The sequence below is a fragment of the Camelina sativa genome, chromosome 15 (genome assembly GCF_030686135.1).
Source record: "Camelina sativa cultivar CO46 ecotype springtype chromosome 15, ASM3068613v1".
NCBI lineage: Eukaryota > Viridiplantae > Streptophyta > Magnoliopsida > Brassicales > Brassicaceae > Camelina > Camelina sativa.
In genome coordinates this window covers 17,090,908-17,233,298 of record NC_141894.1, presented here as the reverse complement: position 1 = coordinate 17,233,298, position 142,391 = coordinate 17,090,908, and the positions used below count along the sequence as shown (strand labels likewise).

The 142,391-nt window shown below is 36.3% G+C and overlaps 15 protein-coding genes and 4 pseudogenes across 24 annotated transcripts; 12 read left to right on the top strand and 7 right to left on the bottom strand.

Moving 5' to 3' along the window:
• Positions 1–11,840: 11,840 nt before the first annotated feature.
• LOC104747104 (subtilisin-like protease SBT5.3) lies at positions 11,841–18,626 on the top strand. The gene is made up of 10 exons (XM_010468676.3): positions 11,841–12,057; positions 12,150–12,265; positions 12,345–12,442; positions 12,542–12,706; positions 15,070–15,178; positions 16,161–16,695; positions 16,797–16,894; positions 16,977–17,222; positions 17,300–17,628; positions 17,864–18,626. The coding sequence occupies exons 1-10, from the start codon at positions 11,863–11,865 to the stop codon at positions 18,400–18,402; spliced, it is 2,430 nt and encodes an 809-aa protein (XP_010466978.2). The 5' UTR covers positions 11,841–11,862; the 3' UTR covers positions 18,403–18,626.
• Positions 18,627–19,159: 533 nt separating this feature from the next.
• On the bottom strand, positions 19,160–19,537 carry LOC104747102 (S-protein homolog 25). The gene has a single exon (XM_010468675.2). The coding sequence runs from the start codon at positions 19,535–19,537 to the stop codon at positions 19,160–19,162; it is 378 nt and encodes a 125-aa protein (XP_010466977.2).
• Positions 19,538–25,147: 5,610 nt separating this feature from the next.
• On the top strand, positions 25,148–26,953 carry LOC109129227 (uncharacterized). The gene has a single exon (XM_019236981.2). The coding sequence runs from the start codon at positions 25,189–25,191 to the stop codon at positions 26,602–26,604; it is 1,416 nt and encodes a 471-aa protein (XP_019092526.2). The 5' UTR covers positions 25,148–25,188; the 3' UTR covers positions 26,605–26,953.
• A 15,155-nt stretch (positions 26,954–42,108) lies between these two features.
• On the bottom strand, positions 42,109–48,573 carry LOC109129226 (uncharacterized). 3 transcript variants are annotated; one of them, XM_087486837.1, is made up of 4 exons: positions 48,233–48,560; positions 42,932–43,359; positions 42,625–42,840; positions 42,109–42,394 (listed from the first exon to the last, which is right to left on the bottom strand). In XM_087486837.1, exon 2 carries the CDS (start codon positions 43,347–43,349, stop codon positions 42,990–42,992), a length of 360 nt encoding a protein of 119 aa, XP_087342963.1. In that variant the 5' UTR covers positions 43,350–43,359; positions 48,233–48,560; the 3' UTR covers positions 42,109–42,394; positions 42,625–42,840; positions 42,932–42,989. The 3 variants fall into 3 exon arrangements, 2 of the variants coding, with proteins under 2 accessions (XP_087342963.1, XP_019092525.1); XR_015581464.1 differs by lacking the exon at positions 42,932–43,359 and having other exon boundaries at positions 48,233–48,557; XM_019236980.2 differs by having other exon boundaries at positions 42,625–43,359; positions 48,233–48,573.
• Positions 48,574–52,537: 3,964 nt separating this feature from the next.
• Positions 52,538–54,873, top strand: LOC104747099 (protein DETOXIFICATION 6-like; annotated as a pseudogene). The gene is made up of 7 exons (XR_015581542.1): positions 52,538–52,881; positions 52,967–53,511; positions 53,592–53,678; positions 53,892–53,948; positions 54,023–54,261; positions 54,361–54,566; positions 54,659–54,873. The product of XR_015581542.1 is annotated as a protein DETOXIFICATION 6-like (transcript).
• Positions 54,874–57,216: 2,343 nt separating this feature from the next.
• Positions 57,217–59,826, top strand: LOC104747098 (protein DETOXIFICATION 2). Its single transcript, XM_010468672.3, has 7 exons — positions 57,217–57,670; positions 57,763–58,307; positions 58,427–58,513; positions 58,589–58,645; positions 58,726–59,170; positions 59,251–59,338; positions 59,491–59,826. Exons 1-6 carry the CDS (start codon positions 57,425–57,427, stop codon positions 59,299–59,301), a joined length of 1,431 nt encoding a protein of 476 aa, XP_010466974.1. The 5' UTR covers positions 57,217–57,424; the 3' UTR covers positions 59,302–59,338; positions 59,491–59,826.
• Positions 59,827–61,233: 1,407 nt separating this feature from the next.
• LOC104747097 (glutamate-1-semialdehyde 2,1-aminomutase 1, chloroplastic-like) lies at positions 61,234–63,112 on the top strand. 5 transcript variants are annotated; one of them, XM_010468669.3, is made up of 3 exons: positions 61,445–61,792; positions 62,333–62,717; positions 62,802–63,112. In XM_010468669.3, the coding sequence occupies exons 1-3, from the start codon at positions 61,562–61,564 to the stop codon at positions 62,840–62,842; spliced, it is 657 nt and encodes a 218-aa protein (XP_010466971.1). In that variant the 5' UTR covers positions 61,445–61,561; the 3' UTR covers positions 62,843–63,112. The 5 variants fall into 5 exon arrangements, 4 of the variants coding, with proteins under 4 accessions (XP_010466970.1, XP_010466971.1, XP_087344217.1 ...); XR_015582103.1 differs by lacking the exon at positions 61,445–61,792 and adding an exon at positions 61,804–62,223; XM_087488091.1 differs by lacking the exon at positions 61,445–61,792 and adding an exon at positions 61,970–62,223.
• Positions 63,113–64,361: 1,249 nt separating this feature from the next.
• LOC104747096 (protein DETOXIFICATION 3) lies at positions 64,362–66,535 on the top strand. Its single transcript, XM_010468667.3, has 6 exons — positions 64,362–64,749; positions 64,833–65,377; positions 65,470–65,556; positions 65,647–65,703; positions 65,778–66,222; positions 66,333–66,535. Exons 1-6 carry the CDS (start codon positions 64,468–64,470, stop codon positions 66,381–66,383), a joined length of 1,467 nt encoding a protein of 488 aa, XP_010466969.1. The 5' UTR covers positions 64,362–64,467; the 3' UTR covers positions 66,384–66,535.
• Positions 66,536–67,799: 1,264 nt separating this feature from the next.
• LOC104747093 (protein DETOXIFICATION 1) lies at positions 67,800–69,997 on the top strand. 2 transcript variants are annotated; one of them, XR_015582364.1, is made up of 6 exons: positions 67,800–68,247; positions 68,344–68,888; positions 68,987–69,068; positions 69,148–69,204; positions 69,287–69,731; positions 69,819–69,997. XR_015582364.1 is itself a non-coding variant. In XM_010468665.2 (6 exons), exons 1-6 carry the CDS (start codon positions 68,005–68,007, stop codon positions 69,867–69,869), a joined length of 1,428 nt encoding a protein of 475 aa, XP_010466967.1. In that variant the 5' UTR covers positions 67,859–68,004; the 3' UTR covers positions 69,870–69,997. The 2 variants fall into 2 exon arrangements, 1 of the variants encoding a protein (XP_010466967.1); XM_010468665.2 differs by having other exon boundaries at positions 67,859–68,247; positions 68,982–69,068.
• Positions 69,909–71,204, bottom strand: LOC104747095 (uncharacterized). Its single transcript, XM_010468666.3, has 5 exons — positions 70,802–71,204; positions 70,643–70,709; positions 70,375–70,565; positions 70,230–70,302; positions 69,909–70,138 (listed from the first exon to the last, which is right to left on the bottom strand). Exons 1-5 carry the CDS (start codon positions 70,901–70,903, stop codon positions 69,984–69,986), a joined length of 588 nt encoding a protein of 195 aa, XP_010466968.1. The 5' UTR covers positions 70,904–71,204; the 3' UTR covers positions 69,909–69,983.
• Positions 71,205–88,855: 17,651 nt separating this feature from the next.
• On the top strand, positions 88,856–90,836 carry LOC104747092 (glyoxylate/succinic semialdehyde reductase 1). Its single transcript, XM_010468664.3, has 8 exons — positions 88,856–89,195; positions 89,347–89,457; positions 89,547–89,648; positions 89,739–89,840; positions 89,979–90,094; positions 90,190–90,268; positions 90,345–90,515; positions 90,612–90,836. Exons 1-8 carry the CDS (start codon positions 89,091–89,093, stop codon positions 90,693–90,695), a joined length of 870 nt encoding a protein of 289 aa, XP_010466966.1. The 5' UTR covers positions 88,856–89,090; the 3' UTR covers positions 90,696–90,836.
• Positions 90,837–93,337: 2,501 nt separating this feature from the next.
• On the top strand, positions 93,338–95,483 carry LOC104747091 (large ribosomal subunit protein uL18z). The gene is made up of 7 exons (XM_010468663.2): positions 93,338–93,528; positions 93,910–93,979; positions 94,076–94,294; positions 94,394–94,473; positions 94,560–94,676; positions 94,793–95,097; positions 95,187–95,483. Exons 1-7 carry the CDS (start codon positions 93,526–93,528, stop codon positions 95,296–95,298), a joined length of 906 nt encoding a protein of 301 aa, XP_010466965.1. The 5' UTR covers positions 93,338–93,525; the 3' UTR covers positions 95,299–95,483.
• Positions 95,484–96,244: 761 nt separating this feature from the next.
• On the top strand, positions 96,245–105,207 carry LOC104748580 (disease resistance protein TAO1-like). Its single transcript, XM_087487636.1, has 4 exons — positions 96,245–97,250; positions 103,873–104,312; positions 104,395–104,688; positions 104,779–105,207. The coding sequence occupies exons 2-4, from the start codon at positions 103,899–103,901 to the stop codon at positions 105,157–105,159; spliced, it is 1,089 nt and encodes a 362-aa protein (XP_087343762.1). The 5' UTR covers positions 96,245–97,250; positions 103,873–103,898; the 3' UTR covers positions 105,160–105,207.
• LOC147926759 (uncharacterized) lies at positions 98,524–103,539 on the bottom strand (annotated as a pseudogene). Its single transcript, XR_015581741.1, has one exon. The product of XR_015581741.1 is annotated as an uncharacterized LOC147926759 (transcript).
• Positions 98,606–99,493, bottom strand: LOC147926760 (uncharacterized). The gene has a single exon (XM_087487637.1). It carries the CDS (start codon positions 99,491–99,493, stop codon positions 98,804–98,806), a length of 690 nt encoding a protein of 229 aa, XP_087343763.1. The 3' UTR covers positions 98,606–98,803.
• Positions 105,208–116,705: 11,498 nt separating the features above from the next.
• On the bottom strand, positions 116,706–118,174 carry LOC147926758 (uncharacterized; annotated as a pseudogene).
• Positions 118,175–123,137: 4,963 nt separating this feature from the next.
• LOC104747090 (formin-like protein 1) lies at positions 123,138–127,314 on the top strand. Its single transcript, XM_010468662.3, has 4 exons — positions 123,138–125,420; positions 125,510–125,715; positions 125,929–126,173; positions 126,259–127,314. The coding sequence occupies exons 1-4, from the start codon at positions 123,466–123,468 to the stop codon at positions 127,081–127,083; spliced, it is 3,231 nt and encodes a 1,076-aa protein (XP_010466964.1). The 5' UTR covers positions 123,138–123,465; the 3' UTR covers positions 127,084–127,314.
• Positions 127,315–132,803: 5,489 nt separating this feature from the next.
• On the top strand, positions 132,804–133,436 carry LOC147926757 (secreted RxLR effector protein 161 pseudogene; annotated as a pseudogene).
• A 1,950-nt stretch (positions 133,437–135,386) lies between these two features.
• On the bottom strand, positions 135,387–136,695 carry LOC104748578 (uncharacterized). Its single transcript, XM_010470194.3, has one exon. It carries the CDS (start codon positions 136,632–136,634, stop codon positions 135,522–135,524), a length of 1,113 nt encoding a protein of 370 aa, XP_010468496.1. The 5' UTR covers positions 136,635–136,695; the 3' UTR covers positions 135,387–135,521.
• Between the last annotated feature and the right edge of the window lie 5,696 nt (positions 136,696–142,391).

Sequence of the window (142,391 nt, the reverse complement as noted above, 5' to 3'; positions counted from 1 at the left end):
TCTTTCCCTTTTTCATGATCCCTTTTCTCGAAGGCCGTACTCCTGTACTTATAGGGAATCGTGTCGGTTCATCCTCCAAAAAGACCAAAATACCCTTTCTTCCTAAGAGATTTATTTTGGACTTTTCCTGGACCGAGCTTCTTGTTGGGGTGAGGATCTACCCCTAACACACTAGTGAAAGTTTGTCAATGTCTACCACACAAATTCTACAAATCGAGTTGTGTCCTTTAACCATAATAATTGTTTAAGTTTCCGTCAAATCTAGTGTTAAATTGGATGAATAAACGTTAGTCATTTACGGAATAAGGGATACAACTCGACTTATAAAAAAATTTTGGGGTAGACATTATCAAACTTTCACTTATGTAACCAGAGTTTGAGGATCATGTTTGATGGGATTATGAATTTGATCGAAACTTTGCTTAAAGAAGGTGCTATGTCTTTAAAGGACTTCAAAAAAGATAAAAAAAAAAATCTGAACAACCCGTCGACTTCAATAGAGATAAATTTGAATGTTAGTATACAATGGAGAGCCCAACATTGAACGACGTATACCTACATATTCATGGAAAAGGTGCTGTGCCGCGTTAGAACATTGCTTATCTCAAATTCTCAAAAACTACCTTTAGTTAGCATCCAAAACAAGTAAAGTAGATTCCACGCACGCACGCGTATTGCAAGTGTTGGTAGCAAAGACGCATTCCAAACATACAGAAAAGCATATATGGGTCCATTCGGGAATCATATAACACTAAGGATGTTGTCTAATTTGTCACTTTACCATTGGTCTTGTGACAAAAGAGAAAAGAAAAAAAAAAAATCATTGGTCCATTACGTTATCTTCATGTTCGCGCGTGTGCAATGCGACCTTACCGGATCATAGTGTTTAAAAAAAAAAAAAATGGAAATATTGTTTTTTTGTCAAAACATAACATATTATCAAATGAAAGACATAAGCACCTACGTTAATATATAAATAGTGTTTGCACAAAATTTTGGTTATTCTTATTCACATTATTTCTACGTTTGCATGCATCGTAGGAAGTGGTCAATGGGGGTTAAGATGGTCTAACATATTTGTACGCCTAAAGCATGATTTAAATTTACAATTTTTATTATAAGTTTTGTTATTTAATTCAATAGTGATAGTTCGTTGTAATTTTTATAGGAAATATCTTCAGTTCTAATTAACTAGATAATATTTTGTAATTAATTGATGTAAACTTTTTTTTTGTCAACAGCTAAAGAACATTAACTTAAATGAGCCAATGCTAAAATACAATTTTTACACTACAAAAAAACATGCATTTTGGGACTATCATTTGAGACTGATTAAATAGTCCCAAATATTTGTGACGATTTTGTGATTGTTTTACTACTGATTAACGACTACAGGAAAAACGGAAGGAAAAGCGTCGCTTATTAATGACTAAACAAAACAGACGTAATTTCGTCTCAATTTAGCGACTGAATACGTATTCTTTTGTGAATGAAATTATTTCATCACAAAAAAGATATATTTTGTGACCACTTTGCAACTGCTGTTCTGGTCTGTAAGAGCCGTCGTAAATTAGTCGCAATATGGCAACAATTTGCAACAACGTTTTCGAGTATCATTAAGTCGCAAAGTAGTAGCGGCATGTCGGCAAAAAACGTTGAGAATGTGAAAGGTAGATGTACCCAACTTTTGGGACTCTGTGAAAAACAGTCGCAAAAGAGTCGCTCCATGTCGGCAAAAAACGTGATCAATGTGGATTAGTGTACTGATATTTTGTGACTCTTTCTGAATTGGTCACAAAAGAGTCGCAAAATATCTCCTACGTATACGACCACACTTTTTCCCTCATTTACATCGACATCAAAGAAAAAAAAACGAGAGAAGAAGGAAAGAACAAAGAAAAAAAAAGATTAAACAAAAACAATGTGGAACAATCAATCAAGAGTATGGATGTACAATCGGATCGATCCATTCACTAATCATATCTCATTGGATTATTCGGCGGGTGTGGAAGAGTTCATCGCTTTTGCTAGTAGCCATGCACAGAATAGCAGAGGTAGGTTTTACTGCCCTTGTGTAGTATGTGGGAATTCGAAGTCGTTGAAAGCTGTCTCAGTTTCTAGTCATTTGCTAAGTAGAGGATTTACGCCTAACTATTTTGTATGGTATAAACATGGTGAATATTATGATGTTGTTGGGGCCAACCATGGGGGCAGCGAATAGGAGGCAGAGTCTCACGTTTTTTCATGGGAAGATTGAAGCCCTAATCCTGGGCAATGAGGTATACGATTGGGCCGGATAATTAGCATGTTATCTTCCTCACCAATTACTGTGATCTAGTGAAGATGGTGTTTTTGCCTTCTAAGTAGCCTGCGTTTACACCTTACTTAGAGGACATAAAGATTGACTACACCGAGTTCACGTCCTTTTCGTTAGTTTTGATTCTTTGCATATAGAATAGTAAAGTGGATAATTTGGTGCGTGTTTGTTCTGAACCGCATTGCATTACCTATGTAACACTACAAGAAAACAGGCCATTTGCCACTCCTACTATAGTCGCTCTTTAGTCGCAAATAATGGTTTTGCGACTACTTCGCGACTCTTTTTGATGGTCGCAAAAAAACGGTCGCAAAATATGTTGGTTCTCGTCCTGATCCACTCTGGAATTTTTGGAATCTACTCGCAACATGGTCGCTTATTTGCGATGGATTACGGACTCTTTTATATAGTTGTATATTTGCGACGAAACTGTGACTAGAATTGGTAGTTGTACATTTCCGACTAAACCGCAACGAAGTCTACTTAGGGACAATTTTGTGACTATATATAACAGTCCTATGTTTACGACCGTTTTGGGATTAACGGTAGAGTCGGGGTTTAGCAACGGATTAAGGACGACCTATTAGTCCCAAAAGGGTTGCAAAGTCTGTTTTTAGTTTAGTAGCAGTTGAGTCGCAAATTAGTCGTTTATTATTGCGACTATGTTAAGACTCTGTTTTTGTAGTCGCTAAGGAGTTCATGTTTAGTAACTATTGTGCCACTATTTTGTGAATTGGTTTAGTCACAAAATAGTCACATTATTTGAATTGGTTTAGTCACAAAATAGTCACATTCTTTGAATTGGTTTAGTCACAAAATAGTCACATAATTTGAATTGGTTTAGTCACTAAATAGTCACATTTTTTTAATTGGTTTAGTCACAAATCAGTGAACGTTTTAGCAATCCTAAATCTAATTAATTTTGGAATTTCAAATGCTAATAATCAAAAGGAATGATAATTTAAAGTACCACACAAGCAAACTTATCATCCTAAACAAAAAGATCATCCTAAACATCCAAGAAACAATATTCAAAAGCAAGTTCATACATAAAGAAAAGGGGAATTAGAAGTTTAGTTGGAAGAAGTATTAGAGGTAGGAGAATTGGCATCTGGTGTTGTGCCTCCATCGGTGGGTTGTGCAGCTGGACTGGAGGCTGGTGTGGTGCCTCCATCGATGGGTTGTGCAGTAGTTGTTGGCGCGGTAGCTGGTTGGATGGCTGCAGGAGTAGAAACCGTAAAAGCTGAGTATTCAGAATTTTTTTCAGAGATGAAGAGGACAAGCTTGTTGATCACAGCTTGAGACTCTCGGTGTTCCTGATCACGTCGTGCATTCTCAGACTCATGTTCAGATATCTTGCGCCGAAGTTGATCTTGAAGCTCCGCAAGAGTTGCTGCAGAAGAGCTCGCATAACTCTCTTTCCTTTTTCCTTTCCTTAGTGTCTCAACAAGTGATCCAAGGCCAAATGGGTTACCTTTGGTATCTGTTTGAGTACACTAAACCAAAAGATAAACATTCGCTAATCAGCACAAACCAGAAAACCAAATGCAGAATCAACATCAAATATTCTAGGTTCCTAAGCATAGCTCATTAAACAATTTTAAGAAAACCAGGAGACTGTTAATCTAAGAATCAACATCAATCATCATTCACATTAAGAAACCAAAATTGACAAAGAAAAATCACACACAAAAGACATAAACGAATTAACTGAAGGAAGATTTCATTTGTTTCTTCAAGGGAAAGAGTTCGATGTGTTGAACTCTCTGAACCATCTGGACCATCATCATCCGTTTCAGTTTGTCTCTCTTCTATGGTCTTCTCATAGGTCTCAGCAACTTATTTGGCTTTTTGATCCACAAATGATCCATCGGGCCGAGTGTGTGTTTTAAGAAACACTTCGACCAGTGATACAGGACGCTCCAGCTCTTCGCCCTACAATGATAATGAAACACATTAAATTATGGAAATTTTAGGAAAACTTTGAGGTGAAGGGGATGGAAAGAGAAGTGTTACCATTTCTTGATGAATTTGTACATATGATTTCTGACCAGCTAAGTGTTTGTGCACTCCAAGGCCTCCACGGTCCGAGTTTCTACAATGTGAAGTATTCTCACTCCTTTCAATGGCATAAGGGGTGTTCCAATATTCTCACATAATAGGCCATAATTTATCACCAATCCATGGTGGTTGTAGTCGACCTTATTGTTCATGAACCGAGCTGCCAACGATAACTGCAACTGCCCTTCCCGACATCCATCATACAGTGGAGTGTTTGCAGCAGCTAGCATATCATAAACCCGTTTTGCTTCTTGGGTGGGCTGTTCATGAACATGATCATTTCCACTTTCATGTTCATGATACTCGTTATATGGTACAAAACCATGAAATGCATCATTCACCATCCCAGCATATACATTCTCCCTAGCATATACATTCTCCCCATCAAATCCTATTGGTTCACTATCACTAGCATAATTTGTATTATTAGCATAATGATTACTAGTATGAACAATACTATCTTCTACTTGCAAATTAAATTTGTCTGTTACTTTCCAAAAACCATCTATAAAACATAAATAACTCGTTGAACTCCTGACAGAGAAAACTCACTGGGCTATCCCTAATAACTCACTGGGAGAATCAACCAAATCCTCTGTTTGAGCTACAAACGAAGCCTTGGATTCAGCCTCTGCTACTTGCAAAACTACAAGTGGATTAGAATCCAAGTTACTAAATATTTATCATTGAAATTATTTTTAATTCTTAAAATCTACTTTTTATATTGTAGAATCAATTAAAAAAAACTGTATAGAAATTGAAATAAAAAGTGTGTTTGACAAAATACAAATGATTAAAGAATAAAGTGTAAATAGTCAATATATAAATAGATGAATTTGTAAAAATAAAAAAGAGCAATATTGAGAAGATGAGAAATATTGAAATAAATTTTTAATAAATATACTGTTTTCTACATATTTATCTTTTTTTCTGTAAGGACCGAAGAGAATATGAAAAAAAAGGCTGATACGGAATAACTGTGAGAGGAGTGAAAAGTATTTATATACATAAATTATAAATACAGTTCATGTATTTGCTTTTGTTATTGTGGAACCATCTCGCACCGTCTCCATTTGGAACCTACATGATTGGAAAGTCAAAAGCGTTGAGCCTTTTACACTTCGCTATGATTAATTAAGGTGAAATGGCCCAAAGTTATTGTTTGAAAGTCAACATTTGGGTTTGACTAGAGAGTCAATAAAACATGCAAAAGGAAACATCGTGGTTATTGGTTAATAATATGCTACACAAGTCTAACAAATAGAGATTTTAATGATAAAAACTTAAGTATTGGTAGATTTATTTTATTATTTTCAATTACTCATTGAAAACCAAAATTAAGATATTTAAGTTGAAAATAAATTTCAAGGACTAGTCGGTCTATGTGACAAACCTAAACATAATTACATTATTGATTAAGCCTGTCAAATATTTATTGAGATGTTTTAAACCCTTCAATTCAAATAAAGATTTTTAAAAAATCCGCCAAATATACTATCATCAGAAGTTTAAAGCATTGTTTCGTATATTAATTTATTAAATGATGATGTGTATTTTTGTTTTAGACTTTATAAGAAAATATGGTTTTTTTTAAAATAGCATTGAAACGTGATGCAATTCTTCCACCAAAAAAACTGAATCGATGAATCAATATAACTACGATATCATATCCTATGCTGCATAAAAGAATGAAACCGAAAAAAAAATCATGTATATTTTTAAAAATTAAAAACTCTGAACTAAAAGATTCTGAACTAAAAGATAAGTACGAGTTCCAATGAGAATAAGAATTTTTACTTTATACAAGATTTTTGAATTTTTAAGTCGACATTAGGAATTTAAAACTTCATATTGATTTTGAACAAAATTCTGCGTTGTTTTTGTCATGTCAACATGAATTTTTTTTTTTGTCCTCTAATATGAAATTAATTTGCTGCCTGATCAGTAAAAAAAATAGAAACCCAAGTACAAACTGAATTGTATAAAGAAAAAAGCCTTGTATATAAACTTGGGGTTGGAACCTGGAACCACAGTTAACTAACATTTTCAATTCACTAGTATCATTAGATTTAGTCTAGAATTGGCTTTGATTCCCGCTCATACGTTATTATCATACGTTATCATCATATTGCCACATTTTCAATCAAGCAATACAATCAAATCACAATACTCTCATGCGGAAAACACATATAACCAATATATATGTATGTCTCATGTCCATGTTCAGATACTCTTATACACTTATATTGACGAAGGCAGCCTTCAAGCATTTAACTCACAATATGGATGCATTGAGCATCATGATCTAATTTTTTAACTTTCTACTTTATCTATGCCATCACGGCCGTCAGCGTAATCCTCAAAAATATAATTTTAAAACTTTCCACCACCTCAACAATCTATGCATGCATTGAGCATCATGATCGGCATTTCTGCTTTATGTATCCCATCACGACCGTCAAACCTATGGTTCAACTTAAACCAGCCATTATGACACTCGAACTCATAATTAGACATAAACCGGTCATCATGTTACATACTTAAGATCGATCATGTGACTATGTGGATGTGTTATACTTAGCATATGGACATAAGAAGCAAGTGGCTTTATGAAGTGTTAACAACTAAATATTTGACCAAATATTTTTTTTTTGTCAAAGATATTTGAGCAATTAACATATTTGACCAAATGTTGATTGGGTTTATCATAATTGAGTATGAGGCCTAACAACAAGTGGTCTTACTCATGTGGATACATTCGGACTAGCACAAAATCAATTCTAAATATCTCAAGTCTGGCTTAAAATGTCAAAATCAAAGCTTCGTTTGAGATAAGAGTTGGCCAAACATGTATTGTTTAGTAATTATTATTATATACATATATATATATATATATCTAATATATATACACATCTATACCTAATTCTATTCCAATTAAATTAACCAATATATATTTTAAAACAGTACTAAACCAAATTCAAATCATCAAATAGTTTTTTCTTATCAAACCGATCTCACCAAATTATAAATAGCTTTGTAAAAACGTCAAATAAACGCAGAAAAATTAATGTGAATGCAAATACGGTAAATCTCTATAAATTAATAAGGTTGGGACCATAAAATTTTATTAATTTATAGAAATTTTAATTTATAGAAATTTTAATTTATCGATAAATTAATAAATAACTAATTTATGAAGATATTTTCTCATTTTCATAATTGTGAAAAAATTATATTACAAAATAAGACACTTTTGTTATCATTCATATTTTTAAAGAATTTTTGTAAATTAAAATCTTGGCTATCGTAATAGGATGAATGTCAATTGTTTACTAGATTATAAGGTAAAAATGATAAATGTTATAAGTTTAGAGTTTATTAGAATTTGCTACTACTATCCTTCATGGTAATGATGAAGTTGAAGAAGCTATTGTAGTACCTCAATTATCGCATCTAAGACTTTCCATAATTTTTGGATGCGATTTGAGAAGATAACAATAAAAAAAAATTAGAAATGAGCTCCAACAAAAATGCAAATTCAAAAAAGCAAATTCAATAATGCGCAAACAACAATAGAGTTATATTTCACTAGATTTTCTTAGATAGGCAAACAAATTTCAAGTCATATCTCACTAGATTTTCTTAGATATATATGTATATATATATATATATATATTAGTTTAATTGATTATTAATTTATGATATTGATGGGACCATATTTTTATATAGGATTTCCAGAAAAATTATTATCTTATTATTTTATCAAAATATGTCATTTTTTACACTGGCCCAACTTGGGACCGGAAGAATTTATTAATTTATAGCGAAAATTAATTTAAAGAGTATTAATTTATGGGAAATTCTCAAAAATAGCATTATTTTAAGTTTTTGTTCCAAGATTAGCACACATTACCAAAAGTTCCAAAACTAGCACAAAATCTAATATGTGGATAATTCTACTAAATGCTATTGTTATTTTTTTTTTACTAAAAATACTACGAAGCCCACCTTTCATTCATAACACTGTCCATTAACCCAATTGACAAAAATATTTTTCTAAAACATCTGAGCCATTTTCGTCTCTCACCAAAATACGATAACGATTTCTTGTTCTTGCCGGATCTTGTAGCTTCTTCGGTCTCTCGTCTTTGCCGGTCTCTCATCGCCGATACATCGTCACCGGTGTATCATTGTTGTTCTATCATCGGTAGTATCTCGTCTTCGAGTCACATTTAATCATCGGGTCTTCCTAAAGGTAAGCTTTACATCCATTTTCACTTGCTATTCTCCTTCTATTGTAGAAATTGTAACTTTTGTATGTGTGGGAATTCGAATTCTTCAAATCCCTAGAAACCTAAATTGCCAGATTTTCATTGTCGGTATATTTCGATCAATTAGTTAGGGCATAAACAAAGCAGATCTTGAGATGATTTAGTGTTGATTTATATGTGGGTGATTTGCATTTGTAAATTTTATGTTTGTTGTGATTAGCATTTTGGATTTTTCTAGTCTTGTCCCTTCTTAGTAATTGAATTTGTTGCAGAAATGAAAGAATAGTTACTGTTAGCTGCAAAAAAAATCTGTTAGTCGTTTAAGTTTAGGTAAGTGTCTTTGTGATGAGTCTTGAAATTGTATGTTTTTGTAGCTTATTGAGTTGGTTTTGGAGCTGAGATAGGCCTCCATTAGTTAAGCTACTGTTTTGTGCTAGATGCTACCTATGATAAATCTGAATCATGTTTGCCATATGATTTGAACCTTGCCCAAATACAATTTTTTTATAAGACAACTCGGTTTTCTTATTACTTATCCTATGTTGTCATCCTTATTGATTGTTGCTTGTGTATTGTGTATTGTTTATTCTTTGTTGCTCGTGTACTGATTTATTTCTTAGTCACATTTGATTTTTGAAGTATTGTTGAGAATTCATGAACAATTTCCTAAAACATATTCACTGATTGTTATTTTTCGCAGGAAATGGTAACTGGAGTTTTTTCTCAGTTACATGATTTATGTGCAGTTCCTTGTAAATCAGAGTTATGCTTTTGGGGTTCGTGATGTGTGTAATTTGGATGAATTCGTGCTGTGTGTAATTTGGATGAATTCGTGCTGGGTTAGATTATGGATTCTTTTATCTCTTTTGTTTATGTTTAGTGTGTAGAAAAGGTAGAGTACCCAAAGGATTAACAAGGTTGTTTATGAGAGGCTTAAGCGTGAGCATATGTGAAATAATTTAAATTTGATGTTCATTGTATCAAAATGTTCTCTCTCTCTCTCTCTCTCTCTCTCTCTCTCTCTCTCTCTCTCTCTCTCTCTCTCTCTCTCTCTCTCTCTCTCTCTCTCTCTCTCATTGATTTGCAATGGTGTTTGTTTCATAAAACACATTTATTTTAGGAAGGACTCAATAATATTCAGGATGATTTCTTAAAATTCAGGATAGCCTTCATAAGTATTTAAGATGACACAAAATCAAATCATTACTCTTATATATATAGATAAATATCAGGATGTACAGTAAAATAAAATCAATATCCCTCACTAAATAGAGTACTTTGTGATATATTAAGGCAAACCATAAATAAAAGATTCAAATACTCATTCTTTTAAATTTATGAAGAATTTCATAATGTTTAGGAAGACATCTTTGAAATTCAGGTGATTTTCATAAAATATTTGAGTCTCTTTAGGAAGGAGTCATTGAAGTTTAGGAAGGTCTTCCTAAAACATCATGCTGGATATTCTTATTTGGTACCTTTATTGTAAAACACCAATATGTGGACAAAATCAAATCATTATACATCACTAATGGAATAATATATGATACAGTAGCGCAAAACACATATAAAGAAATTTAAAAACACATTTTTAAAAAAATTTAGGAAGGATTCCATAGCTTTTAGGAAGACATTCTTAAATTCCACATCATCAGCCTCCAAAAACCATGTTGCTTCCTCTCACACACGTTTCCGTCACCATCACTACATGCTCTGATGCTCTGTTCTCACGCCTACCTCAGCAAGCTCTATCTCTCTTCTCCATCTATAACCCAAATCGATCGAGATTATTAGCTAACGAATCAATAACAGGATCAAAATAAACTGAGGAGAGATCTACAGATCTAATAGAGGTTTGGTGAATAAAGAGATCGTCACCGCCATCGTCGATAAATCTGAAGCCCGTCTAGATGTCAAACTAGTTGACGACATCGAAGGAAGATCTCAGCCGATCGATTGGCACTTGATTGAAGCTTTACTTGATCGATTTGACACTTAATTGACAATATCTCATATCAAAATTTTCAACGCAAGCTTCGCCGGAGATATGAAATTTAAAATCGTGAGTTTTTGATTTTTAAAGAACTGAATTTTGCTTTTTAAATTAAATAATAATTCCAATATATATAAATGCTACTTTTGGAAAATGTGAGCATGTATGCTAACTTTGGAAGAAAAACTTAGATGAATGCTATTATAGGGTATTTCTCTTAATTTATAGAGGTTCTACTGTATGTAATTCGGTGCATATATATTAGGTAGATTTATGTGTGTTTTATAGAAATATTCAACTTTTTTTTTTTTTGGTCAAAGAAATATTCAACTCTAAAAGGACATTTTTAATATTTTAGTTAGTGATTTGTTGTACTAGTGCAATTCATCTTTTTACTCATCTAATTTTCAAAATTTTCATTCTCACTTGATGCTGTTACCCTTATTTTACTGCATCTATCGTTATGTTATTCCCGATATATATTCTACTAAAAAATAGTATCAGTTGAGTACAATTATTTTGATAAAATTATATTTTCTTTTAGACATAGTTTTTCCTCTTTAAGTATATATAGAAGAAAATGATTAGATCAGGACCAACCAACAGGTCATAAATTATCAGTTTGTTTGCTACCAAATTTAGCATCAATGGAAACTATTATTGTGACGCAATGTGACCACTTGAGCATCTTATCATTTTTATTCCAGAACCACCTTATTACCCTAAGCTTCCCCTTTTTCAGCAACAAATTAGTGTTTCGAAATCAACACTTCCAACACATTGTGCTCACAATAATGGAGTTTATGAACATCGATGACCAATACATTTAAATAATTAGTGTCTCGAAATTAATAGTGTTAATTTTCCCCTAGTGTTTGTGAACCGTAATATTTGTGAACACTATGGTTAAATGTAACCGTAGTGTTTCGAAATCATTAGTGTTCATAAATAACCGTATTTGATTATCTCATAGAAAATAATATCATTATACTTTAACCGTAGTGTTTCGAAATCATTAGTGTTCATAAATAACCGTATTTGATTATCTCATAGAAAACAATACTATCATTATACAACTTAATTGTTTCAAAAGATATTATATAACATATCGTTTTAATTTTAAGTTCTAAAAAGGGTTTAATTGTTTTGTTACTTTTAGTTTTACATACAAAAAACGCTCACGGCACACAACCAAAATAGTTTTCGGAAACAGTTAAAAAATGGAAAATAAAAAACCAACTCTCATTATAAAGAAGCAACCAACACACACGGCACAACCAAAACAAAAAGTCCAACAACATAGTGAGAGTATCAGAAGAAGAAGAAGAATGAAGCTAACAAATCCCTCTCTTCTTCTTCTTCTTCTTCTTGTTCTTCTCCACCTGGTTTCAAAACCCATCCTTGCTTCTAAAGATGTACATTCATTACCTATATAACACACTATATATAACACACTCTTCCATAATTTCACATTCATCTATTAATTAGTGTTATTGTTTTCTTCCAGTCGTTGTCATATGTGGTGTACTTTGGAGCGCACTCTCATGTCGGAGAGATAACAGAAGATGACATGGATCGCGTCAGAGAAATACACTACGACTTTCTTGGTTCCTTCACCGGAAGGTTCTCTTAAACCAAAAAACCCATTAATTACATTTTAATCTGTTAACCATTTTTACTGACTTAAGTCTTGTTGAAACAGCCGTGAGAAAGCTACAGACGACATTTTCTATTCATACACAAAGCACATCAACGGGTTTGCTGCTCATCTCGACCACGACCTCGCATATGCAATCTCAAGTAAGTATACATTACATTAATACATTACGGTTTTGTCTTCTCTCTGTTTGTGCTTATGGAGTTAAGCTCTGTTTTCTCTTTTCTTGATTATACTTCAAGAACACCCCGAAGTTGTGTCCGTCTTCCCAAACAAAGCCTTGAAGCTCCACACCACACGATCATGGGACTTCTTGGGTTTGGAACACAACTCTTACGTCCCTTCCTCTTCCATTTGGAGAAAAACTAGATTCGGAGAAGATACCATAATCGCAAATCTCGATACGGGTCCGTATCTCTCCTCTTTTTTTTTCTTTGTTTTAAATATTTGTTTTTCTTCTTAGTCAACCTTTGCAACTTTGGGAGCCTTGAGATGGGTTTTTGGGAAGATACGTCCTTAATTTACTTTAAAAACTATATTTTTCGAACTTGTATTACAAGAAATGTAAATATTCGTTTGTGAATATGATTAAGCTAGTAGTTAAGATCTCTAGATGTCAACAAGAATCAAATCAGCCATATATATGCACGCATGTGCGCATATGCATATTCATTAATATCCATATTCTCTTCTCTCAACTAGGCTTATTGCATCTCTTATCTTTAATATTATATATGTTGACTGCATCGTATAGTTTGACTTTAATAATAAACACTTAATCCTCTATAAATCATATTCCCTATTATATTATCCACATTCCACAAGAAGTTAGGAAAACGAATTAATAAAAATAAGAGATCAAATAAAAACTTTCCATATACATATATAGATTTAAGGAATACAGAAAAGTTGGTGAATCATCGTTCATATAACGTGTGTTTCACTGTTTTGGCACTACGCAGCTGTATTCTAATATGAAGTTAATGCATTCTAAATTAAAGAATATGAAGTTAATGCATTCTAAATTAATGCATTCTTAATATGAAGTTTAATTGACTAATGAATTAAGTTTTCAGAAAAATAAAAAAAGTAATGTACCAAGTGGGTAGTCTAGTGGTCTTAGCATCCTTTAATGGAGGAGATTGTGATATCTATCTACTCTAAATTGAACCTTGTTTGAAAGAAATGTATAGATCCACATGCTGGTCCTGGCCGAAAAAGACTACGGACCTAAAGGTTTTCCAAAATTTCCTCAAAAATCAAAGTAATAGGGATCTATGTTCCTTAGGAAATGTATATATCCACAGGCTGGTCCTGGTGATCTGATCTGTAGATGAATGATGAACAAACTTTTAAACTTAGCTAGTGATCTCACCAGAGATTTTGTGATTTTCTTTTTTTTTCGTAATTCTTAGGTTTCCGCTAGATGATTACAAGTGTTTGTTTACTAAAGAAACACTTTCTATTGGAGTTTTTGGTTCGAGAACTTTCTTTTCTCTTACCGAATCTAAAGAATACAAATGCTTTAGGATATTTATGAGAACCCGAACCTTTCATTACCTTTTTTGAATAATTTAATATATATTGATTCAGAGAAGCAATCTTAGTTGCCATAACTATAAAAAAATAGGGATCTGTTCACACAAACTCAGATTCTTTTGAATATATTATGAGTAGTTGTGTGATTATGAGACATCATAGGACATTAAGGGCCTGACTGGTTCAAACGCTGCGGTTGCGGTTGCGGTTGCGGGAGATTGCGGAAGCGGGCGATTGCGATTTCAAGCGTTATTAAGCGTTTTGAACGACTGGTTTAGCGGTTTAAAATTGGTGCGTTTGCGGGAGGTTTACGACTGGTTGACCAGCGGTGCAATAGCTGTTGGAACATAATAAATGTGATATATAATTATATAAATGTTTTAAAATATCAAAAACTTTATTAAACTTGATTTATAATTAAAATTCATTAAAAATACTAAAATAATTATTAAAAAAATAAATAAATTTCATAATGAAATACTTATTACTTTATGCATTTGGCTTTTTACCAAAACTTTAATCAAGTAATTTGATAAATGACTAAACATATGTTTTAGATCGTAGATCTTTTTTCTTAAATCTCACACACTCAATAAGTTCTGTGGGGCAGTATTTGCATCGGTAGTAATGATCAAACGAGAGTTGAGAAGAGTCACTCGTGATTTGTTTTTATTTTTCGCAAATAATCTTATTTTCTTAAAATTCTGATGAAACGTCATATTTATTTAGATTTTTTTGAACTTATGTGTGATGTGCTATTAAATTTACATCAAGTTTTCTGGATTATTGTTAATTGAAATATTATTTTCTTCCAATTGTTTATTTTTTTAATATTTTCAATCGTATCCGTACTTCATTTTCTCTCATGAATAAAATAGTTAGGTAAAAAATATAAAAAAATATATTTCATTATCATTGATCTGTTTCAAGTTTTTTCTCAAAAAAAAAAAAAAAAATTTGAAACGCAAACGCCCGCAACCGCAAACGCTTGCGGGAACCAGCTTTTGGAATTCAGCTGTTGGGAGTGATTAGGAGCGACTGGGAGCGATTGGGAGCGATTTGTGTGATTGGTCCCAAACGCTAGCAACCGCCCGCAAACGCAAACGCAGCGTTTGCGGGAGCTAGCGGGAGAACCAGTCAAGCTCTAAGAAAATCTTTTATTAACTTAATCCCACTTATCATCTATATATTGAATAATTCCAAAATATGTTTGTTTCTGTGTATAAAAAAGGTGTGTGGCCAGAATCAAAGAGCTTTAGAGATGAAGGCTTGGGACCAATTCCTTCGAGATGGAAGGGAATATGTCAAAACCAAAAAGATGCCACTTTCCATTGCAATAGGTTCTTTTCTATCTTTCCTTTACATTTTTTGTTCTTTCAAATTGGTGTTCAGTCATTTTCACGTTAAGTAATTATCATAAGATACAAACAAATTCTGGAATTATCTGTCGCCAACTCTTAGGAGTTGACACACTCATCACACCTAGTGGTGGAATTAAGTGTTTTTTATGTTTCATATTCAAAATTTTCATCAACAATAAGAAGACACGTGTTGTAGCTACAAGTCATGTTTTGGAGTTTGCACAGTTCCATATTTCAACATCCGTGGGTTTGTTTATGGTAAAAGGAAAAATAGAACTCATATTTCAACATCCGTGATGGGCTATACAGAGTATACTTTGAGTGATAGGACTAGATAACTATTTAAGAAAAAAACAAATTATATTGATTTTACGTTTTAAAATATCTTTTTTTTAATGATAATACTATTTTCTAGATACCAATTTTTAATGAAAATATTGAAGAGCATGTTTTCATTTTCTTGGTTAAATAAAAACATTTTGTAATTTAAGGAAATAACATTCAATTTTTTTTTTTAAACATAATTTACTTAATCAACACAATCGACCATGTAATTTTTAAAAATTGTTAAAGTATCGATTACTTTTGTAGAATCTTTTTTATTTTTATCCTAGTCATTTTATTCTCAGCTTACTTTTATATACTTTTTAATCTGTTTTCCTCTTGTCGAAAGATAGAACTAGAATACCAAAAAGAAACAAAAAGATATTCATTTTATGATTCCCTTTTATTACAAGGTAAAAATTAAATTGATACCATGTAATATACTTTTTTAATTTGTTTTATAAAACCCTGTAAAACTTAAAGTTTTAACTTTTAAAATATTTTTAATCCATTTGCTTTTTATTTATTGTAGGAATAGTCAAAAAGTAGCGAAACTTGTAAAGGGATCTTTATAGTAAAACTTGTAATTTGTAAATCTTACACTAACAATCTAACATTTTAAGAAATGTGAATGAAGGAAACTGATCGGAGCAAGATATTTTCACAAAGGCTACGCAGCCGCCGTGGGACCTCTCAACTCAAGCTTCGACTCTCCACGTGATCTCGACGGCCATGGCTCCCACACTCTCTCCACCGCCGGCGGAGCTTTCGTCCCTGGAGTCAGCGTCTTCGGACAAGGTAACGGCACGGCCAAAGGTGGCTCTCCACGTGCCAGAGTCGCCGCGTACAAAGTCTGTTGGCCACCCATTAAAGGAAACGAGTGCTACGACGCTGACGTACTCGCAGCTTTTGATGCCGCCATACACGACGGAGCTGACGTCATCTCTGTCTCGTTAGGCAGCGAGCCAACCTCGTTTTTCAATGACAGTGTCGCTATTGGTTCGTTTCACGCTGCTAAGAAACGGATCGTGGTTGTTTGCTCCGCCGGAAACTCTGGACCGGGGGATGGTACGGTTTCGAATGCCGCGCCGTGGCAGATCACCGTTGGTGCTAGTACCATGGACCGTGAGTTTGCTAGCAATCTTGTGCTTGGTAATGGAAAGCATTATAAGGTTAGACTAAGTACAAAAGATTGGATCATATCCAAATGTTCAAATCTTGAAAATGAATTCTTGAATTCTTGGAATTGAGCTTAAACCTTCTGTATTCATAGGGACAAAGCTTGGCATCCACAGCGTTGCCACATGCTAAGTTCTATCCAATAATAGCATCTATAACAGCAAAGTTTAAGAACGGTTCAGCATTGGATGCGTGAGTTTGCCTAATCTCGTTAATTACTTATGTGAAAGGTTTTATCTTATTGTTAACCTTTTTTATCTCTGTCTTGGTGTAGACAATTGTGCAAACTTGGATCGCTTGACCCTAAAAAGGCAAAGGGGAAGATATTAGTGTGTCTTCGAGGACAGAACGGGAGGGTAGAAAAGGGTCGGGCCGTGGCTTTAGCCGGTGGCGTAGGGATGGTTCTTGAGAACACTAATGTTACCGGGAATGATCTAACCGCTGATCCGCATGTCCTCCCAGCCACACAGCTCACTTCTAAGGACAGTCTTGCTGTGTCAAGATATGTCAGCCAAACCAAGTAGGAATCTTCAGTAACTTTACCTAAAACTAAACATGTTTCCAAGTTCTGAAAGAAAAGTTTATTTGTTGATGTAGGAACCCGATCGCGCACATTACTCCTTCGAGGACAGCTTTGGGGTTAAAACCAGCACCTGTAATGGCTTCGTTTTCTTCTAAAGGTCCAAGCACAGTAGCTCCTGAGATTCTGAAGCCTGACATAACTGCTCCTGGTGTGAGTGTGATTGCTGCCTACACTGGCGCAGTATCTCCAACAAACGAACAGTTTGATCCTAGACGACTTCTGTACAATGCTGTTTCAGGAACCTCCATGTCTTGTCCTCATATCTCTGGCATTGCGGGTCTTCTCAAAACTCGTTATCCTTCTTGGAGCCCCGCAGCTATCCGCTCTGCCATTATGACTACCGGTAAGAATGTATTTCGATTCGGGAGCTAAGGCATTGCTGGAAAAACTGAAGTCTAATACATTATCAGTTGAATCACATTAACATCTACTACGTAGGGCATAGAACACAGTTAACCAAATCTTGTTTCTTTAATGGCCATGTTCTGTTTTCTTGGTTTTGTACATGTTGGAAATGGAATGATTTTTTTCTTAGTCTTGTAGTATTTCATACTTTTGTTTTTGTTTTTCCCTTTCAGCAACAACAATGGATGACATTCCTGGACCTATACAAAATGCAACCAACATGAAGGCAACACCTTTCAGTTTTGGGGCAGGACACGTCCAACCAAATCTAGCTGTGAATCCCGGTCTGGTATACGACTCAGGCATCAAGGATTATCTCAACTTCTTATGCTCCCTAGGATACCATGCATCACAAATCGCTGTCTTCTCAGGAAATAACTTTACTTGTTCAAGCCCCAAAACAAGTCTTGTCAACCTTAACTATCCTTCCATCACAGTTCCAAACTTAACATCAAGTAAAGTTACCGTCTCAAGGACTGTAAAAACCGTTGAACGACCTTCTACTTATACCGTCCGGGTGACTAACCCACGAGGTGTTTATGTCACGGTTAATCCCACGAGCTTAAATTTTACCAAAGTTGGAGAGCAAAAGACGTTTAAAGTGACACTAGTGAAGGATAAAGGGAATAAGGCGAAGGGCTACGTGTTTGGAGAATTGGTTTGGTCAGACAAGAAGCATCGTGTGAGAAGTCCCATTGTGGTGAAGCTCTGACTTTTGGCTAAATCCAAGTTGATAATATCTATGAGAGGGACTAACTAGATTTGTAGTGCCAATGGTGATAATTGTTTTTACGAAATTTAGTTTCTTGTGTTTGAATGTTAAGGCTTACAAAGAATGGCGTAGTGGTTGGTGTGGTTTATCATATTGTTCAGTAGTATAATGTTGTGGTGATCATAAAATCAATAATATAGCACATCAACCAGATGTTTATTTCTTCTCTTCCCCTATTTAATATTTTGGAAGTACACAACTTTTGTTTGGTAGGCTATATAATAGTTATAATTATAAAGTTTAATTATTATTTGATTCATTAGTTGTTACAAAATATGTTATATAGATTGGATTCCTTAGTTATACCGCGATACACTTTCATATACTGTTACGCCATATATAATGTTAGACAATTAAAAAAAAAAAAATATATAATATAATACTTACTTCTATATTTCGTCTATCATTTCCTAAATTGTTTTGTCTGACAACATTATTGTAATCGTAGCATTCTTTTCGGATAATAAGATAAAAAAAAATATTTGCAAAAGAAAAAAAGTTTTAACTAGAAAACAATATACATTTAGTGTATCTTAAAAAGAAAAAGTGGTATAAAATAAGTAATATATTTTATTATTATTTAAAACATTGATACAAATATATCAATGAACACTTGTTTATTACAATACTTTGCCATACAATCAAACATCAAGTTAGCATAATTTTAAAAGATGTGAAACAAATAAAAAACACAAACTTATTTCTTTTTCCAGTTAAGTACATGCCCCGACGGTTTTGTACGGTCTCTTCTGGTCCAAATTCCATCAGATTTGGCTGTCCATGAGCGGTACTGACCACATCGTTCAATAGAAGCTGCTCTGTATACTTGAACATCAAAGAAAAACTCCATTTTATCCCCTTGCGATAAGAGACAAGTCCACACTGTCCTTTCACGTCTGCTGGAAACATCCGAAAACTCAATGACGAAAGTCTCATTGAATTTTAAATATTTGACACCTTTATCTTGTTCGTTAATACTACCCCTACAATGATGCTTAAGAGCTCTACCAGGAGCGAGTTGGTTATGAATTTCTACAATATTTGGTTTGCAAGCTTCATTCACCGAAAAATGCATTGTAATAACTAACGCAAAAGCTATGAGATAATTCATTTTTTCTTAGATCAAAGATACTTTTTTGTGTGATGAAGTCATGAATGTGCAAAATTTATAATTATGTGGGGAAAACATTATAACTTTTAATTATAGTAAATAATCTATTTATGGCCTTACCTAAACTTAATCATAAATTAGACGTAAACTTTTGTCCCAAAACCCCCAAAATTATTAATAATAATAATAATAAACGTGAACCAATTAAACTTTTGGTCATAAGAAAGTTCATTGTCGAAAAGTATGGCTCACCAATAAGATCAAACCAAATAAAGATGAACTTTTCTAAATTATAGCTCGGCCTTAAAACTAACTAGGTACTATTCCCGCGAAAAACCACGGGCTGAATTTTTTTAAATGAAAATTTGTAATAATTTATTTTGTTATTATTTATAATGGTTTGTGATAAAAAATTTGTTGCTTATATTATAATTTTTGTATTTTAAAATTTTTATTGAAAACCTGTTAATAAAACATTTGCATGTAATGAATAAAATTATTTACACTTTTGTCAGTTAAACGACGTCTTTGCTATAGTTGTGAAGTAAGTAAAAAGATATAACTACCATGTAAAAAAGAAATCTTATCTGTTAGTTTTTTAAGTACAAATTAGTTTTGATTCTAATAGATTTTTTTTACTTTTCTACAATTTATTTTATTTGATGTGTCCCCAATTTTCGTTTTTTTAATTAGAAATATTTATTTAATTAATTATTTAATCTTAATTAAGTTTTTCTAATGGCAATTGAATGTAATTTTTTACACATTTTAAGGTTAGTTTTATATTTGTACTTCTCAATTAATATAGTAGGATGCTTACATATATTTTTTTGAGTTAAACATGAATTTTTTAACCCTGTAAAAATACAGTTAAACATAAAATAGTTTCATAGTATTAAAAAAGCAATGCGCATACTAAATACTTTTAAATTGAAATCATTGTTTATAACTGATGATCTCTTTATTATTTCACCCGATAAAACAACCTTCATTATATCTCCACTGATTTGAAAAATCTTACATCATGATTCGGATTTGCCATCGTTGGTTGCCATTTTGATATACAAAATTCGAGATTTCAAGTAGGATCGGGTATACTAAACTATGTATAGCGATGATTATATTTATAGTGGAGGTCAACAGTTCCATCAATAGGATAAATGCAATTGATACCATATTTTTTTTTTCTTTTTTTCCAACCAAATATTAATAAATTAAAAGAAAACCCCAAGATTGGTTGCCCAAACAGGAGGAAATTATGATACCATATATCTATATAACAAAATTATGATTTTTGTTCCTATATTTACGATTTGTTTAATTGAAAATGTCTATGATTAAGGTGATGGTAATTAATATTGTGTGCACATTTGGTAAGTAGATAATATTTTTTTTAAGATTTTGAATATATCCTAAACAATTCAAGATATGGTTAATATTTAAAATCGTTGTAATTGTTAAGATTCGGATTTGGAAAATTTCAAATGCTAATTATTGAAAAGATCTCACGTATGGTTAGTATTTGTTGATTGCATATCTTTATATCTGTTATAGTATGTGATAATTAATAGAAATTACGATTTTTCAAAGATTTCCTTAAATTGATTAAATTCAATTTTATAAAAATAAAAATCTGTAGGAAATTTCGTGTTTGGCTCTGATTGGATACGAAAATATCTGTTAGATACTCATTTTTTGAAATACGATCAGAATACAGTTCCTTATTAATTGTACATGTTTGGCTTCAAGAATTATAGCTATCCTTATTCTTATTTATGTGGCATTTCATTGTAATAATTTCTAATTCTTTGTCTTTTTATTAAAAGTGCTTCCCTTTTAATAGTATAGATAAAGTAATACTTAATTTCAAATTTTACCAATCTATTTTTTGATTTATTCAAAAATTATTAAACATTCTCTGTGGTTACAATAGGTTCTTTTTTTTTTTTTTTTTTTTGGTTCAAATGGTTACAACATGTTCTCTATTACCAAAAAAGAGGACCTGTAAGAGTCTGGAAATCTCCTGTTCGGCACATGGATATCGTATTGATTTTGTTTCAGAGGAAACATGCCTTTCAGCGAGTTAGGAACCTGGTCTTTTCTTTTCTAACTTTTGGTAATGTTTCGTTTAATAAATTTTCTTTCAAGTAGTTCAATATTCATACTTTTTAATTGAATGATATATATTTCCAATATCTTTGTTAGAACATTTTTGGTTTAAGAGTTTAGTTGGTTCACGTTTGTGTTTAAATTTAGCTAAGGCCAATAAATTGACATATATATATATATATATATATATATATATATATATATATATATATATATATTAGAAAGTAGCCCACGCGATGCGTGAGTTATGTATGCATTATTAATTTGAATTAAAGAATAGGGTTTTTATTTAATTGTATATGAAATGTAAATGTAATTGTTGATATATGTATTGAAAATTAATTTTCATAATATTAAATTTTAACTATAATATTTTGATATATATTTGTTATATGATGCTTCATAGAAGAGTCATTTTGAGATAGAGAGAAAAGTGAAAGTACACATTACTAATATTTGTGCTTACTACAGTATTATTAAAAATATTTAAACAATATGTTACTATAGTAATAGGACCATTTTTTAATTTACCGCAAAATCAATTTAATTTTGTCTGTTTGTTAAGTAATTAAGATAAATTATATTTTTGTATATTTTTGTTATTTTGGAAAAAATAACTGATAAGTAGTCTAAAAAGAAAATTGTAAAACCTTAGATAATATAATTAATTTGATAGATCATTTTATGTTGTTCTATATATTAATTTTACTTTCATCATCTAAAAGTAATACTTAACAAAAAATAATTTTAAAAGAAAGACTCTCTCTTGTAATCTATTTTCAATAATACCCTTATCTATATACAAAATAACTAATTTTTTAAAGTGGGCGGAGCCAATGACCAAGCACCTTGGTCAATTGACCCTGATGAAATTTCAAAATCAACTACTTTTTTCTTAAAATTTTTAAATTGACCCTGTGCAATATCAATATTGACCCCTATAAAATTTTGTTTTTTACATTTTGACCCTCATAAGTCAAAATCCTAGATTCGCCACTGTTTAAAATCCTAAATCCTAAACTCCAAATAATAAACACACTAAACATTGTCATAATAAAAGTTATCTCTCCATCACTCTTTAATTATTTTTGTTTCATAAATGATTTCCTAAATAAACATTTGACTATTATAAATTTAAAATATGGAGTATTGATTTACTATTTTTGCCATTGCTTGTTTTTTAAGGACTCACTTTACCTCGTACAATTAACTTTTATTTGGCTCGGTCCAAACGTTTGAAGTGCCTTTTGATATGCCTCCATCTTCACGGATAGTGATTCTCCACAATCTAGCCTGGCTAATATTGTAATATGAAACAAAATCTCTTTCATCCGACAAAACAAAAATGTTGGCACAAATCATAAAAAATATGGCATTCTTTCCATTTATCATTGAAAATTTTAAACAATACAGTAGTTTAAAAATTATGTGGGACTGTATTAAATATATTAGACAATACTCCCTCTATTCCTGATTAATCCATATTTTAGGATTTTCACACATATTAAGAGAACATATTAAAAATTGTGCCTTTTTGTGATTATCAACTTTCTACAAATTTTAACCAATAATATTCAAATTTTGTCATTAATTACTTATTAAAAATATATAGAAACCTAAAATTTGTTTTTTTGTGCAACATTTTTTCTCTAGAAATTGGATTAATAAGAACTGGATGGAGTAGATTTTAGTGAAAATTCAGATTAAAATTTAGTTAATCATTTTTTTTAAGAATCTACCTTCTTGTATTGTTAAGATGGCAATGGGCTCTTGTTGGGCTTTTGGTTACTAGGCCTTTTATCCTTTTAGTGTTGTGTTTAAATACTACTCTCTATCGTTTGTAGAAGGTTATGAAATATTTTGTCAAACAATGATTATCTTCTTCATCCTCTTCTTTCCTAATCTTCTCTGATTCTTCATCCAAATCCCTATTTCTTCTGTTCCTACCTCTAATTCTATGATTATCCTTGATAAGGTGATTTTCATCTTATCAAATTGGTGCTCTCGTTGAGAGGATTTATCAAAAAAAAATAAAATAAATAAAAAACAAAAAAACAAAAAAAAACTGAAAATGAATGTCGGTGATGAAGCTTGCGATCGTATCCTACGATCTTGTGATAAAATTAAGTTTTACCTGGAAGAGATGAGGCGATCCAATCGTGAGAGGCAACAACTCATCTTCGACCTTCAAACCGGTTTACACACCAACAAGTCAGCCACGGTGGACTCAGATCTTTCGTCAGCTACTCATCAAACCACCAAGGTGAGTCCAGTTCCTCCTCCATCCGTCCATCAAACCATCATGGAGAGCTTAGGTCGTCCACCAACAGATCTTACACCGAGAAGAAACCTAGAAATTTCTCTTGGGACCTCTGTCGAACACTTGGTGAGCACTGCGTTACCAGAGGCTTCTTTCAGTCCGTGGATCTCTGAGCTTCCACACACAGTCCAATCTCTTGGTGAAGAGAGGATTCCTGTTCCACGAAACTACCATAAAGCCAGGAAGAAATCGACACGAAGGAGACATCACAAGTTTGTTTCGGCGATAAAAATCAGAAAACATCCCACGAAGAAACATGGTAAGCGATGTCGTTATCCCTTGATTGACTCTAGGTTTCAGGCTGATGCTAGTGCTGTTAGACAAATGGCCACTTCCTCTGATTATGATGCGTCACAAGAGTTTGATGATAGAGTTAATGTTAGAAGTAGATCATGGAAACGTCTCAGTGACGAGAACAAAGCTGAACCAACTGAGGAACTATCAAGAATCCTGAATATTCAGGAAAATTTTGGAGCTGTTTCTCGAGCTAATCCAGTCCATCTTCGAGTTGGTAATATAAGGCTCCAGGGTTCAGGGGCTGCGAACAGAAATGCTAGAGCATGGAATAGTTCAGTGCTATGGACAACATCCGCAGAGGCTTGGGAACACATGGGGTTGAAACCTTTTGGATTGAGTGTTGATGTTGATGCTACAAGAACTATTTATATTGGGTTTCAGGAATCTGTTCTACAACCGCATCATGATGGCACGCCCTCGTCAGATCAAGAAGAGAGGACAAGACAGCTCGGGATAGAGAAAAGTGAAGCAAATACCTCTGGGGAAAATAAGATTTATCAGGAACCTGGGTTGTCCGAGAGCTATAAGGAAGACTTACTCAAGTGGATCAACAGCTTGGAAACTCATTTTGCTGCAAGTCAGACTCCACACAATGAGTGGATGAGGATTGTGTATTCACTCTAAGAAGGAGAAACTGTTCATTGGGTAAGGAGATTATGGGAAAAGAATTCTCCGACAAGTTGGAAAGAGTTCAAATGGATGATCAATGAAGAAGCAAAGGAGCAACCGAGGCAAAGCTGGATAGGACGCTCACTATACTCCGGTATGATACAAGAAGGTTCTGTGGCTAATTACTGCAGAGAGTTTGAAGGTAATCGTAGAGAGGCCATTAGTATACCAGAGAAGCATGTTTTGGATATGTTCATACGGGGGTTGAATACCATTGCAGATGGAGGTTAGAAATTTGCAACATAAGCGACTTCAAGAGGCAATGGATCTTGCTATTTGGGTTGAGGAAATGAGCGGTTACACAGATAAAGGAGCAGTCTTACAAGACACCCATAACAGGGCTAGTGCGCAAGTTTCAGCTTATCTTGGTGAAAATGCAGAGTTAATGAGTCTTACCTTGTTACAAGAGGATTCACAATTGTTGGGAAATGAGCTAAGCAAGGTTAAGGAGAGCAGGGATATCGAGCCACAAGGCACCAAGAGCAAGAGTCTACGGTTCTGGGGCTCTATCTCAGGTCAGAGACTGTTGGTAGAAGTTGACTCTGGAGCGTCACAGAATTACATTTCAGAGGAGTTTGCTGTTCGAATTAGGCTTCCCAAGAGAGTGACAAAACCCAGGTCAGTTCGTTTGGGACATGGTCAGCTCATTGTGAGTAAGAGCACTTGCCAGGGGGTTAGCTTGTTACTTCAAGGAGTTGAAATCTCTGAAGATTTTCTCACACTATACTTAACAAGGACTGAGGTGGATTTGATTTTGGGTTACCCTTGGCTATCCAAACTGGGAGAGACTTGTGTTAACTGGCAGGATTACACCTTTTCCTTCTTAAACAACCAGGATTGGATCACTCTTTGTGAAAAGGATGAAAAGCTGAAGCTAAGTACTCCAAGGATGAAGATTAAAAGTGAAGTTGAGCGAAGGTGCAAGACAGCTTACTATCTTGCGGACAAGATAGCTCCAAATGGGGGAATTAAGTCTATGAGTGGAGTTGGCACAGAATATCCTAAGGAAGAGCACAAGACTTTCAAGAAGGGAGAAGAAGTTTCCTTGTTGAAGGTGGGACAGAACAATGTAAGTGAATTGCTCGGGATAAACGAAGAAGAGGCAACTAGGGATTGGAACAAGATCAATGTGGTTGGGAATGACGAGTTAAGTGGAGCCATTTTAGGCCTTGAAAAGTTACTGATGTTCTTTACCTCGGAAGTTTCTCATTCTCCCAGGCCACCAGATATACTGGGTGGTGAACGCTTGGTCTCAGAAAATTCAAAGGCCATTATTGGCGACCAAAGCTTGGAAAACCCAGTGGAAGAAGTGTTGTTGTTCCCTATCAAGTCAAGGTTGTTCACATTGGGTGAAGAGAATGTGCTTATTGTAGCAGTTTCCACAAAATTGCAGGCTATTGTTTATAAGTGTTGCAATTTAATGGAGAAGATCGTTTCAAGGTTGATTATGTTACCAGGAAATCATTCCACTCGGGAAGTACCAGCTGGGGAGGGAAAATCGAAACAGTCTCTGTTCATTAAAAAAGAGTTTATTGGGAGTTTATGTAGCAAGACCAGTGGTGCAGGTGGAGACGCACAAGCTCAAGAAATCAAGGCAATGAACAACTTCAAAATGTTTCAGTTCCAGCCACCATGAGGACATGGTGGTTCTCAATGAAGGGGTATTGTTAAGATGGCAATGGGCTTTTGTTGGGCTTTTGGTTACTAGGCCTTTTATCCTTTTAGTGTTGTGTTTAAATACTACTCTCTATCGATTGTAGAAGGTTATCACTACAAGAAAATAAGTTTATTGAGACGTATTTTTGAGACAAAAAATTTCTATCACAAATTTGTGACACTTTAAATACGATATTATGACTAAGTTTATTTGTAACAAATTCATAGTATTTTCGTCACTATATTATGACGAAAAAACTCAGTAACAAAAGTTTGTCACAATTAGTGACGAATATGCTAAGATAATATTAATCTTCACTCTTATGACTACATTGTGACTAATATGTTGTTGCAAATTAGTTATGAACTTATAAAAGATATGCAAGTCACAGTTTGTGACATAAAAATGAGTAAATATTAGTCATAAAATAGTATAAATTGTTATGTCATTTATACAAAGCCCATTAAGCCAAGTCTCTAACCCTAATTTAACCAGACTTATTTAAGAGATGATTAGGGTTTTATTCTTTATAATTTCGTGCCTCCATAACCTAGAGAGAGAGAAAGAGAGTGAACCATTTGAGAGAAAGAGAACAAGGAGCTACAATTGAAATTAAGGACAGATCTTACATGTTCTAGGAGATGGTGGAAAATAAGGGGTAAACAGACTCTTTTATGGACGAATTTTGGTGAGCAATTTCCCAACCCATAGATGTAAGTTTTCCCCAAAAGATTTTGTAACCCCTTTTGTAGATTAAAAGTTATACATGTTTTCTCAAACCTATTCTGCGCAGATCCGCGAATTAACATCAGTCATCTTGTGAAATCGTTTTCCACTGCTACAAATTGAACCAGAAGCTGATCTACCAACCGTTGGAAAGATCTGAGTCTTAACTTCCAGAATGCCTGAAATCGTTCCCATAGGAGTTATAACATGGAAGTTATCATCGAATATGTTCATCTGGACGAATTTGTGATTTTTTTTTGTAAGAATAAAGATAGCTTATAATGTATATTTAATGTTTATGATTATAAAAAATTTGTATGATAATAAATTTAAAAAATAATATTGTTTTGAGATTGATTTTTTAGTTATAATTTTTATCATATGCAATGAATTTTTATTAATAACACCATTTGAAAATAACTTCTAATGATAAAATTGGACATTACGATAGTCACAAAATATCATGATTTTTGAGTATTTGTTAAAATTTTGCGACAAATTTCTAATTATCATTTGTGACCATTTGAGACTATAGTTTCGTAACAATAAGATACATAATTAAAACGTTATTTTAAACACGAATTGTAACGATTTAAAGACGTTTTGTTAGTCTTTAATTAAGACAGTTTTGTTACTTTTTGGTGTCGTAGTTATTGATGACAAAATGGTTACTAATATATTCGTTGCAACTCTTGTGACGTTTTCGTTACAAATAAAAATTTGTGACCATTGTATTGCAACCATTCAAAAATCGTCACAAATTCGTAACAATGTTTATATTGTGACTAAATACTTTGTATTGTGACTAAATATTTCGTCTTAATAAAATTATTTTCTTGTAGTGTATGGAATATTTTGTCAAACAATGATTATCTTCTTCATCCTCTTCTTTCCTATTCTTCTCTGATTCTTCATTCAAATCTCTATTTCTTCTGTTCCTACCTCTAATTCTATGATTATCCTTGATAAGGTGATTTTCACCTTATCATGTATCTTGAGAAGACTCTAGCTAGCTTCACTAGACTATAAGACTATGTGCATTGGTAGGTTGTGGAAGAGTTTCTCATAATAAAAATAAATAAAAACGGAAAATCATGATATTTAAACAAAAATAAGAGATAATGTACATTTTCATCTAGAAGGAGACATTCAAGACTTAGTAAGATATTGTTTCTTCCAAAGTTTCGAACTTCCCAAATATGAATGACCCGAACAACAATCCTAGATACCAGTGTTGTACGTTTCGTTGGAGATTGAATCAATGGTACAGTAGGGAGCTAGTGTTTTTGTTTTACCCATGGTGTGAGAGAGAGAAGGTGAGTGTCGTCAAAAGTTGTTATTTAAAAAGAAAACTTAATGCAATGGTTGAGGGAGAGTAATCAGGGATTGGAATGAATTGTTAATGACCATGAAATCGTAGGTGTTTGGTATTATTTTGATTACGTTATAATTGGGTGGAAAACGTAAAGAGAAAAATGAAGGATAGACTTCAATGGAATTCTTTAATTACCTTAAAGATTGTAATAAGTAATACAAATAATGTAATCATAGTAATGGTTCATCTGATTCTAATTGGTGGTGCGGATCTTAATCCCTTTTTTGAATTTTTAAATTTGAATCCAAACAATTTAAAAACAATTTTGGATAGGATTAATGTCACATACAGTTCAAAACTTGAAATAGGTGTTTGGGATCTTGACCCAGACATTAAACCAGAATTGATTTAGAATTTGGTGGTGAAGTAGGAGAACTAAACCAAAGAAATCCAAGGATTAAGAGATTTTTGGAAAAACCCAGAGGGAAGAGAACATAAATGATGGTGAGTTACTGTTCAATAAAAAGGAACCAGATATGAGACCGAATTTAATTATCCAATAAATATGACTACGATGGGATCTAAGAGATCTTCACGGGGAAGCTGACCAAAGAGCTTGCAGCAAAATAAATGATGGTGAGTTAATGTTCAGTGAAAGGGAACCAGATATGAGACCAAATTTAATTATCCAATAAATCTGACAACGATGGAATCTAAGAGATCTTCACGGGGAAGCTGACCAAAGAGCTTGCAGCGAAGGATGGAGGGAGACCAGTGGCGTATACACCGAGAAAAAACAACAAAGGCTCGATAGAGAAGGTACATCGGAGGTGATAGTTGCTAGGAACGATGGTGGAGAAGGTGAGAAAGTAAGTACATGTTCGTTTGTAAGAGTTGTCGATTTATTTGCTGGGCCTGTATTTGGTTTTGTTTGGTTAGGCCCAATATTAAAACATAAAGATAATAGCCTTTAAGAATAAGAATAATGGAAGGACATGTGTCAGTTATATAATAAGCCAGATGTCATGTTATTAGAAGAAGTTGAGAAAAACCTTCTCTTATTATATAAGATATATATATATGCAAAAGATTATCAATCCATTACTTAAAATATGTAAAAAAGGGTATATATTACTGAAATCAAATTAACATACAGTAGCAGAACAAATAATTATGTGTCGATAGTTCAATTGATAAAAATTCTCAAGGAAAGCCTAGAAGTTGCCGATTGGAGTGACGTTTAAGAGGGAGCCCTATAGAATATTCTGGTTACTCGTATGAATTAGGAGGGTCTATTCAATCTAATATCTCAAATGATTTGAGTTTTTGTAAGATTTTAAATGATTTTAGAAAAGTTGGTATGATTTCTTGTAAATTTTTTTCAAATCCTACTTAAAACCATGAGATTTGGATTTCTATATTTTTAACTAAAGAAATTCTCTCAAATCCTCTGAAATCCCTTAAATCATTAAAATCTAAATCCACAAATTGTTTTGAATAACAGTGGATTTTGAGATAGATTTTTAAATTATTAGTTCATTAACAAAGAATTTCAGAAGACTTTTTAAAATCAATGATTGAATAACATATATTTGTAAATTTTATACAAATCACTTAAAATGTTAGGTTGAATACACCTCCTAAAACTTCTTAATTATTCGAAAAAAGCAGAAAAATATAATATTTAATAATGTCATTATTTTTATCTTTTTGATTTGTTTTTTAAAATTTATTTATTATACATGGATATATCTCTACTTAAATGGGTTTTAAATAGATTTCATATCATAGTATGATATTATTGTTAGATTTGGGAAATACAATTTTAGATTTTTTTTTTGTGTTGTTGTTGTTGTTGTCTATTGTTGTTCTTATTTTCCAACCAAGATAATTAATTGATCCATTATATTGAAGTATGCAAATTTTTAAGAAACATCATTCTTTCTGCAATACTACTTGATTGATCAAGAAATATAGGTATTAAAATATGGTTTTCACAAGACATTATCAATCTTACAAAAATAGAAATTGTTGTAAAACAAGTGTGATTAATCCATCATGTAACATCCGCGAACCAATTTTTTGTAATTTTGGTGTGGGTGTCGATCGACACCCTTGGGGGCATCGATCGACACCATGTGTTCCGGTTTAGTCGGGTTCGTTTTAATTGCCGATTGGTTCGGTTTGGTTCAATTTAAATCCCTAAATCGTGTGTAAAAGGGGAAAAACGACCCAAGGTCGTGTTATTTGTCTGTACTCGCCGCTTTTGAGAGAAAAAGAAAGGAGAGAGTGTTCTTAAGCTTTTGGGAAAAGTTTGGGAGATTAGTTGCTGTTCTTGAGAGTTTTGGATCTGGGAAAGAGTTAGGAGTGAGGATTTTGTTCCTACTGTTCAGAATCTTCCTGGAAAGAGGTGAGTGCTTGACCATGGTTGATCTAAGCATGAGATGTCTCTTGTTTGGGTGTTTTCTTTGCTGTTTGTGTTGTTTTGTTGCTTGGGTTCGTTGCTTTTGTGATTCCTAGTGATTTCCGAGGTCATTGGGTGAGTTTGAGACCGATTCGAGATGATTGGGAAGGAGAGTTCAATGTTCGGATTCGCGCAGATCGTGTCTGCAGAAGAGGCATCGATCGACACTAGGAAGCATCGGTCGACACCATTTGGAGGGGCATCGGTCGACACTATTTAGCATCGGTCGACACCATTGTTTGTAGCATCGATCGACACCGTGAGGCATCGGTCGACACTGGTCTCAGCCGAGACTTGTTTTCCTGGTTTGATGTATTGTTGTGTGTTGTTTGTTTTGCTTAAACTTGAGGGTCTCATATGCTTGTGTGTATAACCTAGTAGATGGGAGGACGGCCTCACTAAGTATTTATGATATACTTACGCATCTCAATTGGTTTTTGTGGTGTGCAGGTAAAGGAAAAGTGTGATCGTGGAATCAAAGGCAATGAGGAGGAGGGTGTTCTAGAGACTTGATTGATTGTGTTCTAGCTGTTGTTAGGTTGCTAGATTAAGTCATTGGAACATTGTAGGATGTTAGCCTTTGGTTATTTCTTTGTTTGGATTATGGTGTTATTGGTTATTGGATTATTTATGTTGAAATTTTATTGGATTAATGGAATTGTTTTATTTGGTTATCTGCGGTTATTGATTGTTGTTAGGATGTTAGTGGGTATGGGACCACTAGTAAATTAAGGTATATAAAAAAAAAAAAAAAACGGGAAGGGTTGTTTCATTTTGGTATCAGAGCCCTTACGGTTCTAGGTCTAGGGTTCATTGTGCTTTTGCTGTTGATGTTTAGGATTCCATGCTATGATTGATTGTGTGAGTTGGTCAATTGTGTGTGGCATGAAGTCCTAGAACATCCTCTTCGAGCCTGTTTTGTGATTCCACGGTAAGTTGTGTTTTTGTGTATTGGAACTATTGTTTGCTTAGCCTTTTGTTCTTGGATGATACAGATGGTTAGGGGTGAGGATGCTGTTGGTCGCGGTCGTGGTCGTGGGTGTGGTCGTGGTCGGGGACGAGGTCAGGTTCCTGAGGCCAGTGTGAGTGTGACCCAGAGCATGGCCAGTGAGGAGGTGGCGGAGTCACAGGTTCATCCTAGTGTGTCTGGAGACCAGGCTGGTTTGGGTGACGGCAGGGCGGATGGGCCCGGTGTCGGTCATGGTGTTGCCCCGGGTGTGGGGGTTGCAGCGGGAGGTGCTCCAGGCAGGGAGGATGTCTTGATGGACTTGCTAGCTCAGGTTTTGCAGCGACTTCCAGCAGTTGTGCCGCCAGTGGTTGGTGGGCAGGATCCAGTAGTGCCGCCAGTGGTTGGTGGACAGGATCCGGTAGTGCCGCCAGTGGGTGGTGGGCAGGTTCCAGCGGTGCAGCCTGTGGCGGGTTTGCAGGCAGGTGTGCAGCCGGGGGCCGAGGTAGTGGATGCTCAGTATGTGCGGATGATGGAGCAGCTGCGGCATGTGGGAGCCGGGTATTTCTCAGGAAGTACCGATCCGAGTATAGCGGATGAGTGGAGAGAGCGGATGGAGGATATTTTCCTTTCGCTTAGGTGTCCCGACCGGTACAGGGTGGATCTGGCAGTGTTTTACTTGTCAGGAGATGCTCGTGTGTGGTGGAGGTCGGTGACAGCACAGAGGGTGCAGAGGGGTATGTCTTGGGGAGATTTTGTGGGGGAGTTTAACTCCAAGTATTTTCCTCAGGAGGCTCTTGATCGTATGGAGGCACGGTTCTTGGGTTTGACTCAGGGGGACCGTACAGTGCGGGAGCTGGATGCAGAGTTCAGTCGGCTTGTGGGGTATGCAGGCAGGGCATGGGAGCCAGAGTCGGCTCAGGTACGGAGGTTTTTGTTGGCTCTGCGGGATGATTTGAGGACTCGGTGCAGAGTGAGGAGCTATGCTATGAGAGCAGAGTTGGTTGAGGTTACAGCTGGGATAGAGGATGACTTGAGGTCACAGGTGGTTGTGGTCAGTTCTTCGGTGCAGCCACAGCAGTCTCAGCCGCTTTCTGTTCCTAGCAAGGGCTGCAAGCCTGCGCAGGGGCATAAGAGGAAGTTTGATGTTATGCAGAGATCGAGGCACGGGGGTGCGAAATGCTTTGGGTGTGGTAGCAGGGACCACAAGGTGACTAGCTGTCCATAGAGAGGTGAGCAGCGGGCAGTGATAGAGCAGCGGGCGGTGACGGAGCCGCGGATAGATACTCGAGTGTGTTACTACTGCAGAGAGATGGGGCACATCAAGCCTCGTTGTCCCAAGTTGCAGCAGAGGGCAGTAGCAGTGTTGCAGGCTGGAACTCAGCCAGGGGTGCAGCAGGGTGTACAGCACGGTGTGCAGCCGGTGGGTTGGATCGAGCCGACGTCACAGGTGTACTCGACTCAGGAGCCCGGTGGCACTAGTGCAGGAGCGATCACATGTATAACTTTTGAGATTCGAACTTAGTCAATTTAATAGTTCAGATTATATTTGTTTTTGTTTGTGGTCAAGTGTTAGGTTCTCAACACATGAGGTTTGTGTAGGGACCTTGTTGGTGGGTGGGTTTAAGTCCCATGTTATGTTTGATTCTGGAGCTTCTCATAGCTTCATTACTCCGGAGTGTGCCGAGAGTGCGGGGATCAGAGGGGATTCTGGAGAGCGTTCAGGAGTTGTCAGAGTTGCTGGAGGCAAGTTCCTGAGGGTTATTGGACGAGCTAGAGGAGTTGATATTCAGATCGCAGGAGAGTCGTGGCCAGCGGATTTGCTTATCAGTCCAGTGGAGTTGTATGACGTTATTCTTGGTATGGATTGGTTGCATCGGCATAAGGTGCATTTGGATTGCTATCGGGGTAGAGTGGAGTTTGAGCGTCCAGGAGGGAAGTTGGTTTTTCAGGGTATTAGACCGACTTCGGGGAGTCTCGTGATCTCAGCCGTTCAGGCAGGGAAGATGATCGAGAAGGGCCGTGAGGCCTATCTGGTTACTATATCTATGCCAGAGTCAGTGGGGAAGTCTACGGTTAGCGGTATTCCGGTTGTGGAGGACTTTGAGGATGTGTTCCAATCATTGCAGGGATTACCACCATCTCGGTCGGATCCTTTTACTATTGAGCTGGAACCGGGGACGATGCCGTTATCCAAGGCTCCTTACAGGATGGCTCCAGCAGAGATGGCAGAGCTGAAGAAGCAGCTGGAGGATTTGTTGGGCAAAGGTTTTATCCGTCCTAGTTGTTCACCGTGGGGAGCTCCAGTGTTGTTTGTTAAGAAGAATGATGGGAGTTTTCGGTTGTGTATTGACTATCGGGGTTTGAACCGAGTTATTGTAAAGAACAAGTACCCTCTCCCGAGGATTGATGAGTTGTTGGATCAGTTGAGGGGTGCTACTTGGTTCTCCAAGATCGACTTGGCTTCAGGTTATCATCAGATTCCTATACATGAGGCAGATGTGAGGAAGACAGCCTTCAGGACGAGATATGGGCACTATGAGTTTGTGGTGATGCCGTTTGGGTTGACAAATGCGCCAGCTGCATTTATGAGGTTGATGAACAGCATGTTCCAGGAGTTTCTGGACGTGTCAGTCATCATTTTCATCGACGACATCATGGTATATTCTAAGAGTCCTGAGGAACATGCAGTACATTTGAGAGCAGTGTTGGAGAAGCTGCGGGAGTAGAAGTTGTTTGCTAAGCTGAGTAAGTGCAGTTTCTGGCAGCGTGAGACGGGGTTCTTGGGTCATATTGTTTCAGCTGAGGGAGTTTCAGTGGATCCAGAGAAGATTCAGTCCATCAGGGAATGGCCGAGCCCGCAGAGTGCCACTGAGATTCGGAGTTTCCTGGGGTTAGCAGGTTACTACAGGAGGTTTGTTCGGGGTTTTGCGAGTATGGCTCAGCCGATGACTAAGCTTATAGGGAAGGATGTCCCGTTTGTGTGGTCACCAGAGTGGGAGGCAAGTTTTGCAAGTCTCAAGCAGATGTTGACTACCACGCCGGTGTTAGCATTGCCTGAGCAGGACGAGCCTTATGTTGTGTATACAGACGCTTCTAGAGTGGGGTTGGGTTGTGTACTTATGCAGCAGGGGAAGGTTATAGCCTACGCTTCGCGGCAGTTGCGGAAGCATGAAGCTAATTATCCTACTCATGATTTGGAGATGGCAGCAGTGATCTTTGCTCTTAAGATTTGGAGATCCTATCTGTATGGTGGGAAGGTACAGGTATTTACAGATCACAAGAGTCTGAAGTACATTTTTACTCAGCCTGAGCTGAATTTGAGGCAGAGGCGTTGGATGGAGTTAGTAGCGGATTATGATTTGGACATAGCTTACCATCCTGGTAAAGCTAATCTGGTTGCAGATGCCTTGAGTCGGAAGCGGGTGGCTTCGGCTCAGGAGCAGGATATGGAGGCGTTGGTAGGTGAGATTAGTGCATTGAGTTTGTGTGCTATCTCACAGGAACCTTTGGGTTTGGAGGCAGTTGATAGAGCGGTTTTGTTGAGCAGAGTGAGGTTAGCTCAGGTGAGCGATGAGGGGCTGGTGAATGCCTCTAAGGCTGCGGGTGCAGAGTATCAGGTTTCTGCTAATGGTACTATCCTTGTGCATGGTCGGATCTGTGTGCCCAAGGGTGAGGATTTGAGGCAGGAGATACTGAGAGAGGCTCATTCGAGCAAGTTCTCTATTCATCCAGGAGCGACCAAGATGTACCGTGACCTCAAGCGGTATTATCACTGGGTCGGGATGAAGAAGGACATAGCCGACTGGGTGGCGAAGTGTGATATTTGCCAGCTGGTGAAGGCGGAGCATCAGGTTCCTGGTGGTTTATTACAGAGTTTACCCATTCCAGAGTGGAAGTGGGATTTGATCACGATGGACTTCGTGGTAGGTTTGCCTGTGTCGAGGACGTTTGATGCTATTTGGGTCATTGTGGACCGTTTGACTAAGTCTGCGCATTTTCTGGCCATCAAGAAAACTGATGGAGCAGCGGTTTTGGCCAAGAAGTACGTGAGGGAGATAGTCAGATTGCACGGTGTGCCTGCTAGTATTGTGTCTGATAGAGATTCCAAGTTCACCTTGGTGTTCTGGAAGGCATTTCAGGCGGAGATGGGCACGAAGGTGCATATGAGTACAGCCTATCATCCTCAGACGGACGGTCAGTCAGAGAGGACGATCCAGATTTTGGAGGATTTATTGAGGATGTGTGTGCTGGATTGGGGTGGTCATTGGGCAGATCACTTGAGCTTGGTGGAGTTTGCTTATAACAACAGCTACCAGGCTAGTATTGGGATGGCTCCTTATGAGGCCTTGTATGGGAGGTCATGTCGTACACCATTATGTTGGACTCAGGTGGGGGAGAGGAGTATATTTGGTGCAGATTTTGTTCAGGAGACCTCGGAGAAGATTCGGGTTTTGAGGCTGAACATGAAGGAGGCTCAGGATCGGTAGAAGAGCTATGCTGATAAGAGGAGAAAGGATCTTGAGTTTCAGGTTGGTGATAAAGTGTACCTCAAGATGGCCATGTTGCAGGGTCCGAACAGGTCATTGACAGAGACTAAGTTGATTCCGAGGTACATGGGTCCGTTCAGAGTGGTTGAGCGGGTGGGACCAGTGGCATACCGGTTGGAGTTGCCTGAGGTTATGCGTGCGTTCCACAAGGTATTTCATGTGTCGATGCTGAGGAAGTGTCTTCACGAGGGTGATCAGTTGTTGGCTAAGATTCTTGAGGATCTTCAGCCTAACATGACTTTAGAGGCGAGGCCATTGAGGGTGCTCGAGAGGAGAGTCAAGGAACTTCGAAAGAAGAAGATTCCTTTGATGAGAGTCCTGTGGGACTGTGACGGAGTAGAGGAGCAGACTTGGGAGCCCGAGGCGAGGATGAAGGCAAGGTTTAAGAAGTGGTTTGAGAAGCAGACCGCGACTTGAGCTTGTCTAGCCGGGTCCGAGTTGTAGTCCGTGGCTGGAGCAGGTACGGAGTATTCCAGCCCATCTCTCTTGATATTTGGTCGCTTAGGGGTGGTTGGTTGTGCGACTAAGTATCAAGATGAGGTGGTGCTCGGGATGCGGGTTGATGGCTCTGGTTGTTGTATTTTGTTTGCTTTTTCTGATGTATTTTCGTTGAGATTGTAACGATTATGACATTTTTTTTTTAGATTAATAAGATGAGTATTTTTTCTTTATGTTTGACTGTTGTTGTCATGGGAAAAGAGAAATAGCTCGGGTTTCTATTTTTGGAAAGTTTCCATAAATAGAAAGTATCCACAAAAGGAAGGTTTCCATAAATAGGAAGTTTCTAAAAAAAAACAAGTTTTGTGGAAATGTTGAGGTAGATCTAGCCGGGAGATACTCGTTGGCATCAGTATTTGTTTTGCTCAAGGCCGTGCGGGCCCAACTCACGTGATACCGATAGCTCGATGGACTTTGTGGCCAGAGAGTGGGAGTGGTATGTTGCTTCGGATGACGATCCGAGAGCGAGCTTGAGGGTGACGACCCAAGAGCGGGATATGTGAGGCTCCCTGGATACCGTAGCTGTGAGCCGAGGCTCGGCAGTGAGCCGGTATGTCTCGAGGGTTGCGACCCGAGAGCGGGGGGAGTGTGTGTGAGTGACTTCCTGGATGCCATAGCTTAAGGCGGTTGGCCTGATAGCGAGCCGGCATGATTCGTTGGTTGCGACCACGGACGGGGGAAGCACTGAGTTGTGAGCAAATAGTGTTTATGATGCGAGTATATTGGCTAGAGGGAGACCTCGAGGGTCAGTCGGAGGTGTGCGGGCTGTTGCGACAGTGGCATGGGAAACCTTGGCTGATGGTGTTTAGTCCGGTCTGGGGACGTGCGGGCCGTGCTGACGGTGGCACGGAGGTCCTTGGCAGGTGGACGGTATTGCAGGATTCGGGGACGAATCCATATTGGTGGGGGAGAATTGTAACATCCGCGAACCAATTTTTTGTAATTTTGGTGTGGGTGTCGATCGACACCCTTGGGGGCATCGATCGACACCATGTGTTCCGGTTTGGTCGGGTTCGTTTTAATTGCCGATTGGTTCGGTTTGGTTCAATTTAAATCCCTAAATCGTGTGTAAAAGGGGAAAAACGACCCAAGGTCGTGTTATTTGTCTGTACTGGCCGCTTTTGAGAGAAAAAGAAAGGAGAGAGTGTTCTTAAGCTTTTGGGAAAAGTTTGGGAGATTACTTGCTGTTCTTGAGAGTTTTGGAGCTGGGAAAGAGTTAGAAGCTTGCTAGGAGTGAGGATTTCGTTCCTACTGTTCAGAATCTTCCTGGAAAGAGGTGAGTGCTTGACCATGGTTGATCTAAGCATGAGATCTCTCTTGTTTGGGTGTTTTCTTTGCTGTTTGTGTTGTTTTGTTGCTTGGGTTCGTTGCTTTTGTGATTCCTAGTGATTTCCGAGGTCATTGGGTGAGTTTGAGACGGATTCGAGATGATTGGGAAGGAGAGTTCGATGTTCGGATTCGCGTAGATCGTGTCTGCAGAAGAGGCATCGATCGACACTAGGAAGCATCGGTCGACACCATTTGGAGGGGCATCGGTCGACACTGTTTAGCATCGGTCGACACCATTGTTTGTAGCATCGATCGACACTGTGAGGCATCGGTCGACACTGGTCTCAGCCGAGACTTGTTTTCCTGGTTTGATGTATTGTTGTGTGTTGTTTGTTTTGCTTAAACTTGAGGGTCTCATATGCTTGTGTGTATAACCTAGTAGATGGGAGGACGGCCTCACTAAGTATTTATGATAATACTTACGCATCTCAATTGTTGTTTGTGGTGTGCAGGTAAAGGAAAAGTGTGATCGTGGAATCAAAGGCAATGAGGAGGAGGGTGTTCTAGAGACTTGATTGATTGTGTTCTAGCTGTTGTTAGGTTGCTAGATTAAGTCATTGGAACATTGTAGGATGTTAGCCTTTGGTTATTTCTTTGTTTGGATTATGGTGTTATTGGTTATTGGATTATTTATGTTGAAATTTTATTGGATTAATGGAATTGTTTTATTTGGTTATCCGCAGTTATTGATTGTTGTTAGGATGTTAGTGGGTATGGGACCACTAGTAAATTAAGGTATAAAAAAAAAAACGAGAAGGGTTGTTTCACATCAACACATGTCATCACACTTTTACATGTGTCATTGCCAGGTTAATAAGTGGTATGACTCATAACTTGTTTATTCCACTATAACTAGGAATTGTACAAACATGAGTAAGAAAGTAGAAATTGAGTAAGACAAGAGAGAGGAAGATGTAATAATAACATGTAGAGAGAAGAATTTCTTTCACTTACCTCTCGTCCCTTTCTCTTTATTATTATAGTGTATATAGTTATACATACATATACACATATACATATACAATATAATATAATAATTATATGTTTGAGTTATGTTTTATAACACGTTATCAGCACGATGTCTTTACCGCTGGAGCTTTTACGAGGTAAGTAAATTCATATTGTTTCGGTTTATATTTATAAAACATAAATATTATAGACATCGTGAAATTATACATTTTCTGGATTAATCGTCATAAGTTGTAGGTGTTGCCTCTTTAACGATCAAATCTATAGCTAAATGCCTAAATCATATCCGGATAGATCGTTAGATATATGGTAGGCTCTGCCTCCTTCACGATAAAAAAAAAAGCTATGTCTTTTCCGGATAGATAGATCGTTTTATATGGTAGGCTTTGCCTCCTTCCAGATCTAACAAAAGACTATGTCTTTCCGGAAAGATCGTTAAAAATGACAGGCTATGCCTCCTACACGATCAATATAAGGCTATGTCATTTCCGGACTGATCGTTATACATATAGAGGTTCTGCCTCATTAATGATCAAATAAAAAGCTTTGTCTTTTATGGATTGATCATTATATATGATAGGCTCTGCCTACGATCAAAGAAAAGTTATGTCTATTAAATTCTTATATATAAGGCTATAGCTCTTAATTTTATTTTCTGAATTTATATGTTTGTTTATTTAATTTTATTTATCCGTAAAGAATAATTATATGTGTTATATAAGATTTAAAGACAATGAAATGTCTTTAATCAAAAATATATTTCTCTTATGAAAATATATCAAGCACATGTCAATATATTTTAGACAGTGCAAAAAATAATTGGAAGGTCTAGATGAGTTAGTCTCTCGACTTCCAAAGACATCAGATTCATAATTATCGATGTCTTGTGTTCTCCAAAGTCTCAAATAAACTCATGGAGTTTCAAAGACATTTTGTCTGCATAAAATTATTATATTGAGACAATAAATAAACATGGTATCGCATGTTCAACCATATTGGAGACACACATATATATATAATTATATCATGCAAAAACAAAGATGACAAAATAATAGTAAAATATGAAATTTACTAATGCTTGCTTTAAGCATAGCATAACTAATCAATCCATCATGATCTATAAATGATATTAAATATCATTGAAATTTATGAAAAGAAAAAGAAGCTTATTCAAGCATTGCATGCCTCTATTCACATTTTCTGAGGTTTATATTATATTCGTATCAGTTTATTAAAATTAATTTTAAAATTCTATTTATTATTTATGGAGTCGATGGTTGTATACCTCCTCCTTAATTCTGTGGTAGGTTATGCCTCAAGAATCATATAATGTTGACTCATTCACCATCCTTTTTGGATTAACAAGCTCATTGTATATATATGATGGTTTGATTTCTTTGATATATCCTCAAATTAAACCCCAAATATAACTGATCTAAAAATAAGATTCGATTAAAGGTGAATGGACATAAAAGTCATCATCTTGAGAGGGGATAATACTAATCTCACATCTTATTAGGATCTAAGATAATAGACATAGCCGAAATCGGTATGTTGTTGATCCTTAAGTGGGATCCAGTACGAGATGATTGAACTCCAAGAGTTATCATCTCGAGGGGGAGAATTCAAGGAATCCCACATCGACAATAAGTCGATAAACTTTGGTGAATTTGACACCCCAGAGCGATATAACTTTGGTGAAGTCATATCATTTAGTTTATCACATATATATATCGCATATGATAAAGTGGAACATCCATGATGTTCACTCTTGAAATGAGCTATAATGAATCTTTCATAGCGCAACTCAAAGATATTGTAAAACGGCTCTTGGTGATTTAATCTCCATGTTAAAACTTGGAAGATGCAGTTTTGCATGTAGTAAATATTATATATGAGGCCAACATTTTATAAAGAAATATTTCTCCCATGTTATATATTCATGGTTGGAGATTAAATATTTCTCATTTTGAATCTTATGGGTGTGTAATATATATTTTAAAATGCTCTTCCACACCACATAAAAATATCATCCACTGAGGATGAAATATATAGATGCTGGAGATGCACTAGTAAAAATGACTTGTATAGTTGCAAAATAATGTGTAGCTATAAGACGAAATGCGTAGCGAATAACTATTTGTTACAGGTTTGAGACAAAAATAATTAGTAACTATTTACTCATAGCAAAATTACACCTCATAGCAATCTGTAGCAAGTTGCTACAGATTAGATACACATTAATATATAGCTGTTTGCTACTACTTAATACAATTATCTACAAAGTTTAGTTACAACTTGCGACGAGAGTGGTAGTAGCAAATATTCACAAAAAACAACAAATTTTTTGTGGATCCAGGAATCACAAACAGCTACAGGAATACTCGTCGTTACTTACTTACAAATTGTTGCGTTTTAGTTGTAGCAGATTATTGACAGTTAGCTTCAAATATTGCGTAATAAAAAATCTACGGATTGTGACAATTAATTTGTGACCAATTAGCAGCAAAATGTTTCGTATATTCCGTAAGAAATTGTTACAAATGGCTTCGAAGTCATTGGGTAGAAATAGTATTGTGGCGAAATCGAAATGTAAGTTTGTTACGGTATTGGTTATTTGTGCTGCAAGGTTTATATGTGATGCAAGGTTATCTGAAAATATACATGGAAACGAAAGTACACGATAGATAGAAAGAGTTTGACCCCAAAAAAAAAGGTACATAGAGTTTTATAAGCATACAACAGACAAAAGATTACAGAATAGAGTTTTAAACAATAGAACAGAGCAGAGTTTTAATCCAAAAGACTACAGATCAGAGTTTATCACAGCCGTAAAAAGATTGTTAAGAAAGCTGAGAAAAGAAGTTTATCCAAAGAGGGCATTACCTACAAGCTCTTTATCGTCATCGTCTTCTTCCTCATGAGACTCATCCCCCGAGACCGAAGATCCTCCCATTCTGAGATGGTACCACCTATTGAATGGATCATTGTTAATAACTGTTGTCATAAGCACTAATATAGTGAATCTTTTAATACATTGTGTATGTGCATTAAGCAACCGAAAAGTTAAACATTATCAATAAAACCAGTAAACTGTGTAGAGTTAATGTACGATGAACAATATAATGTATAGAGTAAAATGAAACAAAACTTAAAGTAAGTACGAAACTGATCCAAATATATATCACTGAGAAAATGTTACCTTATAGAACAGCTCATCCTCCTCAAGCCGAGTCAAACCTGTGCAATCTGAATCTCCTTGTGAGGCGTCACCCGATGTTTGAGAGATTGAATCAATCTGTCTTTGAATCTCTTCTTCGATCGACCTCGCCTTTTCATCCACAAAAGTGTCATCAGCTTTGCGGTGAGTCTCTCTGAGAATGTGAAGCAAGGAAGACTCAATCCCTTCCTTTTGTCGCTATAAAACACATATCAGTTACAATCACAATACAACTGGAACTATGTATCCTTCATCAAACATAATAAACTCATGGTCAGTGTATAGTTACAATTAACTCTCGAAGCTCCTGGATTCTTGTGCTAGTAACGCATCAAGTTGCTGATTGTTTATTCCCCTTCCGCCATGTCCACCTCTCTGCCCTGTCCGTGAATTCTCCCTCCACCGCGTTCACCTCTGCCGTAAGTCCAACCATCACCACGACCTTCACCTCTGCCACCACCACGACCTTCACCTCTGCCACCACCACGTCCACCACCAAAGCCCATAGCAAAAGCACCAACAGCACCTTCACTACGACCTTCACCTCTGCCACCAATATGACCAGGACCAATAGCAACACCACGTCCTGCACCACGACCATCACCTCTGCCACCACGTCCATCAGCACGGGGACCACCACCACCGCCACGCAGACCACCTTCACCCACGACCTGGACCAGCAGATCCACCGGAACCTTGTGATCCATTTGGATTCATCTACCGTGATACATCATTAAGAAATAGATCTATGAGTAATATAGACAATGAGTTTCTAGAATTCAAGAACAAGAACAAAAAACTTATATAAAGAATATCTCTCTTTTATTAACTTTAGGAAAACTCTCTCAAAAACCTAAAACTCTCAATCTCTTATGGTTTACCACACTTTGGCAACTCTTTATATATAGAGAGCTAGAACACACTTTCCTAATCCAAAATAGTTAAACTAACTTATTTAGATATCTCCTAAATAAAACTATTCCTAATTGGATTAGAGTTTCTCCTTTTCCATTAAGCCGCTTGCTTCTTCTTCAAGCTTAGTCCAACAATCTCCCCCTTTAGCTTGAAATCAATCTCCGACAAATCATGAACTCCAACAAGGTCCCTTATTTCCTTGAACTTGATCCTTCCTAGAGCCTTAGTGAGTATATCAGCCTTTTGCTCACTCCCTGGTACATGTTCCACTTCTATAAAACCATTTTCTACACACTCTCTTATGAAATGATACCTAGTGTGTATGTGCTTGCTCCGGCCATGAAATACTGGGTTTTTAGTGAGAGCAATAGCAGAACTGTTGTCAATCTTAATTACAACCTTCTCACATGGTTATCCCATGATTTCTCCAAGCAAGTCTTGTAGCCATAAGGCCTGTCGTGAAGCTTCGGTTCCCGCCATGAATTCCGCTTCACACGAGGATAGAGCAACGGTTTCCTGCTTCTGTGAGCACCAAGATATCGGACTTTCCCCAAGGTAGAACACATGTCCTGTTGTGCTTTTTCCATCATCAGGATCAACATTGTAACTGCTATCACTATAGCCTACAAGTTTTGGTACTCTAGGAGCTGAGCGTTTAAACACTAACCCGAATGCGATTGTTCCTTTAAGATATCTTAGGCACTGCTTCATTGCGGCTCCATGTGATATCTTTGGATCTTGCATGTAACGACTCAGTACTCCCACACAATACGACATGTCTGGCCTCGTGTGTAACAAGTAACGGAGACAACCAACGTTTCTCCTGTAACTTGTAGCGTCGATGCTTCTCTCTTCTTCTGACTTAGCCAATTTCAAGCCTGAATCCATTGGTATGTGGACTGGATTACAGTCTTTCATTCCTGCATCTTCGAGTATCTTCAGAGCATATCTTTGCTGATTGAGCATTATTCCTTCTTCATACTGATAGACTTCAATACCGAGGTAGTAAGTCAAATGACCTAAGTCACTCATCTAAAAGGTCGACGACATCTCCTTTTTAAACTCACTTATGACATCCACGTTTGTCCCAGTGACAAACGAATCGTCTACATAGACCGCTACAACCAACAAATCACTCTTTACCGTTTTATGATACACCGAAGGTTCTTTAGAACATTTCTCAAACCTGAGATCTTTGAGAATCTGGTTCAACTTACTGTTCCAGGCTCTAGGTGCCTGTCTCAAGCCATATAATGCTTTATTAAGTTTGTAAACCTTGTCCTCAAGTCCCTTTTCTTCGAATCCTTCAGGCTGCGTGAGCTAGACAGTTTCTTTCAATTCACCGTGGAGGAAAGCTGTTTTGACATCCAAGTGATGGATCTCCCATTCGTTTGTTGCAGCAAGGTTGATGAGCATTCGAATTGTTTCAAGTCTCGCTACCGGTGCAAACACCTCATCAAAGTCTATCCCTTGTTGTTGTACGTAACCTTTGGCAACGAGTCTAGCCTTATGTTTATTGATACTTCCATCGGATTTACGCTTAAGTTTGAATACCCATTTCAAACCAATCGGCTTAGCTCCGTCCGGAAGGTCCACAAGGTTCCATGTATGATTCTTTACGATCGAACTTATCTCATCCTCACAAGCCAAAATCCATTGCTTTGACTCTTTAGCTTCATTAAAAGTCCTTGGTTCATCATTTAAACACATAAGCAGTCTTTCTCCTTCCTCCTCTGCGAACAAAACATAGTCCTCGAGGTGTTTAGGCCTAACACTCGCTCTAGATGATCTCCGCAAGAGAGGAGATGATTCCAAAATCTCTACCCTTTCCTTTGGACCGCTTGTCTCAGAACTCTTGTCAACCTGCTCTGTTTCTGAATGCTCTGTTTCTGAATGCTCTGTTTCTTCCTTGTCATCGTCAGTTTGAATGCCATGGTTTCCAAATTGTCCGAAAACAATACTAAAACTCTCATCAGGATTCTGCACATTGTTACTTCCCCAGCTCCATCCCTTTGTTTCATCGAATACCACATCACGACTTACTACTATTTTTCGGGTTTGTGGGTCTAGGAGCCGATATGCCTTAGAGCCCGGTTCAGTACCTAAATGTATTAGCATACGTGATCTATCATCAAGTTTCTTTAAGTGTGGCATTTCAACTTTTGCGTATCCAACACATCCAAAAACTTGAAGATGGTCTATGTTAGGCTTTTTGAATCGTAAGGCTTCATAGGGTGTGACATCTTTGAGAGCTCTTGTAGGAATTCGATTAAGAAGATAGGTTGTGTGTCTGATAGCTTCTCCCCATAAGTAGTTAGGCACACGCATATGCTTCATAGTGCTTCTTGCCATCTCCATCATAGTCCTATTCCTCCTTTCCACCACTCCATTTTGTTGTGGTGTATAAGGTGCAGTGAGGTGTCTTTTAATACCAGAATCTTCACAATACTTATTAAATTCTTGGGACACAAATTCACCACCTCTGTCCGTTCTGAACACTTGTATCCTATCTCCTGTCTCTTGTTCCACAATAGCTTTGAACTTCTTAAACTTTGAGAAAGCATCACTCTTCTCTTTCAACAAGATGGTCCACATGTACCTGGAGTGATCATCGATAAGAACGAACACATACTTATTACCTGCCGACGTTCTTGGTGTTATTGGACCACATAGATCGCCATGGATAAGCTCAAGTCTCTTGGAAGCACGATAAAGTGTAGCTTTGGGGAACACATGTCGTGTTTGTTTCCCGAGTAAGCATGATCCGCAGATTTCCTTTTCAATGCATACTTGGGGAATTCCATCGACAAGCTCTTTCTGTATCATGTTTCTAATTGTCTCATGGTTCACATGTCCGAGACGAGCGTGCCATATGCTAGACTCACTGAAACTTGTTAACAACAGACGTGATGAATCTTGTAAGTTCATTCGAACCTTATAGAGCCTATTTTGTGATCTACTCGCCTTCACCAATAGTTTTCCATCTTGATCATGCATAGTAAGATAGTTTCCTCTCATTCTAATGTCGCATCCTGATTCAGTTGCTTGTCCCAAGCTAATTATATTGCTCCTTATCTCCGGAATGAAATAAACGTTTGTCATTACCCTCGAGTCTCCGTTTCTGTCAATGAATGATATCGAACCTTTTCCTTTGATATCAATTCTTGAATCGTCACCAAATCTAACTTTGCCAGTAATGGAGCGATCAATCCTTGTAAAATACCTCTGATCTCCTGTCATATGGTTGCTAGCTCCATTGTCGAGATACCAGACGTTCTCATCATAACTGTTGGTTTCATAATTGCTCGGTTTGCAGTTCTCTTCATTCAAGTACACTAACTCATGCATTAAGAGTTCATCAACATCTTGTGTGTCTTTGGTGTCTTCTTGAGCTTCCTGAAGTTTCAGCAAACGATCTGGGCAGCTTGAGGCATAATGACCGATCTTATCGCAGCGATAACAAGTTATTCTTGACAAATCTTTTGCTTCATTGAAACGTCCACGACCTCTTCCCCTTGAAGCAAATCTGCCACCACGTCCTCTGCCTCTGAAGTCTCCTGTGAACTCTCGATTACTTGTTACTCTTGATGCAGAGTCCATGTTTGAATATAGTAGCTTACTCTGATCATCATTGATCTCTTCTTCTTCTTCCTTTATTCGTTCCTTATAAGTCTTTAGACGTCCAATGATATCTTCAAAACTTGTTGTATTGAGATCCAACACTTGTTCAAGAGAAGCTACGATCTGTATGTACTTCTTCCGAGGGAGACAATGAAGAAATTTCTTGACCAGCTTCGATTCTTCAACAGTTACCCCCAAAGCAGCAGATTTTGAGGATATCGCCGATAACTTTCCAGCGAAGTCATCGGTAGACTCAGCATCTTTCATCTTGAGGCGGTCAAACTCAGCCATCAGTGTTTGAAGTCTTGCCTCCTTGACTCGTTCTGCACCCATGTATCTTGCGTTAATCGCGTCCCAGACCTTCTTCGCTGTATCTAACTCTCCAACTTGCAGAACAAGCGCTTCAGGTATTGATTGGAACAATAGTGCTGTTGCCATGTTGTTCTTCTCGCCATCATTAGTTCCTTCTTCTATGATATTCCACACCTTGTGAACCTTAAGACAGATTCTCATCTTCATAGCCCAAACCGTATAGTTTGTTGAGGTGAGCATGGGACATTGAATAGAAGAGGATCCTCCTCCTTCTTTAGGTTTTTCGGTCACAGGTATGAGATCGCCCATGATTTAACAATCAAAAGCTCTGATACCAATTCTAGAATTCAAGAACAAGAACAAGAAACTTATATAAAGAATATCTCTCTTTTATTAACTTTAGGAAAACTCTCTCAAAAACCTAAAGCTCTCAAACTCTCAATCTCTTATGGTTTACCACACTTTGGCAACTCTTTATATAGAGAGAGCTAGAACACACTTTCCTAATCCAAAATAGTTAAACTAACTTATTTAGATATCTCCTAAATAAAACTATTCCTAATTGGATTAGAGTTTCTCCTTTTCCATTAAGCCGCTTGCTTCTTCTTCAAGCTTAGTCCAACAGAGTTTCTTATCACTTAAAAGAGTAAATCAAATAAAAGATCTTCCATATTGAAAACCCTAGGTTGAAAAGGAAAAAAAAACCCTAGAGTGTGATATTTGAAAACCCTATTTACTTTACCTTAGCGTTGAATAATGTTACGAAGGGTAAGCTTCTCAGGTGGATAGAGTTTGTCCGAGATTGAAAAAGTGGAGCGGAGATAGAACCGAGAGTGAGCTATGACGATGAAGAAATGAGTCAAACCGCTTTGTAGAGGAGGCAAGGAATCCCGGGAATTAAGTGAGAACAGATAAGGAAGGTGAATGTTGAGAGATTGATGGTTCTCCGTTTAAAACCAAAATTTCAGTGGCTATGGAGAATCAGGGAGAAGAATGATTTGTGAGAGAAGGTAAAGAGGCACACTCTTCCAATATCTATTCTTCAAGAGTTTTCGGCAATAGTCTTCTCTAATTCCCTTTGTTACAAAAGCAATAATTAAACACCCACTTGTGTGAAATTAAACTCTGAAATTGACGTGTTAAGTGTTTAGATGAAGGACAGATGTTGTTAGATTAGAGTGTACAATCTTTTAATAATCAGTTTAATTCCCACTTGCGACATAACAGCAATCTCTGTTTAACATCCATAAGCCACTGGGCCTGATGGGCCTTATACCAGTTTTAAAGTATTATTTCGGCCCGATGGTGAAGCCTTCGTATATAAAAAATTGTATCAAACCCAAACTTGTTTCGCCAATTGTTTTTGTTTGTCTTCTGCAAACATAATCTTCTCCTGTTTCAGATCTCGAGCTACCGTCGTATTATTTCACCTCCTCGATCTCTTTCTACTTTGAACTTTCGTATTTGCTCGATGGAGCCTTGTGTATAAGATTCTCATCTCATATTCCTTCTTCTTATCCACCTTCGTCCACCTCTCCACACTTTTAATCCCCCTTCTCCACCAAGGGACCAACCCATCAATTATCTGTATTCCAAAGTTCACCTCTCGATTAATAAATATGATAAATTTACCATATAACAAACATTCCTTCAGAATACCAGTTACTACGACAACTAAGTTGGTAGCTAAGTTTCATTTTGTGAATACAGTTGCTACGCGTTAAACTTGTAACGTTACCATAAACTTATTGTAGCAGATTGTTACAATAATTTAACATTCTTTTCATTATCTTTAGCTACTTTTTGTGACAAGTTATGTTGTGTAAAACCGGGCTACAACTTGTAGCGTCACATAATGTGTAGCAAATTTCCTACATATTTAAATTGACACTTTCCGTAACTATATACCGACATTTAGTGACACATTAGCAACAAATATTTTTAACTAATGATTTGTCACTAATTAGTAACAATCTGTAGTTATAGTTTGCTACTCTTGTTATCGTAACTATAACCCGTAGCTATATGACCGTGTTTTACTAGTGATGAGTCTCTGCTCTAAAATATTGAGCCATCTTATGAGAAATGTGCTTATTGCAAGGTTTGCATATCATCATGTTGGATGATAAAATTCTCCATCATTATGGGAGAATCATTGAATAGTTTGAATCTTTGAACAAATGAATATAATGAATATGAACTTGAAAGTTCAGAAGTTCAACAAATCACTATTCAAAACATATATTGCAAAAAGCTGATGGATGAGATTTTTTATAATTATTGATCCTCACATAGATAAATATGAACTTGAAGTTCTAAGAAATCTCACATCCCAGCTAGAAATGTTCCAATAAAAATATGTCTCTGGCGGATGACATAGTAAGTCTTTGACACGTATAAAACGTTTATAGACTACTTTGGTTCCTAAGATAAAATCCTCTAAAATAAAAAGGAGAAAATTAAAAAGAGGATTATACTCTCAAAAGAGGAGCAAATGAACTCTTAAAGAGGAGTAGATAGACTCTTTAAGAAGAGCTAATAGACTCCCAGAGAGGAGCACAAAGAATCTTTAAGAGGAGCAAGATACTTCTCAAGAGGAGTAGAGAAACCGATTGATATGGTTAATAACGAAATCAGGTACCTGAATAAGATCATTTATATAATGATTAAAGAGATCTCGGTTAACCATGTCATTACGGGAAATATGGAACCAAAGACATACATGTCGACAATAAAATTATATTGTGTAATGTGATTAATGAGGATCATAAATCTCCGCTCTGTGAGCGTCTAGAGATATAAATTAGCCAATAAAGAGGTAATCAAGTCTATATTAAACTCGTATGAAAGACGAGTAATTTTTGGACTATTGGTCCAAGCATCATAAGGGTATAATTATATATAACAAAATGGTGTGTCGCACCATGTTTTGTTAAAATACCTTATCAAACAAAATGGATGCTATATGGATGACTTGAAATACATCTCATAGGATGCTTGAAGAGCTTATCCCGAAAGATATATGATATCATAATTATGTTCTCGAGAACTCATTGATGATCATCAAAACCTTTAGAGGTTATTTGCAAGAAAAGATCTTGGAAACATCTTCCGAAATAGATGTTATAATAATCAATTCTAATAGAAGTCATATATATATATAGTCATATAATATCATGTATAAATGATGACGAGCATTTATGTATCTTATGAATTGTGCATAGCATTTTCTACTAATCTCTTTGCAGCATAAACTCATTCTCTATGAGTAGATTTTGAGTATGAGTTAAAACGTATCTCCTATTGCAAATGTATGATTAACTTGGGCTTAATATATTTTGGAACCCCCAAGTTTGGTTTAGTTGGTTTTGCAGATGGAAGATTTATATCGGATCAATACAAAGATATATCGCAAAACAACAACTTCACGACGTTTCAGTGATAGACTTTGGTCGTCGTTTATTCAAGTCATGCCAAAATAATTACGCTTCATATGCTATATCAAGAATCCATAATGGCTCAGATGATGCTCGAATGTCAACCAATAGTTACCCACCGAAGACGGGAGCCTCGTAATATGTTGGCGAAGAACTTTGAACTGATAGTTCGATCAGCATCAACTAGTTAATACTTGTTGAGACCCATTAACAAGAAGCAACAGAAAGACAACAACTCTGTTTGAAGACTATGTTGCATATGTCTCCCAAATCAAAGGAAGCTACACCAAGAACGACAAGACAAGACATATTCCTCTCTTACACTCAAGAATTCGAGAAGAATAAGAAAGTTGATAGCCAGTCCATCAACTCAAGTAACAATGTAGCAGAGTTATTTACAAATGTGCTTCCGACTACCTTATATAGAATGCATCTTCAGAGATCAAAATGCATATTTTGAAGATGATACTTCCAGGGGGAGAATATGATGATTCGAGTGGCTGCACTCTTTTTCCCTTATCATGGTTTTTATCCCACTGGGTTTTTCTATGACAAGGTTTTTAACGAGGCAGTACACAATAAGTAAATGGTGATGGATAATCAAGGGGGAGTGTTGTAAAACAAGTGTGATTAATCTATCAACATATGTCATCACACTTTTACATGTGTCATTGCCAGGTTAATAAGTGGTATGACTTATAACTTGTTTATTCCACTATAAATAGGAATTGAGTAAGAAAGTAGAAATTGAGTAAGAAAAGAGAGAGGAAGATGTAATAATAACATGTAGAGAGAAGAATTTCTTTCACTTACCTCTCGTCCCTTTCTTTTTATTATTATAGTGTATATAGTTATACATACATATACACCTATACATATATAATATAATATAATAATTATATGTTTGAGTTATGTTTTATAACAGAAATCTTAATATCTCAACATAATCATTAAATGCAATCACTTTTATATATGTATCTGTCCTAACTTACATTACATCATATATATTTAAATGTGACAATGCATGTGAACGATGATTTAGATCTAACTAAGGTGAAACAGTAATTAAAAAAAAATGAAAAAGTTATTAGTAACATAATACTATTACTCATAGTCATAGTAACAACAAAGCCGAAAAAAGACCATTGGTAGACCATTAGCAAACCAACGATATACTCCATATAACACTGACATGCATATTCTTGTGACAAATATGTAAATCTGTGACTGTGGCATTAATCTCTTGCTCTCTTCTGCATGCATTTTTTGATTTTTTTTTTCTTTTGGATTTTGTATCTACATTAATCCAATAGTAGAATGCTATTTTGGAGTAACGTTTTATAGCTCAAAATTCTTTGTATCTACATTACTCCAAAATCTTCTAAAATTTAAACCTAATCACCAATAGTAGAACGTTATCTTTTCATTTACAGATCTTTAAAACTTATTCACCTACTAAATTAATTAAACTTATTCACCTACTAACCCAAGCTAGCAAGACACGTCCCCTGATGTACTCACATAGAGTTGACTTCTTTTTTTCAACAAAATACAACTCCACTAGTTTTGTCTGTCTGTTTTTTAAATATTTATAAAGATTTGTCTGTTCTCTGAAGTCGTGTATAATAATCTTCTCGCAAGTTCCTAGGTAAAGTTACGGTCGTCGACAAGAACTAAAGAATCTCCAAGAAGATAATGGAAGATCCACTTTTACGGGGAAACGATCAGACAATCACCGGAAGTCCTAAGTCGACGACGCAGACATGGAGGAAGGATTTCACGGCGGAGCTAAAGAACGTCAGCCTCATGGCGGCGCCTATGGCCACCGTGACCGTTGCTCAGTACTTATTGCCCCGTCATCTCAGTCATGGTCGCTGGCCACCGCGGCGAACTCCAGCTCTCCGGTGTCGCTCTAGCCACTTCTTTCGCAAACGTCTCCGGCTTCAGCATCATGGTAAAATAGTTAGTAGTTATCTATCCTCCTCTGTTTCAAAGATCCGATCTAATCTCAAAGCCTTGAAATCTTTTTTTTTCTGCAGTATGGTTTGGTGGGTGCACTTGAAACTCTATGTGGTCAAGCTTATGGAGCAAGACAATACGCTAAACTCGGAACTTATACTTACTCTGCAATAGCTTCGAACGTACCTATTTGTCTACTCATATCGGTTCTCTGGTTTTACATGGACAAACTCTTGGTTTCAATCGGACAAGATCCTGACATCTCTAAGGTAGCTGGTTCCTACGCGGTTTGTCTTATACCGGCATTGTTCTCTCAAGCGGTGCAACAACCTCTGACTAGGTTTCTTCAGACTCAGGGTTTGGTTCTTCCTCTTCTCTACTGTGCCATAACAACACTTTTGTTCCATATTCCTGTTTGTTTGACTCTGGTCTACACGTTTGGTCTTGGAAGCAATGGAGCTGCCTTGGCTATTAGTTTGTCTTACTGGTTCAACGTGTTGATTCTCGCTTTGTATGTGAGATTTTCAAGCTCTTGCGAGAAGACTCGTGGTTTTGTATCTGATGATTTTGTGTCGAGCGTCAAGCAGTTTTTTCAGTATGGGATACCGTCAGCAGCAATGACTTGGTAAAAACATTTCATTGGTGGATTCTCTTTCTTCCTCTAGCTTGATTTTGATTGTTTCTTTTTTTCTTTTCTATATGCAGCATAGAATGGTCCTTGTTTGAGTTCCTTATATTGTCCTCAGGGCTCCTCCCTAACCCGAAACTCGAGACCTCTGTTCTTTCGATTTGGTAATCTATATATCCCTTTAAATATGTGTCTTACTACTTATATATTCATGAGGACTGTGTCGAGTATAAAAGGTTAAGAATAAAAGATTGGTCTAATGAGTAAATATTACTCTTCATCTTTAAACAAATTTGACTTTAGTTTTTTAAAATTTAGATGAACCAATATTTACTCTTCATTTTCATAATCTCATTTTGATTGTGTGCTCATAACAGTCTTACAACAGGATCTCTCCACTATGTCATTCCAATGGGGATTGGGGCTGCTGGAAGGTATGATGACGATATAAACCATTTCAAAGTTTGTTGGGAATTTTCAGATTAGTTACACTTGTTTACTTTGGCAGCACACGGATTTCAAACGAATTGGGAGCGGGGAATCCTGAGGTTGCTAGGCTAGCAGTGTTTGCCGGTATTTTCCTTTGGTTCCTTGAGGCTACCATTTGTAGCACACTTCTCTTCACTTGCAGGAACATCTTCGGTTACGCCTTCAGCAACAGTAAAGAGGTTGTGGACTATGTCACAGAGCTATCTCCTTTGCTTTGTCTCTCATTTTTAGTCGATGGGTTCTCTGCAGTGCTTGGTGGTAATTAGATGAAACCATCAACTAGCAAATGAAATAAAAATGGATCTCGTGACTTTGAATATGTTTGATATGCCTTTGGCTTTATTTTTTGAAAAATAGGGGTCGCTAGGGGAAGTGGATGGCAACATTTTGGAGCTTGGGCAAATGTGGTGGCTTACTATGTCCTAGGAGCTCCGGTTGGACTTTTCTTAGGATTTTGGTGTCACATGAATGGTAAAGGACTATGGATTGGTGTGGTTGTTGGGTCTACGGCGCAAGGAATCATACTAGCTATAGTCACTGCGTGTATGAGTTGGAATGAGCAGGTTAGTAATTACAATCTCTTTACTTCTTTTTTACACTTGATGATTCTTTGTTTTCTCTACTGAAGTTGATTGCTGCCATCGTGAATTTGTAGGCTGCCCAAGCAAGGAAGAGAATAGTTGTAAGGACTTCTTCGTTTGGCAGTGGACTTGCTTGAAGAGTTCTTTATTTCCATTTTTGAGACAAGTCACAGAGTCAGAGTGACATAGATTTTGTTTTCTTCAAATTATGGGACAATTATATCACTACTCACTAGAGAACATTGGAGTGACAATGTAGGAGTTTTTTAATATCCTCTTCTTCACGTCATCGTTATAATTGCATAGTTTGTAAACGTAACGGATACAAGATACTAGTTTAGTTTCGTTTAGTTTTAAAAGTGATAACGTCCTCACGACTACCAAATTCGAATGTCCGATAGACCTTAGAAATTTGTGTCATTGTTTTCACATATTTTAAATTAAATTTATCATTTAATTGTATAAATGATTGATATTTAAAATTGAATTAGTAATTTAATTAATTTCTTAATAAAATATGTTCACTATTCTATTTTAGGGTATTTCTCTTATAATTTATTTTCCCGATTAAAGTTTTCAAAGATAAGATATTTTTTGTGTTTTTAGTACTAGTCAGTGATTGGATCCAAGAAGCAAGCATTTTGTTTCCCAATTGGTATGAGTAATGGAATACTATGCAAGTCTCTAAATGGCCACACCTGAAAATGCAAAAAATAATTAAGAATTAATTGAGGATAAACAATAGTAGTACTCAATAATATATCCTCAATCTATACTAGTATTTTTGCAGCAGTTTTTGCTCAAAAATACTTTTTGGAAAGTTTTTAAATTTAATGCATCGACTTTAATATTAGTTACCAAAATTTTAAAGTTAATTATAGGTAAGATTTTAAAAAATAAGAAAATCTTTCTACCTCATTTAAACATAAATATATAATTCTCTTTCATTTTAATTTGAATTTATATTTAAATTATCTTGAATTATTCTATAATCCATTTAGTTAATAAAAATTGTGATTTTTTTCTACATATGATGTAATACAAATTTTTTTAAACGGACATATATTACTCAATAGATGAATAAAAAAATACGAGTACAATATCCCACATCGTCTAAAAAAATTGGACAATGTTTCAGAGTCAACTATAAAAGAGACCAAAATGATTCCGAATACAAATGAGTAGAAAGCTTGATTTATCAGACATTCAAACTTTAAAAACTTTTATTTGGTTTATTCCGGTTCTCTATTTTAAAGATTTTTAAAAGGTTAAATATGAAAAATATTTAAAACTTTTAAAAAGTTAAATATGAAAAATATTATAGCGTATATACGCAATAAATATTAAAAACTACGATGATACAGTGTGAGTTAAAATATCTCGGGACGAGGTTATATAGCGGACGAGTTTTATCGATATTTATATAAATTAAAAAATATCATTAATTCGGTGTTACACGGGTAAAACATCATTTCATTATTTTGTTAACACCGTCGCTATCAGAGAATAGACATATCTAATTAAATTGATTAAAGAAATATTATGTAAAAAGTAAATTATATTGCGGTATTATATGATTTATTTAATAATTATTATATAATTATAACATATTTAACCAATAAATACAATTTATAATTTAAATATTTTAGTTATAAATAATTTTGCTCTGCGGTGTACCGCGGGTCCTAATCTAGTGGAGTAATAAAAAGTCTACTAACATATGCAATAAATGTTTCAATCAATATCATCTTATACTGTATATGTTATGTTGGATTCTATAGAAAGATTTAGTGGGGGTTATTGGTTTAAGATTTGAAAAGAGTTTTAAAGATTTTAAATGTTATGTAGAATCTGTTGTTATTAGATCAAGATTTTGTTAAACTCTGTTAAAGTTTAGTGTTATTAGTTTGTGATTTGTAAAAAGTCATTTAAAATCTTAACAAATCTGGGTTATTGGATTCAGACTTTTATAAAGTCATTAAAAGTTTTGTGTTATTCAATTAAAACAAAAGAATCTAGGATTGTTAATGAGTTCAATTATTATGTTATTGGTTCATGATTTTATACACTTTCTTTACAAAATAAAGTCATGGAAAGTATCATAAAAATACAAAGATTGTTTGGAGGACTTTACAAGATTTTAGAAAACTAATCAACAAAACTCTCTAGCAATCTTTAACAATCTTTCACTTATTCATTTTTAATGATTTTGTTGAACTCTTCAAAAATCTTCATAAATCTCAAACCAATACCACCCCCTTAAGATTTGTTATATGGATTTTTCTATATAAGTCTCATAAGTTTTATTATCTTGGCACATTTTAACATCAATAATTAATACACTTGGAGTTGAAAAGGTAACAACAATCATTTTTTTTTTGTCTTATGTAATGTATTAAGTGTAATTTCTATACATACATATATATATATATATATATATATATATATATCTATATATACATTTTTATACAAACATGTAAAGTGGAAGTTTAAAAAAAAAAAAAAAAAAAAAAAAAAAAAAAAAAAAAAAAAAAAAAAACATGTAAAGTTAATAATTAATATTGTAAAAAAAAAGAAGCAAACATGTAACATCAATAATTAATATTTGGTGGACATTCAAAGTTTGTATACCACAGCTTCGGAAACGTTAAACATAGAAATTCAAGAATGCCTCCCTAGTCCGTACTGGTTGACGTGGTCGTGCAAGAGTCGTGTAAATTCAATATTCTGTTCGCACAGTATACAAAACAAAAAAAAGTCTGCATTGACTTTAATCATATTGGTTTCTTGAATATGATCTGAAATCAAAGGCAAATCCTTCTAGAATTAAGAAGACGACAATGGAAGAGCCACTTCTTCCGAGAGAGGAGCAGTTAGTTTCTTGTAAGGCCACATGGCAAAGTGGTCAGGTCACTGTCGAGCTGAAGAAAGTGAGCCGCTTGGCCGCTCCTATGGCCACCGTGACCATTGCTCAGTACTTGTTGCCTGTCATCTCAGTCATGGTCGCTGGTCACTACGGCGAACTCCAGCTCTCCGGCGTCGCTCTTGCAACCTCCTTCACAAACGTCACTGGCTTTAGTATTATGGTAATTATTATATGACTCTCTTACCTCTTCCAATTCAAGAATCCAATCAATTCTCTCTCAAGTATTGAAAACACTTTAATTTATTTGTTCAGTATGGATTAGTGGGTGCACTAGAAACTCTTTGTGGACAAGCTTATGGAGCCAAGCAATACGAAAAAATCGGAACCTACACATACTCTTCAATTGTTTCCAACATACCAATTTGTTTCCTCATATCCATTCTCTGGATGTACATCGAAAAGCTCTTGATCTCTCTCGGACAAGACCCTGACATCGCTAGAGTGGCTGGCTCCTATGCCTTTTGGCTCATACCGGCTTTGTTCGCCCACGCTGTTGTCTTACCACTGACTCGGTTTCTTCTGGCACAAGGGTTGGTTCTTCCTATGCTCTACTCTGCCGTAACCACCCTTTTGTTCCACATCCTGGTTTGCTGGACTTTGGTTTTCGTAGTTGGTCTTGGAAGCAATGGAGCTGCCATGGCTATTAGTGTTTCTTTCTGGTTTTACGTTGTGGTAGTTGCATTTTACGTGAGATTCTCCAGCTCTTGCGAGGTGACTCGCGGATTTGTGTCCGAAGATTTTCTGTCTTGTATCAAGCAGTACTTCGAATACGGAGTCCCTTCAGCAGGATTGATTTGGTGAGTAAATCATTTTCATAATTCTTGTTAGTCAAGTTACTTGCACCAAATGCTTCCTCTTATCCCGCTTACTAATGCTTCTTCTTATCTCGTTTGTATTTTCTGTCTTCTTTTAATAGCCTAGAATGGTGGCTGTTTGAGCTGCTCATACTCTGCTCAGGTCTTCTCCCAAACCCAAAACTCGAGACCTCTGTTCTTTCGATTTGGTGAGTATCATATGCTTCTTTTACCCTAAGTGTCTCTCTACCAAAACGAATTTAATCATGTTTCTTTCATGTCAGTCTTACAACAGGAACTTTGCACTATGTGATTCCTGCTGGGATCGCGGCAGCTGTGAGGTAAACATGATCTCAATTTTCAAACCAAAACATCTCTTCAACAGTATCTTTTACAACATTAGTCATTTGGTTTCTTGCAGCACACGCGTGTCAAACAAATTGGGAGCTGGGAATCCTCAAGTTGCTAGGGTTTCAGTAATGGCAGGGCTTTGTCTCTGGCTAGTAGAGTCAGCTTTCTTTAGCACACTTCTCTTTACATGCCGGAACATCGTAGGCTACGCATTCAGCAACAGCGAAGAAGTTGTTGACTATATGGCGGACATATCTCCTTTGCTATGTCTCTCCTTCATCCTCGACGGCTTCACTGCAATTCTCAATGGGGTTGCTAGGGGAAGTGGCTGGCAACACATTGGAGCTTTGATCAACGTGGTGGCTTATTATCTCGTAGGAGCTCCGGTTGGAGTTTACTTAGGTTTCAGTCGTGAGTTAAACGGAAAAGGACTTTGGTGTGGTGTTGTGGTAGGATCCGCTGTGCAAGCCATTATATTGGCTATCGTGACAGCTTCCATGAACTGGAAGAAACAGGTTAGAGCTTCGAATAGAAGATTAGCCATTTCAGTATTTTTGTTACACTTATATATTCTGGCTAATGCTGTGATTTGCAGGCTGAGAAGGCAAGGAAGAGAATAACCTCAACTGAAAATGAATTGGCTTAAAGAAAAGGGTGTTTCTGAGAGATATCTCATAATATTTGTAAGTGTCATTGCTCAGTTCTTTTACAGCATACACTCTCAAAACAAAGGTTGCAAAACTTTGTTAATGTTATATCTGATGTGTTACTAATTTTTTTGTAAAAGTATATATTCCAAGTTTTATTAAGTAATGTCTTTTCGTAAATGGAACAGAGATATTCCAATTGCCAATGCTAAAAGACGGTCATGGGTCATTCTCTATTTCTTAATCCATTTAGAGAGAGACGATGTAATAGTTGCAAGTGAATAAAACCTCATACCAGACGGAAAATGGGGCGGACCTACTAAGACTCAAAGGGGGTCAGTTGACCACCCCCTAAAGTTTATATTTTCTCTTTTGTGTTTAGACTATACTTCTCTTATGCTTTTTAGCTTTTTTGTTTGCATCTCCTAAAATTATTGAACCTAATCTGTGGTTCTTTTAAATAAAACAAAGATAGTGTGTTTTTAGTTTTTTTATCTTTTCTAAATTATTAATTTTTTTAGTTATTTTTTGACTTCGGTAAAATATTTTTCTAGGTCTGATCCCCCAAGTCTCTTGTCCCTCCTACAAATAGGCGATAGATAATTAGATAGAACAGTTCCGAATCTGCTATATACTCCTATAACCCAAAGGATGGGCGGAATCTTTGGTTTGGATCGCGCAGTTAAACTAAAACATGCTCTTATTCGCTCGAAATGCTCTGTGTTTCTTCTTATGGTTTAAATTAAAAGGTCACGTAAAATGTAAATAAAGTCTGACTTTCATTCGAAGAATAAAATTGTTAAACAAAGGTGCAGCACGCTTCTTAACCGAAAAACACTGCGTGGTTAGAAATTGGTGTCCTTTCGTCGGTTAGAAACTTGGTTTGATTCGTCCCATGATGGGTATATTGGGAATAGTCATTGTGTGCAGAGCACCTGTATTGTCATGTCTGAACGAAAATCTCATAACACCATTTCTATCAAAACAATTTCTCAAAATTCCCTCAATGGTAAAAGGACAATATTACTCTTAATGAAGATTGTTTTAGGTTAAATATAATTAAATCAGTAATTGTTCAACGAAAAACACAGTAGCTCAGTGGTTGCAAGTTCCATACGCACGTGCGCCCAGGGTTCGAATCCCATTATGCGGGGTACAACTGGTACAACTAGGGTGCAACTAGTACAACTAGGGGATATATGGTACAACTATGCGAGGTGCAACTGGTACAAATAGGAGATATATGGTACAACTATGCGAGGTGCAACTGGTACAACTAGAAGTCCGGTATGTACGACTAAGATGTTCAATATTCTTTAAAAATTGTTAGAGGGGTAGTTTCGTCCTTTCATTAAAAAGGGTAGTGAGAATAAGTGGGGGAAATGCAGAAATGAATTTCTGGTATAGGGACACAAGAGATGAATTCTCAATGTTTTATACAATACTGTAATATATTGGATTTGCCAACCACTAGCTAGTAAGCTTAGTACCCAATGTTTTCAACCAAGTCAAGCGAATTTGCTACCTTGCTCATTTATCTACTTTGGCGGCACGTTTGTGACCGTCTAGTATGAAAAAAAAAAACTGAAAAAATTGTTTTTGTTACAACAGTTTTGTCTTAATTAATCTCTGATGATTGGAACTTGATTCCCAAGTTTTATTGATCAGTTTGCCTTTGTTTTTTATTCATTGATATTCGGAACTTGATCCCCAAGTATTTTGTTTATTTCCAATGTTCTTGTTTGTAGTTATGTATTCCAAAATGATGATATTGGACGACTGCTACTGACCACGACGTCCATCATCTGTGTTTCAAATTGATGCTTTGATGCTATCACTTTAAAAAAAAAATTCGAACCAAATTGTCTTTTGACCACTCGTTAGGGATATTCATATTGCTGGGTGAGTTCACAAGTAATGATATTTAATACCCAGTTTTTTTTTTCTTTTCTTTTTATGGTATGTTATATGATCATTATTCAATATATTTGATTTATTTTCATTATAATTGTTGATCAATTTATCGGATCGAGTTACTTAGACCATGGGCAACGACGTTGATTCGGGCTGTCCCCGGTTTTTTTTTAATTTAAATTTAATTCTTAAAAGCCCAATAACGAAAAAACGGTTCTTATTTGGGGACGTTTTTCATCCGTCTTTTTCGCCACGTGGTGTTGTCTGATTGGTTGTCGAAAATAATTTCTCCAGACAAAATTTCTTCAACTTCCTTCTTTTCTCTCGACGGAGACGACAAAGGCGATGGCGTCTCTTCTCGCAAACGGTGTCTCCGGCTTCTCACCACAACCCACTTCAGATTCCTCAAAATCACCAAAAGAGTTCCACCCAAAACCCGAATCTTTCAAATTCCCATCTCCCAAATCCCTAAATCCAACAAGACCACTCTTCAAAATCAGAGCCGATGTCGGAATCGACTCTCGTCCCACCATCGAAGCTACCGAATCATCAAGCTCAGCCGATAAGCTTCAACAGGTATCCTTCGATTAACTTCCAAGATATGTGTTATTACTCTGCTCCTAAAAAGAAACCAACTTTGAATAGTTTAGATGAAGCTGACCCTCAGCTTCTTGAGTATTTCGATAAGTTAGGTGTTCCTTTAACTGAGCAGAAACGTTTAGCTAACGTTGCTGTTGATGCTGTTCTCGATAGTGTTTCAATAGCTACTACTCATAGGAAGACTCTTGAGAAGTCTGGTGTCATCTTCTGTTCTATCTCTGAAGCTATTAGGGAGTATCCTGATTTGATTAAGAAGTATTTGGGAAGAGTTGTGCCTAGTGATGATAATTACTACGCTGCTTTGAATGTTGCGGTTTTTAGTGATGGCTCTTTCTGTTATATACTGAAGAACACTAGATGTCCGATGCCTATTTCGATTTATTTCCGGATTAACGCTATGGAGACTGGTCAGTTTGTGATTTTATTAGCTATTCCCTGTTACAAAGCTAGATTTTGATCCTTGATCGTTGTAAGACTCCATGAGGCTCTGTTCTCATTGTAGGATTTATTATGTAGGCTCTGAGCTCGGTTTTGAAATCAGCTGGACCAGCGAGGATCAAACAAATTAAAGGAAGTAAGATGTGGGACATTGATGGAAACGAGTACATTGACTACGTTGGATCTTGGGGACCAGCTATTATTGGTCATGCTGATGATGAGGTACTCGCGGCTTTAGCTGAGACGATGAAGAAAGGAACAAGCTTTGGTGCTCCTTGTCTCTTAGAGAATGTTTTAGCTGAGATGGTTATATCGGCTCCGTACAACGATCTTGAAGCTGTTGAGAAGCTATTTGCTGCTCATAAAGGCGAGATCTCTGCGGTTATTCTTGAACCTGTTGTTGGTAACTCTGGATTCATCTCTCCTACACCGGAGTTTATCAGCCAGCTGACAAAGGACAACGGTGTTCTTCTCATCTTCGATGAAGTCATGACAGGCTTGTGTGTTTGTGTTTGCAATGAGGATTCATCCTTTCTTTTTGATGCAGAGAGTGAAGGACGAGGTACAGAGAAGGAAGAAGCAACGTAACCTCTCAATTAGCCATAACAATGATCAAGAAGAGTTCCATGCGCGTCTAAGTCCAGCTCGGTTTTCATGCGTCGACTCTCCAGCTCGGTTTAATGGTCTCTCTTGTGACAGGTGATGATGATGATGATCACTGCCTGTAAATACGAATCTTGAATTTATCTTTTCTTCTACTAACAAAGCTCTTCTGAGTTGTGTGTAAGCAAAACCTTCTACATGTTGATAAATTTTGGAAATCTATTTTAGTGTATAAAAAGCTTATGAAGGACCAAATACAAATAGACACCAATGCTTATGCTAAAAATAAGAAACTTTCAAAATAATACTATTTAATTTGAGGGATCAAAAATTGTCTCTAACCGATGCCCATGCTCTTACATTGCATACCATTATAATAAGCGGATTCACGAATAATTTCACGAGCACAAACGTTAAAGTATTTTATTTGGTTTGGGTCGGTTCTACTTGCATAGTTCGACTAAAGAATTCTAGGATCCATTATATATTTTAGATTCGAGTTCAGTTTAGCTTGTCTCTCGATTTGGATCGGTTCATATATTTAAATAAAAAACTGAACTAAAATCTAAATTTTAAAGAGTTTAGTCTGGAGCAGATTATTTTATCCGAGCAATCCAAAATAGTCAAACAGTCTGAAATATGCATTAAAAAAATATATTCGATTTTAATGAAATTTGTTGTAGATTTGCAAAAAAAAAAAAGATTAATTTTGTCAAAATGTAACTAGCAACATTTGGATATTTTAGTTATTGAGATAATTTTGATTATTTTTAGTCTAAACATAACTAATGTTTGGGCTCATATTTATAATTGTGGTTACTATTTCTAGGTATTTCAGTCTATCATTCTGTTTTAAGATATCTTGGGTATCCTTTGAATTTTGACAAAAAAAAAACTATTTGTATAAAGGATACAAGCTGATATTTTTAGCTATCAAATTTGGTTCGGCATGGTTTTATTGGTTCAGTGTTCCGATTCTAGTTATTTTGTTCAATCCTAACTTTATTTAATTTAATAAACACAAATTTATTTTCAATGGCGGACTTGTTTCTTCTCGAACGATTCTTGGGACTTGTTTCGCAGGTTTATAGTTTTGAAATGGTTTTAATGTGGAGTAAACTTATTTTTTGGTTGTAATAACGTAGACTAAATAAAAAGCCTGTGAGTCAAAGTCTGAAAGACATACTTATTTATTATATAGACGTGACTCCCAAGTATCTTACAGTTAACTGATTGGATAAAAGCTTAATTAATTGGTTTATCCACTACGGTAGACTAAAAGTAAAACTGCCATACGTTACAGGTGAAGTTGATGGAAGATTTTGTCATTTTTATAGAACTTATAAGAAAAAAGGACAATTATTAAAGAGAAACTATACAACGTCATTGCAGAAAACTTTGATGTTTACTTTAAGTCTTTAACATGTAAAATCTAATAATAGTATACTTTTTGAGAATCTTCGTGGAAAAGATAAAATGCTTCTACTGGTGGAGCTAAAGAGTCGTATAAATTTAATATTCTATTCCCACAATTTCCAAAAAGTATAGTCTACGTTGTTGACATTGGTTTCGTCATCTGTCTATAAAAAGATAAGAGTATATCATCAGAAATGAAAGGCAAATTTTTCAAGACCAAGAAGACGACAATGGAAGAGCCATTTCTTCCGCAAGACGAGCAGCTGGTCCCCGGTAAAACCACATGGCAAAGTGGTCAGCCCTTCTTCGAGCTGAAGAAAGTGAGCCGCTTGGCCGCTCCTATGGCCGCCGTGACCATTTCTCAGTACTTGTTACCTGTCATCTCAGTCATGGTCGCTGGTCACAACGGCGAGCTCCAGCTTTCCGGCGTGGCTCTTGCAACCTCCTTCACAAATGTCTCCGGTTTTAGCATTATGGTAATGACTACTCTCTCCTCTTTAGTTCAATATTATCAAGTTGACTCTCAAATCTTGATAACACTTCAACTCTGTTTTTGCAGTTTGGGTTAGTGGGTGCACTAGAAACTCTTTGTGGCCAAGCTTATGGAGCAAAACAATACGAAAAAATTGGAACCTACACATACGCTGCAATCGCTTCCAACATCCCTATTTGTGTCCTCATATCAGTTCTATGGATTTACATCGAAAAGCTTTTAATCTCTCTCGGACAAGACCCTGACATATCCAGAGTCGCTGGCTCCTACGCCTTGTGGCTCATACCGGCTTTATTCGCCCACGCGATTGTCATACCACTGACACGCTTTCTGCTGGCACAAGGGTTGGTTCTTCCGCTGCTCTACACTACCCTGACCACCCTTTTGTTCCACATCCCGGTTTGCTGGGCTTTGGTTTTCGGGTTTGGTCTGGAAAGTAATGGAGCTGCCATGGCTATTGGTGTGTCTTTCTGGTTTTACGCTGTGATGCTCTCATGTTATGTGAGATTCTCCAGCTCTTGCAAGAAGACTCGTGGATTTATGTCTGAAGATTTTGTGTCTTGTGTCAAGCAGTTCTTCCAATACGGAGTCCCATCAGCTGCAATGACTTGGTAAGTCACTTTTTAAGTTTCTTGTTGGTCAAGTTACATACACTAATGCTTCTTCTTATTTAGTTTGCATTTTCTTTGTTTTCCTTTAATAGCCTAGAATGGTGGCTGTTTGAGCTGCTCATACTCTGTTCAGGTCTTCTCCCGAACCCGAAACTCGAGACCTCTGTCCTTTCAATTTGGTAAGTATCATATATACAGAATGACTTCGTTTCATCTTTATTATATTCTCTCTGTTAAAAAACTAATGAATCCTATTTCTTTCATGTAAGTCTTACAACAGCAAGTTTGCACTATGTCATTCCAGCTGGAATCGCGGCGGCTGTGAGGTATGATCTCAATTTTCAAACATAAACATGTTCAACAGTTTCATCCTGAACATTAATCATTTGAATTCTTGCAGCACACGCGTATCAAACAAATTGGGAGCTGGGATTCCTCAAGTTGCTAGGGTTTCAGTATTGGCAGGGCTTTGTCTCTGGCTAGTAGAGTCAGCTTTCTTTACCACACTTCTCTTTACCTGCCGGAACATCATAGGCTACGCATTCAGCAACAGCAAAGAAGTTGTGGACTATGTGGCTGAACTATCTCCTTTGCTCTGTCTTTCCTTCATCCTCGACAGCTTCACTGCCGTTCTCAATGGGGTTGCTAGGGGAAGTGGCTGGCAACACATTGGAGCTTTGAACAACGTGGTAGCTTATTACCTCGTAGGAGCTCCGGTTGGAATTTACTTAGGTTTCAGTCGTGAGTTAAACGGAAAAGGACTTTGGTGTGGTGTTGTGGTAGGATCCGCTGTGCAAGCCATTATACTGACTATCGTCACAGCTTCCATAAACTGGAAGGAACAGGTAAAAAACACTTAGAATAGAAGATTAGCCATTTCAGCTCATTACACTTATACATTCTTTTACTTATTTTTCTTTAATGCATTGAAGTAATTGAAATCTATGATTTGTAGGCTGAGAAGGCTAGAAAGAGAATAGTCTCAGCTGAAAATGGATTGGCTTAAAGGAAGGGTGTTTCTAGCTCATAGCCCTCTAAACTGTTTTGTATGCACCAAACACATATGTATATTTTTGTAGGCCATATTATATGCATATGGGTAGGCCATGTTAGAATGTTGTAACTACATATTGCAAAAGACGGTCATGTGTTTCCTAATTCATTTTGAGATAGATGAACTAAGACAAGAGACAAATGTGGAAAAGAAGATTTTTTTTTTTTTTTTTTTTTTTTTTAACTTGGTCGCTTAACTTAAGATTGAGATTTGAGGCCTGTGGTTCACCAAAGATTGTACCAATCTCGTAACTTTGTCAACAAACATGAGTGCAAACAAGTCATTCCAACATGATTCACCACTCCTATATATCTATCATTCACTCTCTTTTTTTCCAACCACTCATTAACTAAAGAATTTAGAAGTCTTGACTTAACACTTATTTAACCTTTAAAATTATATTAGAAATTAAAACACTTTAGGAATATATAAACTTTGAAATCAACAAAAATAATTAAATGAAGATTGAATGTTCAAACTCGGATGGTACAAAACATGATAGATTACTCTTCAAATATGTTCTTGATGTAAATGATTTAATATATAAATGAACACTATTAAAAGAAAAACTAATGTCATGATGTCATCTTGAATATGTATTTATATTGATAATTTTGTAACATATATTGGATTTGCTGGCTGCTAGGTAGTATCTATATATCTTCAAACATGTCAAAACGAATTTGCTATCTTACACTTAGACTTACTTTGTCAGCACGTTTGTAGTTGGAGTTGCCTTTGTTGTCTAGTGAGTAATGACTGACTTACTCGGAACGTGATCCTCAAGTGCATTATCATGTTTTTTTTTTTTTTTTTTTTCATAAATACCTCTTTTTTTAATTATAGAGTTTTAATTATAATAAAACAAATATTCAACCGGATTCAATCAAATTCAGTAATTTTGCAATTACCATTTGCATATTATTAAATTTAGCTGAATACAGCCTTGTTCAACTGTTTTTTCAGCACCACATATATGTTTAGTTCAGCTGAGAATTCGGTAGTACACCAATCAAATTAAAATATTTTAGATATAAAAAAATTACACCTCGACTTTATGTTTTAAAATAATTAAATAAAAAAATAGTATAGATACGGTATATTAAATATTCTTTTTGGTCAAACAGGGTGTATTAAACATTGAAAAGATTAATTATCCTATGAAATTATCCCATATTTTAATTTGTAAAGAACCTTAATGTCCACCATTAAAGAGAAAACCTTTTCGTTTTATACACAGTAAAGAGAAAACAATACAACGTCATTACGGAAATTTCTGATGTCTAAAATTTAATAATATACTTTAATATGTCGACTTAATATAATATACTCTTTTGGTTTAGCATAAAATGATATGAAAGTTCAAATCAGGATTGTCGTGGAAAACAAATTGCTTTTATTGGTCGTTCTAAAGAGTCGTGTAAACTAAATTGAATACTGTATATTCTATACAAAAAAAGTCAATCACTGACATCAACATTCGTGTCATGGTCTATAAAGATTGAGTCGGTCTATACTCTACAAAAGATAGAACCATTAGCCGCAAAGCCTTCAACATTAGAAAAGAAAGACGATGGAAGAGCCATTTCTTGAGCGAGACGAGCTGGTCACCTGTAAATCCACATGGCAAAGTGGTCAGCTCACCGCCGAGCTGAAGAGAGTGACGCGCTTGGCCGCTCCTATGGCCACCGTGACCATTTCTCAGTACTTGTTACCTGTCATCTCAGTCATGGTCGCTGGTCACAACGGCGAGCTTCAGCTCTCCGGCGTCGCTCTTGCCACCTCTTTCACAAACGTAACCGGTTTCAGCATTATGGTAATTATGTTATGACTCTTACCTCTTGCAATTTTGAGTTTGTGACCAATCAACTCTCTCTCTCAAGTACTGAAAACAGTTTAATTATGTGTTCAGTATGGATTAGTGGGTGCACTAGAAACTCTTTGTGGCCAAGCTTATGGAGCCAAGCAATACGAAAAAATCGGAACTTACACATACTCTGCAATTGCTTCCAACATACCAATTTGTTTCATCATATCAATTATTTGGTTTTACATCGAAAAGATCTTGATTTCTCTCGGACAAGACCCTGACATATCAAAAATCGCTGGCTCCTACGCCTTTTGGCTCATACCGGTTTTGTTCGCCCAAGCGATTGTTATACCACTGACTCGGTTTCTACTGACACAAGGGTTGGTTCTCCCTCTGCTCTACACTGCTGTGACCACCCTTTTATTCCACGTTTTGGTTTGTTGGGTTTTCGTTTTGGTGTTTGTTCTGGGAAGCAATGGACCTGCCATGGCTACTAGTGTGTCTTTCTGGTTTTACGCTGTGATACTCTCATGTTATGTGAGATTCTCCAGCTCTTGTGAGAAGACTCGCGGATTTGTGTCTGAAGATTTTGTGTCTTGTGTTAAGCAGTTCTTCCAATACGGAGTCCCATCAGCTGCAATGATTTGGTAAGTCATTATAAGTTGTGTTTATTATTAAAGTTACATACACTAATGCCTTCTTCTTACCTCATTTGCATTTTCTCTATCTTCTTCTAATAGCTTAGAATGGTGGCTATTTGAGCTACTAATACTCTGCTCAGGTCTTCTCTCTAACCCAAAACTCGAAACCTCTGTTCTCTCCATATGGTAAGTAATGCTTTTGTGTATCCTTTTTGTTTTCTCTTTATTGAAAAGTAGTAGTCCTAATTTCCTTAATTCTTCTCAGTCTTACAACAGAAACTTTGCACTATGTGATTTCATCCGGAGTTGCGGCAGCTGTGAGGTATGATCTCAGTCTTTAATATAAAACATCTTAAAATTCCTCTGTATACATGTCCTAAACATTAGTGATTTGTTTCTTGCAGCACACGGGTCTCAAACAATTTGGGAGCTGGGAATCCTCAAGTTGCTAGGGTTTCAGTATTGGCAGGGCTTTGTCTCTGGCTGGTAGAGTCAGCTTTCTTTAGCATACTTCTTTTCACCTTCAGGAACATCATAGGCTACGCATTCAGCAATAGCAAAGAAGTTGTGGACTATGTGGCTGACTTATCTCCTTTGCTCTGTCTCTCCTTTATCCTCGACGGCTTCACTGCAGTTCTTAATGGTGTTGCTAGGGGTAGTGGTTGGCAACACATTGGAGCTTGGAACAATATTTTCTCTTATTATCTCGTAGGAGCTCCTGTTGGAGTTTACTTAGCTTTCAGGCATGATCTTAACGGTAAAGGACTGTGGTGCGGTGTTGTGGTTGGATCCACTGTGCAAGCCACTGTATTGGCTATTGTCACAGCTACCATTAACTGGAAGGAACAGGTAAGAAACTTTGTATATAAGATTAGCCATTTCAGCTTTACTTCAGTTTCTTTTTGGTCCTAATGGTTTGAATCTAAATATTTGCAGGCTGAGAAGGCGAGGAAGAGAATAGTCTCAACTGAAAATGAATTAGCATAAACGAAGTGTGTTTCCTAATCAAGTTTTGAGAGAGAGATAGGGGTTTAATGTTTTCTTCAATTTTTGGTATACAAATATTTGCAATGTAATGTAGTTACAAGTGAATAAAAAACCTCATTCGTTCCAAACGGGAATGATCCCTTGTGCAGCGAGGCGCTTCTCGACCCAAAACACAACGTGGTTTGCAGTAGGTTTCCTCTCGTCGACCAGAAAAGGTTCCACGGTGCTTGGACCTGACCCGTGTGATGAAATTGAAAATCCTTTTGCTCCTGTTTTAACCAACAAACCAAAGACATAATGTTGCATTGAAATTTGCTACAATAATTGTCTTAAGAAACGAACAACATCAGAAATAATCACCTGTGAGGTTTCCAGTGGGGAAGAAGGCCCAAAAGGAATATGGAATACCTTTCTTCAAGAAAAAACCTTCTAGCTGGCTCAGTAACAAACACAAGTTAGTTAATGATGATGATGATAATTGTGTTAGAAGTTAGAATCAAGAAACCTTAGCATCTTCTTGAAAAGATAAATCTAACTCGGAGATATCATCTTGAGCTTCAAGAATGGCTATTAAAGGAGGAATCACGTCTTCTTCCATCATCTGTCTCAGCGGTTTCGCAGCTGCGGGTTTAGGTTTCTTTGCCGGAACCGCCACTGCTGTCTCTTCTTTTTCTTTGTCTTTCTTTTCAGTTGCAACTAGGAAAGAGAAACAAGAAAGTTACTCTCTTGTATTTTTGAACCAAACATTCTGTTTTACGCAATCCAATATTTACCAGTAGAAGTAGTTGAAGATTCTTGCACAGCACACCGCAATTGGTTGTCCTTTTTATTACTTGATTGCTGCAAAAGAGACAAGAAAAAACTTGAATCATACTGTACTGTGAATACAAATGAGATACAAGCTCCATAGAATTTGTGAAGACATTACAAACCAGTGTTAGTGGTGGAAACAAAGAAGAGGAAGACAGAGTTGGGGTGGTTATGGAGATACGAGTGCTGGGGACTCCAAATGATCCTCCTGCTATTGATGCCATGTTAAGGAAGATACAGAAACTGTAACTGAGATTCTTCACCAATAACACGATTCAATATTCTCAAATCTTAGTTTCTCTCCATCTTCTGCCTCCAACTAAACACTATTTTTATTTTTTTTATTTTTTTTATTTTTTAAGTGGAGCAAAGCAAAAGAAGAGAAGAGAAAATATGAGAAGAGACAAAGATGAAAAAGGCTGAGCCTCAGAGTTGCCAACCACACACATCAAAAAGGAATATAATATAGTTTTTGATAACAAAAAAAAAAAAAAACTTGCATACTTCCAAGTTACAACAATAGTTGTTGTTCCAAAAGTTTTCAAAACATATATTAACCTCTCAAAGCTTTTCTTTTTTTTTTTTACAAAATAAATTTGTATCAAGAGATATAGTTTGATATATAATATTCATATTTTATCTTATATTCCTTAATTTTGCACTATAATAATAATTTGATATAATTTTTTAATAATTAACAGAAATTTTATTTTGGAACTTAAATTTTTTTTTTGTAATTTAAAAAAAAAAAAAGGATTATATTTTTGTTTTTCTAATTTTAAAAACAAAGTAAGATTTTATTTTTATTGTTCAGAAATTTAGTAATTTTATTAAAAAAATCAAATAATTTTATTAAATATAAGAGAAGTAATGACGTTGTTGACAAAAAAAAAGTAATGACCTTAACTTTCCGTTAAGGCATGAGGTTAAATTTTTAAATTTTATAAGTTTGTGTGTTATAATGAAAAAAGTTTTAGTTGGGGTGTTATGTTGAAATTCTTTTTAGTTGGTGTAGTAATCTTGAAGTAAAAAAGTTAACATATTTTAATATAAATCGAAAATATTTTAAAAGAACAGTGCGGAACAGAATAAACAATTTTTAAGAAATAGAAGGAAAATATGTAGAAAAAAATAAAAAATAAATGGTAACAAACCAATAACAATATCTTTTAAAATATATTAAATATTAAATAAATCAAATTTCAATGAAAATACTAATACTACTTTCAATGTGTAGATTTTACATTTGATTTTAAAATAAAATTTGTGAATTAAATTTATAGATGTCATGTTAAATAATAATTTAATATTAACATAGAATGAAATTTTAAGAGTAATTTAAATAATTTTTAGTTTAATTACTATATAAAAATATTTTACGATTGATACATTTCAAATAAAACCTTAAGATTGATATTTGCTATTTTTTTTTGTTCCATTTGTTCGTCATCAATTTTGGAGAAGAACATTTGCTATTTTATGAGGAGTGAGATGGAAAAGTTATTACTTTTAAATAGTAAAAATTTTGAAAAATGAAAAAGAATATCACATTCTTCCTAATTCTTTTCCTAAATTATGGTTACCAATTTGAAGTCAAATAAACCATCTATGTACAAAAGTCTAGGGTTTGTTATGGATATGTAAAATGGTCAAAGACATGTAAAATTCATCCCATCCATCGTTACCTTTGAATCAGAGAATTTTTCTTTCAGATTGCAAGAGCACATAAATTTATTTTAATTTTTTGAAACGACCTTTTTAAAAAAAAAAAAAAAAAATATAATATAATAAATAACTACAACTAGTGGTCCCATATCCATTAGCCACCTAACCACATTCACAACCAACAGCAGAATAACATACCAATAAATATCCAATAAAACTAATAACCATTAACCAATAAAATAATATCCAGTATTGATTCCAAATAGCATAAATCAAATAGCCAGCAATCCTAACAATGCTCTAAGACTCAACTCTAGCAACCTAACAATGCAAGGTAAACAATCAATCGAGTCCCTAGAACATCCTCCTCTTCATTGCCTTTGATTCCACGATCACACTTTGCCTTTACCTGCACACCACAAACAACAATTGAGATGCGTAAGTATTATCACAAATACTTATTGAGGCAATCCTCCCATCTACTGGGCAATACACACAAGCAATAAGATCTCTACAAGCCATAATCAACAATCAAATAAACAAACCAGGCAATATACAAAGCATACAACAATCCGTCGTAGCTGAAAGAAGGGTGTCGACTGACACCAGAAGGTGTTGATCAACACTGACAATCTAGTGTCGACCGACACCCTGCCCGACACTCCCGAAAACCCTAGGTTGTGTCGACCGACACCTCCACATGGCATCGATCGACACTCGCCAAAGTCTCGAGCCGTCCTCGCGTTGGTGTCGACCGACACCCCAACTGGTGTCGACCGACACCGTTGCCGAGCAGCGATTTCCTTCGATCAAAAACTCCGAATCTCGCTTCCAATCTTCTCCAATCCGCTCCTTGCACTCCCAGAAGCCAAACCCAGCCAAAACAGCGACGAAATACCATAGAGAACTCAAAGAAACAACCACATAAGCACCAAATCACATAAAATCTAGAGATCTTAGCTTAGATAAGCCATGGTCATGCACTCACCTCTCTGCAAGAAGATTCTAACCAACAAGAACGAATTCCCTCACTCCTAGCAAGCTTCTAGCTCCTTCCCAGCCTTAGATCTCCCAAGAACAGCAAGGAATCTCACCAATCTCTCTCATAACTCAAGAACAAGGTTTTCTCTCTTTTTCCTCAAAAACTCACAAACGGCAACACAACAACATCTGAAACACGACCTAGGTCGTTTTCTTCCTTTTAAGACCCGGTTCAATGGTTTCCTTAAACCAAACCGAACCAAATCGACAATTAAAACAAACCCGACGAACCCAGAAGTAGTGGTGTCGATCGATGCTACAAGGGTATCGATCGACACCCCAACCAAAACGCATATTCCGGTTCGCGAATGTTACAATTCTCCCCCACCAATCTAGATTCGTCCTCAAATCTCGAACAACCATCAGCCAAGGACTCCCGTGCAACCGTCTCCACGGCCTGCACTCCTCCGACCGATCTACAGAAGGTCACTTCTAGGCGATAGACTCACGCTCCAGGCGTCATTTGCTCTTGACTTTTTGGACTTTCCTTTACTCATAGGCCTAAACCTTGAGTTCTATTGGCTCCTCATCAGACCTAAGTCTGCATGCCAAAATATATAAGGAAAATTCCAAACTCGTCTCTCAGGTTGCCACCTTACAGCGCGCCCCCGGATCGTCATCCGAAGTCGATATACCAACCCTACTCCTGAGCCACAAAGTCTCTAAATATGGCAGTACTAGGAGAACCTAAGTCCCCCAAGAGTCGCGAGCAAACGATTCTGAACACGTCTGAGTCCTATCCCTATCCAGGTTTCCTTTCCGTGGCTCACGTAAAAACATCTCAATGTCCTACCAACCACATATCCCCTCACCGGGATACCCCATGACCACACAAGGATCATATACACGCCACAAGGGCCGCCACAAAGGCCAACAAAATGTCCTAACGGGGACCGCCACCAAGGCAAAAACAAATGTCCTAAAGAGGACCGCCACCAAGGCCACTCGTTCCGAAGGACCGTCACAAAGATCATCTGTCCCGAAGGACCGTTACAAAGACCATCTGTCCCGAAGGACCGTCACAAAGACTATCCGTCCCGAAGGACCGTCACAAAGACCATCTGTCCCGAAGGACCGTCACAAAGACCATCCGTCCCGAAGGACCGTCACGAGGACACTCTGGCTAAACAGCCCGCCACAAAGGCCAACAATTGGCTAAAAGCCCGCCACAAAGGCCACACAATTGGCTAAAAGCCCGCCACAAAGGCCACACAATATCTAAAAAGACCGTCACACACAGGCACACTGACTCGAAAGTCCGCCACAAAGGCCACAAAAGCCCCTCCAAGGCTTCCCACCGCTAAAATGGACAAATTCTAACTCCCGCAAAACTTTCCATATTTAGCACTTTCCATTTTCTGGAACTTTCCACTTTTGGAAACTTCTATTTCAGGAAACTTTCCCCCAAACCCCGCCTCACGGAAACTTTGTACCCCGAACACCACCTCATCTTGTTACTGAGTCGCACAACCAACCACCCTAAGCGACCGAGTAACAAGAGAGATGGGCTGGAATACTCCATTCCCGCTCCAGCCACGGATTACAGATGGGACCAGGCTAAACCAGCTCAAGTTGCGGCTTGCTTCTCATACCACTTCTTGAACCTTGCCTTCATCTTTGCCTCAGGCTCCCAAGTCTGCTCCTCAACACCATTAAAGTCCGACAGGACTCTCATCAAAGGAATCTTCTTCTTCCGAAGTTCTTTGATCCTCCTCTCGAGAACCCTCATTGGTTTCGCCTCCACAGTCATGTTAGGCTGAAGATCCTCAGGAATCTTAGCCAACACCTGCTCACCCTCACGTAGACACTTCCGCAACATAGACACATGGAAAACCTTATGGAATGCATGCATAACCTCAAGTAACTCCAATCTATATGCCACTGGTCCAATCCGCTCAATCACTCTGAATGGACCCATATACCTTGGATTCAACTTAATCTCTGACAATGACCTGTTCGGACCCCGCAACATGGCCATCTTGAGGTACACCCTGTCTCCTACCTGAAACTCAAGATCTCTCCTCCTCCTATCAGCATAACTCCTCTGCCTATCCTGAGCCTCCTTCATGTTCAGCTTGAGAACCCGAATCTTCTCTGAGGTCTCCTGAACAAAACTAGCACCAAACATGCTCCTCTCCCCCACCTGAGTCCAGCATAATGGTGTACGACATGGTCTGCCATACAAAGCCTCATAAGGAGCCATCTTAATACTCGCCTGATAACTGTTGTTGTAAGCAAACTCTACCAGGTTCAGGTGATCTGCCCAATGGCCACCCCAGCCCAACACACACATCCTCAGTAAATCCTCCAGCGCCTGGATCGTCCTCTCTGACTGTCCATCAGTCTGGGGATGATAAGCTGTACTCATATGCACCTTAGTGCCCATCTCTGCCTGAAATGTCTTCCAGAACACCGAAGTGAACTTAGAATCCCTATCAGACACAATGCTCGCTGGCACCCCATGCAATCTGACAATCTCCCTCACATACTTCTTAGCCAAGACCGCTGCTCCATCAGTCTTCTTAATGGCCAGAAAATACGCTGACTTAGTCAACCGGTCCACAATGACCCAAATAGCATCAAAAGTCCGTGACACTGGCAATCCTACCACGAAATCCATGGTGATCATATCCCACTTCCACTCAGGAATGGGTAAACTCTTCAGTAACCCGCCAGGAACCTAATGCTCAGCATTCACTAGCTGACACACATCACACCTCGAACCCCAACCCGCTACATCCTTCTTCATCCCGACCCAATGATAGTACCTCTTGAGATCACGGTTCATCTTAGTCGCTCCTGGATGAATGGACAACTTGCTCGCATGAGCCTCTCTCAGAATCTCCTGTCTCAACTCCTCATCCTTTGGCACACAAACCCGACCGTGCACCAAGATACTCTGAATCCACATCCTTAGAGGCATTCACCAGCCCCAAATCCTTCTCCTAAGCCCACTGCACCCTACTCAGAAGATCTGCTCTATCTACTGCTTCCAAACACAACGGTTCCTGTGAAACAGCACATAAGCTCAAAGCACTGATCTCCCCTACCAGAGACTCCATCTCATGCTCCTGAGCCGAAGCTACCCTCTTCCGACTCAGAGCATCTACAACCGTGTTAGCCTTACCAGGATGATAGGCTATCTCCAAATCATAATCCGCCACAAGCTCCATCCACCGCCTCTGTCTCAAATTCAGATCAGGCTGAGTGAATATATACTTTAGGCTCTTATGATCTGTAAACACCTGTACCTTTGCACCATAAAGATAAGATCTCCAAATCTTCAGGGCAAAAACTACAGCACCCATCTCCAAATCATGAGTAGGATAGTTGCCTTCATGCACCCGCAACTGCCGCGAAGCATAGGCAATCACCTTCCCATGCTGCATCAGAACACACCACAAACCAACTCTAGATGCATCTGTATAAACCACATAGAGTTCTCCCTGCTCAAGCAAAGCCAACACTGGCGCAGTAGTCAACATCTCCTTCTGGCTTGCAAAGCCTTCCTCACACTCTTCTGACCAGACAAAAGGAACATCCTTCCCTGTCAACTTAGTCATAGGACGTGCTCTGCTTGCAAACCCCTGCACAAATCTCCTGTAGTAACCTGCCAACCCAAGAAAACTCCTGATCTCTATGGCATTCTGCGGTCTAGGCCAATCTCTGATAGCCTGAATCTTCTCTGGATCTACAGAAACCCCCTCTGCAGAAACAATGTGACCCAGAAAGCCTATCTCACGCTGCCAAAAACTACACTTGCTCAACTTGGCAAACAACTTCTGCTCCCGCAGATTCTCCATAACTGCCCTCAAATGCACTGCATACTCCTCAGGACTCTTAGAATAAACCAGGATATCGTCAATGAAAATGATGACAAATACATCCAGAAACTCCTGAAACACGCTGTTCATCAATCTCATAAACGCTGATGTCGTGTTAGTCAACCCGAAAGGCATCACCACAAACTCATAGTGCCCATACCTCGTCCTGAAAGCAGTCTTCCTCACATCAGCCTCATCTATCGGTATCTGATGATAACCCGATGCCAAATCTACCTTAGAGAACCAAGTAGCACCCCTCAACTGATCCAACAACTCATCGATCCTAGGAAGAGGGTACTTGTTCTTCACAGTGACCCGGTTCAAACCCCGAGAATCAATGCACAACCTGAAACTCCCATCCTTCTTCTTCACAAACAACACCGGTGCTCCCCACGGTGATACACTAGGACGGGTGAATCCCTTACTCAATAAATCCTCTAGCTGCTTCTTCAGCTCTGCCATCTCTGCTGGAGCCATTCTGTAAGGAGCCTTGGATAACGGTGTCGTCCCCGGTTCCAGTTCAATGGTAAAAGGATCCGACCGAGATGGTGGTAATCCCTACAAGGACTGAAACACATCCTCAAACTCTTCCACTACTGGAATACCGCTAACCGTAGTCTTCCCCACTGACTCTGGCATTGATATATTAACCAAATAAGCCTCACGGCCCTTCTCGATCATCTTCCCAGCCTGAATGGCTAAGATCACGAGACTCCCCGAAGTCGGTCTAATACCCTGAAAAACCAACTTTCCTCCTGAACGCTCAAACTCCACTCTACCCCGATGGCAATCCAAATGCACCCTATGCCGATGCAACCAATCCATCCCAAGAATAACATCATATAGCTCTACTGGGCCGATAAGCAAATCCGCTGGCTACGACTCCCCTGCGATCTGAATATCAATTCCTCTAGCTGGTCCAATCACTCTCAGGAACTCACCTCCCGCAACCCTGACAACTCCTGCACGCTCTCCAGGATCCCTGCTGATCCCCGCACACTCTGCACACTCCGGGGTAATGAAGCTATGAGAAGCTCCAGAATCAAACATAACATGGGACTTAAAACCGCCCACCAACAAGGTCCCTACACAAACCTCATGTGTTGAGAACCTAACAACTTTATCACAGGAAACATAAAATCTGACCCTACTAAAAATTCACAAAGATTAAGTACCAGAAATTATACATGTGATCGCTCCGGCACTGGTTCCACCAGTCTCCGCTGTCGTGTAAACCCGTGGCGCCTGCTTAATCCGTGCCACCTGCTGACCTCCAGGCTGCACCTACTGCAACGCTGCCACTGCTGCTGGCTGCAACTTGGGACAAAAAGGCCTGATTGCCCTGTCTCCCTACAATGATAGCATACACGAGCCGCTACCGTCGGAGCACTCCTCTTGGGACAACTAGCAACCTTGTGATCCTTGCTCCCACAACCGAAGCAACTTGCACCACTCGGTCTCTGCGTAGCCTCCCACTTCCTCTTAGTTTCCTGTGCAGGTCTACCGCCCCTGCTCGAACCACCCTGCTGCTGAGCCCTACTAGGCTGAACTGCTGGAGTAACCGACACTGACTGTGCCCGGATATCCTCCTCAGTCTCTGCTGCTGTCTCAACCAGCTCTGCACGCGTAGCATAATACCTCCCTCTACAATGAACACTCAAATTATGACGTAGAGCCCTCATAAACCTCCTGACCTGAGCCTCCTCAGGCTCTATAGCCCGACCCCCATAACAAAAAAGTCGACTGAACTCCAAGTCCAGCTCCCGCACTGACCGTGTCCCCTGAGACAAATGAAGGAACTGCACCTCCAAACGATCCAATGCCTCTCTAGGAAAATACTTGCGGTTGAACTCCAAAACGAAGTCAGCCCAAGTCATCTCCCACTGCACCCTCCTAGCAGCCACAGATCTCCACCACAACTCAGCATCACCACTCAAAAAGTAGACCCCTATGTCCACCCAGAACTCCTCAGGACATCTCAGAGTATGGAAGTTACGTTCCACCCTCGTCCTCCACGCATCCACAGCAGTTGGATCTACACCTCCCGGAAACTGCTCAGTACGCAACCGACCCATCTCTGTCAACATGCTGAGATAACAAGCATGAACACCCACATCCGCAGCTACTGGCTGCCGCTCCTCCGCCATCACTGGTGGCACTACCTGAGCCTGAGCCGGTACCACTGGTGGTAACCGCGCCAACACCTCTGCTAGCAGAGCCGCAAAGTCAGTACCAGGGACTCCACCCGCTGGGACTCCCACACCCGGGACCCTAGCATCACCGGCCACTGGAGCATCAACACCGCCCCCTCCTGCCACACTCACGGAATCCCCCGGAACACCCTGCGACTCGCCAACACCCTCAGCTGTCACACTCTGGTCCTCGGTCTCACTAACCATTGGGACTCTGCCCCTACCACGACCACATCCGCGTCCACGACTACGTCCGCGCCCACGACCTCGACCAGCCACAGCCTCATCTCTAACCATCTGCACTACAAGGAACAGAAGGCAAAGCAAACAATTTATGTTATAACACAGGAAACATAAACTCACTGTGGAATCACACAATCGGCTCGAAGAGGATGTTCTAGGACTCCTTGCCACACACAATTGACTAACTCACATAATCAATCAAGCATGCAAATCCCAAACATCTACAACAGAAACCTAGTGAACCCAAACCTAGAACCGTAAGGGCTCTGATACCAAAATGAAACAACCGACCCTTTTTTAATAATAAATAATAAATATAATATAATAAATAACTACAACTAGTGGTCCCATACCCACTAGCCACCTAACCACATTCACAACCAACAGCGGAACAACATACCAATAAATATCCAATAAAACCAATAACCATTAACCAATAAAATAATATCCAGTATTGATTCCAAATAGCATAAATCAAATAACCATCAATCCTAACAATGCTCTAAGACTCAACTCTAGCAACCTAACAATGCCAGGTAAACAATCAATCAAGTCCCTAGAACATCCTCCTCTTCATTGCCTTTGATTCCACGATCACACTTTGCCTTTACCTGCACACCACAAACAACAATTGAGATGCGTAAGTATTATCACAAATACTTAGTGAGGCAATCCTCCCATCTACTGGGCTATACACACAAGCAATAAGATCTCTACAAGCCACAATCAACAATCAAATAAACAAACCAGGCAATATACAAAGCATACAACAATCCGTCGTAGCTGAAAGAAGGGTGTCGACCGACACCAGAAGGTGTCGATCGACACTGACAATCTGGTGTCGACCGACACCCTGCCCGACACTCCCAAAAACCCTAGGTTGTGTTAACCGACACCTCCACATGGCATCGATTGACACTCGCCAAAGTCTCGAGCCGTCCTCGCGTTGGTGTCGACCGACACCCCAACTGGTGTCGACCGACACCGTTGCCGAGCAGCGATTTCCTTCGATCAAAAACTTCGAATCTCACCTCCAATCTTCTCCAATCCGCTCCTTGCACTCCCAGAAGCCAAACCCAGCCAAAACAGCGACGAAATACCATAGAGAACTCAAAGAAACAACCACATAAGCACCAAATCACATAAAATCTATAGATCTTAGCTTAGATAAGCCATGGTCATGCACTCACCTCTCTGCAAGAAGATTCTGACCAACAAGAACGAATTTCCTCACTCCTAGCAAGCTTCTAGCTCCTTCCCAGCCTTAGATCTCCCAAGAACAGCAAGGGATCTCACCAATCTCTCTCAAAACTCAAGAACAAGGTTTTCTCTCTTTTTCCTCAAAAACTCACAAACGGCGACACAAAAACATCTGAAACACAACCTAGGTCGTTTTCTTCCTTTTAAGACCCGGTTCAATGTTTCCTTAAACCAAACCGAACCAAATCGACGATTAAAACAAACCCGACGAACCCAGAAATAGTGGTGTCGATCGATGCTACAAGGGTATCGATTGACACCCCAACCAAAAACCCATATTCCGGTTCGCGGATGTTACATTTTTAAAAGCCATCCCTATTATAGTAAAAGAGAAGTACAACTTTGACTTCTCTCAAAAATACCCCTTACGCCAACAGCTGAACACATCTCCGAGAAGGTCAATTTCGACTTTAATGATTCTTGAATCGGGTTATAATAGAAAACAAACCCGAAATTACAAAATCGGATCTACTTGATATCTTGTGGGCTTTATGTATGGGTTATCAATATCTATCAAAGACATTTAACCAAAAATTACACATCTAACAGCCTATTTTGGTACATATTAACGATTACCAAATAAATATCACAGCCTATTTAAATCCTTCTATATATGACCAACTATATGTGAACAATAAAATATCTTCCAGTCCTACATTTATGCTAATTATTATGAGAAGATCATAACTTGATTGAAAATGATTCCTAATCAAGACAGAGTGATTTAAAAGAAATGTGAATATGTGTTTTCAAGTACTTAATTACCTCTCTATCACGAATACTAATCTAGAAATCTCGCTTTACAATCTCATCACTATACCATAAAGATAGCAATAATATCAATCAACCAAAAATTACACCTCTACACAATATCAATCTCATCAATATAAAATCGTCCAATATACTAAAAAGATTACAATCTTGGTTCCACATTTGGAAAACAACCATAACAAACAAAGATTGATATCTCATCAAAATCACTATCTTTACGGTAAATGTATATGGTGATTCGAATATACCCTACAATATTCATAAGTTAATTCTAAGTATAAATATAACTTCATTATTCAAAGGTCGAATCACCATACCTTAAAGCTTCATTTCTCTCACTCTTAGAAAACCTTATGTGAGAGGAATCTCTGAAAAAGTAAGCTTCATAACAAGGAAGCCCATATCAGAAATCTCTGAAAAATTAGACCCATACCCAATTAAAGTTTACTTATAACAAGTTATTGCCCAAATTATTTTATTCACAAAATTAAAGACATTTTCAAAAACCAGTATTATAAGTCATATATATATATATATATATTACACTATTAAAAACCAGTTTTGTACTTAAAATTATTTATATACAATATGGTCAGCACATTCAAGTTATAGATTACCCATGTATATGACGTCTAGAAAAGTAAATACATAGTAATATTATGTACATATCCCAATTAATTTACAAAAACTTTTAAAATAAAAGTCGACAACTACGTATTATGTATATTATCTCTATTATATTATTTAATCAACCCTTTCAACAAATAACACTAATATGTAAAATATTATACAAAATGCCACTGTATTTAATTACAAAATATAATATCAGAATCCCTTTTTAATAAAAGGTAAGTACACAACATAATTTTTATAGACTTTATATTTTTAATAAATAGTTACAAATGGTTACAAATAGGTTATAGATAGGTTATATATTAATCTATATATTAATATTAATGGTTACACCTAAATATTAGAAATATTCTAAATTGATAATTGATATATTAATGGTAACAAATAAAATCATAGATATTTCAAACTGCATTTTTGGAAGATTTTAGTCATATATCACGTTGTTTCCAAAGATCTTTAAATACAATATTACAAATTTATTTCCACAAATTTTATCGATAGACCACAACGTTAACCAAAGATAGATTACGAAATTAATAGATTGATTGGTTACAAGTTAAATAGTGGGTTACAAGATAGATTACGAAGTAAAATTTAACCAGTGTTATAGCACATGTATTTATCTAGAATCATTAACAATATAAAACTTACAAAATATGTGTTTTTTTCAAGCCTTCATATTTAGCATATGATTTTATTGCATAATATTTTATCCAAAAAAACATTTAAAAATAATAACATAAATTATATTTTATATAAAAAATACAATAGAAATAACACATAAATCTAAAAAATACAATAGAAATAAAAATATGTGTTTTTTAAAGTGTAGTAGTCAAACAAATATTAAATGGTTATTAACACATAAAAATCAGAAAAACAAATATGGTAACACAATATTCGTTTGTATATGCCATTAAATCTAAACAAATCTATCCACGTAAATTAGGTACTACATTTCAAAGCAAAGAAAATCAACCCACGTAAGCACGTCAAAATTTATTTCTTCCCTTATAGCATCTATATACTTATTTAAGAGAATTTGTTAAAAATACCCCTTTTGATATACCCCTTTTCAAAAATACCCTCTTTTCTGGCCATTTTTATTTTTGCCCTCTTTTAATTTTTAATGACCATTTTACCCTTAGATGAAAATTATTTTATTCAATAAAAAGAAAAACAAAATTTTCCCGCCAAAAAATTTCCGACATATTTTCCCGCCAAAAAATTTTTGAAAAAATTTTCCCGCCAAAAATTTTTTTGTCAAAAAAATTTTGATAAAAAATTTCGACAAAAAAATTTTCCCGCCAAAATTTTTCCCGCCAAAAAAAATTTACAAGGTTTTTAAAAGGTTTTATAAGATTTCTACCTTATAAAAGCCTTATAAACACCTTGTAAAGGCTTTTACAAGATATTTTAAAGAGTTTTAAAAGGTTTTTTAAACAACTTGTAAACGCTTTTACAAGATTTTTAAAAGGTTTTTAAAAGGTTCTCAAGTAGTTTTTAAAAAGATTTTTAAAAGGTTTTTAAACATCTTGTAAACGCTTTTACAATGTTTTTAAAAACCTTGTAAAAGTTTTTATAAGATTTTTAAAAGGGTTTAAAAGGTTTTAAACACCTTGTAAATGCTTTTAAAAAGTTTTTAAAAGCGTTTACAAGGTGTTTAAAAACCTTTTAAAAGCATTTACAAGCTTTTTAAAAGCATTTACAAGCTTTTTAAAAGCATTTACAATGTGTTTAAAAACCTTTTAAAAACCTTGTAAACGCTTTTAAATTTTAAAAGCGTTTACAATGTTTTTAAAAGGTATAAATTTTAATATTTTTGGCGGGAAAATTTTTCGATTTTGGCGGGAATTTTTTTTTTTGGCGGGAAAAAATATTTTTTTTCGGGAAAAATTTTCGATTTTTGGCGGGAAAAAAAATTTTGGCGGGAAACTTTTTTGGCGGGAAAATATTTTCGATTTTGATGACTGTACATTTTTGCTGTCACTCAAAAAGGGTAATTTAGTCATTTTGTATATAAAGAGGGGTAGTTTTAAAAATGGTCAATATGAAAGGGTATTTTTAAAAAGGGGTATGGAAAAAGGGGTATTTTTGAGAATGCCCCCTTATTTAAGCAATCCTTCAAATAAATAACCCTACTCGATGTAAAATATTACACAAAATGCCACTGTATTTTAATACAAAATATAATAACAGATCTTAATATTAATTTGTTGTAACCTGAAAATGATTATCCAAAAAATAGTATTTATTAATTTATTAGATTACAAGAAATCATTAATAAAACAATTTCAAAATTATTTAATAAAATAATAATAAAATTATTTCGAAATTATGTAATAAAATAATTAAACAAATTCTATTTATTATTTCAGAAATCTTAGAAAACAATAACAAACTATTTAGAAAATTATAAACTTAAATTTATTTATAAAACTAAGATTAAATATTTACATATCTAAATCATTGAATAATAACAAATATATATTAAAATTAGGATACAACATTGTTTATATTTTTAAAATATATCTATATACTTATTTAAGCTATGTTGTTAAAAATTTTAACCAGTTCTGATGTGACATATTACGAAAATGCTATTATATTTTAATTATTCTAATAACTAACAAAAGAAAAGTTTAGATTTGTTTACAAAATAATAAAACTCTATTTATTGTTTCATAAATCTTAGGAAATAATAACAAACTATTTAATTGGCTAAAACTTAATTATTTATACACAATATTCACTATATAAACAATACTAAGTGTATAATATTGATATACAACATGTTATACCAATAACTTCAATTTGTAAATTTGGTATATTAAGATCTCCAAACACGATCACATCAATTTGTAATACCAAATCACGGGTCAATACATGTTTTGTTGGATTTTTTTGGCTTTACCGAATGTATAATTAACAAATTTGATATTGCACCAAACCAAAATAGTAGTACCAACTACGGGTCAAAATCAGAGTATGACCTTAAGTAAATTAAATATATGATTTTATAAAATGTATAGAATTAAGAAATTTTCTACTATTATTTTGTAACAAACAAATCCAATTTTACATAAAATATTTCCTCACGCTGGTAACATTATTCTACAAAATATTAACATGTATTTATGAGTTGGGTAATAAAACGGGTAATGAGACGGGTAACGAGACGCTCAAAAATTAAATTAATATCCGATACTCGAACATTAATCATGGATAATATAATTATTATACTCTTCACTCGACTCTAAAGTTGCGGGTACCTTTTTTTGGACGGATACAAACCGAAAAACAGGTCCAATACGGATATCGGTAGTAGTTTCCAGGCCTACCTATTAGTAGTTTAATATGAATCAAAATTCACCATATAATACTATATTATATAACATGTAAATGAATGATACAACATAAACATAATATTAACAAATAACAAAATAAAAAAAAATTTATGCGCTACCAGCGCGGGTTATTATCTAGTCTTATTATTAATTTGTTGCAACCAGAAAACAGATTTTTATTAATACAGTTATTAAAAGAAAACAAATTCACGTAAATATTAATATAGTTATTTTTAGTGTTAATTAATTATTTTCTTTTTATTTTTCAACTCAAAAAAACTTATAAAATCAGAAAAAATCTTGGTTATGTGAAATCTTTGACCCTGGGCGTTCGGCTAAACCCGATCAAACCGAACCGGACAACCCGATTTTTTCGGTTATCGGCGTAAACCGAAAAAAGTAAGTGTAACCGTTCGGCAAAATATATTTGAGATTTCGGATTTCGGTTCGGGTCGGTTCGGTAATCGGAACCGATCGGTTTTACTTAAACCAAGATTTTGCAGCCATATAAAAGACTAATAATTAGTCACAACCCTAATTTTTTTGTTCTTCTTCTTTGACTGCCGCTTGAGAGAAACTCCGATCCATAAACTTCAACCATTCATCATCTTCTCCTCCGATGTAAACAATAGCATCAACACATCTCTTCTCTTATATCAATTCATCATCTTCTACATCCTCTTTCATTCTTCCAAATCTCAACCTTGATTAAGAAAGGAGCCTTTTCTCAGAGATTCAACCCGTAACCACAAATTTTTTAAGGGGTAAGTTCTTCTTCTTCTCTTTAATTCTACGGTTGATTCTCTGCTCTGTAAGCGTTTCTAATGTATTGATAACTTCTGATGCCCAACGCCCAGGAACCCTCAATCTTCACCGTTCAAGAACGCCATCGTAGCTTGCCGCAACCACAACTCGCCGCTGCCGCGGCATCATCTCTCGAAAACCCTAATGTTTATGGGCTTTGACTTGTTTTCAGATTAATTTAGTTCTTAATGGGCTTGTTATTTTTTTAGGTCCATTACTTTAGTAGTTTGTAAATTTGTATTTGTTAATTAAGCCCATTATCTTATTTTTTAATTTATTTGGTTCAAATGAACCGAACTAGAAAAGAATCGGTTTAAAAATTCGGAATTGATTAAAAATCCTATAACCGACCCGAATAACCCGAGTACCGATTAAACCGAACTGAATTCAATTTCGGTTTAATTCGGTGGAAATTTTTAAAAACCGAATTTACAGAAAACCGAACAAACCGACCTGAATAACCCGATTCCGCCGAACGCCCAGGGCGAGAAATCTTAATTGATTCACGTAAATATGTTATAAATATTTTTCAATAATATTTTAGAACCATAATAAATCTTATAAAACGATTTTATTTTTTTATAGCCCAATATTTTTGAAATTATTTTAACAGATTTCATTTATTGTTTCAGAAATTTTAGGATACAATAATAAATTATTTAGAATAATTATAAAACTTAATTTTATTTATAAAACTAAGATTAAATATATGCATCCTAAATCATTTAATAATGACATATATATCTTAAAACTAAGATACAACATTGCTTATATTTTTAAAATATAAAATATTATATCTAATTTATTAAATATTTGTTTGCAATGCACATCAACGCAGAGACATTTTATTAAAATCTAAAAAATCACAAATATTATATTTTATTTAATATAATATATATAACTAAAAGATAAATCAAAAAGTTAAATCGATATTTTTAAACATGACCGCTTCAATACAGGTTTTGTTTTCTTTTTAGGATTTTACCAAATTTATATGATTCGCGGATTTGAACATTGTATCATGTTGCCAAAACGGTTTGAAATTAGAGTATGAAACTAAGTAAATGAAATGTAAAAGATTATAAAATGTATAGCACGGGTAACTATCTATATATTTTCATGTGCTAACTATCTAGAATTAAATATTTTTCAGTCCAAATATACTCATTATAGATATTACTCTTTTAATTTTGATCATTCGAAATAAAAATAAAATTAATTATCCACATAAAACTATTAAACCTCCACTATCTAAACAGTGCGGTTACATTTTTTTTTTAGCAAATTTTTTACAATTGATGATTTTATTTTCTAAAAGATTTCGTTCACTCGCAAATTAATTTAAAATTTCAGAGGATTTGATATATATAATTTAATATAATGAGATGATTAACAAATCGACTAAATTCTCTATCGTAGGAGAGGTAATATATTGTCCTGTCAAACTATTCAAAACATATATATATATATATATATATATATGTTTTACGGGTTAACTTATTTGATACTTATAAATATTCAAATTTTATGATTTTGCACTGAGACCAATGAGTTTTAGTAACAAAAATATTTTGTTATACTCTATTCCACCTCCCACTCATATAATTTTCTTGCACTTTAATTCATTTGTTACGTTAACTCAATACCGCTACAAATTGTAAATGAATCACAAGTAAATAAGGGTTTTCTTGATTCTACCAATTCTAAAAAATTTAAGCAATTATACCAAAAACCTAATAAATGGTAAGTCGTTAAGTTTATTATACCGACTATAATCGAAACCGGAGTATGAAACTAAGTAAATCAAATTTATAAATTATAAAATACGTAGAATAAATCAAATAAAGATAATACTATTATTTTGTAACTAATAAATCAAAATTTACGTAAATATTTTCCTCACTGCACAGTGCAGGTTATCATCTAGTTATTTCATTATATTTATATCCCATATCATTATCTTTTTCACTCACTATGTCCTTTCAATCGTATACAACCGTAATAAAACAATGGTGTGCACAATAATTAAAACTCACACTGTAATAATTGCTCTATTTTATTGTGTTGCCAGCATCATTAGCAAATAGAATGAACAGAAATCAGTTTAGTAAACAAATACCATAACATTTGATATTCCAGGTCACCCGCTAAAATATCCGGAAAAATTCCCCCGCGCTGTAGCGCGGATGAAATCCTAGTTAGATTTAAAAGAAGAGAGAATGGACTAAAATGAAACTTCATAAACTATCACACAAAATGAACAATTTTCTATAACTTTAGGGTGGAAACTCCTCAAATAAATTTGATTGAGAACTTGGCACACACGTGCCCCAGTGTAGATAAAGTGAACACTGATTAGTGATTAGAAAAACAAAGATCCCTGCGACAGCCAAAGTACATATACGTGGCAAAATCTTGTTTGTTCTTCAGACTTCAGCTGTTTGTTTAGAGATGCAAAAAGATTCAAACTTTAGGGAGTAAATTGTAAATACTTTCTTTTTAAGTTAAGTGTTTGATGATAATGGTTCTCTGATTAGAAAAGGCTCCAGCTTTGTCACATTCGCAGACCATCACTGAGCAATATAATCGCAGAGAGAGAGAGAAAGGAGTAGAAGAGACTGAAGAGAGACCATGGAAGTAGGATTTTTGGGTTTGGGTATCATGGGAAAGGCCATGTTAATGAATCTATTGAAGAATGGATTCAAAGTTACTGTATGGAACAGAACACTCTCCAAGGTATTGTGTTTTTTTAGGTTATCTCATTACCATTCAAATTGAAAAAGGATCTGATTTGGGTTTTGATTGATCAGATCTAATAAAGTTGAAAACTTTGATTAAATTTAATGCAATTTTGGGGGTATGTGTTGATGATGATGATGTTGAACAGTGTGATGAACTTGTGGAGCATGGAGCTTCAGTATGTGAGACTCCAGCTGAAGTGATCAAGAAATGCAAATACACTATTGCTATGCTCTCTGATCCTTCTGCTGCTCTTTCGGTATTTGAGTCTCTTTTTGCTTATGTTTTTAGCACTATGATGATGATATGAGCTATAGAAAATAGTTACAATTCCTGTGGTCTGATTAGGTTGTTTTCGACAAAGATGGTGTTTTGGAGCAAATCTGTGAAGGAAAAGGGTATATAGATATGTCAACAGTTGATGCAGAGACTTCTTTAAAGATCAATGAGGTTAAATTGAAGCTTTGTACTTTTTGGATGATGAATTAGATAGAAGCAAATTGATTAGTTTGAGTTAGCTGTGTTGGATATTATTGGCAGGCAATTACCGGGAAGGGTGGTCGGTTTATAGAAGGTCCGGTTTCAGGTAGCAAAAAGCCAGCTGAAGATGGCCAACTCATTATCCTTGCTGCTGGTGACAAGGTACAACTCAAAACTATACTTCTAGATGGATGGATCAATCTCACAAACTGTTATAGTTGGAACGTAGGAACTAGAACTATTTTGCACATTAAGATAGAGAACTTAGGAACTGGAACTATAATTTGTATTTGTTAAAAGGCGCTCTTCGAGGAATCAATCCCAGCTTTTGACGTCTTGGGGAAGAAGTCGTTTTTCTTGGGACAAGTTGGAAACGGAGCCAAAATGAAACTAATAGTGAACATGATAATGGGAAGGTAATTGACTCTTCTCTTTAACAATTACTACCATTAGTAGTTGAATCATGCATGGCTTCATTACACAATACACAATTGTTTTTCATCCGAAACAGCATGATGAACGCGTTCTCCGAGGGTCTTGTATTGGCTGACAAGAGTGGACTTAGCTCTGACACTCTTCTGGATATCCTGGTGAGATGATCAAAAACTTTGCAATCTCTGAAATAATGGTGTTGGTTGAATCGGTTATGCTATTGGCATTTGGCAGGATCTCGGAGCAATGACCAACCCAATGTTCAAGGGCAAAGGACCTTCCATGAATAAGAGCAGTTACCCACCAGCATTTCCACTGAAACATCAGCAGAAAGACATGAGACTAGCTCTTGCCCTTGGTGATGAAAATGCTGTTTCCATGCCTGTAGCCGCAGCTGCAAATGAGGTTAGTCACTCAAAAGACAAGAACATATTTGTTCTCCTCTAGGATTGCATTCTTAGCATGAATTCTTAAAGACATATATGTTTCTGTTTTCGACAGGCTTTTAAGAAGGCGAGAAGCTTGGGACTTGGAGATCTCGACTTCTCTGCTGTGATTGAAGCTGTCAAATTCTCCCGGGAATAGCAAACTGTTGAAAACAAAAGCCAGCCACTCATTTGGAATTGCTGAGTTACTGAAATGATTGTTATCTTCCCAAATAGAGATTTCTCATTTGGCCAAAAACACATTTTAATCCTTCACAGAATAAAGAAGTCTTAACCACAATCCATCTGACCTCGTTTATATAGAAAAGCAAAACATAGAGCCGGTGCATAGGAACACATTAAGACTAAGTAACTAAGTTAAAAGGGTTCATATAAACATATCATGTATGCTAAGAGAATTTGTTAAAAATGCCCCTTTTGATATACTCCTTTTCAAAAATACCCTCTTTTCTGGCCATTTTTATTTATGCCCTCTTTTAATTTTTAATGACCATTTTATCCTTAGATGAAAATTATTTTATTCAATAAAAAGAAAAACAAAATTTTCCCGCCAAAAATTTTCCGACATATTTTCCCGCCAAAAATTTTTCAAAAAAATTTCCCGCCAAAAATTTTTTTTGTCAAAATACTTTTGATAAAAAATTTCGAAAAAAAAAATTTCCCGCCAAAATTTTTCCCGCCAAAAAAAATTTACAAGGTTTTTAAAAGGTTTTATAAGGTTTCTACCTTATAAAAGCCTTATAAACACCTTGTAAAGGCTTTTACAAGATTTTTTAAAGAGTTTTAAAAGGTTTTTTAAACAACTTGTAAACGCTTTTACAAGATTTTTAAAAGGTTTTTAAAAGGTTTTAAAAGGTTTTTAAAAGGTTTTAAAAGGTTTTTAAAAGGTTTTTAAAAGGTTTTCAAATGGTTTTTAAAAGGATTTTTAAAAGGTTTTTAAACATCTTCTAAACCCTTTTACAATGTTTTTAAAAACCTTGTAAACGTTTTTATAAAATTTTTAAAAGGTTTTTAAACACCTTTTAAATGCTTTTAAAAAGTTTTTAAAAGCGTTTACAAGGTGTTTAAAAACCTTTTAAAGCATTTACAAGCTTTTTAAAAGCATTTACAAGGTTTTTAAAAGCATTTACAATGTGTTTAAAAACCTTTTAAAAATCTTGTAAACGCTTTTAAAAGTTTTTAAAAAGCATTTACAAGGTTTTTAAAAGGTATAAATTTCAATATTTTTGGCGGGAAAATTTTTCGATTTTGGCGGGAAAATTTTTTTTTTGGCGGGAAAAAATAACCTTTTCGGGAAAATTTTTCGATTTTGGCGGGAAAAAAAATTTTGGCGGGAAAATTTTTGGCGGGAAAATATTTTCGACTTTGATGACTGTACATTCTTGCTGTCACTCAAAAAGGGTAATTTGGTCATTTTGTATATAAAGAGGGGTAGTTTTAAAAATGGTCAACATGAAGGGGTATTTTTAAAAAGAGATATGGAAAAAGAGGCATTTTTGAGAATGCCCCTAATGCTAATTGCTAACTAAGTTAAAAGGGTTCATATAAACATATTTAGCCCTAACAAATATATTATGTCAAATGACTCATATTCGTTTAAATATACCGTAGAACCTCTATAAATTAATAAGGTTGGGACCATGAAATTTTATTAATTTAAAGAGGTTTTAATTTATCGATAAATTAATAAATTATTAATTTATCGATAAATTGATAAAATATTAATTTATGAAGAGATTTTTAATTTTCATAATTTGAAAATTATGTATTACAAAATAGGATACTTTTGTTATCATTCATATTTTTAAAGAATTTTTTTAATGTATAATCTTGTCTATTGTAATTGCTAAGTTTAGAGTTTAGGTAAAAATGATAGATGTTAGAAGTTTAGAGTTTAGAAAAAATTTCTACTAGTATCATTCATGTTAATGATGAAGTCGAATAAGATATTGCGGTAATTTTAGAACCAATTATATATAAAGAAGCAATTATCGCATTTAGAACTCTTCGTAATTTTTGGATGCGATTTGAGAATACGACAATAAAAGATATTAGAGATGAGTTCCAATAAGAATGCAAATTTAAGAATATGCAAACAACAATAGGGTCATATTTCAGTATTTCATTAGATTTTCTTAGATATATATATAGATATATATATATATTAATATTATTTGATTATTAATTTATGATATTGATGGGACTATATTTTTACATAGGATTTCCAAAAAAAATATTATTTTATTAATTTATCAAAATGTGTCATTTTCTACACCGGCCCAACTCGAGACCGGAAGAATTTATTAATTTATAGCGAATATTAATTTAAAGAGTATTAATTTATAGAGGTTCTACTGTAAAGCATTGAATTAATATACTAGGAGCAGACAATTCATATATTCGTGTAAATATTAGTAACCATATATCATAATAAACTTGTATGAATAAGTTGTATTGATACTTGATAGTGAATGGCTTTTTTTTTTTTTTTTTTTTTGTATTTGTAAATCCAAACATCACTTATTTTTGAAATACAATTGATAGAAAGAACATCACTTATATCTTGATACAAAGAGAGCTGTCATCTTTTTTTGGAGTATTTTTTACAGAAAATGGTTCTTAATAATAATGTATACACTATTTTTTTTTTGTGAAATACAATTATTTATTTATGTTAACAAAAACAAAGAAGTATACAAAAAATATTCAATTGGTTGAATTTATATGGACTGTAGGTAGTAGACTTTTTATTAACACTCCTTCATCTCTAAAGCGTAAGCTGAAATGGGTGAAGTAGAAAAGTTTAAATATAAAAGCCCATAGGCCCATTAATTATTTTTTCTTCAGCGCAAGAGGAGTTTTTTAGGGTTTTTGTCTTATAAGGTCCCGCATTTAGGTCATTCCGCCTCTTGTCTTCTCGTCACACTCATCTTCACAGCAAAGCCTCTCGTAGCTAGAGGAATCAAACAATGGTAAACCCTAGCTTTCATCTCTCTATCTCTTCTCATTTCTCCATCGTTTCTTCTTAGTTTTCTCCTTAGAAACTCAGATTCTGATCTTTCATTTCATATAGAAACCTCCTACATTTTGTTTTTGATTAGATATGGTAAAGAGAGAATCATGATCCTATGGTTGTATTCAGCTTCGTTAGATGTTTTTCTTCATGGGTTTTTGGTTTTATAACTTGCTTTGGAATTGAAATAGGAAAAGTTTGAGACTTTGTGGTTTTGTTCTGTTTTAGAGGTCACAGATGCGTTTTAATGGTGTTTTCAGTTTTCACCTTGGATCTTTCTTAACAGTTTATGTTGTTGGATCTTAGACTAATAAAATAGGATCGATTTGTTTGTTATTAGGTGTTTGTGAAGTCGTGCAAGTCGAATGCCTACTTCAAACGGTACCAAGTGAAGTTCAGGAGAAGAAGAGGTATAGATTCTTGTTTTCGTTTTCCTGATGATATTGGTTGGTCTCTCTCATTGTTTCAACCTGTTACTTACAAAAGTTATTTCATTTTTTGTGTAGATGGAAAGACTGATTACAGGGCTAGGATCCGTCTGATCAATCAGGACAAGAACAAGTACAACACACCTAAGTACCGTTTTGTTGTTAGGTTTACCAACAAAGACATCGTGGCACAAATTGTCTCTGCTAGCATTGCTGGTGACATTGTGAAAGCTTCTGCTTACGCTCATGAGCTGCCTCAGTATGGGCTCACTGTTGGTCTAACAAACTATGCTGCAGGTATTGGAATCAGTCCTATTGTGTTGTTTTACAATTTTATATGTTTGATTCTGTGTTTGTGGTTTACTAATATGCCACAATGTTTTTTTGTTGAACCAGCTTACTGCGCTGGGCTTCTTTTGGCTCGCCGTGTCCTGAAGATGTTGGAGATGGATGACGAGTACGAGGGCAACCTAGAGGTATGTTGTCAACTTGATTTAATCTTGAGGATTATAAGTTGGAGTTTTTGTTCATGTTAAAAAACTCAAATTACACAATGAATCAGGCCACTGGTGAGGACTTCTCCGTGGAGCCAACTGATTCAAGGAGACCTTTCCGTGCTCTTCTTGATGTTGGACTTATCAGGACCACAACTGGAAACCGTGTGTTCGGTGCTCTTAAGGTATGAAATTGTTCTCTGATTGTATGTTGACTGTGTTTTATCTGTCTTTCATCTTGAGCAAGTGTTGATACTTGCAATTCTTTAATACCCGTTTGGTTTGCTTCATGAAACTGTAGGGTGCTTTGGATGGAGGTCTTGATATCCCACACAGTGACAAGAGGTTTGCTGGGTTCAACAAAGAGAACAAGCAGCTTGATGCTGCAATCCACAGGAACTACATCTACGGAGGCCATGTCTCAAACTACATGAAAATGTTGGCGGAAGATGAGCCAGAAAAGCTACAAACTCACTTCAGTGCGTACATTAAGAAAGGTGTTGAAGCTGAGAGCATTGAGGAGATTTACAAGAAGGTTCATGCAGCTATCCGTGCAGACCCCAACCCTAAGAAAACCGAGAAACCTGCTCCCAAGGGACACAAGAGGTAGAAAGCAATTTACTAATAATAATCAATTTTATTACCTGGCTTTTGTCCATTGGTGTCTCATTTTGTTTTCCATTAAACTAAAACAGGTACAACTTGAAGAAGCTTACGTACGAGGAGAGGAAGAACAAGTTGATCGAGAGAGTTAAGGCATTGAATGGAGCAGGTGGTGATGATGATGATGAGGACGATGAGGAGTAAATCAGTCCCCCAGCTTTCTTTATCTCATGCCCCTTGTAGCTTTTTATCTTTTGAGCTTAATGCCTCAATTTTTCTCTTTTCAGACTAAAACACTCAGCTTTTGTCTTCACATTTTAATTGTGTTCGAGGATTTTGATTTTGAGGATACATTTTCTATTAAGAATTTATTATCTTATTACCCCCCATTATCGTTTTCATGAATCTGCCTATAGTTTTAATTTAATTCTTATTTTTTGTTAGTACTACTGCCCTAAAACTGTCTGCCTAATTTACCTCACCACAGAAAAATTGATCGAACCGTGTCTTTGGTGTCTTCCCTAATTAAGGCCTCAACTTTTCGGTGGTGTTACGATGGCGAGAAGTTGATTGATATTGCATATCATCAGACTAGAAGTTTGGTAACCATCTATCAGAACTCTTAACACTTATCATTTATTCACAGGTACGCATTCTTATTGCTTTCAATTGTCGAAATAGAGTGGTCATTCTTATTGCTTTCAATTGTCGAAATAGAGTGGTTGAGTGAGTCGATTTGGAACGACGACGTCTAATCTTTGTTGTCACATATTCTATGATGTTATATATAACATACATTCTCTACTACTACATAACCAAATGTAAGAAGTAAACATACCAACTCATCATTCATCATTCATCATTCATCATTCATCATTCATCATTCATCATTCATGAGATTATTTGGTTTTAAGATTTCGTGGATGAGCTATGTGTTCTTGAATTTGCGAAGGGAGTAAGTTTTAATAGAACCGAGTCTCATGGAATTATCAACTTCACACCCAAACCTCACTATAAAAGTCAAACACTCCACCACTCAAATTCTTCGTGCTCTCATTTTTATTAAAACTCCTTAAAGCAATCAATTCTACAAATGGGGGTTGGTGAGCGTTTCTACTTTCTATATTGTTGTGACATATTATTTGATTTTGTCTTTTCGCAAAAAAATATCATTAAGGCTTATACACAAAGCCTCTCTGTTAAAAAACCTTCCTCCACTTGTCTGCACACACACCTAATGAATTCTTCTTTTTTTCTTTTTTTCTTAGCACTGTTGCAGCTGCAATAGGCTTTTTCACGTTTTTTAGAAAATTCAGATTCCACCAAGATAACAGAGAAAACGATTCTGTTTCTTTATCTCTTTCATCACCACTTCCTCCATCTTCTTCATCTCACAGTTGGACGACTCATCAAGTTTTACGAGCTTCCGTGGAGAAGATGTCCGCAGAGACTTTCTTAGTCATATTCAAAAGGAGTTTCGGAGGAAAGGAATCACTCTTTTCAGTGATAATGAGATCAAGAGAGGAGAATCCATTAGTCCTCAACTTGTACAAGCGATCAGAAGTTCTAAGATTGCAATCATCTTCTTCTTCTTCTTCTTCTTCTTCTTCAGAACTACGCTTCTTCTTCTTGGTGTCTTGATGAAGTTTCTGAGATTATCAAGTGCAGAGAAGAGTTTGGTCAAACTGTGATGGTCGTTTTCAATAAAGTGGATCCATCTGATGTCAAGAAGCTTACTGGTGATTTTGTGATAGACTTTAGATCGCTCTGAACCCAAAATCTACTGAATACTTCTTTATTGAATTAGAAAGACTCAATTGACTACAGAGATTGTAATCAACGGAATCGGAAAACGGAAAAGTGTTTAACAACCCTAGCCTCACCGGAATTACAGAGATCACATCAATCTCTCAAGCACATCGCTTGTTACAAGAATTCACAAAATGAGACATGAGAAAAACCCCAAAAGACTACAACGTTCTTCTTATTCAAATCTCTAACCGCAAAGCTTCCTTCCCGTAAAGAGTCTTTGCTTTATTCTTTGACTTCTTCTTCTGCGACTTAAACCACGTCACCATTGACTTGTTGACCAGTCGTCTTCTTCTTCCCCCAAGATAAGTTCGAGGAACTTGCATTAGAAGTCACAAAACTCTTAGGTAACCTACCAGTGGGACTAAGAGTTATGGACTAAGAGTTGTTGCTCCACTGCCAACTCAGCTGGTATAAACAACTCTTTATCAACCACTTCTAACTCCAATCCATCCACCACAATAAGAATCTGCAACTCCTTCAAAGGACAGACATGACCCCGAAAATATTTGCCTTTACACTTGAAACAGATTCCCTTACTACGCATCGCATCCAACTCCTCTGCAGTGTGCCTTTGTCTTGGTTGGAACTCTTTCTTTGGAGGTGGAGCAGTAAGCAACCCCTGACCACTACCATTTTGTACCCCCGGACCATTACCACTTTGCAACAAGATAGGCTTAGACATAGAAACATAGTTACTAGAACGAGTGTGATGTGACTGACTTGTAGTAAGCACCTTGCTGGAACGTTCACCCACAAGTTGACAAAAAGAACTAGATTCCATACGAAGCACCGCAGCTTTCTGATAGTCCAAGCCTACAGGCTCCTTCATCTTAAGAACTTCCTTCATTTCCTGTTTCAACCCATTGTAAAAAATTTTCTCCAAGTGTGAATCATCTAAACCCAGGACTTGAGCAGACAAATCCTCAAACTCCGTCACATAAGCTGCAACTGTACCCGTTTGTTTGATAGCAAACAACCTGTTACCTGGATCATCTTCAATAGACTCACCAAAACGTAGAAACAAACGTTGGCGAAACTCTCCCCAAGAACGAAATTCACGGCGAGTAAGCTCACAATTGAACCATTTCAACACATCACCTTCGAGACTAAGAGCAACCAGTTCTAGCTTATCCTCATCCGTGTAACGACCAATTCGGAAAAAAACGTTCAACCTTAGAGATCCAATCAAACGCATGAGATCCATCAAATACAGGCATCTCAATCTTCCTCAACAAACTAGAACGATTATCCAAAGGTAGATTCCCAGTATCACCACCGCGAGAACGGAGAACAGAGGAACACGATACCTGAGGAAACTGATGAGATAATTCCGGTTGTTCAGGACGCTTCCCAAGATAATTCTCCAGCTTCGATAAAGTCTTCAACACCTCTTGCATCGTCGAATCAAGGGAAGTCAGCTTATCGTCGTGTTCAACCTTCGATTGGACCAATCTCTTGTAACCACCGCACAGAAACTTCAATTTAATCTCCAATGGATCTTCCTGATAGCTCGCGCCGTCGAAATCCTCCGAGTAATCCAAATCCGCCATCGCAATCGCAATCGAACCAGTTTCACCGCACCAATGATAGACTTTAGATCGCTCTGAACCCAAAATCTACTGAATACTTCTTTATTGAATTAGAAAGACTCAATTGACTACAGAGATTGTAATCAACGGAATCGGAAAACGGAAAAGTGTTTAACAACCCTAGCCTCACCGGAATTACAGAGATCACATCAATCTCTCAAGCACATCGCTTGTTACAAGAATTCACAAAATGAGACATGAGAAAAACCCCAAAAGACTACAACGTTCTTCTTATTCAAATCTCTAACCGCAAAGCTTCCTTCCCGTAAAGAGTCTTTGCTTTATTCTTTGACTTCTTCTTCTGCGACTTAAACCACGTCACCATTGACTTGTTGACCAGTCGTCTTCTTCTTCCTATAATACGTACGATGAATCGTATCAATACTTTCGTCCCCGAGAGCGAGCTTGTCCTCAAGCTTGAAATTGGGAAACTGCTGAACAAAATCCTTCGAGGGAAGCCAAGAATTACACTCCTGCCCACGATCCTGCCACTGGATTAAGAACTCACGCACCCCTGTCTCCGAGAAACGCACCTCAAGAATCTTCTCCGTAAACCACAACTCTTCCTCAACCATCTCAGGTGGTTCAGAGGTCTCCACGGTGTAATCCTTATCCACTACAGCCTTTAACTGAGAAACATGAAAGACATCATGAATGCGTGAAGTAGCAGGAAGCTTCAAGCGATAAGCCACCGCTCCAATACGCTCCACAACCTCAAAAGGACCAAAGAACTTGGCTGCCAGCTTATGACAATTCCTACGCACCACAGTCATCTGGCGATAAGGTTGAAGTTTCAGATACACCCAGTCACCTACTCCAAACTCCACTTCTCGGCGCTTTTTATCAGCATTCCGCTTCATTATATCCTGAGCCCTCTGCAAATTAGCATGTATGCGAGTTAACATTAAATCACGCTCCTTCAACTGCACCTCCAAATCCCAGTTAGACGTCGAACCAGCTTCAAACTTGAGGAGATGAGGAGGGTCTCGCCCATACATCAGTTTAAATGGAGACGTCTTGAGTGCAGAATGAAAAGATGTATTATAGGAGAACTCAGCCCAAACCAAAAAACGAAACTAAGTGCGAGGGTGACTCGATGCAAAGCACCTGAGATATGTCTCTAAACATCTGTTAAGAACTTCGGTTTGGCCATCCGTTTGAGGATGGTATGCAGCGCTATACTTCAACTTAGTCCCCGACAGTCGAAATAGATCCTTCCAAACTTCTCCCATAAACACACGGTCTCTATCCGAAACAATGGTCTTTGGAAACCCGTGTAACCTCACAATCTCCGCAATGAACTTGTTAGCCACATCGATGGCCTTAAAAGGATGTTTCAGACCCAAGAAATGAGCCGCCTTACTCAATCTGTCCACCACAACCAATATAACGTTAACTCCACCAGACATTGGTAAACCCTCAATGAAATCCAAAGAAAGATCCTCCCAAATAGCTGTGGGAATTGGTAAAGGTTGGAGCAACCCCGCTGGAGACAGAGTCGAGTACTTATGCGTTTAACAAACAGAGCAAGCTGCTACATAACGTTGGACATCTTTTTGTATGCCCTCCCAATGAAAACACGACTGTACCCTCTTCAATGTCTTCAAAACACCCGCGTGTCCACCCAGCTGACTATCATGGAACTCATGAAGAATCAAGGGAATAAAACCAGAGGACTTAGGCACCACAAGCCTGTTTTTAAACCACAATCTGTCCTCTATCACTTGAAAATGAGATCCATGAAAACTCCCTGATTTAATCTGAGCAATGGTAGATTGAATATTAGCATCTTCATCAATTTCCTTAAACAAATCCTGCAACTGAATCACCGCAGGAACCGTGAGTGCTAAGAGTGTTGCAGACACTGGATGAGGAATTCTGGATAACCCGTCAGCAGCCTTATTTTCAATGCCAGGCTTATAAACAATCTCCATATCAAAGCCTAACAAACGAGTTAACCACCTCTGATACTCCATATTCACTTCTTTCTGCTCCAACAAAAACTTCAAACTACGCTGGTCAGTATGAACTTCAAACTTACGACCCATCAAATAATGCTTCCATTTCAACACTGCCATAACAATGGCCATCAATTCTCTCTCATACGCAGGTTTGAGCTGCTCTCTAGGAGTGAGACCGTGACTAAAGTAAGCCAATGGCCTCTTATCTTGGAGCAAAACTGCTCCTACTCCAGTACCTGACGCATCCGTCTCAATGATGAACACCTTCTCAAAGTTAGGTAAACCTAAAACAGGAACAGAAGCCATCGCCTGTTTGAGACACTCAAAGGCCTGTTGAGCAACATCAGACCAGACAAACTGATCCTTTTTAAGTAAATCCGTCAAAGGCTTAGCAATAGTACCGTAGCCTTGAACAAATTTTCGGTAATAACCGGTCAGACCTAAGAAACCCCGCAACTGTTTAATGTTTACCGGTGTAGGCCAATGACGCATAGCCTCAGTTTTAGCAACATCAGTAGCCACCCCTTCTTCAGAAATAATATGGCCTAAGTATTCCACTTGTGGCACTCCAAACAGACACTTCTTGTGATTAGCAAACAGCTAATTATGATCACACAACAACTGCAGAACCAACCCCAAATGATCCACATGCTCCTGAATGCTACCACTATAGACCAAAATATCATCGAAAAACACCACCACAAATTTTCTCAAAAATGGCCTAAAAACCTTATTCATCAAAGACTGAAATGTGGCTGGAGCATTGGTTAGGCCAAAGGGCATGACCAAAAATTCATAATGGCCTTCAAGAGTTCGAAATGCTGTTTTCTTGATATCCTCCTCCTTCATATGAATCTGATGATAACCAGAACGTAAATCAATTTTTGAAAACACCACTGAACCATGAAGTTCATCAAGGAGTTGATCAATGACTGGAATGGGAAACTTGTCAGGAATTGTAGCTCTGTTCAAAGCCCTGTAATCCACACAAAACCTCCAAGTGGCATCCTTCTTCTTGACCAATAGAACAGGACTAGAAAAAGGACTGGTACTAGGACGAATGATTCCCGCAGTCAACATATCCTCCACCATCTTCTCCATAACTTCTTTCGTTGAATGAGGATAGCGATAAGGCCTAACAGTAATCGATTGCACTCCAGGCTTCAGAGAGATCGAGTGCTCTTGTCCTCTCTTCGGAGGCAACCCTGTAGGCACCGCAAAGACAGAAGAAAATCTGTCCAAAACCTCAGACAAAGCCGGATCCAACTTTCTATCCGCCACCACTACATCAGTAGTCGCCAACACTACTGGTGAACCACAAGCTAGAGTAGAACGCACAGGAGATTCCATAGTTTTAAGAGACAACTGAGGTTAGTGCAAAGAAGGATCACCTAACAAGGTCACTCGTTTACCCTGATAAATGAACTGCCACTCTTGACGTTTCCAATCAATCTCACACGTTCCCAAAGTTTCTAACCATTGAACCCCCAATATAACATCTACACCTCCCAACTCCAACGTGATGAAATCATTCTTAAACTCCACATCCGCTAACGAGAAAGTGACCTCCCTGCAAACACCAGACCCGTGAACCGACACACCATTACCCAACAACACTTCCAAGCTGCTATCAGCACAAGCCTTTAACTTCAAACGAGATGCTAAGGTTGGAGTAATGAAATTATGTGAAGCTCCGGAGTCTAACAACACCAACAATCTAGATTTGCCAATCAAACCAATCAATTTAGTGGTTCTAGGGGAATGTTTTCCCAAAAAAGAATTTAGTGATAGACAACGCATCACCGGTTGTTGCTCCACTGCCAACTCAGCTGGTATAAACAACTCTTTATCAACCACTTCTAACTCCAATCCATCCACCACAATAAGAATCTGCAACTCCTTCAAAGGACAGACATGACCCCGAAAATATTTGCCTTTACACTTGAAACAGATTCCCTTACTACGCATCGCATCCAACTCCTCTGCAGTGTGCCTTTGTCTTGGTTGGAACTCTTTCTTTGGAGGTGGAGCAGTAAGCAACCCCTGACCACTACCATTTTGTACCCCCGGACCATTACCACTTTGCAACAAGATAGGCTTAGACATAGAAACATAGTTACTAGAACGAGTGTGATGTGACTGACTTGTAGTAAGCACCTTGCTGGAACGTTCACCCACAAGTTGACAAAAAGAACTAGATTCCATACGAAGCACCGCAGCTTTCTGATAGTCCAAGCCTACAGGCTCCTTCATCTTAAGAACTTCCTTCATTTCCTGTTTCAACCCATTGTAAAAAATTTTCTCCAAGTGTGAATCATCTAAACCCAGGACTTGAGCAGACAAATCCTCAAACTCCGTCACATAAGCTGCAACTGTACCCGTTTGTTTGATAGCAAACAACCTGTTACCTGGATCATCTTCAATAGACTCACCAAAACGTAGAAACAAACGTTGGCGAAACTCTCCCCAAGAACGAAATTCACGGCGAGTAAGCTCACAATTGAACCATTTCAACACATCACCTTCGAGACTAAGAGCAACCAGTTCTAGCTTATCCTCATCCGTGTAACGACCAATTCGGAAAAAAACGTTCAACCTTAGAGATCCAATCAAACGCATGAGATCCATCAAATACAGGCATCTCAATCTTCCTCAACAAACTAGAACGATTATCCAAAGGTAGATTCCCAGTATCACCACCGCGAGAACGGAGAACAGAGGAACACGATACCTGAGGAAACTGATGAGATAATTCCGGTTGTTCAGGACGCTTCCCAAGATAATTCTCCAGCTTCGATAAAGTCTTCAACACCTCTTGCATCGTCGAATCAAGGGAAGTCAGCTTATCGTCGTGTTCAACCTTCGATTGGACCAATCTCTTGTAACCACCGCACAGAAACTTCAATTTAATCTCCAATGGATCTTCCTGATAGCTCGCGCCGTCGAAATCCTCCGAGTAATCCAAATCCGCCATCGCAATCGCAATCGAACCAGTTTCACCGCACCAATGATAGACTTTAGATCGCTCTGAACCCAAAATCTACTGAATACTTCTTTATTGAATTAGAAAGACTCAATTGACTACAGAGATTGTAATCAACGGAATCGGAAAACGGAAAAGTGTTTAACAACCCTAGCCTCACCGGAATTACAGAGATCACATCAATCTCTCAAGCACATCGCTTGTTACAAGAATTCACAAAATGAGACATGAGAAAAACCCCAAAAGACTACAACGTTCTTCTTATTCAAATCTCTAACCGCAAAGCTTCCTTCCCGTAAAGAGTCTTTGCTTTATTCTTTGACTTCTTCTTCTGCGACTTAAACCACGTCACCATTGACTTGTTGACCAGTCGTCTTCTTCTTCCCCCAAGATAAGTTCGAGGAACTTGCATTAGAAGTCACAAAACTCTTAGGTAACCTACCAGTGGGACTAAGAGTTATGGGCTCCCATTTCCGAGGAATGTCTAAGCATGAGTGGATCAATGCAATACCAAGGTTAAGGACTCACCTTGATTATAGTATTCAAAGCATTTTAAAGTTTAGTTACGATGCCTTATGTGGTGAAGATAAAGATTTATTCCTTCATATAGCCTGCCTTTTGAACAAAAAAAGAATTGAGAACGTGGAAGAGTATCTTGCGCATAAGTTGTTGGATACGAAGCAAAGGTTTCACGTATTAGCTGAGAAATCTCTCATATCTATTGAAGAAGGATGGATAAAGATGCATAATCTGCTCGAGCAGTTGGGTAGAGAAATTGTTCGTTATGATGAGCTAGGATCCATTCGTGAACCTGGAAAACGTCAATTTTTGGTTGATGGTAGAGATATTTGTGAAGTGCTCACTGATGGCACGGTTAGTTCCATTTCCTTGCTCCCTACAAAGTATATATATTCATTTAATAACTTTCTACACATAATGTTTTGGTCTTTTACAGGGTAGTAGAAGTGTTATAGGCATACATTTCAACTCATTTGAACTGTCAGGCGAATTAAATATAGGTGAGAGAGCTTTTGAAGGAATGCTAAACCTGAAATTCTTAAGAATCAAATGCGACCAGAGTGATAAATTGTGCTTACCGCAAGGTTTGAACAATTTATCTCGAAAACTTAGACTACTAGAATGGGATCATTTTCCAGTGACATGTTTGCCTTCCAAGTTTTGCACGGAGTACCTTGTCGAACTAAACTTGCAACACAACAAACTTGAGAAGATGTGGGAAGGAAATATGGTACGGAATATAATGGTGATGTGTCTTTCTCGTATGTATAGCATGTTTTATTTCAAGTTTTCTTATGTTTTCCTTTGTTCGTTTGTACAGCCGCTCCTAAACCTCAAGAGGATGAATTTGTTCCATTCAAAGAACCTAAAGGAGCTACCTGATTTTTCAACTGCCACTAACCTTCAAACACTGATTCTTTGTGGATGCTCAAGTTTGGTGGAGCTGCCCTACTCCATTGGAAATGCCAATAATCTCCAAAAATTGCATCTTTGTAGGTGCACCGGTCTAGTGGAGCTCCCCGCCTCTATCGGAAACCTTCATAAATTGCAAAATGTGACTTTAAGAGGATGCTCAAAGCTAGAGGTTCTTCCGACCAACATCAACTTGATTCTTTCAACAAAAGATAAATATAAAGAATCTGAACAAATTAAACTTTTGTTATTTCCTTCTTCTGTCGAAAAAAGCTTTGTGATAGAATGATAGCCATCCTTCCTACATCAAACTTAATGGCTTCTTCTTTTAATTTTACTATTTTTGTTGCTGCAATAGGCCTTTCACGCAATTTAGAGAGCTTGATAGGTTACTATGGAGTATTTTTTCTTTTTTAAAAATCTCATTTTCATAAGTAGCTAAAAAACATACGTATCGATATTTTAGTTGTATACCATTGATTATTAAAAATTTATATTAATGTTTTTGGTTGTATTAATATTTTCAAGTATCGTTCAAAATGAAAACTACCGCAGTTCACTCAATTAGATTCACGTTCCATAGTCTATCTATCATAGATGCAAAAAAAATTGTAGAGTCTCTGGAGAGACTAGATTGCTCCTTTCACAAGTCAAGTTTTGACAGTTTCAACTATTGCAAGCTGCTTCAAACTGACATCCAGACTAGTAACAACGATCCGGTCTTAATCAGTGGAGAACTGAGCTGAAGAGACAAACTTTGAAACCCAAGTCTACCGAGAACCATCCAGAGAGAATGACAAACATTATAAATAATTATAATTGGGTGTGAATGGTTGGGTTGGGGCGGACAAATCCATCTGTGGATCTGACCGTTTTTTATTTACCATTCATCATGTGTAGTTTACAGTGGTGCGGTCTACAGAAAACAGAAACAAAACCGCAGCGGATCAACTGTAGACCGCTTTTCCTTACAAATAGAGTTGAACCGCAGCGGTCTGTTGTCCACACTTAAAATAGAACGGTCTGGTTTATATGCTCAAATTAAACCCTAGAGCTACTCTCTCAAATTAAACCCTAGAATTATTCTCTCAAATTAAGAGATCAATGCAGTACTTAGGGGTCGAATTCCACAAGGACTCACGACTACACAATAAATTATAGAGTTTTATAATTATGCTAAACAAATAAATTTGAATTAAAATAAAAACAAATCAAAATCCTAAAAGAAAACTGTTGTAAATTCAGGGGATCAAAAAGTTAGGCCTAGGGAATTTCTGAGGATATTACAAATTATTAAATCAACAAATAAATAGGATTCAAGCAATTAAGAACAGATCTAGAACTCTAAACACTTATGTAAAATAAATCAGTTCTCAATGCAAATATTATCTAAATTTAAAACTAAAAAATCCAAATCTCTTTGTAAAATTCTAGGTTATAAATCAGGTTTAAAAACAGGTTTAGATTGTTCACAAAATTACTAAATCAAATCTCTTTGCAAGAAGTAATTTTGCTCATCAAAAGGTTTTATCAAGAAAATCAATTATATTCTCATATCAATTTATTTTCCCAGATTATTAATTCTAGATGGCCAATTAAGGATTAATATGAAGAACAACATATGATGAAGATCTAGAAAGATATTGAATCCTAAATAAACAGATCTAATAATTCATAAAAACCCTATGAAAAACCCTGAACCTAACAAGCAAACTAATCAGACATATTCAATGAAGAACAAGACATAATTCTGAATAATAAGCAATTGAAATTAAAAGAGTAAAGAATGAGTTCAAGAATTCTTATCTACAAAGCAGTTCAGATCTCTCTCTCCCCAAAAGCTCTCAAAATCTCATAGGGTTGCAGAAAAATAAAACTTGCTAGAAAATAACTTAAGGATTTGTAAAACCTAAAAATACTATTTATATGTCCTAAAACACGTCAGGGACTTGTGTTGCAATTATGGAAAACTTTGGGCAACTTTGTAAAACTTCCAAATTGGCTTCTCTCATAGACAAACAGAGGTGTCGATCGATGCTAAGGCAGTGTCGATCGACACCATCACTCTGAATCGAATCCAACTTCTCTTCCTTGATGAATTGCTCCAAAATATCTCTAATTGCTCCATTTTGCTCATTTCATACCAAAATCCTAGAAAACCTGTAAAGACTCAAAAAACATCATAGAAAACAAATCAAAAGACTCTAAAAAACTCCTTATATTATGGTTAAAAATCACAAAAACCATGATATATCACTGGTCCACAAATGGATTTGTCTGCTCCGACCGCAGTTACCATTAAAACCCAAAATTTTGCTTTAATTTTTTTTTCAATTATATTATATGTCACAGTAAAGTGAAATGTGTTAAAGATACAAGAATTCAAAAAGATTTATGCTTTCTCGTGGTGGATTCCACTTTATCTATTAATAATGAACGTCAATGAAATTCGTAAAAGTAGACTCGATCGGAGTAGTCATGGTTAAAATAATCTCATATAAAAAAATTATAGGATTGTTTGTCAAAAAAAAAAATATATATATATATATATATATATAGGATTATTAATGATTTTATATAGGTTCGTTTTAGTAGTATCCTATCTCTATATTTTAATAGTACAATATGTCAGAAGTTCAGTGGAATCTCAAGCTTCGAGACTTGTTCTTTGGATGAAGATAGCAACCCTGATTCTCCAAATTTTGTAATGACATAAAACTCTGACGAACAAATGTGACAACATAACACATGCATGATGCTTGATGCATCTTGTTGTTGATGATGATGAGAGCTAAACTGCCACGAACATAACAAAAAAAAATGTAATTTAAGATCCCCTAGTGACACAAAAAAAAAAAAAAAATAGGCGTTTGCAGTATATGCCCCATTATGTAACTGATAAAGGGCTCCATTTTTAGTATAATACGCATTATAAGTTTCTTGATTTAAACACTCCATTTCAAAGATTAAGAAACTAACAGTCACTATCTCAATAAAATTAGTTAATGACATTAAAATTTAAACACTGACGAGCAGATGTGACAACATAACACATGCATGTTGATGAGGAGAGCTAATCAGTCACGAATTCGTGCCTAATGACAAAAACAAAAGGCATTTGCCTTATGGATGCGGCATACGGCATACCCCATAATATTATTTAATTTAAGTGCCTCTATTTTGGTTAAAAAATAGGAAAAAAAATACTCAGCTACATGAAGTATCGTTGCCACACGTTCCAACTTTAAAAATGTATTGCCAACTACACGAAGTATATGTATTGCATGGTCACATATACCAACTATATGATGACATGTGCTCAACATCACAATCATTTTATTCTGGTACACCGTTCATCATAATTCGGGATTGACCAGTACTGACCGGCGTTGACCGATGTTACCAATAAAAATATGCAATTTTTTTTGTTTTTAATATTAAAAACAAAAAAACAAAATTAGTTGAATTATTTAGGAATCATTTATAGTGTTTTATAATGTAAAACATATATGGGTCCAAAATAAATATATATTGTATAAAATTCCATTAATTTAGTCTTATGATAGTTATTTTTTCATATTTCAAAACTTAATTAAAATTGAAATAAAAATCATTCATAAAATATTAAAACTTAAATTCAAACCAGATAATCTTGTTATAATAAATCAAATAATAAAACTATTTATTTTCACTTTATTAATTTAAAAACATCACTTACTTAATTTATCTAAATATAAAATTAAAATTATTTAATATTCTCAAATCTTAACCACAAAAAATATTTCTACAACAAAAATACTTAGAACCAAACTCAATACATATCCAAATCATTAGAATTCTTGGAAAATATTATACACTCATGGTAAAATAAAATTTTTAAATTCTGAAAAAAATTACTAATGATTTTTCATTTCACTTTTATTAATTTTTGCAATATAAAAATGTATTATATATCTGTTTATTCATCCAGTCTTATAATAGTTAAATTATTTTTCTATTGCAATTAAAAACATCAACTTATTATTTGATTTATTTAAATACAATGTTTTTATTTAATAAAATAAATATATTTGATTGTAAACAACAAAAACACACAATATTTATTTTTAATATATAGAAGATCCAAAAAATTGAGTTTTCAAAACAATATATTTGACTGTAGTAATATTAATATATACATATATAATTAATATATATATATATTCAAAATAATTATTAATAATTTTTATTTAACTATTAGTTTAGCTTCAAAATTAAAATTACTAATTATAAGAATGAATACATTAAATATGTAAACAATTTTTTTTTTAGTTTCTAATATTAAAAACAAAAAAAAAATTGCATATTGGTCAACATCGGTCAACGCTGGTCAACACTGGTCAACACCGGATTCTGATGAGCGGTATACCGGAATAAGATGGTTGTGATGTTGAGCACATGTCATCATATAGTTGGTATATGTTACCATGCGATACATATACTTCGTGTAGTTGGCTATACATTTTTAAAGTTGGGATGTGTGGTCATGTATTGAACAATACTTCGTGTAGCTGAGTATTTTTTCGTAAAAAATATGTATACTTAAGATATTATTTTCTGTTTATTTAAACCTCCATTTCATATATTAACATACTAAAAGTCACTATCTCAATAAAATTTCACAAAATAATATTTAAATTTCTAATTATACTACGCATATTTCATTACAAAAAAAAAAAAAAAACTGTAGTAAAACATAATGTAACATTTTTTCATTTTCCTTAGACTCCTAAACCCCCCTGCCACGGCACGTACATAAGACCAAAACATGAATGTTCACTGTCTTAACAGCAATGCACCTTAGGGAGACTGGAGACAGCAGTGCATTCGCAAAAGGTTTCGTTTTAGCTTAAGCTACCAAACGTCCAAATCACCTTTATGAGATTACAAAAATAATGGTACTACAACAATACAAAAAGAGTATATGAGATTTCAAGCTGTATTACTACTTGTCTAGTTTAAAAATGCACGTCAATGAAAAATCATAAAACCAGACTTAGTAGCAATAATTTGAAAACTTCATTAAAACTCAGTGCATCTCCAATCCATCATTATTTTTTGTCATTATAACATAGGTGAATTTTATTCCAATCCACCTCTACAAATAGCAGTCTTTATTCTAAAAATGGAAATAGAGATAATTTGGATGAAAACTCATATCTATTAGTATAACGCAGTGATTGGTGACCATAAAAAGCGGGACGTTTTCCTAAAAAGTAGAAAACCGCATTAGTTACACCAATCACACTTATATTATTGATTTACGTTTTTATGGAAACAAAAAAACGAAAACCGCTTTGTTTTTTTTTTCTCTCCTATAAGTAAAAAACCGCACCCTCCAATAAATACTTACCATTTATGGTGCGGATTTTCAAAATCCGCTTTTCTAATTCTTTAATTAATAAAAATATAATTATGTAGTAAATGATACTCATAAATTATCAATAATAAAATAAACAGTATTACATATTAGAAATTACAAAATTTTATTTATTAATACAAAAAAAGAAAAATATAAAAACATATTAGTTATTAATAAAATAATATGAATTCCGTACCGCAAATAAGAGATACTATTGCAAATATGTTATGGAAAAGTCAAAGTAATCGATAATTTTTTTTTTTAAATTGTATTTTTATATAGTTGAACTTTTTATCAATATGTCAAAAAAAATTTACTTTTTGATCAACTATAGTATTTAAGATTTATAAATACAATTATTTTTATTATTAATTCATAACATACAATAATACACAAACATACTAATTATTAATAAATTTATTTATAATATATGTAATCTGCACCGCTTTTCCTTTTTTTACCATTCACACAATTAATACTGAACCGCAAATAGTTTTTTCACCAATCAAATATCATTCTGTACCGCTTATTTTATATAAACCGCACTTGTCCCGCAAACCGCATGTACCGTAGTTGAACCGTACCGCACTCTAAAACCGCTTTCCCCTCACAACTAAAACCGCGGTCACCATTCGAACCTTAAAGTTTCTCTATAGAATTTTTTTATGATAAAAAAAAAATAAAGAAAACTATTATAAATGGTCTCACAAATATTAGTAAAAAAACAAAATTATACTATCATCATCTCTAGTAATAATATCATCTCTATATTTTAAATTCTATACGTCAGAAGTTCAGTGGAATCTCTAGCTTCGAGGCTTGTTCTTTGGATGTAGCGCTATTTACAATTATTGCTCAGTAATACGACAAATGCGCATACTCATGTCTATAAGTAGTGTATACACACTAATGTACATATAAATACTGCAACTAATGGCATTATTATCATAAATATAAGCTTAGTTTCTCATGCATTGTAGAGTTTTATCAAATGTTTTGGTTACATGTGGCCACATGCTAATATATTCATAGTTTTTAATCAAAACATAATGATGCACCACTTTAACGAGATCTTACCGAAGCGTCAAACTTGTTGTTCATTAATGTTTGGTTCCATTATATTAATGAGAAAAAGGTCCATCATTATGTTTTATGGCATATGATTTAGAAACCTCCCCGTTGTTTATTTTGTTGTTTCCTTCTAATAAATACTGCAACACTTGTATTTAGTCAGAGTGTTAACTATTTAAGAACGCTATAGATGCTTCTATACTTCTGTTATTATTTGATTATAAAATAGCCATCCACTTACGGTTCGGAAAAAAATATTTAGAGGTTCGTCTATAAAACATCCGCAAACGTAACAAAAAAAAAACCTATTCACAAATATCACATTTGTAAACCGTTATGATTGCTCATGTTTAAGATCAAGCAGTCATATAATTTAACTGTTATGTTATAATTTTATAATGTTTTAAATTACTTTAAATCAAGAGTTTTTCAAAAAGGATTGCAATAGAAACATGGTGGCGGACAACAAGACTTCAATAGTGATAAAAATCATGAAATTATTAATACAAAAATAAATTTTATACATATATTTATAAAATTGATATTGTTATATTATACTTGATATATATATATATATATATATTTATTATATTAGAAATTGTACTTAAAGATTAAAATATATGATATATCAAAAAAAATCTTTAAATCCTCTATTACACCTTTTTTATTTAGTTAAATTTTTTTAGAATTAAAATTATATTATGTTGACTTTTCTTCTAATAAAATAAAGAAATAATATATTTAACAAAAGGTGCACAAAAAGCATCATATATGTATAACTTTTTCGTAAATTCTTGTTATACGGATTACATTTTCTATAAGTTTAATTTGTTTCTCTCGTATAGATGATTAGTTTTGTGTCGTTGTAGGGTATATGATTTAGGGTCCATGTCAACTTTTAACTTTCACCATTATCGCCTTTAAGTAGTACTGAGCGAAGATAACAATCATATATAATCAGAAATTAAAAGAAAATGAAGTTCATAATATGACTGATGTGACAAAGGTGTAATTATTCTTTTTTTTGTCAACTGAAATTATATTGATAATATACTGTTTTTTACACATTATCAAACCTACATACCACCTCCTGCCCGAGGCTCAAACCAACACTAAACACTGAGCTACCCTAAGCCAGTATACAACATACTTCGGCCTATACAAAAAATAGTTCACTCTAATGAACATTGATAAAAACTTAAATTCAAACAGGATCTATAATCCTTTCTGCAGCGAAAACACCATCAAGCCAAGCCGGATGACCTGCAGCAACATATGACTGAAGCCTGCCTTCCATTGTGACACTTTGTGCAATCATAAAGGCTCCTCTGTTTGAAGATAAGTTTTTCAAAAAGAATTTCCAGTCTTTGAAGAGACCACGCGATCTAGCAACCTCCATAGATTGGTATCTAAGTGAAGGCCACGCATTGGGATTGGTAAGAGCTTTTACCAAACAGTTCTCCTGCATCGCAAAAATCACCTTTTTCACTCTGTGATTCCTCATACATTCAATGGCCCATATAAGTCTTTGGAAATGAGCATCCAACTTATCTTTGACCCCAACAAAAGCTGTTCTACTATGTAGTAACACAACTCCATTATGGTCTCGCAACGCCCACGAGCACCCAACTAAACTGTTTTGCCGACACCAAGAGACACCAATGTTACATTTCACCCACTCCGTAGGTGGACCTTCCACCCCTTTGGGATATGCCTCTCATGAACTCTTTGAATTCCTTGATTTCCTTCTCCATCAACCTCAGATTCTTCCCCGTTTTCATTATCCCTTTTTTGAGCCTCTGACCATTCCATCCAATCCTCCCTGCATTTCTGAACCGTATCTAAAGGAGAAAATGAAGTACCTTCGAAGGATACAGAGTTCTTGTTTTTCCAGATCCTCCAGATTAACCAAGGGAAGAACTTTCTTAGCTCTTCAGGCCATAGTGAATTCCTCTGGTTCGATAACAGGTAGTGCATGTTTGAAAATATTGACCCTTTATGGAGACCCGAAGAAGGGGAAGGAATACCTGATAAAGCCCATATTTGTCTAGATAGAGAGCAAGAAAAGAGAACATGGTTAATGGTCTCTTCCTCTGCTCCACAGATCTGGCAGGTATCCTCCACCTTCATCCCTTTGCTTTTCAAAGCAGCTGTAACTGGTAAAGCACCCGACAGAAGTTTCCAGAGAAAGACCTTGATCTTCGGATCAGTGTGAACCTTCCACACTTGTGCTTTTAAAGCATTCGTCGAGGGTTGTTGGTTAGCCTCCAACCTAATATGCTGATTAGTGGAGTGAGAAGCTAGCCAATACGCTGATTTCACTGAAAACTCTCCACTTTTGTTGAACTTCCAGGAATAAAAGTCTTCGATGCTTGTTACCGGTTTTATTTTATTTATCCTGATTATGTCTCCTGGCAGGAAGTGATGCTCCAATGCTTCTTGATCCCAATCCCTGGATCTCAAATCTAACAATTCCGAGACTCTAAGATCAGGGTTAAAGAAATTGTTCCTCCTCCAGGGAGCTCTCCAACCATCATCCTCTATCCATTCATCAATCCATACCTTGATGGACTTACCATTTCCCACCTTCTTTTCCATCTCCTGAATTAGTAGCTCCCGACCGTGCAAAATACTTCTCCATGCATAAGAAGGCCTAGGACCAAGATTCGCAGAAAGGAAGTCATTTTCAGGGAAATATCTACTCTTCATTACCTGAGCAAAAAGGCTATCAGGGAATTGAAGGATTCTCCAAGCCTGTTTAGCCAACAGAGCTTGATTAAACGTTGAGATGTCCCTGAACCCCATACCTCCTTGCTCTTTAGGGAGACAGAGTTTCTCCCAACTTAACCAATGGATCCCTTTTGTGTGCTCCGCATTACTCCACCAAAAATCCGCCATCGCACTAGATAGATTTGCACAAATGGTCTTCGAAAGCTTAAAACAAGACATCACAAAGACAGGCATAGCCATGGCAACTGATTTTAGAAGAACTTCTTTTCCTCCTTGAGAGAGAAATCGAGAATACCAACCAGTCAAATTTGCCTTTACCCTGTCTTTTATGTACCCCAGAAATTCCACTTTGGATCCACTAAAACTTTCAGGCATCCCTAGGTAAGTTCCTGCTCCTCCTTCTCTGGAAATACCCATCAAAGCTTGAATATCTGTCTTCAACAAGGGATTTACTTTTGAGCCAAAAGTAATTGAAGATTTATTCAAGTTTATGACTTGACCAGTCGCCGCACCATACCTCCCCAAAGACTCTTGTAAAAAAGAGCATTGCTCGACAGAGGCTTTACACATGAATAAGCTGTCGTCTGCGAATAAGAGATGATGTGTTTCTGGACCTTCTTCAGAGAATTTTATGCCTTGAAGTCTACCATCAGCTTGCCCTTTGTTCAGTAGATACGTTAGACCCTCAGTGCATAGAACAAACAGAAACGGTGAGAGAGGGTCCCCCTGCCTTAAACCTCTTTGAGGATTGATCATACCAAACGGTTGGTCATTAATCAGCACCGAAAAGGTGACAGTGAATATACAGAACATAACCCATTTATCCATCGTGTATGAAAACCCAAAGCAGAAAGCAACGCTCTAACATAGCTCCATTCAACCCGGTCATAAGCTTTCGACATGTCGGTTTTGATTGCCATGTATTGAGAGGAGAAATCTTGGTAAGTTTTAAGACTATGGACAGCTTCATGCGCAATCATTATGTTATCAGTAATCAAACGATCCGCCACAAAAGCAGATTGGTTACTCGAGATGATGACAGGCAAGATTGGCTGAAGCCGTTTAACCAATATATTCAAAATCACCTTGTACAAAACGGAGCATAAACTGATGGGTCTAAGATCACTCATTTCCACCGGGTGAAGAATTTTTGGCAAAAGACATAAATGAGTATAATTCCACTCCACTGGAAAGACCCCTTCCTCAAAAAATATTTGAATCTCTTTGATCACTTGGGGTCCTACGATCTCCCAATACTTCTGAAAGAATAAACCAGTCATCCCGTCTGGTCCTGGAGCACTAGAAGGATCTATCGAGAAAACAACTTCTTTTATCTCTTCTGCTGATACCTTCTCAATTAATGATTGATTCATCTCCTCCGAGACTCTTGCAGGAAACCCCGAAAACCACTGATTGAAAGACTGAGGGTTTGAAGATTTGAACAGATGATTGAAACAATCAGAAGCCACTTCACCTTTAGCCGCCTCTGTTTTTTTCAATACCCCGTTAGAATCCCTTAGCTGTTCTAATCTTTTATACTCCCTATTACCTTTCACAGAACTATGAAAAAACTTGGAATTCCTGTTTCCTGATCTCAACCATTTCTTTCTACTTTTCTGTCTCCAAAACTCTTCCTCATTATAATAGGCTCTGGCTAGTTCTTTTTTCAGAATTGAGACTTGTTGCAGATTAGGCCATCTTTCAGACTGAACACGCTCTAAAACCACTTCACACTGATGAATTTTCTCTTTGGAGTTCATGGTATTCTGTTTTTTCCACGAGCTTAACGCCTTCCTACAACTTCTCAATCTCTGCGCAACCAAAAAACCATTCTGAGCCCTTCCTGGCTTCCAAGCTTCTAATCGCCTCTCTCACCTCTTTTTTCTGGAGGAATCTTTTATCAAACCGGAAGTGGCCTCTGAAAGATTCCTGAGAGTCTATTAAGCATAAGAGCACCGGTCTATGATCAGAACCTCTAAGGTCCAAAAAGGCTTGATTTGAGGCTGGGAAAGCATCACTCCACGCTTTATTCCTAAAAACTCTGTCGAGTCTACATTGGATCCAATGCTCACCTCTCCTACCCGCCCAAGTGAACTATTTGCCACTACTTGGAAGCTCCAACATTTCACAAGCCTCTAACATTTCCACAAAAGGTTTGAAGAAAGAATCAGGTCTTCTGGGACCTCCAATCTTCTCTCCATTATGCATAATAGCATTAAAATCACCCAACATGCACCATCTCTCCTTTCTACCAACTCCAAACCTCATCAATCTTTCCCAGACTCGACTTCTCATACTAATATCTGGATCTCCATATACACAAGATAGGAAAAAATTTGATACTCCAAACTGCACCTGTACATCTATCAAATTTTTATCCTCAAAAAGAAAATCCATCTGAACACTGCTTTTCCACATAAGTGCCAAACCACCACACTTACCCACTGGATCCACTGTGAACATCCTATCATAACCCAACAAACACTGAATATCAAACAGATTATCTCTACATTGCATCGTCTCCATCAGAAACAAGATCTCAGGAAAATGCTTTTTTCGCATCTCCTTGAGTCTAGGAATCACCAAGTCATGAGACCGTCCCAAGCCTTGGCAATTCCAACTGATGATGCTCATTAAACATTGGGCGATCTCTCATGTGGGATCACCGCAAAAGAGACAAGCTTTAAACATTTAGCAGTGCTTGATTCTTCATTTTCTGCCTTTCTTTTTTCCTTCCCCACTTTAGTCAAATCCAACCGCACCATTTGTTCCTCCACTGGTAATTTAGACCCCATTCCTTTTGGTTTTCTGATCCGAGTAGGAGGTCGTTTTCTTGGTTTTGATTTTTTTTAGCAGTAGAGCCGGAAGGTCCGGCTTCAGAGAAGCCAAGACTAAAACCCGTAGCTCTATCCTGGTAAGGTTGGGATAAAACCAAGAAGTCACCAAAGTTCTTTCTTCCTTGAGGATTCACCGCTCCACCCCTCAAAGAGCTTTCATCTCCAGCATCCCCTTCCGCAGAACAAACATCAAAAGGACTCTCTAAATTCACGTTTGACTGCCCCCTTGAAACCCTCTCCTCAAAGCCAAACACCAAACCCTTTTCTTTGTTTATATCAGAATGGATCAAAGGAGCAGGTTCCATTCTCAGAACCATCTTTTTTGCAATAGGATCTTTTTTCACCTCACTAACAGATTTCCTTATCCTGGCCGCCTTAATAACAGGGTCTTCATTATTATTAGCCAAAAGATATTGTCTCATACCTTTCAGGACCTCTGCTGCTATCCTATGTCTGCCCGTAAGAGGATCAATCCCCACTTGATCTTCTTTCAAAATACCAAAAAGGGGGTCATTTTCTTTAAGAAACAAAGGTTTAGGAGCTTTAGTCAAAGGGATACCAGCTTTCTTAGCATCTACTTCGACTTGCTTTCGCCTGACCACAATCGGACAAACATCACGATCATGAGTTAGTCTCTGACACTCGAAGCATCTTTTTTGGACTCTTTCATATTGAAACCTCACAAAAGTAGAGCCACCTTGAGGGAGCTTTAGTTCTTTGGATCTCCGCAAAGGTCTCGAAACATCGAAAAGAACTTTCACCCTCACAAATTCCTGAATTTGCGGGATGTCTGGATTAAAAGCAACCTCTTTAACCTCACCAATCAATTCTCCCAAAGCAGTGATAGCTTTGTCCGTGTAGTAGTTAACAGGAATATTCCAAATCTGCACCCATATTGGAATAATTTGCAGGTAGTTGGCAGGCGGGTGCTCATACCACCTATCAATCGCTAGCGACCAATCGTTATATGTATGTGCTCCTTTCGCCAACACTTCTAACAGATCGTGTTCTGAATCGAAGATGAACTGAAACCGTTCCTTTGAGAGAGCTACCCCTCTCATTCTCCCTGGTTTTTGCCACTTTCTTGGCATATCTCTAATCAAATTCTTCATTGGCTGACACTCTGGATTTAAGGTTCGCCCAATTAAGCTGATCGCGTTTCTCTCCACAGACATGAATTCCGGAAGATCTGGCATCTCAAAGGGGACTTCTTCCTCTTCTTCCAACGACATCGCTATCAAAGCCTTATCCATAGCAGACGACATGATACCCACAGTAAGATAGACTTCCACTCTAGGATAGAATCCCAACCAAACCCGAAACCTTTAAGCCGAAACTCCGCGAGTTCGAAGATCGAAAAAACCAAAGACAGCAAAGATAATTCGAGTAACGATGAAGAACCCTAGCTCACAAACCTTCTGAAGCAATTAGATTTTGAGCAAAAAGAGTGAATAAAAGAGTAAACAGGAAATAACAGCTACACGGGAACAAGTTTTCCAATCAGTAAGTTCCTTTCTCAACCTAATCGAATACACTAGGTGGAAAGGAAGGTCTTAAGCCCAAAAGAGGGTGATCTTTTTTCCTAATTATTTCTTTTTCCTTTTGAGGTGTAATTATTCTTTACCATCATAATAATTTCTCATGATTACATTTTGCAATTATAAAAAGAAAAAGGGAATGGACAATATTTACCAATTTTTTTTTTTTTTGAACAACCTACCAACAATATATATATATATATATATATATATATATATGGTTTTGTTTGTGTTCTTTCAAGAGTAGAATATTCAATTATGATAAGTATAACAACAACAAATAGCTTGACCGTAACTGTTATTTTCCTTTCGTAATGAATTTGCGTGGCAGTTTTTTGTATATATATATATATATATATATATAAATGATTTTGATTTAATGTTATGGATTTGTGATACCCTCGTTTTGATTGTGTCATTGTGTGTCACTGGTAGGTTTGATTAGTGTTTTTCTGTTTATTACCAAAAAAATGTTTTATTGAATTTAAATTAGTAGAGTTAAAATTTCTCCCAAAAATTTGCTATTTTTATTCGAAGAGTATCTTCCTCTCTACTATCATTATTATGTACCATCTTTTTAATTTCTTATTTACATTGTGATCACTTTTCAAGGTTATTAATAAATAAGAAAAAAATAGAAATTTTTTTCCCGGAACATTGATTCTTTATGGTTAGTTAAAACAACACTTAGACGATAATTCTTATGTAATAAAAAAATTATATTTCCATTATTTTCCAAAATTTTTATAATTACAACTAATTTTAGTTTCACCGCCTCATTAAAAAGTTTATTCACAATTTTCAACAGCATACATTTCAATATCATTTTCCATCTATTTATCTAAATTGTGCGTGTATCCGAGGCTAGATTCGAGGATGTGTCGATGTGACTCAACCTTCAACTGTCTAGTTAGGTTGTCAATGAAGCCGTATAAAGCCTTAGTTATTCATACTTGTAACACGATTTATCGCGGTATGCATAAAAATTTTAAAATCATAAGCAATTGTTTATACATAATAATAGTAAGATTTATATATATATATATATGGATTATAAATATGTAATGAATAATATAGTTTTAACTGACTTTTTATTACAGTATGGAATTTTAATTTATTTATGTATACATAATGAATAGTTACTACAATTAAGATACATTTTTAATTTAGTTATAATATAAATTTTAATTATTTTTATCGTCGACGGCCCATGACGGTTGGAACTTGGAAGCGTTAAGGTGGAGAAGTGATGAGATGATATGTGGACAATGACCATCTAACGTTCAAGTTAGAAAATATTCGAAGACAAGTTACATTATACTTAAATCAAATGCATGCGATGCTAACAGAATAAAAATCACGACCCAATAATTAATATCTCAAGAGTGAAATATTCTCCAAATGAAAGCAAAAAGTACTACAGTATTTGGCTATTTGCTTTTGCTACCGACAAGGCGGCATACTCTCTTTTACCCGACTGTCCCTTCAATTCTCTTGGGGTTTTGATGCTGGTTGAAGATGAATTAATCGTCGATGGACATATTTTGATGATACGGAATATATATATCTCAAGTTCTCAACACTGGAAGTCTAACCCTGGAGACACAATTGATTTTTTAACGAGTGGCAAATGATACATAACTACATATTATTTAGGTTATATTACGTTTTCTATATCGATTTATATCTCTTGTTTTTTTTTTATCTATGTAGTAGTTATCTCCATTTTCATGTTTCCTTCTCTTAGAGTGATTTGCTTTTGTAAATAGGGATGAGAACTCATTCCTAAGAGTCATGCATATATGGGAGTTTTTGGAGGTTATCATCAAATTAGGTCACTAATTTTATCCATAGACTTTATACTAAGTATAGAAAAACCTCATGCAGAAATTCATAAACCACAAAAAAACCTAATCGTGTGCTTATATATTGTCGAGAAACCAAAATATTGACCGCCCAACGATCTCGATCCGCCTAAGTTTTCTCCAATGGATATAAGCTTCATACTGAACTAAAACTTTTTTAAAATCGTATTTGAAAAAAAAAGAGTATAATTAGTTTAAGGGTGGAAAACTCTTACCGGATTACTTGATCACGACTCCCATCTCAGCCACTGATTCTCTAAGATGCATAACGGCTTCAACATGGATTTAAGTGTGTGACTATTAGGGTGTACGGTGTACCCTTAGGTTAGACATTGTTTCTACTTCTACATGCATTTTCTTTAGAAGATATTGCCGACTAAGCATGTGCATGTTCCAAAATTAATTAAGTGTTATGTTTGTTCCGAAATCTGAACCTTTGACATATATGGAACTGGAAGGAAGGGTTCAGGAGTCTATAACCATCTTGAACGACCATTTCCGTGGTATTATCATTTATCAAGCGACTTTGATATCTAACACTACAATCGTAACACCATACATCCATATGCAGCATCCATAATATATATGAATTTTTGGGTCTTTTTTTCCTTTTCCACAAATATCACCATTAATTTTTTTATTTTTTTCGTCGAACTAATTTTATTGAAAGAGTGAGTGTACTTATGAGGTCTTTTGCGTAAAAGTATAAAATGTAAAGTATAAAAACAATTCCTGTGTGTCGGTGGTTTTACTTTTACCTGATACTCTCGTACTCTTACATTTTCAGTACCTTTCCCACGTGACCAATTATTTTACTCCTTTTCTTAGGGGGTGTATTCAAACCATGATTTTGGAGAATTTGATGGGATTTAGTAAATTTAGAATTTTGATAGATTTTAGGGAAGTTCATATGATTTTCTGTAAAATTCTTTCAAATCCCACCTAAAACCATGAGATTTGGATTTCTGTATTTTTAACTAAACAAATCCTCTAGAATCCTCTAGATCCTAAAAATTATTAAAATCCTAATCCACAAAACTATTTTGAATAACAGTGGATTTTAAAGTAGATTTTTAAATCATCAGTTCAATAACAAGGGATTTTAATAGATTTTAAAGTAGATTTTTAAATCATCAGTTCAATAACAGTGGATTTTAATAGACTTTTTAAAATTCATAATTGAATAACATAGAATTTGTAAATTTCACACAAATCACTTAAAATATCAATTTGAATACACCCCCCTTAGTCCAATTATGGTTTATCTAGCACCTCATTTTATTTCAACTTTTATATGCACTATTATTATCTAACTTTATAGATTTTCCTAAAATTGTCAGGCCCACAAATTTTATAAGAATAAAAAAAAGATTTTCATTTCATTTGATCAATTTTGGAGTCCTGGTAAATTCATTATATCTGTCATTTTCCAATACTAACAATTTCTAGTGCTTTGTCTTTCTGTTGCAAGCAAAAAAAAATGCTTTAAAACTATTAATAACATGTGTAGTGCCCATTTAATGATTGCGAAATATTCAATCAAACACAAACAAAACCGATATGTTATTGTTACGTTTCTCGTTCCAAAACATTGCATGAGACGCAGGGAGCATTTGCTTTAGCCGCAGTGCCGCACAATAGACAATAGTATGAAGAAAATTTAATGGCCAAGTCTAGAAATATGGTTATTGGATTGAAGAAGTATTCATGTAACATTAATGGGTTAACTAGTTGCAACGATCGAATTTAATTGCTTAATAGATACTGGTTTGAGATTACTATCGAAATTGGTACCTTAATACATCTACAAGGTACTAATTCCGATAATTATGAACATTATAAAGTTGAACATAATTATAGTAAACTTATAGGACTCTATGTATACACATAAATTGATTTTATTGGTTTACGATACAAAATCGATACCAAACCATATAAATTTTATAGCAAACCCATAATTAACCATTTCTGTCAAATTCTCTAATCGAATTAGAAGATTTTTTTTTAATAAAAATAGTACTGTTTTTTACATGTTTAGCTCAAATTGATTTAATTCGACAAGGATAATATAATTTTTATAATCCAGTTTTGCATATATATTTTTAAATGTAAGTGGAAAACATCTTTAGAAGGAAAATAATTTTTTTTTTGTCAAAAAAAAAGAAAAGAAATTAGTGGTACTATTTTTTACTATAAATTACTCTGTTTTCTTTTTAAGAGTAAAAGTTCATATTTTTTTTTCAGTTTTTGTTGAACACTTTTCCACTTAAAACTTAAAGGACAATTTTCTCCATTAATTTGTCTAATTTTCTTCTTACATTTTTTTTATCTCATATTCTCATTATATTATTTATCCTAATTCCTCCTTTTAATCTATACCAGTTAGACTTTTCCCAAAAAAAAAAAAAAATCTACACCAGTAAACCAGTTAGACCTGAAATCTAAGTTTACGTTTTCTGTATACAATACAAGCGTTCGGTGAAAACACATGGACCGACCATTTCACTTTCTTCGACAGTGCCGGTAAACATAGGTAAATAAACTAGTTCTCCCACTATACACCCACTTCCTTATTCTCAACCATGTAGTTTAATATTTTCTTTTCCATACTTCTTTCTTTAATACAGTCGTCGTCACACCGCCGTAATAATATTTAATTTTTTTGGTCTCACTTTTCAAAAAGCTTTTAAACCGAATTAAATTAAATAAATAAAGAAAAAACAAATCCACTCGCATTTTAATATTCTGCGTAGTACGGTGCAATGCAATTGCAAAATGCACAGTGTACACTTCAACTTAAACGCGGACAGACTATTACAAGGTCCACGTCTTTTCCTACGTGTCATAATCCCATATGTTCTTGTCTGAATTTAGTCCCCACTACGTAACACGAATAATTAACCACTCTCCTCTCATCAGCTCTTTTGGCTTTCTAGTTCTCTCTTCTCTACTCACTCATCCTCTCACCATCACTAAACTTAGAGATGTCACAAAAACACAATTAAACAATAATAATCAAAAGAAGAGAGTAAACAAAAAGATCGATCGAAATCGAAACCATTACCACAACACAATCATAGCTGGATTCATCACTCTCCTCTTTCATTTTCTTCTCTTCTCAGATCTTGAAGAAGAAGAAGAAGACACAACACAATGCTCTTCTTATTGTTCCTGTTCTTGTTCCACTTCTCATCTTTAGATCTTATCCACGCCGACCGTCGTGTACTCCACGAACCATTCTTCCCTATATATTCACCACCGCCCTCACCACCATCACCACCACCGCTTCCTAAGCTACCATTCTCTTCAACCACTCCACCACCATCAGACCCAAACGCTTCTCCTTTCTTCCCATTAAACCCTTCATCTCCACCACCTCCTTCACCATCCTCCTTCGCTTCTTTCCCAGCTAACATCTCATCTCTTATCGTCCCTCACGCCACTAAATCCCCACAAAACTCCAAAAAACTCCTCATCGTCGCCATCTCCGCAGTCTCCTCCGCCGCTTTAGTTGCGATACTCATCGCTTTACTCTACTGGCGTAGAAGAAGAGCAAGTAACCAAGATCTCAACTTCTCCGATGACAGCAAAACATACACCACCGACAGTAGCCGTCGAGTCTACCCTCCTCCTCCATCCACCGGGGCGGCTCCAACACGGCGCAATGCAGAGGCTAGAAGTAAACAGAGAACCACCAGTAACAACAACAACAACAACAACAACAACAACAACAGCTCTGAGTTTCTCTACTTAGGAACAATGGTGAATCAAAGAAGCATCGATGAACAATCTCTAAGCAACCGAAGCAATAACGGATCGAGTTCAAGAAAACTGGAATCACCAGATCTTCAACCACTTCCTCCATTGATGAAACGAAGCTTCCGGTTAAATCCAGATGTTGGTTCAATCGGAGAAGAGGAAGAAGAAGAGTTCTACTCTCCACGTGGCTCACAAAGCGGGCGAGAGACATTAAACCGGGTCGGAGCTCCGGGTCATCATCAAAACCCTAGATCTGTTAACAATGACACTATCTCTTGCTCATCTTCAAGCTCAGGTTCACCGGGAAGATCAACGTTCATCAGTATCTCTCCTTCAATGAGTCCTAAAAGATCTGAATCAAAGCCTGTAGTAATCACCGCCGCAACCGCCGCACCACCAGAACCGTCAAAAACTTCTCCGGCGGATTACAGATTCGTTAGGTCTCCGTCACTGTCGTTAGCTTCGTTATCGTCGGGATTGAAAAACTCCGATGAAGGAGGAAGATTAAATCAAATCTCTAGATCTCCGACGGTTACGTCACTCACAGCTTCACCGGAGAATCACAACAAGAAAAAAGAGAATCTCGAAACCTCTCCGTTATCATCTGCTTCAACATCACCGGAACGACGACCAAACGATACACCAGAAGCTTACTTGAGATCTCCTTCGCATTCCTCTGCTTCTACATCACCGTATAGATGTTTTCAGAAATCACCGGAGGTGTTACCGGCGTTTATGAGTAATCTCCGGCAAGGTTTGCAGTCTCAGTTACTATCTTCTTCTTCTCCTGGAGGAGGAGGACAAGGTTTTCTTAAAGAGTTAAACGCATTGCGTTCTTCTTCTTCCTCGTCCACTTCATCAGTTTGTTCTTCACCAGAGAAAGCTTCTCATAAGTCACCTAAGTTGTCTTCTCGGAACTCGCAGTCTCTATCATCTTCTCCGGAGAGAGACTTTAGTCATAGCTTAGATGTATCACCACGTATTTCGAACATTTCACCTCAGATTTTACAGTCTCCGGCGATGTTGGCTGCAATGGGAGGTTCACGTGTGCCGCCTCCTCCGCCACCTCCTCCACCAATGCCGTTGTGGGGACGACGGAATCAGGTGGCTACTAAAGTGGAGACGATCTCGAGACCCCCTTCTCTCACGCCGCCTTCACATCCTTTTGTGATCCAATCCGAAAACCATCCAGTGATGAATTCTCCTGTAGAGGTTGCAGAGACGGTTAGTGCGAGTGAGCCGGCGGAGGAGACTCCTAAACCGAAGTTAAAAGCGTTACATTGGGATAAAGTTAGAGCAAGTTCGGATCGTGAGATGGTTTGGGATCATCTTCGATCAAGCTCTTTCAAGTGAGTTAATGTGTCATCACACTCTTATTTGATACAGTTATGGTTTTGTGAGTAATGTTGGTTATTCAAGTTATTGATATGGTTTGCAGATTAGATGAGGAGATGATTGAAACGTTGTTTGTGGCAAAGACGTTAGACAACAAACCAAATCAGAGTCAGACTACTCCACGATCTGTTGTCCCCAACCCAAACCAAGAGAACAGAGTCTTGGATCCTAAGAAAGCTCAGAATATTGCCATCTTGCTTCGCGCACTTAATGTCACTATCGAAGAAGTTTGTGAGGCTCTTCTTGAAGGTAAACTAATGCTGTCACATACATAGTTTCACAATCTTTTTCTCCGTTCATCTCCAAAATATGAGTTTTTCTGCGTTTGTTAAGCGAGTAAGAATCATTTTGAACTAGGAGTTTGAAGTCATGAATAATTGGTAGACAGCTGAAAGCCTCGCGTCATTTGTGGTTGGGAGATTCTTGATCTTATATTCATGTTCTTTGTTATGCTTTTTTCAGGCAATGCTGATACACTTGGGACTGAACTTCTTGAGAGCTTACTGAAGATGGCACCAACAAAAGAAGAAGAGCGAAAATTGAAAGAGTATAAAGATGATTCCCCTGTTAAGCTTGGACATGCTGAGAAATTTCTTAAGGCAATGCTAGACATCCCGTTCGCCTTTAAAAGAGTTGATGCGATGCTCTATGTAGCTAACTTTGAGTCTGAGGTTGAATACCTGAAGAAATCTTTTGAGACTCTTGAGGTATTATATTATAATAAGCTTATGTTCTCTCTTTTTTACCTTTGTCTGTATCGGATCATGACTTCATTCCTAATGTTTTGGGTAGGCTGCTTGTGAGGAACTAAGGAACAGTAGGATGTTCTTAAAGCTACTAGAAGCGGTTCTAAAAACAGGAAACCGTATGAACGTTGGCACAAACCGAGGTGATGCACATGCGTTCAAGCTTGACACGCTCCTCAAGCTAGTCGATGTCAAAGGCGCTGACGGGAAAACAACACTCTTACATTTCGTTGTACAAGAGATAATCCGAGCAGAAGGAACACGTCTCTCAGGTAACAATACCCAAACAGATGACATTAAATGCAGGAAACTTGGCCTCCAAGTCGTATCAAGCCTTGGTTCAGAGCTTAGTAACGTCAAAAAAGCTGCTGCAATGGACTCAGAAGTACTAAGCAGCTACGTCTCCAAGCTTTCTCAAGGCATCGCCAAGATCAACGAGGCTATCCAAGTCCAATCAACGATCACAACAGAAGAAAGCAACAGCCAGAGATTTTCGGAATCGATGAATACGTTTCTGAAAAAGGCTGAGGAAGAGATCATAAGAGTACAAGCTCAAGAGAGTGTAGCGTTATCTCTAGTGAAAGAAATCACAGAGTATTTCCATGGGAACTCGGCTAAAGAAGAAGCGCACCCGTTTAGAATATTCTTGGTGGTTAGAGACTTCCTTGGAGTAGTAGACAGAGTATGCAAAGAAGTTGGGATGATAAACGAAAGAACAATGGTTAGTTCTGCTCATAAGTTTCCTGTCCCAGTGAATCCAATGCTGCCACAGCCACTTCCTGGACTCGTTGGACGAAGGCAATCATCATCTTCGTCGTCTTCTTCTTCCTCTGCGTCGTCATCCGACGATGAACATAACTCATCTCATTAGTTTTAAGTGGGATCTCAGGCTTTTTGTCTGTGCAAGTTGTTGTAAAAAGTATCCAGTTGTTTTGTCATATTAGGTTTAAATATATATATATATAGAGGAGAGGGAAAGAAATTGACAGACAAAGAAGTGTTTTTAATTTTTCTTTTCCACATTTGTGTAAAATAATACAGGTTTACGTTTAAATTTGTTCTTCCTAAAACTAATAATTTAAGGATAATTTAGATTTGTTCATCTGATCTCTTTGCTATTAACAAGAAATTAATATATATGAACTATGGTAGTGATAATATAACAGTAAACTATTTATGGAATCTCCTATATATATTAATAGAGAAACATTTTGTTGATAGTGCTGATGTGTCGTCGTCAGAGCGATTTGGAGATTTAATTACAATTAAACATCCCAAGATAAGTATATTTACAAAAATAAGTCTTTTGATTTATTAAATGCACCATTAAAATATATAAGGAAATCTTTATTTCATTATTATATACATAAATGTGTCATTAAAATATATAAGGTAATGTTTATTTCTATCCCTTATATATTAAAAGAGAAGCATTCACACTTAAAATGCTGATGTATCGCACTCACAGAGCTCCAGACACTATTTCCTTTATTTGTCCTTAGTTTTAATACTATTTACATCAGTTTTCCAAAAATATAATTAACATCCAAAATTATATTCTCTTTTTAACTTAATTATATCATTTCATTACATTTTCATAAAATCTTTAAAATAAATTTTAAGAATTTTAAGAACTCTTTGTTCATATGATATGATAATATAATATTGATATTACAATAATTCTCATGGGTTAAATTTAATTATTATACAATATATATATATATATATATATATATATATATACTATCCAATCAAATTTTAGATTCTAATTACCGATAAATATTATAGATTTTGTAAATAAAAATTACAATAAAAATATTTAATAATTATTTTATACCGCACATAGTGCGGGTTGTTAACTAGTTAGTTTTTTAAAATGAAAGACTTCATAACTATTGAAAAATAAAATATATAGTTAATAATTTAATTATCATTTTCATAACACATTTAATTATTTAAAGTAAATTACATTTCATAAACTATTAAAAAACTTCTTCATCTATTTAACTTTTTGAAATACAAAACTTATTCTCCTATTTTAAAAAATTTGATGACTATTCAAGTACTCATCTGTTTCACAATAAGTGTCATTTTGACACATTTCACACAAATTAAGAAAATTATTTAATAAATGTTTAATTTATTAATTTAGTTATAGATTAAGGGTAAAACTAGAAAATCTAATGAAAATATGCATTAAAAAATATAAAATAGTGCATTGAAAATGTAAAATGACACTTTTTGTGAAACAAAAATAAAATTCTAAAATGACACTCTTTATGAAACAAAAGGAGTATATATTAAAAATTAATTATCACAATAATCTTAAAAATAAATAGCATTATCACAATTATCACAATAATTAACATTTTTTTCCATATTTCACGGGTGAACCATATTGTTACACAAAATAATGAAATGTAAATTTGAATAAAAAAATTTTATGTGTAAAATTATTATCATGACACCTTAGATTCCAAATAATTTTACTTATAATAATTTTATTTGATTCGATTTATCCCGCATATAGTGCGGACTATTACCTAGTTGTCTTGTAAACTGTAAATATCTCACTCACTATGCAACAAGTTGTTGCCAACAATTAAGGTGTCGAAGTTTCTTGCTTCTAGAGGACACAATAAAACCATATGGAAAGGACATAAATTTTAGAATCATTCAAGATCTATCACAAAGCGTTAATGTCCTCACAAAAGAAAATTGAATAGTTTGATAACATTATTCCTTTGGCCTGTTAGTGATTTAAGTTGTTAATCAACGGTTATTTCACTAACCATCACAACTTTTGGTCTTTTGGTGAATGGTTACATTGGTTCATTGTACGGTTGCAAACGTACGATGAAACGATCGAGCATTATATATATACTCTGTTTCTCCACATCAAAAATAGAGGAAGAAGTTGAGAGTAATAAAAACAAGAGAAAAGAGACGAGAGACAAGAGATTCACAAAAATTAAAGTTTGAGAAAAATTTTGGTGATAAAACACAAAAACAAAACACAATATCTCTATTTGTTTCTCTTGTATCTTAGCCTAGAATAAGAGAGAAAATTTTGATTGTCATATCATACAAGGGATTTCGTGTAACCCTGGGCTTGAGAGAAGGGTCGGAATACTCTTTAAGAAAAGTGCTCTTGTGCACATTTCAATCATTATCCAAGTTCACCGTACGTTACGATCGAGAGTTACACCGTATCTATACAACATTCTTAAAGAGTATTTTCTGGTGAACTATGACGAGTGCATCGGTGCATGAGATGACTTCAAAGTTTGGCAAGTTGGATAAGTTTGAGGGAGTGGACTTTCGAAGATGGCAGAAGAAGATGCATTTCCTTCTCACCACACTCAATGTGGTGTATGTTCTAAGCATGCCAATGCCTACCGTGACGGAGGATGCGGAGAAGAGTCTGTGGAGGAGACAAGGAAACAACTTAAGTGGGAGAACGATGACTACATATGCCGTGGCCACATTCTTAACGGTATGTCTGATCCTCTCTTTGATGTCTATCAAAATGTCGAATCCGCAAAAGAACTCTGGGATGCATTGGAATCAAAGTACATGGCTGAGGATGTTTCTAGTAAGAAGTTCCTTGTGAGATAATCTTAATAATTACAAGATGTCTGATTCAAGGCCTGTTATGGAGCAATACAATGAATTGCTTCGCATCCTAGGGCAATTCGCTCAACACAACATGAAGATGGATGAATCCATCTCAGTGTCGAGTATCATCGACAAGTTGCCGCCTTCATGGAAGGATTTTAGGCACATGTTAAAACACAAAAAGGAAGAGTTGTCTCTGGTACAACTTGGTAGCCATTTGCGCATAGAGGAATCTTGAAGGGTGCAAGAGGGTGGAAAACCCAAAGAGGCTGAACCTTCTTCAATCAATATGATGGAAGAAGGTGGGAGTTCTAAGATGAAGAATAAGGGGAAGAAACGTCCCTTTAATGACAACACTTACGGTGGACCTAACAAAAAGCTTAAGAGCGTTTGTTGGTTCTGTAACAAGCCGGGTCACTTTAGACGTGATTGTCGAGCTGCAAAGGATAAGAACAAAATGGGACAAAACAGTTTAGGGCAAGGGTCTAAGGACCTAGGCCAAATCACTCATCAAGGTCAGAATCTTGTAAATGATTCACATTCACATGTGTATTATGTATCAAACATTTTTGAGGCATTTTATATGCAGGATGATGGAGTGATGTGGTGGATTGACTTGGGTGCAACTACACATGTTTGCAATGATCGTGGCTGGTTCAAGACTTATGAACTAGTTCAAGATGGCTCTGTACTTCATATGGGCAACGAGTCAACCGCTCCTATCCTAGGCCGTGAAAAAGTGGTGTTGGAGTTTAGTTCCGAGAAATCTATTGATCTCAATAATGTACTTCATGTACCTGGAATTAGGAAGAACTTAGTCTCTGGTAGTGTTTTAAATAAGTGTGGTTATAAACAAGTCTATGAGTCGGATAAGTATGTTTTATCTAAAGTTGGTGTCTTTGTTGGATTTGGATATTTTTGTAATGGCATGTTTATGCTTAATATTAATAAAGTTGTGAGTTCTATTTACATGGCATGTTCTAGCAAAAATGATTCTTCTCTATGGCATTTAAGAATATGTCATGTGCACTATAAAAGAATGATTGATATGTCTAAAGAAGGATTGATTCCTAATTTTGACATGAATTTAGAGAAGTGCAGTACTTGTATGTTGACTAAGATAATTAGAAAACCTTTTAAGAGTATTGAAACGAATTCTAAGGTGCTAGAACTTGTACATAGTGATCTATGTGATTTGCATGCTACACCATCTCTAGGGAACAAAAAGTATTTCATCACTTTCATAGATGATCATACTCGTCTTTGTTATGTTTATCTATTACATGCTAAAGATGAAGCCCTAGATAAATCCAAGGTTTATAAAACTGAGGTTGAATTACAACATAGTGACTTGATTAAGAAGTTACGCACCGATAGAGGTGGAGAGTATTATGATCCTGTTTATATTCAGTTTGTGGGAATTATACATGAGACTACAACTCCATATACACCACAACAAAATAGTGTAACTGAGAGGAAAAATAGAGTCCTAAAAGAAATGGTTAATTCCATGTTATCTTACTCGAGATTAAGTGACGGATTCTGGGGTGAAGCCATGTTAACGTCTTGCTATTTATTAAATAGGGTTCCTAACAAAAGGAACAAGATTACCCCATATGAACTCTGGTACAAAAAGAAACCAAACTTGAATTACCTTCGAGTTTGGGGCTGTAGGGCGGTTGTTAGACTACCCCAACCAAAGATTAAAACTTTGGGAGAAAGAGGTATTGATTGCATCTTTATTGGATATGCTGAGCATTCCAAGGCTTATCGGTTCTATGTCATAGAATCTAATGATTCTATATCGGCTAACACCGTGATTGAGTCAAGACATGCAATATTTGATGAGACACGTTTCTCATCAATACCTAGACCAAAGGATCTTGTTCCTAGGTCAAGTGGAACAAAGGAAGGAGATGACACACTCATTCCTTCTAATGCGTCTCCTATGCTCCGCAAGAGCAATCGAGAAAGAATTGAAATATCTTTCTGTCCTGATTTTCAGGTTTATTTAGTTGAGGGATCAAGAGATGAGGTTGAATATCAATATTTATATTGTTATCATGTTGATGAGGACCCTAGAACGTTTGATGAGGCTATGCAGTCTATAGACGTTGCGTTTTGGAAAGAAGCGGTAAACAATGAGATAGACTCCATCGTAGAGAATAATATATGGATCCTAACCGATCTCCCACCTGGCTGCAAGCCTTTAGGCTGCAAGTGGATCTTCAAAAAGAAGATGAAAGTCGATGGAACAATTGATAAGTTTAAGGCTAGATTGGTTATCCAAGGCAGGAAGGTATCAATTACTTTGATACATATGCTCCTGTGGCTAGAATATCTTCTATAAGATTATTAATTGCTTTGGCTGCTATTAATGATCTTGTGATCGACCAAATGGATGTTAAAACAACGTTCTTGAACGGTGTTTTGGAAGAAGAAGTCTATATGAAGCAACCTGAAGGGTTTGTTATGCCCGGAAATGAGCAAAATGTGTGTAAGTTAATAAAGTCATTGTATGAGCTGAAGCAAGCACTTAAACAGTGGCATCAAAGATTTGATGAGGCTATCTTATCAAATGGATTCAAGTTGAGTCAAGCAGACAAGTGCTTATGTAGCAAATTTGATGATTTCGTTAATGGAGTAATCATTTGCTTATATGTTGATGACATGTTGATCTTTGGTACTGACTTAAGACAAGTAGAACTTGCAAAAGAGTTCTTGTCATCAAATTTTGCCATGAAAGACATGGGGGAGGCGGATGTGATTCTTGAAATTCGAATCAAGCGTGAGAACAAAGGCCTATGTTTATCCCAGTCTCATTGCATTGAAAAGGTGCTTAAGAGGTTCAATTATGAGAAAAGTTCTCCTGTGACCACTCCCATGGATGCGAGTGTGAAGCTTATGCCTAATACATGAAAAGCAATTTCACAAATCGAATACTCACAACTGATTGGCTGTTTAATGTATGCCATGACAAGTACTAGACTGGATATAGCTTATGCGGTAGGAAAGATGAGTAGATATACTATTAACCCTAGTACTCACCATTGGCAAGCTATAAGACGGGTGCTTAAGTACTTGAAAGGAACCATAAATTATGGTTTGTCTTATGTCGGATTTCCTTCGGTATTAGAAGGATATTCCGATGCAAGTTGGAACTCCAACGTAGAAAGTAACTCTTCTACAAGTGGTTGGGTGTTCTTGCTTGGAGGAGGGGCCATTTCTTGGGCTTCTAGGAAACAAACTTGTATTACAAGTTCGACTATGGAATCAGAGTTCATAGCGTTAGTGGCTGCTAGCAAAGAGGCAGATTGGCTAAGAAACTTAGTCTATGAGATTCCATTGTGGCCGAGACCGGTATCACCAATTTGTATACATTGTGATAGTAAAACCACTTTGGCTAGAGCTTATAGCCAAGTGTATAATGGTAAGTCACGACACCTAGGTGTTAGACATAGCATGATATGTGAGCTGATCACTCATAGGGCTATTACCATACAGTTTGTTCGGTCTGAGCAAAATCTAGCTGATCACTTGACTAAAGGGTTAGCTAGAGACTTGATGATCAAGTCGGCTAGAGGGATGGGTTTAAAGTTCATTTGAAATTTTTAATTGTGGGATACCCAATTCCCCTCTAATACAACGTTAGAGGCTGAATTCAATGTGGAAAGCTTACAGTTAAAGATTGAAGCACTTGTTGTATCATCCCAAAATAAGTGCTTGAACCTGCAAGAAAGGATTAGGTTGAAGTTCTCTTCTTAATAGATCTTTTGAAAAATTGCATTTGCAAGTGCAAGATTAAAAGATCTACCTATATGAGTATGAAGTGGAGCCGCATCAAGAAGCTTGGACTTAGCTTTCTATATGCTCATGAATGGATAGGGACACATGGCTTATAATAGTGTCAAGTATAAACACTTAGAGTAGTGAAGAAATTCGTGTGTGTATTATCTTCATGTACCCAAATGAGTTGAAAGGATTCAATCCATTGGACATCCTAATTCTCCGGTATTTGGAATGTGTAATATTACTAAGATGTAAATTCAATCGTTACGATATTTACATTTATGCATGAGTTTGGTTTATGTGTGTGATTTTGTGAATCAAAGATTAAACTTAAATGGGGGAGGAATGTTGGTGATTTAAGTTGTTAATCAACGGTTATTTCACTAACCATCACAACTTTTGGTCTTTTGGTGAATGGTTACATTGGTTCATTGTACGGTTGCAAACGTACGATGAAACGATCGAACATTATATATATACTCTGTTTCTCCACATCAAAAATAGAGGAAGAAGTTGAGAGTAATAAAAACAAGAGAAAAGAGACGAGAGACAAGAGATTCACAAAAATCAAAGTTTGAGAAAAACTTTGGTGACAAAACACAAAAACAAAACACAACATCTCTATTTGTTTCTCTTGTATCTTAGCCTAGAACAAGAGAGAAAATTTTGATTGTCATATCCTACAAGGGATTTCGTGTAACCCTGGGTTTGAGAGAAGGGTGGAAATACTCTTTAAGGAAAGTGCTCTTGTGCACATTTCAATCATTATCCAAGTTCACCGTACGTTAGGATCGAGAGTTACACCGTATTTATACAACATTCTTAAAGAGTATTTTCTGGTGAACTATGACGAGTGCATCGTTGCGTGAGATGACTTCAAAGTTTGGCAAGTTGGATAAGTTCGAGGGAGTGGACTTTCGAAGATGGCAGAAGAAGATGCATTTTCTTCTAAGCATGCCACCCTAAACCCTAAACCCTAAGCCCTAAATCCTAAACCCTTAACGATATGCCGTGGGCTTGAGAGAAATGTCGAAATACTCTTTAAGGAAAGTGCTCTTGTGCAAGTTTCACTCATTATCCAAATTCACCATACGTTATGATCGAGAGTTACACCGTATCTATAGAAGAACCTGGTTACCAATGCATAAAGCTGGAAGAAATCGTTTGAAGACAAGTACTATAAATTACCAATGCATAAATTAGTGTGACCGTTAATAAATCACTTGCTCCGGTACTTTTTTACCTTCTTCAAAGAACCTGGTTGGATTTGAACCAAACTGGGAACCTAATTGACGAGAAGTGAGCATTCAGATTTGGCATCGTGATGATCCACTTGTAAGAAAGTGTTGGAGATCCCATTTTTACCGAGACACAATAAAACTTTGTTATGCGGGTCAATCAAGAAATTCATCCCGCTACAAAGCAATAAGGCAATCATCATCTTCGTCTTCTTCTTCTTCATCTTCGTCATCGGACAATGAACATAACTCATCTCATTAGTTTTCTTAAACTGGGATCTCAGGCTTTTGTCTGTGCAAGTTGTTATAAAAAGTATCCGGTTGTTTTGTCATAAGCGGTTTAAATATATATATATATATATATATATATAGAGGAGAGGGATTAAAATTGACAGAGACAAAGACGTGTTTTTTTTGTTCTTTTTGTTTTCCACATTTATGCAAAATAATATAGGTTTATATTTTTCTAAAAACGAAGAATGTTAACACGGTGTTGAAGAAAGGACAGAGCCAAGAAGTCTTTCAAACTAAAAAAACCAGAGCCAAGAAGTCTTTCTAACTAAAAAAAGAGAGCCAAAAGTCTTTCAAACTATAAAAAACAGAGCCAAGAGGTCTTTCAAACTATAAAAAATTTAAATGTATTGCCGCCCGTGGATACCTTCGGTTACTTTTGTCTTAGTGTGCGTGTGGCATGGAAGAAAGATGTAGCACCAAAAATCGCAAGTACAACTGAAAGGAGAATCCAGAAGTTCCGCATCTTGCGTGCCGCTTCGGTTGCTTGCTTCATTACCACAGCTTCTTTCTTCATTTCCTCAATTATGTAAACTTTGTTTCTGAACGCTTTCTCCATCGACTCTAGCTCAACGGCATACGATTCTGTTCCATTTTCTCGCTTCTGGTTCTGGAAAGTCAATCTATCTGCTCGGCTCTCCAATTCATACAACACAGATGCAGTTCTCTTTAGCATTGCTAAGTTGCGCTCTGCATCCATTCCAGCGACTTCTACTTCTGTTTTCAGAGCACCCATAGCTTCTTTGAGCTGTACACGCTTCTCTTGGAGTATAGCCTTTTCACTTTTCAATGATTCACACTGACTCTCGAAATCATTCATTGCTGTGAGCAAACTCTCGCCCTCAATCTCAAGACCCTCTGTAGTTCTTGTTTCAGTCGTCTTCTCTGATTTTAAAATCAGAGCCTTAAGATCTTCTACATGTCTCTTCTCCTCAACAAGTGCTTTATCAGCTTCTTCTCTCTTGAGCTCAACTTGCGCAAGGGAGTTGCTTAGCTGACCAACTTTGCAGCTTAGCTTTTCATTAATTTTGCTTTGATCATCACAATCCTTTCGCAGCACAGCAACTTTTTGATTCAGCTCAGCAAGCTTTACCTCCCGACTTAAAGCACGGTCCTTAAGCTCAATGTTTTCACTCAAAAGCACTTGGATCTCACTCTTCAACCCATCAACCTCCTTCTTCCCCTCATCAATTGTCTTCTCCAGACTAATCTTCTCCTTGTTCACCACTTGGATAAACTCTTCTCTCACCTCCCTTTCCTTCACCAATTTATCGTTTTCAGATTTCAACTTGGCAACTACCCTCTCATCACATACCTTCCTCAACTGTTCCTTGTCCATCTCAACCTTACCCGTAAGCTCATTTATTTCCCCTTTAAAACCCCTAATCTTGACCTCCCCATTACTCTTCTCCCTCGTCAACCTCTCTAATTCAACACCCAGTTCTCTAATTTGATCCAACTCGCTACGCAAACCCGTTTTATCCATTGGTTTTGGGGGGGGATTCAGGGAGGTTGCAAAAAGGAAAGTGGTGGCGAAGATTAGGGTTTTGAGAGAGACGTTTCTGTTTTGTTTTTTTGGCGTATATTTATGTAATATATATAAGTTTACTTTTAAATTTATTTGTTTTTCCTAAAACTAATAATTTAAGAATAAATTAATTTTGTTGATTAAGATCTTGAATGTTTACTAGTCTTTAGATTTTGTTTCTTTGAAAATCAATTTTTTTTATCATTGAAGATTTTCAAAAAAAAGATTCTCTTAAATTTATGAAAACTACTTTTTGAGTGGCTTCTACCAATTTCAAAGAGAAACTAAACACCATAATTTGTGGCTTTTGTAAATTAAAAATATTTTCAACGAGAACATGTTTTATCTTTTAGTTTTTGATTTTTGATTTATTAATTTTAAATTCAATTGCCAAAACTAAAAACCAAGAAATCAAAAACAAAAAAATAATAATCAAAATCTAAAATCTAATAACTAAAAATTAAGACATATGCATAATGCACTTAGGTAGTGATAACATTAAACTATTTATGGGATTGTCTTAATATCTCACTAGGGATTGGACCCGCACGTACGTACGGAGTTAATTTTTTAAAAAACTAAGTTTAAAATTAGGTTTGGAATATTTTACGTACATGCGGAGGTACATTTATAAACATATTTCTTAAAAATATTGATACAAATGCAGGGTTTTCGTAATATTTCAGATCTAGTTTCGGACCCGTACGTACGTGCGGGGTTATAATTGTGTAATATTTTTTAAAAATTGGAAATTTTTTATTTAAACCTCTACTCTAACCTGCATGATTGCTATTTATAAGAAAAAATTTAAGATATAATTTAGTAAGTGATATTACATATATATTATTATAAACTAATACAAACATTTCCAACAGTTTGTTTAGGAGTTTTAAGTCAAATTTGGATTCGGTTTCTGTTTTATTTATTTTACGTATTTAACCTAGATGTATATATTTGGGACGGGATACTCGTCTTGTCTTGTATGCGTAAAAAAATTTCATCTCATAACAGCCTCTTTTAAATAATTACATATTCGACTATATTTGTTATGATAGATTTAGATACCCGTATTCCCGGTTTATAAATTTTAATTTTATTAAATCAATGGAAATTATTCAGAGAAATAAAATAATTATGTAGAATTCTCCAAATATTTATAAAAAATACTCAAAAATCTCAAATGGATCCTTATATGTCCTATAGTCAAACTATTATCCAAATTAGTGAAAATTTGAGAGAGGAATATACCTACCAAAAAGTTTAGATTATGTAATGTTACACTACAAGAAGAATCGTTATTGATAGCACATAAGGATAGCACGGTTTTCATAACTGCTATTAAAAATAAATTCAGAAATTTTGGTCCTATGTAATAGCGTTTGAAAAATGCTATGATTAAAAATCACTAAACAGTGCACAAAAAAAAAAAAAATCACTAAACCAAGAGTTAAAATAACTTATTCCATCGATATATATGCAAAACTTTTCCTCACCCTTAAACACTTAAAACATTTTTCTTCTCTTAAGCATCGCGTGACCTAAATTTTTTTCCCCCAAATTAGAATTAGGGCAATCTGAGAGAGTCGGGAGATGAGATCTCCGTGTTCCTGACCTAAGGAAGAAGATGAGAGAGAGACTCACAATCTTTCAGGAGAGAAAGACTCATGAGTAACGAAGAATTAGAAGAGGCGGATCTGGATGAGATGACGGTGTGGAACTCCTATGCAAAAATTGGTTCAACTAAGAAGTGGAAGAGGTGGATCTGGTGAAGACGACGGTCCGTCCTCCTGCAATCCCGCCGATCTCCATCGTCTTCGTCACGAGTTTACTGTCGGGGAAACGCTCGTCAGCTAGGACCATTTCGACAGGATCCTTCGTCATCGTAACACCAGCCATATACGTAATCTTCTTCTTCTTCTATCTGGTTTTCAATTAATTAAATCATATGGGTTTCGTAAAGTCTTGATCTTTGATTTATAAAGTTTCTTGATTGGTTACATGGAAGAGAAGTCACATCAATTGCAGAGAGACTATCAATGTCTTGTGTTAAAATTGTTGTGTCTGAATACAAACAGATGTTCCTTGGTGAATTGAGTATGTCTTATCTCTTATCTGCTCCTATTGTAAGCTACCAGAGATTCTTGTGATTTGGATCTGCAATTCAGAGAAGCTGATTGTGTGTCATTTTGCAGTGTGAATTAGTGGTGAGGACTGCGAGGAATCTGATTGTGGTGCCAGTTGAGTTCAAGGAGACCATGTAAGTCACTTACCTATCTCGTGCTACTTACATTTTTTTAGCAAGCCATCTTCCGCTTGAAAGCTTTTATTCTATGAACTACACATTGGTGATTATAATGTCGAACTTATGGCTGATATAAGGTGAATGCTTTTCTATCCGATTCTCTACTTGTTTTATAGATAACTTTAGTGTTGATTCTACTCACCCATAATTCTTTGATTTTTGAGTTTGAGCTGAAGTTTCTTTATTTGATCTGTCAACATTTATCTTCCTTTTCTTTACCACAAAAGCACCTTAGTATTGTATTAACGAGTTGAAATTATTGTATTAATTTTGATCAATTGCACATTCATCTGGATTTTCTCAGTTTGTCAAAAGTTGGAATCCAAGAAGATAACAACATACAAAGAGGTAAAACTCTCTTCTCCATTAATAATTTGTGACGTAAACTGTGAGTTGTTTATCTAGGCCAAAGATTTGTTGTGGTATTAAAATTTTCAGTTGCAATGTGAGTTTATCTGTTTTTAATGTTATACAGAGAGAAGAAACAACTATTAGCGATGTTGGAGGTGTATACAAAGAGAAGAAGGAACAACCATTTTAATATTGGTTTAAAAGCTGTAGCTGTTGGTGCTGGATGGCAAGGCATAGTTGAACATTGGGTGTTTCTATACATGTGATAATACCTATTTGTTTTATTGCTCATCTACAAGAGGGAACTTGGAGTAGAGGTATGTAACTATGTATACTCTTGAACTGTAATGAAAAAACAAATCGAAACATAAGCTTTAAGTTGATGTGGATACACATGATTACAGGGAATCTGGATGGGAATGCTAACATGAACAGTTCTTCATACGTGTGTACTGCTTTTGATGGGAAGGCGATAGAGGAGAAGAGACTTAAGAGATCGAAGTTTGTCTCTATCCTTATAAGTTATAATGTTAGCTTTTTGGATCAAACAGGGCAGCATATTATAAGACTTGGTATGATATGTAAGACTTGCTTATATTAACGTTATGTTATGTATGTTGATGATTTATGAAATAATTTTTTTTAATATCAATCCAGTTAAATAAAGTCTACAAACTATGGTCAAATATATAAATTATAAAAAATCAAATTAAAAAATTAAAGAAGTCCATATAGCAAACAAAAAATGCTATGGCATAATATAAAATAGCACGAAATATGTGTTACAGAAAAAAATATTATAGCATTTGGTTAATGTTATGAAAGAGCGACATATAATAACATGTAAAAAACGCTATAATAGAGGTGACACCTAAGATAGCTGCGGAGAACATAGCATTTATGAAAACGCTATTAAACACATATGATAGCATTTATCATGTGCTATGAATGTTGATTTTTCTTGTAGTGTTATCTCAAAAGTCAAGACCTCTTTTTTTTTTTTTTTTTAACTCGTGTATTGAAATTTGAAAGAACCAAAGTATTACAAAAGACTCAAAGAGTGAGGTAAAACAATATAACCACTCAAACCAAAAGAAACTTCACAAGTCAATAGCTTCGACGTCGGTCCTCTTCAATCCTCTCATGTAACCATGCCGGTCCACCCCTAGCAAGATATGAAGTGAGGCGACCATCACGAGTGACACTACTGGCAATGTCCCTGGCCAGAGAATTAGCTTTCGGAGAGGAAAGTTTAAAAGTAACTTCTCCCATGCCCTGCATCACCCTTTGGATACGCATTAGCTGCGACCTGTACTTTGGCCAAGCAGACGGATCCTCTAACGCAAATATAGCTGCATTACAATCCGACCAAACTTCAACCTTCGTATAGTGTAACAACTGCAAGCTCATGAGACACCACCAAATACAATGCAGCTCTGCAACAATTCTATTAGATCTTGGAACAAAAGCATCTCTGGCATGAAGAAGGGCATTTCCTTCATGATTCCGCAATAACCAAGCTCCACCACAGAAAGCACCCTCACTCACCCAGGAGCAATGAACGTTACATTTTGTAGTCCCTAAGAGAGGTCTTGTCCAAAACAGAGTAGACGGAGCCCTTGTTCTAACCTCATTTCGCACTGTTAGAGAGTCAGTATATTGATGATAAATCCATATCTCTGACTCTTCTAAAGCTGTAGCCAACACCACATGAGGATCTTGTCTCCGAGTTGTAAAAACAGAGCTATTCCTAGCTTTCCATATACCCCACATGATCCAGGGAATTGCAGCCCGTCGTTGACTATCCAGCTCTCCTCGTTGCATAAGATGTAACAAATATCCAATATTCTCCACCACACCGTCCGAGAAACCTTGAGCAGGTAAGGGAAGAGAGGTAGCAATCCAGACTTCTCGCGCAAGCGTACACCCAAAGAGAACATAGACTATTGTTTCATCTTCTATATGACAATCTTGACAAATAGGATTCCCCTGCAGACCGTGTCTCCTCAGACATTCTGCAACTGCAATAGCTCTAGACAGGGCATGCCACATAAACATTTTGATCTTCGGCTCAGTAAGCACAGACCAAATCTCCTCCTTTACCTTATTAACCCGTACAGCCTCTTCCGATAAATGCTCCAAAGCTTCAGCCTCCCTTGAAAGAAACCAATTCCCACTCTTCACCGTGTATTGACCATTATTGGTATATGGCCAAATGTATCCATCCTGGAGGTTTAAATCCGGAGGAAAAGAGCGAATCCGAGTGACATCGTCTGGAGGGAAGAGCTGTTGTAAGCGTTGTACATTCCAGTCTCCTGCTTCATTTATCAATGAGTGTACCTGCAGGTTTAAATCAAACTGCACCTCCTTGTTGACAGGACGCCTCGGTTGTTCATCAAACACCCATTTATCCAACCAAACACTTGTACTGATCCCATTCCCTGTCGTCTTCAATACCCCTTTTTCAAGTAACTCTCTCCCATAAAGAATACTACGCCAAGCATCAGATGGTCGACACCCTAACTTAGCCTCCAGAAAATCTTTATCAACAAAGTATCTGCCCTTATAAACACGGCTAAGCAAGGATGAAGGTGAATCAAGAAGGCGCCAGGCTTGTTTAGTTAAGAGAGCCTGATTAAACTGTCCAATGTCCCTAAATCCTAACCCACCTCGACCCTTAGAACGACACATCTTCTCCCATGCAACCCAATGCATTTTATGTTTGACCTCATTTTCGTTCCACCAAAAGTAAGACATAGCACTGTTAATCTGTTTACATTGATGTTTGGTCAATCTGAAACAAGACATGGCATGAACCGGTAAAGCCATTGCAACAGATTTCAAAAGCACCTCTTTTCCCCCTAAAGACAGTGTTTTCTCATACCAACCACTACATCTCGATTTAAGTCTGTCACTGATGAAATTGAGAAGATCTCGCTTTGAGCCACTAAAACACTCTGGGAGCCCCAAGTACTTACCTGTCCCACCTTCTTGGACAATGCCAGTAAAAAGACCTAACAGGTTTTTCATGAAAGGATCTAACCGTTTCCCAAAGGTGATAG

Bases quoted from the DNA above. Each gene is read 5' to 3' on its own strand.
- LOC104747104 (XM_010468676.3), top strand. From the start codon at position 11,863: ATGGAAAATAAAAAACCAACTCTCATTATAAAGAAGCAACCAACACAC. The intron at 12,058-12,149 runs GTACATTCATTA...GTTTTCTTCCAG, and splicing joins CCATCCTTGCTTCTAAAGAT to TCGTTGTCATATGTGGTGTA. The intron at 16,696-16,796 runs GTTAGACTAAGT...CTGTATTCATAG, and splicing joins GTAATGGAAAGCATTATAAG to GGACAAAGCTTGGCATCCAC.
- LOC104747102 (XM_010468675.2), bottom strand. From the start codon at position 19,537: ATGCATTTTTCGGTGAATGAAGCTTGCAAACCAAATATTGTAGAAATT.
- LOC109129227 (XM_019236981.2), top strand. From the start codon at position 25,189: ATGGAGGTTAGAAATTTGCAACATAAGCGACTTCAAGAGGCAATGGAT.
- LOC109129226 (XM_019236980.2), bottom strand. From the start codon at position 43,349: ATGGATCACAAGGTTCCGGTGGATCTGCTGGTCCAGGTCGTGGGTGAA.
- LOC104747098 (XM_010468672.3), top strand. From the start codon at position 57,425: ATGGAAGAGCCACTTCTTCCGAGAGAGGAGCAGTTAGTTTCTTGTAAG. The intron at 57,671-57,762 runs GTAATTATTATA...TTATTTGTTCAG, and splicing joins TCACTGGCTTTAGTATTATG to TATGGATTAGTGGGTGCACT. The intron at 58,646-58,725 runs GTAAACATGATC...GGTTTCTTGCAG, and splicing joins GGGATCGCGGCAGCTGTGAG to CACACGCGTGTCAAACAAAT.
- LOC104747097 (XM_010468668.3), top strand. From the start codon at position 61,562: ATGGCGTCTCTTCTCGCAAACGGTGTCTCCGGCTTCTCACCACAACCC. The intron at 61,793-62,332 runs GTATCCTTCGAT...TTTATTATGTAG, and splicing joins CAGCCGATAAGCTTCAACAG to GCTCTGAGCTCGGTTTTGAA.
- LOC104747096 (XM_010468667.3), top strand. From the start codon at position 64,468: ATGAAAGGCAAATTTTTCAAGACCAAGAAGACGACAATGGAAGAGCCA. The intron at 64,750-64,832 runs GTAATGACTACT...CTGTTTTTGCAG, and splicing joins TCTCCGGTTTTAGCATTATG to TTTGGGTTAGTGGGTGCACT. The intron at 65,557-65,646 runs GTAAGTATCATA...CTTTCATGTAAG, and splicing joins ACCTCTGTCCTTTCAATTTG to TCTTACAACAGCAAGTTTGC.
- LOC104747093 (XM_010468665.2), top strand. From the start codon at position 68,005: ATGGAAGAGCCATTTCTTGAGCGAGACGAGCTGGTCACCTGTAAATCC. The intron at 69,205-69,286 runs GTATGATCTCAG...TGTTTCTTGCAG, and splicing joins GGAGTTGCGGCAGCTGTGAG to CACACGGGTCTCAAACAATT. The intron at 69,732-69,818 runs GTAAGAAACTTT...AAATATTTGCAG, and splicing joins CCATTAACTGGAAGGAACAG to GCTGAGAAGGCGAGGAAGAG.
- LOC104747095 (XM_010468666.3), bottom strand. From the start codon at position 70,903: ATGGCATCAATAGCAGGAGGATCATTTGGAGTCCCCAGCACTCGTATC. The intron at 70,710-70,801 runs GTTTGTAATGTC...TCTCTTTTGCAG, and splicing joins TGTTTCCACCACTAACACTG to CAATCAAGTAATAAAAAGGA. The intron at 70,566-70,642 runs GTAAATATTGGA...TCTCTTTCCTAG, and splicing joins ATCTTCAACTACTTCTACTG to TTGCAACTGAAAAGAAAGAC.
- LOC104747092 (XM_010468664.3), top strand. From the start codon at position 89,091: ATGGAAGTAGGATTTTTGGGTTTGGGTATCATGGGAAAGGCCATGTTA. The intron at 90,095-90,189 runs GTAATTGACTCT...CATCCGAAACAG, and splicing joins GTGAACATGATAATGGGAAG to CATGATGAACGCGTTCTCCG. The intron at 90,269-90,344 runs GTGAGATGATCA...GGCATTTGGCAG, and splicing joins ACACTCTTCTGGATATCCTG to GATCTCGGAGCAATGACCAA.
- LOC104747091 (XM_010468663.2), top strand. The intron at 94,295-94,393 runs GTATTGGAATCA...TTGTTGAACCAG, and splicing joins TCTAACAAACTATGCTGCAG to CTTACTGCGCTGGGCTTCTT. The intron at 95,098-95,186 runs GTAGAAAGCAAT...AAACTAAAACAG, and splicing joins GCTCCCAAGGGACACAAGAG to GTACAACTTGAAGAAGCTTA.
- LOC147926760 (XM_087487637.1), bottom strand. From the start codon at position 99,493: ATGTATGGGCGAGACCCTCCTCATCTCCTCAAGTTTGAAGCTGGTTCG.
- LOC104748580 (XM_087487636.1), top strand. From the start codon at position 103,899: ATGGGCTCCCATTTCCGAGGAATGTCTAAGCATGAGTGGATCAATGCA. The intron at 104,313-104,394 runs GTTAGTTCCATT...GGTCTTTTACAG, and splicing joins AAGTGCTCACTGATGGCACG to GGTAGTAGAAGTGTTATAGG. The intron at 104,689-104,778 runs GTACGGAATATA...TCGTTTGTACAG, and splicing joins AGATGTGGGAAGGAAATATG to CCGCTCCTAAACCTCAAGAG.
- LOC104747090 (XM_010468662.3), top strand. From the start codon at position 123,466: ATGCTCTTCTTATTGTTCCTGTTCTTGTTCCACTTCTCATCTTTAGAT. The intron at 125,421-125,509 runs GTGAGTTAATGT...TATGGTTTGCAG, and splicing joins CTTCGATCAAGCTCTTTCAA to ATTAGATGAGGAGATGATTG. The intron at 126,174-126,258 runs GTATTATATTAT...TGTTTTGGGTAG, and splicing joins AATCTTTTGAGACTCTTGAG to GCTGCTTGTGAGGAACTAAG.
- LOC104748578 (XM_010470194.3), bottom strand. From the start codon at position 136,634: ATGGATAAAACGGGTTTGCGTAGCGAGTTGGATCAAATTAGAGAACTG.